The sequence below is a fragment of the Lingula anatina genome, chromosome 8 (assembly GCF_051362555.1).
Source record: "Lingula anatina isolate TDL-2025a chromosome 8, LinAna3.0, whole genome shotgun sequence".
Classification (NCBI taxonomy): Eukaryota; Metazoa; Brachiopoda; class Lingulata; order Lingulida; family Lingulidae; genus Lingula; species Lingula anatina.
Window position 1 is genome coordinate 2021402 of NC_141774.1, and position 101999 is coordinate 2123400.

The 101999-nt window shown below is 38.2% G+C and overlaps 5 protein-coding genes, 2 long non-coding RNA genes and 3 other non-coding genes across 17 annotated transcripts; 5 read left to right on the forward strand and 5 right to left on the reverse strand.

The window, feature by feature from the left end:
* Nucleotides 1–1174: 1174 nt before the first annotated feature.
* On the reverse strand, nucleotides 1175–27886 carry LOC106154128 (androgen-induced gene 1 protein-like). 7 transcript variants are annotated; one of them, XM_087018884.1, is made up of 6 exons: nucleotides 27676–27886; nucleotides 5573–5719; nucleotides 4762–4863; nucleotides 3366–3481; nucleotides 2909–3060; nucleotides 1175–2393 (listed from the first exon to the last, which is right to left on the reverse strand). In XM_087018884.1, exons 1-6 carry the CDS (start codon nucleotides 27805–27807, stop codon nucleotides 2350–2352), a joined length of 693 nt encoding a protein of 230 aa, XP_086875010.1. In that variant the 5' UTR covers nucleotides 27808–27886; the 3' UTR covers nucleotides 1175–2349. The 7 variants fall into 7 exon arrangements, with proteins under 7 accessions (XP_086875010.1, XP_086875009.1, XP_086875008.1 ...); XM_087018883.1 differs by lacking the exons at nucleotides 4762–4863; nucleotides 27676–27886 and adding exons at nucleotides 4616–4717; nucleotides 26301–26619; XM_087018882.1 differs by lacking the exon at nucleotides 27676–27886 and adding an exon at nucleotides 26301–26613.
* A 244-nt stretch (nucleotides 27887–28130) lies between these two features.
* On the forward strand, nucleotides 28131–61411 carry LOC106154122 (uncharacterized). Its single transcript, XM_087018877.1, has 15 exons — nucleotides 28131–28409; nucleotides 34188–34265; nucleotides 35674–35820; nucleotides 36009–36505; nucleotides 36891–37110; nucleotides 37490–42597; nucleotides 43295–43542; nucleotides 48804–48926; nucleotides 49234–49307; nucleotides 49778–50011; nucleotides 51011–51243; nucleotides 55530–57531; nucleotides 57973–58118; nucleotides 59288–59395; nucleotides 59961–61411. Exons 1-15 carry the CDS (start codon nucleotides 28370–28372, stop codon nucleotides 60357–60359), a joined length of 9657 nt encoding a protein of 3218 aa, XP_086875003.1. The 5' UTR covers nucleotides 28131–28369; the 3' UTR covers nucleotides 60360–61411.
* Nucleotides 61412–62783: 1372 nt separating this feature from the next.
* On the reverse strand, nucleotides 62784–62923 carry LOC112041275 (U4 spliceosomal RNA). Its single transcript, XR_002886173.1, has one exon. It is a non-coding gene; the product is annotated as a U4 spliceosomal RNA (small nuclear RNA).
* Nucleotides 62924–63083: 160 nt separating this feature from the next.
* LOC106154121 (potassium voltage-gated channel protein Shaw) lies at nucleotides 63084–67360 on the reverse strand. Its single transcript, XM_013528374.2, has 2 exons — nucleotides 66361–67360; nucleotides 63084–65266 (listed from the first exon to the last, which is right to left on the reverse strand). Exons 1-2 carry the CDS (start codon nucleotides 66883–66885, stop codon nucleotides 64427–64429), a joined length of 1365 nt encoding a protein of 454 aa, XP_013383828.2. The 5' UTR covers nucleotides 66886–67360; the 3' UTR covers nucleotides 63084–64426.
* A 2036-nt stretch (nucleotides 67361–69396) lies between these two features.
* Nucleotides 69397–70702, forward strand: LOC147760175 (uncharacterized). The gene is made up of 3 exons (XR_015335657.1): nucleotides 69397–69590; nucleotides 69927–70030; nucleotides 70604–70702. It is a non-coding gene; the product is annotated as an uncharacterized LOC147760175 (long non-coding RNA).
* Nucleotides 70703–73105: 2403 nt separating this feature from the next.
* On the forward strand, nucleotides 73106–74245 carry LOC106154125 (uncharacterized). The gene is made up of 2 exons (XR_015335636.1): nucleotides 73106–73153; nucleotides 73873–74245. It is a non-coding gene; the product is annotated as an uncharacterized LOC106154125 (long non-coding RNA).
* Nucleotides 74246–77894: 3649 nt separating this feature from the next.
* On the reverse strand, nucleotides 77895–78034 carry LOC112041591 (U4 spliceosomal RNA). Its single transcript, XR_002886297.2, has one exon. It is a non-coding gene; the product is annotated as a U4 spliceosomal RNA (small nuclear RNA).
* Nucleotides 78035–84228: 6194 nt separating this feature from the next.
* Nucleotides 84229–88237, reverse strand: LOC106154117 (uncharacterized). Its single transcript, XM_013528371.3, has 4 exons — nucleotides 88083–88237; nucleotides 86077–86150; nucleotides 84831–85100; nucleotides 84229–84523 (listed from the first exon to the last, which is right to left on the reverse strand). The coding sequence occupies exons 1-4, from the start codon at nucleotides 88122–88124 to the stop codon at nucleotides 84340–84342; spliced, it is 570 nt and encodes a 189-aa protein (XP_013383825.2). The 5' UTR covers nucleotides 88125–88237; the 3' UTR covers nucleotides 84229–84339.
* Nucleotides 88238–92350: 4113 nt separating this feature from the next.
* Nucleotides 92351–92490, forward strand: LOC112041589 (U4 spliceosomal RNA). Its single transcript, XR_002886295.1, has one exon. It is a non-coding gene; the product is annotated as a U4 spliceosomal RNA (small nuclear RNA).
* A 202-nt stretch (nucleotides 92491–92692) lies between these two features.
* On the forward strand, nucleotides 92693–98094 carry LOC147760176 (uncharacterized). 2 transcript variants are annotated; one of them, XM_086994429.1, is made up of 4 exons: nucleotides 92693–92787; nucleotides 94912–95009; nucleotides 95735–96127; nucleotides 97000–98094. In XM_086994429.1, the coding sequence occupies exons 3-4, from the start codon at nucleotides 95796–95798 to the stop codon at nucleotides 97130–97132; spliced, it is 465 nt and encodes a 154-aa protein (XP_086850555.1). In that variant the 5' UTR covers nucleotides 92693–92787; nucleotides 94912–95009; nucleotides 95735–95795; the 3' UTR covers nucleotides 97133–98094. The 2 variants fall into 2 exon arrangements, with proteins under 2 accessions (XP_086850555.1, XP_086850554.1); XM_086994428.1 differs by lacking the exon at nucleotides 92693–92787 and having other exon boundaries at nucleotides 94765–95009.
* The last annotated feature ends 3905 nt before the right edge of the window (nucleotides 98095–101999 follow it).

The following is a 101999-nucleotide window of genomic DNA, read 5'->3' on the forward strand; positions in this document are numbered from 1 at the left end:
ATTCCCATAGATTTTAGATCGATCTATCCCTGTGGGGAGTCTCACTAGATTACTGTCAGCTTATAGCCGGCTTAGGCGTCTGTCCCGCCTACTAAAGGCTGAAAGGGTGTATTAGCTATGGTGCGCGCTCGGCTGACTGAAATTTAGCGTGAACCCCCAGGGAGTTAGGTCGATCTAAATTTAAATCTCTGGATCGATCTAAATCTCTGGGAACGCACCCTAAGAGACAGTTTTCAGTTTCGATATCTTATGGCCGCTACTCCCGTGAAAATGCACCGATTGACCCCAAACTCACGGAGATGAAAGAAGACCTGAAGGGTAATACCTGCCAATAATATTATACTGTAGGTTAGGTCTGTGTAGTTTCTGAATATTAGCGCAAATAATTTTTTTTCGTAAAAAAATCATTTTTTCGAAAATTTTGGCCCCTTTGACCTTGAAATAAAGGTAAAAGGTCACAACCAAGGGCATACTTGAAATCTCCACATATGACTTTCCTTCAGCTGTCTATAGAAACTTTTCCCATAATTCCTTCGGTATGGTAGATAATTAGCATTTAATTTTGCTAATTTGGGACAAGGGTGCATTGCAATGAGCGCCACGCCTAGGCCCCAGCACCGACAAAGCCAAAATTTTACTTGGAGCGAGTTGAGATAACAGGTGACCTAAATCCAAGAGATGGGTACGCAGGCCCTTGTAGTCTAGGAGGAGAGCAGAAACGGTGACTTGGCGGCAGAGCCGGCGGAACATACGGGTCGGGACTAAAACCATGGGTACCGCCAGCGTCTACGTCTTTTTATATTATTGCAAAGGCTTTGGAAAATGGAAGATATTTCCATGTTCAAGTATAGTATGACATTTCTAATATCTGCCTATAGTCTTTGTTTAAGGGTGCTTTCCCAGAGATTTAGATCGATCTAAAGATTAAGTTTTAGATCGACCTAACTCCCTGGGGGTTCACGCTAAATTGCAGTCAGCTGAGCGGGCACCTTAGTTAATTACCCCCTTACGGCTTTTAGTAGGCGGGACAGACGCTTAAGCCGGCCAAGCTGACAGTAATCTAGTGAGACTCCCCACAGGGATAGATCGATCTAAAAATCTATGGAAATGGGGTGTAAGATGCAAGTTCTGAAGTAAAAAAATGTCACACATAAAAAAAATTAAGCTAACATCATTACCATTTCAAATATTCCAATTTAATCTTTTCAATTTACTTTTGACATTATTCAAGTTATTATTGATTTAATGCAGACACTTGCACTATGAACAATTCTCACACATACATGTAGTTACTCTTAGTTCTCTCTCGCTAACGCCAGAACACTGTCAGCCATCATGATCCTCTTCCTCGTCCTGGCAGCATATGACTCACCCTGCGATTAAAAACACTCTGACAGGGGCTTCAAGGGATATATATATAACTCTTTGTGAGAGATCCATATTTCACAAAAAATACACTGTAAACAATTCATAGAAATATAATGAATTCTATTTTAACACTAAACCTACAGTAATCACAATTATTCTGGAATATGTGCTTGTCATTGGACTACAAGATTTTCATATATGGCTATCCTATATAATAATCTCTTAAGAGAATATTACAAATTTTTTTTTAGAAAAAGACAATGTACTAACTTTTACGTTGGAACAGATTCATGAACTATGAAAAGTATTAGAAAATTGTCATTTACCCCAGGAAAATCCATTTTTTGACAAAAATGAATTGTTGTTATCCTTTCAATACATTGCTCAGTTTAAGTCCCTGGTTTAACCATCAGAAACAGCAACATCACTGGTTAAAGAGTACACTTTTTATTGAACTATCAAAAAAGTGTTTATTAGCCACATGATAACATATACAATACTTGTAAATTATTTGCCAGTTGGTAAAGATACTAACTATGAAGTTTTACAAAAGGTATAAAAACATTACATTAACCACAGCTAATTTGCTGAGTTCATATGACAGAACATCACAAAGAGCTATTTGTATATTTCCCCTCTCTAAAACTAATATCAAACAAAGGATAAAATCTAGTAAATAAATCATGGATCACATTAAATAAATCACGGATCACATTGCATAGAGGGAGCCACTAAGCACCCCAAGAGATGACCACATAAAATATTCATGTTTGCACTGCTCAAGGAGGGTCCGGCGTACCCTCTTGCATTGCTGAAGGGAGAACCCTTCTCAAAGACTTTCAACTTTCATTTCTATCTTCCATCCTTATTACTTCTTATTTCCTTCATGAATTCTTATCTTGAATCTTTTCAGAATTTTTCTTATCCTTTATCACATTTCTCGTTCATATTTTAGAATTTTTGTCCATGATTAATGTTTCATTATTTAACCTTCTTTGCCTGTAGAGTCTTCCCTTGTGTTGGTCCTGAAAGAAAAACATTGTTTCCTATCAGTGATATTATCACAACATAGCAAAGTTAAATCTGACACACTATGGAGCTTAGAACCTCAGTGGTGGTGTACTGACAAGATTTTTCCAACAAACTTTGTTAACACATCCGTATAAGTCTATCTTTATATAAAAAGTTGCAGAATGTTGGATGTTGTTTATGTATGATATTGAAGGAATTTTTTATAAGAAATTCTGCTGTAAATGGTTAAATGGTGATATCATTTGAATTCCAGTTAACATTTACGACTCTGAAACATCTGATAACAATTCAAATACTAACTACATGTCTTTCCTACTCTCTCTCTCTCTATCTCAATTATTCTCTCTCACTTTACCTCATCCATTATCTCTCTCTCTCTTTCTATTACACATTCTCAGCTCTTTTCCCCCAAATTCTCAAACCACCACCATCTTGCATGTCACAATGCCACTGTCACACCTAGCACACTCACCCAGCACAATGTCACTGTCACACCTAACACACTCACCCCAGCACATCTGTGTGACTTCATGACCACACAAGTAGAGGATCATCACCAGCACCCAGCACAGCACCATGAAGATGATCCTCATGGGCCAGCTGAGCACCCTGAGGATGGGGTACACCCAGATATCCGCCTTGAATGCAATCCACAATATCCTGGAACAATGAGAGTGACTTAACTGTTAAGTAGTCAAGGGGCACATTCCCAATTAAACTGTCAGTCTACGAAGATCGATCCAACTTCACAGGGACTATCGCTGAATGCAATCAGGTTAATAGATTAACACACCTCCTCTTGTTTCCAATGTTCTCATGTAATCACCACCTTTTTCTGTATTCTACTATATTGACAGTCATCCCATATTTAATACTATACAGAGCCACATATTAAACACATGCAACACTATTTAAAATGTGACATTTCCAACCAAATAGTTTTAAAAAGAGTACAGAAATCTTACCAAAACTGGTACAACGAAGAGAAAAACACGATTCCAGGAATCCCTACTTTCTTGCTGGGATATTCATGGTAGACCACATATGCCTCTATCAGCAGGAATGGTAGTACAGTGGTATGCTGAAGATAAATAGACACAATTCCTGTAAAATACCTCTATCCTTTCAATGGGGAAAATTAATTTAGCAGATACTGTATTTTTCTAATTTGTAAATTCTTCAAATTAAAACATTTGCATTGAGTGGCAGCAAGAAAACTGACAAGCAGGCTTCCTTTTAGTTCTATTCTAATGAAGTGAAAACATCAGAAATACTTTACAGAAATAAAATTTTACTGATTCCAGAACTATGTGTCTGAAAGAAAAACAACTTTTAACCAAAGCACTGTAAAAAAGGCATTACTAAAGTAAAAGTACATGTATAACCATTCTGTTAATATGATTCAATAACAAATGAACAGTATACATAACAAATGTTCAGTAAGAGAGTGCTCAATGTGAAGCCAATGCAGCTGTCTCTGTCAATCTCAAAGACTCACAAGTATCAGTCTCAAAGACTCACAAGTATCAGTCTCAAGGACTCACAAGTGTCAGTCTCAAGGACTCACAAGTGTCAGTCTCAAGGACTCACAAGTGTCAGTCTCAGGGACTCACAAGTGTCAGCCTCAGGGACTCACAAGTGTCAGCCTCAAGGACTCACAAGTGTCAGTCTCAAGGACTCACAAGTGTCAGTCTCAAGGACTCACAAGTGTCAGTCTGAAAGACACACAAGTATCAGTCTCAAGGACTCACAAGTATCAGTCTCAAGGACTCACAAGTATCAGTCTCAAGGACTCACAAGTGTCAGTCTCAAGGACTCACAAGTGTCAGTCTGAAAGACACACAAGTGATAAGAGGGATGTGTGGAATACTCATATCCATGTTATTACAAGAAGGTACTAGTACACTTCATATTTCATGTGGATAAACACTAGTATGAGGAGAAAGATTGCATTCACTTCTCTCACTCCCCCCACCCGTCCCGCCAACTACAAGCTGTAAGGTGGTAATTAACTTTCGTGTCCGCCCGGCTGACAGCTGTTTAGTGTGAACCCCCAGGGAGTTAGGTCGATCTAGTTGGATCGTTCTAATCTCTGGGAATGGGGTCTAGGTAGTTTTTTCCTTGGGAATGTGGGTGGGGGTGGGAGATAATTTAGAGTTTCTTTAATCTATTACACATATAGCTCTCACCATAAGCAGAATGTCACCGTCCTTACCATAACATGGTTCAACCAAGGAGGATACAAACCCTTCATTTCATCAGGTGTAACCAAACGCTCGTCCCAAAATGTCAGCCCCCAGAACAGAAGTACAACACACTGGAAGGAAGGGATAGGAAGGAGAATTAAATGATTTTACCCACCATGACATGGTTTAACCAGGATGGAATGATTTTGTCCAGCTCTGCGGGATACACCAGCTCCCTGTCCACCGCGTATAGAGACCAGAAGGAGGCTACAACAAACTGACGGAAAAAAGGCAAAATATTAACTGAGAAATATTAATATTGACTGAGGTGGAACATTATGTTCAAATATCTAATATTCTAGTTAAGTAAAATAAATAAATAAATAACATAGGACCCGCTCTTTATGAAAATATCATGTTACATAGATCAATCCAACTCCACAGGGACTCTGGCTGAATGCAATCAGATGAACATGCTTCCACTTATTTCCAATGTACTTATATAATCATCAGCTTTTCTGTATTCTATTCAATGCCTAGAGGTGTGTCAATCTGTTCACCTGATTGCATTCATTGAGAATCTCAGCCAGTTGGATGGATCTACATAGAACAATAGTTCTATAGGGAATGCACCCTTATACTAGTAGAGTGGTACAAGTTGTAATGATACATGCAGAGCTAACAGTTACTCAAACACTAAAGTTGCTCTGACTCTACAAATATTAACTCATATCTCTGGAGAAATATTAAATATCTCTGAAGAAATATTAAAATTGGTTGATTAATTTATTCCAAATAAACATTTTTCCTTTGGCATTATTTTTGTCTTCATTATCTCTTCATAAATAATAACTTTATTGTTATTACTTTATCTTTTTTTTTTCAGGTTTTTTTTTTTTTTCAACATACTATATATGTGCATTGATTAATCAACCATTTGTACCAAGAACCTCTATACAAAAGACAAACTGTTGTGTAATACTTACTGCGCCTATAGGAAATGCCAGTATACTGTACATTCTATCTCTAAACTTCTGTAGGGCGGAGTGTTTATCTTTCCCGTCTTCAGGCCCTGCATTGCTGCCACACAGGTCATTTAATAGGGCGATCCCAAAGTAGAACGTGTTGATTAACTGGAAATATACAATGATAAATAATAACATGCTAGTGCAATGATTGCTTTATTTCACATGGACCAATTTCTCTTCAAAATCCCCATCACCTTCAATTGTAGACAAGTTTTATATAAGTATAGCTGTCACAACAAAGCTATTCATGTACCTTCACTTTAAAAACCCTATCATGGTAGTTAATTTCTAATCTAAGTCACGAGTGAGAACATGCTCTGCATTCTTAAGAAACATTAAACTTGATGTATTAATTGTAAGCCTACAATTAATGTCTTGCATGATAATTATGTAAACATACTGGTCTCTCGTAGTACAACAATCTAGTACTAGTATACTGTTTTATTTCCATTGCCACCCACACACACACACACACACACACACACAAGCACGCACACACACACACTGACACACACACATATATACAGTATCAGTATAAAAGTATTATGTTTCTTGTGGTCTATAAGTATTTTAAATATTGTCATATACACAGTACAACAATCATGTACACTGTGTTCTATATGTATTATCATAAACACAGTGCAACAATCGCATACACTGTGCTGTCCTAGACACCTGACGATGCAATAGGAGATAGTAGTAGTGGTGTTCTTTATGTATTGTTATATACACAGCTAGTACAACAGTTGTATACACTGTGTTCTATATGTATTGTTAGTACAACAATCAGAAGTACACTGTGATGCCCTGGACGCCTGACAGTGAAATAGGAGATAGTAGCAATAGTGTTCTTTATGTATTGTCATATACACCATACAACAATACCTGTAAACACTATACTCTATAGCTATTTGTATTATCATACACATAGTTACACAAACATACTTACAAAACACCAGAATGTCAGGTATTTAAACTTCCCACCGTATCCCATATATTCAAACAAGCTATCTCCTCTCTTGTCTTTTACATAGCGAATGTTATATTGCAACGAAAAGGCGTACATCATAAACAGACTGGCGTGGTAGACTGTTGACTTTAAGGATGCCATGCTTGTGTTTCCAGACTACAGCTGAACTCCGACCTTTAAACTGCAAACACTGACCTAGAAATGGTTGACCTAGTTCTGGGACACCTAACAATAGTTCCTCAATCAAGAGATTAAAATACTGACTAGACTGTGTGCAGTGACTGATATCGATCCCGCTCAATTTCTATGCTGTTTGAGGAGACAAGATTGACAGTGTTTATCCTCACTGTACGGTCTTGCTTTTGCAGCCTTCTTTCCCAGATCAAGCTAGTTGTAAGGAAAGGGCTTGGGGGGGGGGGGGGGGCAGGGGGGGGGGGGGAGGAGGGCAGGGGAGGAGGGGGGCAAAGACCAACTGCCAACCAACCAGGGTCAACTTATCAGGGATCACATGCAGTTAGGTTATCATTACAGTCTCCACTAGTAGATGTATTTTACTCCTCCTTGTGTATACAATTAACTTGACGATGTCTGAAACATGGGTTACATATAAATCAGGGTGATTTACTAGCATAATAATTATAATGATGACCAAATTAACCCCTTGGCTAATACAAATAAAGGTTATAATGGGGGCTTGAATAAACTGTTACTACATAATATATATGCAATTGAAAGTTGTGCACCTGATGTCATGTCTTGATCTTATAAATATAAGCACAAATAATAATAAACAAACCAAAAACGAACAAACAAATAAATAAACAATTATATGAATAATCATGAATCTCTATTAAACTACCTCATTCCAGAATGTCAAAAACTTCCAGGGCCCTCCATACGTCTGGTGCACCCCAAAGTTTCGTTTTGCGGGTTGAATAAATGTGATATCTTTATACAACGTAAACATCCACACTGCAAACACTAGGGCGTGGTAAAGCACGGGGAAATAACGCCTCTGCGGGCTTTGTTCAAACTGCATCACTGGTAAAATATACTATACACAGTCTGGATATCTTTGTCATTCAGACCTCAATGGCCGACCTGTGTTGCCTAGCGCAGCAAAAGATAAGTACACGCCCGGCGTTTCAAGAATTACTTCCTTCTTCCACAGGGCTCTCTTTCCTGCTTTCAAACGTGTCTATACTTGGTGTTAACCACCCTCTGCTGTTCTGTGGTATAATTCATAATCACTGTGGGTTATTAAGTAACATAAAACTGTTCACCGAGTTCCCTGAAAAGTGCTGACAGATCTCTGAATTTATATATATCTGTTCTAAGGCAAGCTTTGCTGCTCTGGAATGCAATATATGACGCTAAGTTACTAAATACGTTAGTTCTGGGTAAACCATCAATCTTCCAAGGCTGGAAATCAGTCAGCGAGATAAGCCAATAATAGTGTCTGCCATTCAGCAGCCAATCTGAGCCACGATGATAAAACTTTAAAATCTCCAATTATTGCAGCTGAGGTACTAGACCAACCTCTGGAGCAAGCCGCTCACGATCAGCTATAATGTACTTGTTTGAGAGCTATCTCCCCAGTGATTGGTCTATTGACAGAATTTAAACTCTGGTTAAGGTCAATCTTTATAGAGGGGGTCATAGGTTCCCCTTTGTTGACGGGAGAGGGGGTTATTGTCAACATCATACTCAGGACAACATTTATACTCTAAGGCAGTATACAATTACACCCCATTTCCATAGATTAGATCGACCTACTTTAGATCGACCTAACTCCCTGGGGGTTCACGCTAAATAGCTGTCAGCCGGGCGGACACGAAAGTTAATTACCCCCTTAAAGCTTGTAGTAGGCGGGACGGACATTTAAGTCGGATTATCTGAAAGTAATCTATGGGAATAGAGCCTTACACACACAAGCAGGAGAGTGCAATCAATAGTATACCCTTTACACATTTTTCATTCAATCAGCAATTTTCAATTTTGCATTTGGTCACAATTAACCTGTACCAGCCCCTAAACTTATTGTTATAGTGTTCGATAACTGTCTAAATATTTGTTTGGCCGTGTTCAAACTTTGGGTTTCTGAGATAATCATTGCGAGTAGGAATAATCAATAGCTGTGCTACACATTGCTACATTCATCTTCATAAAAAAAAGATGGTCCAAAAATAAAAATTATTCACAAAATTGGGTGTTATATATCTAGGCATTTCAACATAAATATTTTATTTTTCTCTACAGGTTATTTCAAGCGATTAGAGTATTTTTGCACAAATTCCACCAGCATAATATATCATTATTATTAAACTTATTTTGCTCAGTGATATTTCAGAAAATACAAAAGTTTATGCAACAGTTTTATGGATTTTTTTTTCTTTTTTTCTAATATAAAGTTACAGAATAATCTTCATCACAAGGAGGTTCAAGAAATTTAAGTTTTTAGCTTGTAATTTTTCCTCCCCCTCCCCGACAGGATGTGATCAGGTTGAATAACTCTGAAAGTTTTCTTCATTTCTTGTTTTGGCTCATCTGGCTCACCAGTTTCACTTTCACTTCTACTGAGCAAGGTTACAGTCATGCTAGCTAGTAGCCTATAATTCAAATTTACAACAGTTTGATAGCCTTGCTATGACTATCCTTATATCTGGGGGTTGAAGTAATGATAACGGGTACAAGTGAAGGAGAAAATACCTGCGGATACAATTTGTTAGTGATAATAACTGGCTGCATAAAATAATAGGCTAAAAAACAATCTGAGTAATAAGTTAACACCTGGGATATTTCTGGGGAAAAGAAAAGTAGATGGGCAATAATGCAAGCTGACATCAGGTGCATACAAAATATCATTGACATAAAAAAATAAACAAGGCAGCAAAGCTGTCAAATGTACAGACAAAAAACAGAAATTAAAGATGCAAAATAGGTCATTTTGTCAATTTTGATGCAATAATAAATAATGCTTATAATAGCACTGTCAGTCAACACTGAATTCTAATCATGCACAACAGGTACCATGGTCAATAACAGGAGCGAACCCAGAGATATTTTCTGATAGTATTCCAAAGTATCTATGTTGATCCATCCCCCATTTTTATGGTCTTCCAACAGAAAAAAAAATAGATACCAGTCAATATAAACTTAATAACCTGACCGTCTTCCGGAAGACCCAGAAGATGGTCTCAATCCACCCCTTCAATAAGATTACAGTTTCAGGACCATGAGAGTTCAAATTCACATGATGAAAGTCTCAATTTTTGAAAAATGATGACAGTGCATAAAATAATATTACATAATGTTTAAAGACATAAAAAACAATACAACTGCTTATGTGGAAATACAGACAAGACAGCACGGTTCTGAAATGTTTTTTTTCCCATTTTTAACAATTTTTTAACATAAAACAAAATTAACAGTTTACTGCCATTTTTATATGATCAACTAAGAAAATTGATGAGATGGGAAAAATATCAATAGAACAGTGTTAAATGTCCAATTTCCTCCATTCTGAGATTCTGAACATAGTGAATGATTAAATCTGACAAACTGCAATGATATGAGTTTATTTCCATTTTTGACACATTTTTACACAATACATGATAATAAGTTTACCATCATTTTTACTAAATCAACTAACAATTGTTGTAAAGATGCAGGAAATGTCAAACAAACGCTTTTACGTATCTTATTAGTTTAATAATGAGACTGTTAACATGCCTAAGAAATGAATCCGAGGAAATGTGAAAAACCAGAATACCTTCTAAAATATTGGCACGATTATGCTGGTTTACGAACTCAACATGCATTTTAGCAAAACTGACCACTCCTATGACTTTCATGACAATTGGCCCATCTGTTTTTCTTATATTGTGTTTACAGTGTTGCATATATGCTGAAAAGTGTAAAAAACAGCATAACTACTAAAATAACAAGTTTACCATCATTTTTACATAATCAACTAACAATGTTGTAAAGATGCAGGAAATGTCAAACAAACACTTTTACGAATCTTATTAGTTAAATAATGAGACTGTTAACATGCCTAAGAATTGAATCTGAGGAAATGTGAAAAAACAGCACAACTTATAAAATAATGGCCCGATTATGCTGATTTTCAAACTTGACCTGCGTTTTAGTAAGATTGATTACTCCTGTGAGTTTCATGACAACAGGTCTATCGGTTTTCCTTGAAATGTGTTAAAGGGATAATAACTCTTCGTATGAGATCTATATTTCACAATAAAAACATTGTGAATAACTCATAGAAATATTATATATTCTGTTTTACCACAAAACAGCAGTTATAGCTATTATTCTGATATCTGAGCTTGCCTTTAGACCACGTGACCTCCAATGACGGCTATACTCTGTTAAAATCTCTTAAGAGATTTTAACAAAAAACCAAACTTTTTAGAAAAAAACCAGGGACTAACTTTGAATGTAAAAATGAATTCATTAACCATTGGTAAGTATGGGAAAATTGTTGTTTACTCCAGGAAAATTCATTTTTTGGCCGAAACGAAGAGTTATTATCCTTTTAACAGTGTTGCACATATGCTGAAAAGTGAAAACAAGGCAGCAAAGCTGTCAAATGTACAGACAAAAAGCAGGAAATAACAATGCATAAAATATGCTACTGCCAATGCTGATGCAAAAGTACATTATGGTTAACTGCAAATTTAACATCAAATTTTAATTAAGCTCAACAGGTATTACCGATGTAAGTAAAATGTAAGAATCATAAGGCTTCAGGCTCATGAGAGACAAGTAGATACTTTGAAAATGCCGGAATGAGAAAAATGAAAATTTAAGAAATTGCATTAATGCATAATAAATGATTAATCAAAGCAAAAAAGTATACAAGGCAGCAAAGCTGTCAAATGTACAGACAAAAAACAGGAAATAACTATGCACAAAATAGGCTACTGTCAATTCTGATGCAAAAGTACATTATGTTAAACTGCAAATTCAACATCAAATTTTAATTATGCTCAACAGGTAATACCAATGTAAGTAAAATGTGTAACAAGTTCACACTTTGTATATGTATAACTTCCAGAAAAAGAAGCCAATTAGACTGCTTTTCCAACTCAGGCTGCATTTAAGTCCTGTATTTCTTTTATTGAAAGTAAGGCAATCATAAGTAACATGATTTTCCCATAATGGTCCTCATGGCAGCAGTGCCCAAAATACTTTTTTTCAAATTTTGATGCAATATTACATAATGTTTAACAGCATAATGACCATCAATTTTAATAATAAAATATTAGTATTATGGATATTCAGAAAATGTGACTAGCAAAGGTCTTCAGGCCCATGGAACTTCAAGTCACAACTTGAAAATGCCAAAATGTAAACAAGACAGCACTGTTCTGAAATGTTTTTTTTTTTATTTTTTATAATTTTTAACATAACACAAAATTAACAGTTTACTGCCGTTTTTATATGATCAACTAAGAAAATTGATGAGATGGGGAAAATATCAATAGAGCAGTGTTAAATGTCCAATTTCTTCCATTCTGAGATTCTGAACATAGTGAATGATTGAATCTGACAAACTGCAATGATATGAGTTTATTTCCATTTTTGAAACTTTATTACACAATACATGATAACAAGTTTACCATCATTTTTACATAATCAACTAATAATGTTGTAAAGATGCAGGAAATGCCAAACAAACACTTTTACGTATCTTATTAATTAAATAATGAAACTGTTAACATGCCTAAGAATTGAATCTGAGGAAATGTGAAAAAACGGCATTTTTTTAAAATAATGGCCCGATTATGCTGTTTTTTTTAACTCAACCTGCGTTTTAGCAGGAATGACCACTCCTGTGAGTTTAATGACAATTGGCCTGTTTTTCTTATATTGTGTTTACAGTTTTGCATATACGCTGAAAAATGAAAAAACAGCATAACTACTAAAATAGTGGCCCGATCATGCTGATTTTCGAACTTGATCTGCATTTTATGAATATTCATCAGCTCTGTAAATATACAGTCAAAAAGTAAAATTGCCTTCCACTTATCGTGTTTACAATGAAAGTGCACGGCACCAGCGACAGTGACGACGGCGACGACAGACGCAGGTGATGGCAATATGTACAGACACATCTGTACATATTTACTGTACTGTTTGAGAACAGTAAGTGACATGGTTTTTCTTAAATGCTCATCATGGGAGCAGTGCCCAAAATAGATTTTTTTCAAATTTTGATGCAATATTACATAATGTTTAACAGCATAATGACCATCAATTTCTAATAATAAAATATTAGTATCATGGATATTCAGAAAATGTGACTAGCAAAGGTCTTCAGGCCCATGGAACTTCAAAGTCACAACTTGAAAATGCCAAAATGTAAACAAGACAGCACTGTTCTGAAATGTTTTTTTTTTTTTCCATTTTTAACAATTTTTTAAACATAAAACAAAATTAACAGGTTACTGCCATTTTTATACGATCAACTAAGAAAATTGATGAGATGGGAAAAATATCAATACAACAGTGTTAAATGTCCAATTTCCTCCATTCTGAGATTCTGAACATAGTGAATGATTAAATCTGACAAACTGCAATGATATGAGTTTGTTTCCATTTTTGAAACTTTATTACACAATACAAGATAACAAGTTTACCATCATTTTTACATAATCAACTAATAATGTTGTAAAGATGCAGGAAATGTCAACCAAACACTTTTACATGTCTTATTAGTTAAATAATAAGACTGTTAACATGCCTAAGAATTGAATCTGAGGAAATGTGAAACAAGACAGCACTGTTCTGACATGGGTTTATTTCCATTTTTAACACTTTTTTAAACATAAAACAAAATAAACAGTTTACTGCCATTTTTATAGCATCAACTAAGATAATTGATGAGATGGGAAAATATCAATAGAATAGTGTTAAATGTCCAATTTCCTCCATTCTGATATTCTGAACATAGTGAATGATTGAATCTGACAAACTGCAATGATATGAGTTTATTTCCATTTTTGACACTTTATTACACAATACACGATAACAAGTTTACCATCATTTTTACATAATCTACTAACAATGTTGTAAAGATGCAGGAAATGTCAAACAAACACTTTAATGTATCTTATTAGTAAAATAATAAGACTGTTAACATGCCTAAGAATTGAATCTGAGGAAATGTGAAAAAACAGCATAACTTCTAAAATAATGGCCCGATTATGCTGATTTTCGAACTCAACCTGCGTTTTAGTAAGATTGACCACTCCTGTGAGTTTAATGACAATTGGCCCATCTGTTTTTCTTAAATTGTGTTTACAGTGTTGCACATATGCTGAAAAAAGGAAAAAACAGCATAACTACTAAAATAGTGGCCCGATCATGCCCATTTTCGGACTTGACCTGCGTTTTAAAAAGATTGATTACTTCTCTGAGTTTCATGACAACAGGCCTAACGGTTTTCCTTAAAATGTGTTTACAGGGTTGCATATATGCTGAAAAGTGAAAAAACAGCATAACTTCTACAATAATGGCCCGATCATGCTGATTTTCGAACTTGACCTGCGTTTTATGAATATTCATCAGCTCTGTAAATATAAAACCAAAAAATAAAACTGTGTTCCACTTATCGTGTTTACAGTGAAAGTGCACGGCGACGGCATCGCCATCGGCATCGGCATCGGCATCGGCATCGGCGACGACGGCGACGACAGACGCAGGTGATGGCAATATGTACAGACACATCTGTGTCTGTACATAAAAACAGCATAACTACTAAAATAGTGGCCCGATCATGCCGATTTTCGAACTTGACCTGCGTTTTAGTAAGTTTGATTACCCCTATGAGTTTCATGACAACAGGCCTACCGGTTTTTATTGAAATGTGTTAACGATGTTGCATATATGCTGAAAAGTGAAAAAATAGCATAACTTCTACAATAATGGCCCGATCATGCTTATTTTCGAACTTAACCTGCATTTTATGGATACTCATCAGCTCTGTAAATATAAAGCCAAAAAGTAAAACTGTCTTCCACTTACGGTGTTAACGCTGAAAGTGCACAGCGACGGTGACGGCAACATGATCGACTAATTACAAAATAAACTAATTATGTTGTAAAGATGCAGGAAATGTCAACCAAACACTTTTACTTGTCTTATTAGTTAAATAATGAGACTGTTAACATGCCTAAGAATTGAATCTGAGGAAATGTGAAACAGGACAGCACTGTTCTGACATGGGTTTATTTCCATTTTTAACAAATTTTTAACATATAACAAAATTAACAATTTACTGCCATTTATATATGATCAACTAAGAAAATTGATGAGATGGGAAAAATATTAATAGAATAGTGTTAAATGTCCAATTTCTTCCATTCTGAGTTTCTAAACATACTGAATAATTGAATCTGACAAACTGCAATGATATGAGTTTATTTCCATTTTTGACACTTTATTACACAATACACCATAACAAGTTTACCATCATTTTTACGAAATCAACTAACAATGTTGTAAAGATGCAGAAAATGTCAACAAACACTTTTACATTTCTTATTAATTAAATAATGAAACTGTTACCATGCCTAAGAACTGAATCTAAGGAAATGTGAAAAAACAGCATAACTTCTAAAACAAGGCAGCAAAGCTGTCAAATGTACAGACAAAAAACAGAAAATAAAGATGCAAAAAAGGTCATTTTGTCAATTTTGATGCAATAATAAATAATGCTTATAATAGCACTGTCAGTCAACACTGAATTTTAATCTTGTACAACGGGTAACATGGTCAATAACAGGAGCAGACCCAGAGATATTTTCTGACAGTATTCCAAAGTATCTATGTTGATCCATCCTCCATTTTGATGGTCTTCCAACAGAAAGAAATAGATACCAGTCAATATAAACTTAATAACCTGACTGTCTTCCGGAAGACCCAGAAGATGGTCTCAATCCACCCCTTCAATAAGATTACAGTTTCAGGACCATGAGAGTTCAAATTCACATTATGAAAGTCTCAATATTTGAAAAATGATGACAGTGCATAAAATAATATTACATAATGTTTATAGACATAAAAAACAATACAACTGCTTATGTAGAAATACAGAAAATGTGCAGAGCCCCAGGCAGATGAGAGTTAAAAGTCACAAATGCAAGTGTTTGAGAAAAAATTATAAAGGAAAACAACAAAACTAGAAAAGCACTTTGAGAGTGCAGACCTCTGCCAAGGCAGCAATTGTTGATTATTATTGATAATTGATTGATTATTGATCCAGACCACCACCAAAAATTAATCATTGTCCTCTTTGGCCCACTTCCGACAGTTCCTGAAAATTTCTGCAAAATTGGTCCATAACTTTTTGTGTTATGTGGATGACAGACAAACAGGGGTGAAAATATAACCCCCTTGGCAGAGCTTGAGGTAAATATAATTCCAATGAAGATGCTATTCAAACTTTTAATCTTCCAGTTTGATATATATATATATATATATATATATATATATATATAACTTATTTGCAATATTAAACAAAATTTACCTGCATAATTATCACTGCTTCCTTATTATTAATCTAGCAGAGAGCTTTACCTTTGGGAGTTTACAGGGAAATATCAACAAGTGTGCTTTACGTAATCTCATTTAATGGCCTATTAAAGCAAATGACTTTATAACTCTGAAATTAATCTAGTGATACCCAAGGGTAATTTACAGGCTGACCCACTCAAAGGTCTTCAGGCCCATAAGTCACACCTTAAGAAAAGCACAAAACCATAATGCCCAAAATAGGAGACTACCAATCCTGAAGCAATAATACATTATGTTTAACTGCACAGTCAACATCAACTTATGCACAACAGGTAACACAGACGAAAGTAAAAGCATAATGCTCCAGGCCAATCAGAGTTCAAGTTTATACTTAGAAAGTGCCAGAATGAGAAAAATGAAAATTTCACAAAAAATGCATAAATACAATAACCATGATAATCCAATAGAGCTGGTTTTCTCATGAGCTGAAGGCCAATCCTAAAAATCGTACTTGTAAGTTTAAAATTATAATAAGTAGCACAGTTTTCTTTTCATAATGTTTGCAGTAGCAGTGCAAAAAGATTGTTGTCAATTTTGATGTAACATTACATAATAAATTAGAGAATAATTATCACCAATTTTTGTTTATTGACTATAAATAGGATGGACATGTAGAAAATATGATTACCATTTGGCTTCATGTCCATGGGAGCTCCGAGTCCCACAATGAATATGCCAAAAAGATAATGAATATTACACTAAAATGTATAACTTCCAGAAAAAGAAGCCAATTAGACTGCTTTTCTAACTCAGGCTGCATTTTAGTCCTGTGTTTCTTTTTTGAAAGTTTGACAGTCATAAGTAACACGGTTTTCCCATAATGGTCATCAAGGCAGCAGCACCAAAAATTGTGTTTTCTTCTATTTTGATGCAACATTACATAATGCTTAACAGCATACTGACCATTGATTTTTAATAATAAAATATAAGTGTCATGGATTTTCACAAAATGTGACTAGCATGGGTCTTCAAGCCCGTGGAGGTTCTAAGTCACACCTTGGAAATGCCAATATGTGAAAAATTAAATTTTCACAAAAAACTGTTTAATTGCCAGAAAAATTTACCAAACAGACTGCATTGCCTACTGAAGCTGTATTTTAGTCCCATGTTTCTTTCCTGTAATTTTGAGAACAGTAAGTGACATGATTTTCCTTAAATGGTCATCATGGGAGCACTGCCCAAAATAGGGGTTTCTTCAAATTTTGATGCAATATTACATAATGTTTTACAGCATAATGACCATCAATTTTTAATTATAAAATATTAGTATCATGGTTATTCAGAAAATGTAACTAGCAAAAGTCTTCAGGCCCATGGAACTTCAAAGTCACATATTGAAAATGCCAAAATGTAAACAAGACAGCACTGTTCTGAAATGGGTTTATTTCCATTTTTAACACTTTTTTAACATAAAACAAAATAAACAGTTTACTGCCATTTTTATATGACCAATGAAGAAAATTGATGAGATGGGAAAAGTATCATTAGAACAGTGTTAAATGTCCAACTTCCTCCATTCTGAGATTCTGAACATAGTGGATGAATGCATCTGACAAACTGCAATGATATGAGTTTATTTCCATTTTTGACACTTTATTACACAATACATGATAACAAGTTTACCATCATTTTTACAAAATCAACTAACAATGTTGTAAAGATGCAGGAAATGTCAAACAAACACTTTTACGTATCTTATTAGTTCAATAATGAGACTGTTAACATGCCTAAGAATTGAATGTGAGGAAATGTGAAAAAACAGCATAACTTCTAAAATAATGGACTGATTATGCTGATTTTCAAACTCAACCTGCGTTTTAGTAAGATTGGCCCCTCCTGTGAGTATAATGACAATTGGCCTATCTGTTTTTCTTATATTGTGTTATCAGTGTTGCATATATACTGAAAAAAGTGAAAAAACAGCATAAATTCCCTATATGTGACCCGATCGTGCTGATTTTCGAACTTGACCTGCGTATTATGAATATTTATCAGTTCTGTAAGTTTCAAGCCAAAAGGTAAAATGGTTTTCCACTTATGGTGTTATCGGTGCTGCATATATGCTGAAAAAATAGAAAAAATAGCCTAAATTCACTAAAAATGACCCAATCACGCTGATTTTCGAACTTGACCTGCGTATTAAGTATATTCATCAGTTCTGTAAGTTTTAAGCCAAAAAGTAAAATGGTTTTCCACTTATCGTGTTATCGGTGCTGCATATATGCTGAAAAAAGTGAAAAAACAGCATAAATTCCCTATAAGTGACCCGATCATGCTGATTTTCGAACTTGACCTGCGTATTATGAATATTCATCAGTTCTGAAAGTTTCAAGTCAAAAGGTAAAATGGTTTTCCACTTATCGTGTTATCGGTGCTGCATATATGCTGAAAAAAGTGAAAAAACAGGATAAATTCCCTAAAAGTGACCCGATCATGCTGATTTTCGAACTTGACCTGCGTATTATGAATATTCATCAGTTCTGCAAGTTTCAAGTCAAAAGGTAAAATGGTTTTCCACTTATCGTGTTATCGGTAAAAGTGCACGGCGACGGCGACGACGGCGACGACAGCGACGACGGCGACGACAGACGCAGATGATGGCTATATGTACAGACACATCTGTGTCTGTACATAATAATGGCCCAATTATGCTAATTTTCAAACTCAACCTGCATTTTAGTAAGATTGACCACTCCTGTGAGTTTAAATGACAATTGGCCTATCTGTTTTTCTTATATTGTGTTAACAGTGTTGCATATATGCTAAAAAGTGAAACAAGGCAGCAAAGCTGTCAAATGTACAGACAAAAAACAGAAAATAAAGATGCAAAAAGGTCATTTTGTCAATTTTGATGCAATAATAAATAATGCTTATAATAGCACTATCAGTCAACACTGAATTTTATAATCATGCACAACAGGTAAAATGGTCAATAACATGAGCGGACCCAGAGATATTCTCTGACAGTATTCCAAAGTATCTATTTTGATCCATCCTCCATTTTGATGGTCTTCCAACAGAAGAAAAAATAGATACCAGGCAATATAAACTTAATAACCTGACTGTCTTCCGGAAGTCCCAGAAGATGGTCTCAATCTACCCTTTCAATAAGATTACAGTTTCAGGACCATGAGAGTTCAAATTCACATGATGTAAGTCTCAATATTTGAAAAATGATGACAGTGCATAAAATAATATTACATAAGTAACATAATGTTTAAAGACATAAAAAACAATACAACTGCTTATGTGGAAATACAGAAATGTCAGAGTCTCAGGCGGATGAGAGTTAAAAGTCATAAATGCAAGTGTTTGAGAATAAAAGTCATATATATATATATATATATATATATATATATATATATATATATAAAACTTATTTGCAATATTAAACAAATTTACCTGCATAATTATCACTGCTTCCTTATTATTAATCTAGCAGAGAGCTTAACCTATGGGAGTTTACAGGGAAATATCAACAAGTGTGCTTTATGTAATCTCAAATCACAAGTGTGCTTTATGTAGCCTATCAATTAGGCAAATTACTTTATAACTGAAATTAGCGAAGTGATACCCAAGGGAAATTTATAGACTGACCCTCTCAAAGGTCTTTCAGGCCCATAAGTCACAACTTAAGAAGAGCACAAAACAATAATGCACAAAATAGGAGACTACCAATTCTGATGCAATAATACATTATGTTTAACTGCACAGTCAACATCAAATTTTAATTTTGCACAACAGGTAACACCGACGAAAGTAAAAGCATAAGGCTTCAGGCCCATCAGAGTTCAAGTTTATACTTAGAAAGTGCCAGAATGAGAAAAATGAAATTTCACACAAAATTGAATTAAATTCAATAATAAATGATAACCCAATTGACCTGGCTTTCTAATTTGAACTGCATGCCAATGTTTGCAGTAGCAGTGCAAAAAGATTATTGTCAATTTTGATGTAACATTACATAATAAATTATAGAATAATTATCACCAATTTTTGATTATTGACTATAAATAGCATGATCGTAAAAAATTTGATTACCATCCGGCTTCATGTCCATGGGAGCTCCGAGTCCCACAATGAATATGCCAAAAAGATAATGAATATTTCACTAAAATGTATAACTTCCAGAAAAAGAAGCCCATTAGACTGCTTTTCCAACTTGGGCTGCATTTTAGTCCTGTGTTTCTTTTTTGAAAGTTTGACAATCATAAGTAACACGGTTTTCCCATCATGGTCATCATGGCAGATGTGGATGATTGAATTTTTACATAATCAACTAACAATGTTGTAAAGATGCAGGAAATATCAAACAAACACTTTTACGTATCTTATTAGTTCAATAATGATACTGTTAACATGCCTAAGAATTGAATCTGAGGAAATTTGAAAAAACAGTACAACTTCTAAAATAATGGCCCGATAACGCTGATTTTCGAACTCAACCTGCATTTTTGTAAGATTGACCACTCCTGTGAGTATAATGACAATTGGCTAAGCTGTTTTTCTTATATTGTGTTATTAATGTTGCATATATGTTGAAAAAAGTGAAAAAACAGCATAAAAAAATTAAAAGAAAATGTAAAATAAAACATAACAAAAAATACCAATAAAGCTGCTATTCAAACTTTTAATCTAGCTGTACAATTACTAACATGATATGAATAACCCTATTGAGTTTGAGAATAATAAGGCACTGTTATTCATCTTTATCATTAATGTAAGCGTTACACAAAATTTTTTTTGTAAACTTATTTTCCATATTAAATAACATTTACCTGCATAATAATCATTGATTCCTAATTATGTGACACAGTTAAGAAAGCTAAACCGATGGGACTTTACAATGAAATCTCAATGTGTGTTTATGTAATCTCATTTAATGCCCACTTGAAAATTAATTAAGCAAATTATTTTATAACCCTGAAATAACTTGAAAATCAATTAAGCAAATTATTTTATAACCCTGAATTAACTGCCTACTATCCATATACATTTATTGCACCAAATAGCACTGTACTGCATTGCTTTCAAAACAGAAAACAATTACGATGGTTTTCCAACACAAGCTGCACTTCAGTCTTTTCAGTAAGGTTGATTATCATAAGTAACATGGTTTTCCCTTAATCGCTATCCTGGCAGCAGTGTCCAAAATAGGGTTTTCTTTAACTTTCATGCAATATAACATAATACTTAACAGCATAATGACCATCAATTTTTTATAAAAAAATAAAAGTATCATGGATATTCAGAAAATGTGATATGGAAAGGTCTCCAAGGACATGGAAGTTAGGGTCACACTTTCAAAATGCCAAAATGTTAACAAGAGATAACTGTACTGAAATGATTTTCTTTCCATTTTCAACACCTTTTTTTACATAAAACCATCATCAATTAACTGTCATTTTTAAATGATCAACTAGGAAAATTGTTGACATAGGAAAAATATCAATAGAACAATTTATAATGTCCAATTAGCTCCATTTGGAGATTCTGAACATAGTGAATGATTGAATCTGACGAACTGCAATGATGAGTTCCTTTCCATTTTTGATACTTTATTACACAATGCAGGATAATAGGTTTACCGTCATTTTTATATAATCAACTAACAATATTGTTAAGAAGCAGAAAATGTTAAAACAACACTTTAACATATCCAATTAGTACCGTTATGAGACTGTTAACATGTTAAGAATTAAATCTGAAGAAAAACCACTTATATACAAAAAGGCTAATAACTTCATCAAAACTTAACTGATCAAGCTTATTTTCAAACTTGATCTGTATACTGGTCAGATTGATCACTCCTGTGAGTTGCAAGACAAAAGGCTGATTGGTTTTCCTTAAAATGCGTTATCAGTGTTGCATGTATGCTGAATAAAGGGAAAAAACAGCATTACTTTTGTAAAAATAGTCCAATCATGCCAATTTTCAAACTTGACCTGCGTATTATAAATATTCACCAGTTCTGTAAATTTCAATCCAAGGAAAGGAAAAACATTTTTACACTTATCATGATATCGGTGTTATAAAAGTGCTGAAAAAATTGAAAAAAAAAAAAAAAAAAAAAAAGGATAACTTCCATAAAAATTGCCCGATCTTGCTGATTTTCAAAATTGACCTGCGTATTATGAATATTCATTAGTTCTGTAAGTTTCAAGCCAAATGAAAAAACAGTTTTCCACTTATTGTGTTATCAGTGCTGCATATATGCTGAAAAAAGTGAAAAAACAGCATAAATTCCCTAACAACAATCGAATCATGCTGATTTTTGAACTTGACTTGCGTATTATGAATATTTATCAGTTTTGTAAGTTTCAAGTCAAAAGGTAGAATGGTTTTCCACTTATCGTGTTATCGGTGCTGCAAATATGCTGAAAAAAAGTGAAAAAACAGCATAAATTCCCTAAAAGTGACCCGATCATGCTGATTTTCGAACTTGACCTGCGTATTATGAATATTCATCAGTTCTGCAAGTTTCAAGTCAAAAGGTAAAATGGTTTTCCACTTATCGTGTTATCAGTGCTGCATATATGCTGAAAAAAGTGAAACAAGACAGCACTGTTCTGAAATGGGTTTATTTCCATTTTTAACACTTTTTTAACATAAAACAAAATAAACATTTTACTGCCATTTTTATATGTCCAACTAAGAAAATTGATGAGATGGGAAAAGTATCAATAGAACAGTGTTAAATGTCCAATTTCCTCCATTCTGAGATTCTGAACATAGTGGATGATTGAATCTGACAAACTGCAATGATATGAGTTTATTTCCATTTTTGACACTTTATTACACAATACATGATAACAAGTTTACCATGTTTTTTTACATAATCAACTTACAATGTTGTAAAGATGCAGGAAATATCAAACAAACACTTTTAGGCATCTTATTAGTTAAATAATGAGACTGTTAACATGCCTAATAATTGAATCTGAGGAAATGTGAAAAAACAGTATAACTTCTTAAGTAATGGCCCGATTATGCTTATTTTCGAACTCAACCTGCGTTTTAGTAAGATTGACCACTCCTGTGAGTATAATGACAATTGGCCAATCCATTTTTCTTATATTGTGTTATCAGTGTTGCATTTATATTGAAAATAGTGAAAAAACAGCATAAATTCCCTAAAAGTGACCCGATCATGCTGATTTTCGAACTTGACCTGCGTATTATGAATATTCATCAGTTCTGTAAGTTTCAAGCCAAAAGGTAAAATGGTTTTCCACTTATCGTGTTATCGGTGCTGCATATATGCTGAAAAAAGTGAAAAAACAGCATAAATTCCCTAAAAGTGACCCGATCATGCTGATTTTCGAACTTGACCTGCGTATTATGAATATTCATCAGTTCTGTAAGTTTCAAGTCAAAAGGTAAAATGGTTTTCCACTTATCGTGTTATCGGTGCTGCATATATGCTGAAAAAAGTGAAAAAACAGCATAAATTCCCTAAAAGTGACCCGATCATGCTGATTTTCGAACTTGACCTGCGTATTATGAATATTCATCAGTTCTGCAAGTTTCAAGTCAAAAGGTAAAATGGTCTTCCACTTATCGTGTTATCGGTAAAAGTGCACGGCGACGGCGACGACGGCGACGACGGCGACGACAGACGCAGATGATGGCTATATGTACAGACACATCTGTGTCTGTACATAAAAACAGCATAACTACTAAAATAGTGGCCCGATCGTGCCGATTTTCGAACTTGACCTGCGTTTTAGTAAGATTGATTGCTCCTGGGAGTTTCATGACAACAGGCCTATCGGTTTTCCTTGAAATGTGTTAACAGTGTTGTATATATGCTGAAAAGTGAAAAAACAGCATAACTTCTACAATAATGGCTCGATCATGCTGATTTTCGAACTTGACCTGCGTTTTATGAATATTCATCAGCTCTATAAATATAAAGCCAAAAAGTAAAACGGTCTTCCACTTATCGTGTTAACGCTGAAAGTGCACGGCGACGGCATCGGCGACGGCATCGGCATCGGCGACGACGGCGACGACAGACGCAGGTGATGGCAATATGTACAGACACATCTGTGTCTGTACATAATAAAAATAAACAGATGGAGTCTATGACTGGGCTCCCATACCTAGATCGCTCTAACAGGATCGTTCCATCTCCTAGGGGTTTATCACTAAATTGCTTTCAGCTTAAATGGCTTACAGCTTCAGTAGATGTGACAGACATCTGAGCCACTTAAGTTGATTGCAATTTACCAAGAATCCCCTCTGAGATAGATGGATCCACAGTTAGCATGATAGGGTCTGGAAATAGTCCCTATCACGCAAATTACCCTGACATAAAAATGAACAAAAACACCCTTATATTTATATACTAGTATATGTCTCAATCCACCACATACAGTACAAAATATCACTTATAAAAATAAACAAAAACATTCTTATATTTATATATACATGTATATATACCTCTGTCCACCATGTTAGATACTTCCACGGCCCTCCGTAGCTATTCCAGCTATAATTATTACGAGGCCTGCATATAAAGTAGTCGTAATAGACAGAGAACGCTTGAATCACCAGCACTGTTAGATGTACCGCAAGTGGAACAGCCTTGGATGCCATTTCACCACATACAACACATATATAACTTATACCAGTATAGTAGTTGTGCTGGCAACAATATGTCTTCCTTTATCTCTTTTCTGATCAGTAATTTGCCTAAATTCCAGTCTCTCTTCACTGTGCTAAACAAGTTCTCTCTTCACTGTGCTAAACAAGTTCACACGTCTGAGTTATTTGTACACCATCTTCACAAAGTCAACAACAGGATACAGACATACACTAATGGGTTGATGACTTCTCCTTTAAGTATTTGATGTATACGTGTAATTTCTGTGACTCGATCTTTTCGTGCAGTAATGGAGAGACACCATGTGATGTCAGCACGTTTCTTTTTCATTCAAATCACTTTCCTTATATAGTCTACTTCCAAGCTGTAAAACAATCTGATAGTTTCTCACTGTCTGTGGACTCTTTTTCACTACTTTTCAACTGCTAAGAACTTCCCGCATGAAAATATGTCATATCCTGACCAAACCTCATCAATGGTTTCAAGTGCCCATCACATCAAGCATGAAATTATGTAATACCAAACTGCTTTATTTTTCCAATGGTTGTGCAACATCAACAGTCTTCAATGCCTGCCACAGTAACAGTCAACTGTATCAGTAATTTCCACAGCAGTGCACAACAGGTGACTTTTAACAAGTCTATGCAACAAAGTTGACAAATTTCTCCAGTTGATGTGTTGTGCAGACACCCCGCCTATATTACAGTTCTAGTCAAGACTGTCTTCATGTACATGTACTCGTAGTTGATACTGTAATTCTCAGATCATCCTCTCTCTTATTATCAGTTATCACGGAATGCAACAATCAAAGTTCCTTCAAAATCTCAGAAATTCCTAATCTCCCTGTCTCACTGCTCCTGAGATATATACTGCATATACATATATCTAAGCTACCTGGACAAGCTATCGTCCACCTCAAGTCACTGTATTGTAACACTTGACTGCCCTGCCTGCATGTCTACATATATTACTGTCCAACCACAATATATACATATCACCACCTCATCTGTATTATTTATACCTGTGGAGGTAGTGAGCAAGTGGTGCCACTTGTTTGTATTAGGAAGTAACTGACCTAGATCAATAAACCTTAATTATCCTATATATAAAATACCTCTCTGGGTCCTGGAGACAGTCAATACACCCCAAAACACAAAACCACGTGGGAGAACATTAAAGCCTCCTCTCTCCCCCCCCCCCCCCCCCTTCACACAGCTCAGTGCAAAACAATTATATACGTATTTGTGATTTCAATGTTAACCCTTCACCATGTGGATCAAGGTCTTCACCCAACACCCTGTGGATCAAGGTGTTCAGTCCCTGCACCCTGTGTATCAAGGTGTTCAGCCCGCACCCTGTGTATCAAGGTGTTCACCCTGCACCCTGTGGGTCAAGGTGTTCAGCCTGCACCCTGTGGGTCAAGGTGTTCAGCCTGCACCCTGTGGATCAAGGTGTTCAGTACCTGCACCCTGTGGGTCAAGGTTTTCAGTCCCTGTATTACTAGTACTCACCAGGCCCCAGACTGTCAGATAGCGCAGCTTGTGCCAGGGGTTGTAGTCCTCCCAGCTGCCAAAATACACGTAGAGGAAGTCATAGATAGTTCCCCAGAGCTGAATCAAGAACAGGGTTAAATGAACTAAAAACGATGTAGCTGACATCTTCTTCAGCTCCTCCTACAATCCTGGTGTGATATTTGAAGTCAAGCTGCCTGCAATTGATTCTTGCTATTTTATCAACTGCAATACTATGTTATATTGATTAAAGTATTGCCTAGTCAATTATGATGTACTTGAACTAGTAACTGTATGGATATCATATATGCATCATTTCACATACAGTGTGAGTCCCTTTCCACCAGATATGTCAGTATAACCTTGCCCTTTAGCCCTCAGAGCTTCAGTATACAGTCAGTCTGCCACCAAGACTCACTCTGATTGTCACCACCTAGCTTGCCTCCTTACTGACCAAAGTCCACTATCAGCACCTATATAATCATGTGTTCAATCTTATCAATGGCTCTGCCCACACCTGCTGGCACTGTGTGTACACATATACTAGCTGGCTTTGTGTGTGTGTACATAGGCCTATATATAGTAACACATATATACTAGCTGTTGTATTGTCCACATGCAGTAAGCTGAGCTAATCCCCTCCTTCCTACTCATGGCCAATATCCAATCAACCTTGATATACTGGCTGCTTACACAGTGTAGCTGTTAACTTTATGCATAGAACCATGTACTTGTGTCTCCATTCAACTGATTGGTTGGCTGACTCAGTTTGGATTGGATTGAATTGGCTAGAGGCAGTATTTATTATCAAAGAGAAATTTATTGTCTGCTTTCCTTAATCGGAACACACAAGCCATATGTATAGCTGTATAGGGGGCTATAGTAAATTTATACTAAAAACAAGTATTAAATACCGAGTATGTAAAAATAAATTAATTAAATCAGCAATATTATTAACATGAATTCATGAATTCCTATTAAATAAAATAGAATTTATCTAGTGCAAATATATGAAATTGAATAAAAATAAATAATGCATAAAAGTAGAAAGGAAAAAAAATATATTCATATTGGATAAGGCATGCATGCAAGAAGAAATGAAATAAAACTCAGTGCATGCTGTATGTATGTTTTGTTGCACAGTAATTTATGCATTTTTGTGACATATATGAATTTACATGTGCACAGTATAAAATATTATAAAAATGAAATATATAAAGGGAGAGCATATGGTGTGAATATTTCTGTATTAATAAATGAAACAAAAGTTGCAGTAGCAAATTTTGAAAAGAAGAGCATGTGTTGCCTTTATTTTTTATATAAATAAACAATTCTCATGCAAACAGTGCTGGACCATGCATATAAATATACTTACCATCCCCCAGTGGGTAAGAAACGCTAATTTTGGCAGTGAGGACACTTTGATGTACATGACGTCGTACACTAACGCGTACAACTGAACTAAAAACAGCATTAAATGAATTAAGGCTACAATGACTGTCGACATCTTTAATTTGCAACCCCAGACACCTAATGCAACTGTTTGAGAAACCCTGGCGGTCACGTGAATGGGATCACCTCCATGTAAATTGCACTGGGAAATCCTGATATTGGTCCGCGAAGAAAAAATAGATTTGTCATAAGTTAAACACAGTTTTACCAATCATCAAGCCCATGACGCTGCAGAGATGATTTAATTATATATTGAAGGAGATAGTTTTATGTTACACGTAATCTTGCCAGGTTTTAGGTATGTTTTATACAAGCGTATTTATTTTTCCCCCGCCATAAGTCTGCGCTGCGGCTGGGATCTCCGTCATGGCCTCGATATGGGGGCGAATTACGCGGTAGTCCATGACGTCATGGAGGATTGCTTTGTCGAAGAAGAAATTCCCCTGAACGGTACAGAAGAATTCCCCAGGATTACTCGACCAAAACACCGGCGTTTCCCCACAAAAGGTGTACCAATGTGAAGATAGGATATCCTTTGTGTTACAAACATTGTTAACAGATATAGATACAGCGATTTTTGTCGACTTTTCGAGGCAAAACAACACCCCTTGAGCGCGATGCCACGTCGAAAAGCCGTGTTTCCCCAGTCCAGCAAAAGTAAGTGAATATTCGCATAAAATATGTCTTCGTCATTCGACATTTTTATTGTCAGTATCCCTGTCATCTGTAGATATGCGAGGATATTTCTGATAAGATAGATGTTGTTCTTGGGAAGCGCATTGGCCGACATTCCAGTCGGTTTGGGTGGGTTGGCCTTTTGGGATTCTCCTCCGTGAGGGGATCCTCATTTGTATGCAGGGTTTTTCGCGCAAGGATTCCCTCACGCGCCCCTTCTTCCTCTTCCATATTCTTAACCTGGGCTAATTTATTATTTTAAGAAGATTAGTTCAAAGGTGATAATTCCGACTTCATGTCGTATTATTACACCGCAGAAATAGAGAGAAAATAGGACGTATGTTTGGGGGAATCTCGAGATTTTGATGACAAATATGGCGAGCCCATGGACGGGTCCACCACGCCGATCTGGATAGGGGTGATGGGTTGTTCAAATGTTTTCCTGTTCTAATCACGTCGATATTTAGTGCGATTGTGTGACAATGTCATCATTCGATAATGACAGTTTTATTAACATGGACATTTGTTCCAGTATAACATGGCTTGATCACCAGTGACATTGTTGTTTGGCGTGAGGAATGTTTTGACCTTCTAATGTGCGCATTTCATAACACAGACGGGGGTCAAAGTCTGAATGTTTACTTTGGTTCTCGCTTTAAATACGGAGCTCTAGGACAATATTATCACTTTATCCTGTTGCAGGATGTTTATTTAGGGAAATACCTCATATATGTCTCACACTGTGTGGTATCCATCTGAGCCATTTTCATATTATTTACAATTTACTAGTAAACAATCTCAAATGATTAACACTTTTGACAAGATTTGTCAAACCATTTGTGACAGTTTTATTATTGTGAGTAGTTTTGTCAACATCATTAGTATGATTTAGTTCATCAATTTATTATAAAAACTAGAATTTGCTACAGAGGGGAATCACAGTTCAAGTATAGAGGTAGGAATCTACTCCTTCTAATGGACTCCTCGATCTTCAGTGTAGCTGTGGTTTTTCTAATCCAAAGGTTGTCATTCTTCACCACCACTAACAATGGAGTCAGCAGCTATATTTAGAATAAGATCAGTGACACAAAAACTCCCAGTTTATCGTGAAGAGAAGTGGTTTTACTTTTTGGGCATGTTTTACTCTCAGGGATCCTGGACTGCTCTTTTTTTCCTTTGTCTTATTGCAAATATATCTTTGAGTATTTAAAAAATTAAATATTTTAATTTTCTTAAAAACTTTTTGCAGTAATGATTACATGGAACATATTTCATTGTGTCTCAGTGAATTTTTAAAAAAAATTATTTTAGAGGGGGGGGGGGCTGAATCGGCCATTTTGCCTAGGACAGGGATTCTTTTTTGATGAAATCCAATGACTAAGCAGAAAATAAAACACCAGGTGCAATTTCAGCATTAACCTACATAAAGCAAACTTCAGCCTTCAATATTGGAGATGGAACATCTAACATCTCCCAGACTGCACACTCTGTGTGGTGTAATTGATTATCTCACAGGCAGACTGACTGGGTATAACATCATAGTACAGGTCAAGGAAGAGATATAAAGTTATGAGAGTGAATCAGAGGTAGAATTTCACTATTGATTTGGGACCATTCAACTCCACGCTGCCATCAATATTAAAGCACTTGCTAGTACTAGTACTCCTAGTTTTAGAAGAATAATCTTCTTTTTTTTTTTAGCATATCATAATCCTGATTTCATAGCAAACTTACTTTTTAGAAACGTCCTATTGTTAATTAAATTATTTCAAAATTTGGTAAAATTGTTTAGGTGTCCAAGTTAAAATCATATAAAGTGGATCTAAAAATAAACTGTTATCAAGTTCTGCAGGATGCTTTGAGCTTTAAAAGGATTGAATAATTTCTGTCATAGGTTCCCATCTTAATTTAAGTTAAAATCAGCTTCAGCTTAACTGTGTTTAAAGGTCTCTTCTTGCATTTATCCCAATTGTTTTCAGTATCTCTTGCTGTAGAACTCCCGTTGATGTACTTAAATTAGTGATTGTGTTTCATCTAGTTTATTAGTATGTAAAGAGAAAGATATTGTATCATATGTTCATTAGAGTTAAGTCAGGTGTACCCTGGGCTGATTTACACAAGCTGTCATGAGAGATTCCATCCAGAGAAATAAATATGGAGATCAGTCAGTTTGTAGTTGATTTCTGGAAACGTTAAGTTCTGCGTCGTTGTGTGATTTGTACACTGTAGTAAGCCCATTTGTATCTACTTGTTAAAATATATGCTATCTAGAACATCTGTCTACAGTTTGACTAAATGACTTGTTAACACCTTAATACTAGTAAACATTTTATGACTTGTTAAATCACCCGAGACATCCACCAACAATTTGGCCATGTTACAGGCAGTGAGACTATTATCTCTATGAAGTATATTACCACACTGATTAGAGCTGACCATCCATGCACAATGACACTGTTGTACTAGCTTGATTGATCCAACTGTGCAGGGACTTCAGCAGCACACTAAGACCCCATTTCCAGAGATTAGATCGATCTAATTTAGATCGACCTCACTCCCTGGGGGTTCACGCTAAATAGCTGTCAGCCGGGCGGACACGAAAGTTAATTACCCCCTTACAGCTTGTAGTAGGCGGGATGGACATTTAAGCCGGATTATCTGACAGTAATCCAGTGAGACTTCCCGCGGGGATAGATTGTTCTAAAAGCTCTGGGAATACAGCCTAAAGTTAATCCCCCCCCCCAGCTGCTTGTGGAGGTGTGTCATTCTGATTGCATTCAGTGAGAGTTCCCCACAGAGTTGGATCGATCTATCTAGTCTGATAGCTTCATTGTGAATGCATCCCTACACAGCAAATACAATGACATAACAGTGGAGCTTATTGCTGTGGTAGCAGAGATGAGCTTTTTCCGTGGAAATGCAGAATTTCGCATTTTTTAATTCATTTCTGATGGTTCCTGAGATTTGTCAAGATCTGCAATAAAAGTTTTGGGGAGGAGAGACAAATGTTCAGAATTTTTTTTTTTTTTTTTTTTTTAACAAGGCTCATGTCTGATGGAAGCAGAGTTTACTCAACAGTCCTGATTCATGATGTAGAAATTATAGGGAAAATTATTAAAAAGGCACTAGACAGAGATGGGGCTTGCTTTGATCACGGTCGATTCATGCTGTGTAAGCACCGTCGTGATTACAATGCCTTGCTATAGAAAGCAGAAGCCGTTTTCCGAGTCTTGCAAAAGATGGTCAAAATTTTTTTAAGTTTACATTGATGGACATCTAATTTTCTCTGTGGGAAGACTGTCAAAAATGGAGGATGGTGCATAATGGGGAACATTTTGGAAGACTCACTGTCAAAAAATCTGTGTATGGATTCACCCCTGAATAGTGTCCTGTTTACAATGATGTAACCATACGTGTCTAAGTAAGCCGACTGTCTGTTCAAAACTTTACCTTTACAATTATTTATCCAAACCTTTACAATTATTTATCCAGTGACCAATCCAGAGCATCATTTTCCTCAAATCAACACATCCAGGGTATTGTGAATTGATTTTCTAGCAGACTAACAGGAAGAGCTCCTGGTTTGCACACTGTATGCAGGGAAAATCAATGGTACAGGAATGAATTGTGCTAAATATTAAAAATGGCTTATGATTACAATTTTCAGTCTTGCTGAAGGAGCTAGACTAGCGATGGAGATAGCTGTACTACTGGGGGGGGGGGGGAACGCTGGAGGTACCTTGGATTTTACCTGGCACTTGCCCTGCCTCATCTGCCTGATACAAAGCCTTCTCAGTGCTATTCGTTATACACCACAGGGGCCTTTCAGTCACTTCAGGGGGCCCCATATGATCTCAGCTTAATTCAATCAGATTTTGGGGTTGATCTTTGCATTTGTATGTGATGATCAAAGCAGTGCATGTTTGTAAGAGACTTTCAAAATTACCTGAAGTTAAAGGGATAATAACTCTTCGTATGATATCTTTATTTTACAATAAAAACATTGTGAACAACTCATAGAAATATAATATATTGTGTTGTACCACAAAAACAGCAGTTATAGCTATTATTCTGATATCTGAGCTTGTCTTCAGATCAAGTGACTTCCATTGATGGCTGTACTCTGTTAAAATCTCTTAAGAGATTTTAACAAAAAACGAAACTTTTTAGAAAAAAAACAGGGACTAACTTAGAATGTAAAAATGGATTCATTAAGCATTGGTAAGTATGGGAAAATTGTTGTTTACTCCAGGAAAATTCATTTTTTGGCCAAAACAAAGAGTTTTTATCCCTTTAAAGTCAGTATAGTTACTACAGAAGTGGAAAAAGAAGTCTTATGGGTAGAATTCAGATCTGACCTTTTGGTTTGACCTTTGATCCAGATTTCAAGGTCAAGTATGGTTTTTGCATTTATATTTGCTAAAAATGATCTTATTTTGACTGCATTTTATAAACTTAAAGAGAAGCATGCATGAATGAAATGGTATACAGTCATATCTAAGGTTTCCCTTGTATTCTTCAATTTGAGGTCAGAAGGTACATTTTCACAGTTATGTCAGATATCTTGCTAAAATCGAAAACTCGATAGAACCTGTAGCTATATTTCTGTGCCTAAACTATAGTGGGTGGTGCATAACCTGCGGGCAGTTACGCCTCTCTGAGCCTCGTGTTATGATTGTGATTGAGATAAACTGTCACCCTGAAGGTCAGAGGGTGTGTTTGATACACAGCAAGGGAGTTTATTGTTAATATTGTGATATACTGTTACTCTGAAGGTCAGAGGTTGGATACACAGCAAAGGTTTAATGTGTTGCTTAGTGCCCACACCTGTGATTATAATTACAGCTGCCCTGTGAGTCATGGGTCTATTTGTGCAGTGCATATGTAGTGAGGGGGGGGGGGGTGCCCATGTCACTAGAATAGAATATACATATTATCATCAATATATATGATTGCAGAAGACTACCCCCATTGGCACCTGACAATATCTTTAAGACATGTGAACTAAGGGCTTATAATGGAGTCCACACTTCCACAGTGACAGATGGATATACTGTATGTGAATGATAAGTTCTAATAATTTATGTAGAGGTAGTTATCCCATATATCTATATTTGTTTACTGCCACACTGCTAAGAGACAGCTGTCATTTATATCCTCAGCAAACCCTTGACAGCATGAAAGAGTAGAGACAATACAGACAACCTCATGTCAAGATGTGATTTATGCCCCCAGTCACTATTTAATAGGTGTACTAGTATTTGTCCACTATAACAGCTCTGTTATTCTTGTCATAAGTTAGAATTAAAATAAGAAAAAAAATTGTCTACTCCTAAGTCAGTTGCTCAACCTGCCCCTGCAATCGAATTTGATGTTTTACACCAGTTCTGATTAAATTATTGAGTTTTAAATGCATAACGGTTCACCAAAAGATTGAAGTGTGTTCTTGTACATTTCAGAAGGAATAAAATGAAAACATTGACACCAGGATCTTATTTAATGATATTCATTCTCGAACTAAGATCCATTTTTGAAGCAATAAAGGCCTGCTTTTAATTTTTCAGCTGGTTGAGAAGTATTCATTATCTTTTGATAATATCTCTCATTGATTCTCCATACTGTATGTTAAAAACACAACATAGAAATAACATTTATATGCTGTTATGAAGTTACACTGTTGCCAGCAACATATCTAAAAGACCCTGGCTGTAATTCTATGAATAAGAAAAGAAAAATACGGTGTTTTTTATTACATTTCAGAGTCTGACTCAGATGTCCAAGGTCAGGTTGACCTGGAAGGCCCCGGGTCAAAGGTCAGCAAGACAGAGGTCACTTCAGGTAATAAAATAAATAGATAAATAAAACAGATAAATGTGGGCAACATTTTGTGCCATTTTGCTTTGTGTCCCAGTTGATTTAGTTTCATCTTATAATAATTGTACCACCAGCGTATCCAGAATTGTGCAATAGATGATAAAAGCATGAAACTTTCCCCGATGAATAACCATTGGGTGTTCATCTATTTTGGATCAGGGGGTTGACAAACCCCCAATGGTCATTCATCGTGGAAAATTTCATGCTGTTATCATCTTTTGCACAATTCTGGATAAAATTTGGACTGAGCCGCCTGACTACTTTTCACCATGAACTAAACTTTGCATATTTTGCTTCCCTTTCATATCCAAAACTGGCAGAGATAGGTCCATAGTTACTATTGGACTTGAATAGGAAGTCATATACTGGCAATCTAAATGTGACCTTGAAATTGACCTTTGACCTACTTTTCACCATGAACTAACCTTTGCAAATTTTGTTTCCCTTTTATCTCCAAAACTGGCAGAGATAGGTCCATAGTTACTATTGAATTTGAATAGGAAGTCATATACTGGCAATCTAAATGTGACCTTGAAATTGACCTTTGACCTACTTTTCACCATGAACTGAACTTTGCAAATTTTGCTTCCCTTTTATCTCCAAAACTGGCAGAGATAGGTCCATAGTTACTATTGAAGTTGAATAGGAAGCCATACACTGGCAATCTTAATGTGACCTTAAAATTGACCTTTGACCTACTTTTCACCATGAACTGAACTTTGCAAATTTTGCTTCCCTTTTATCTCCCAAACTGGCAGAGATAGGTCTAAAGTTACTTTTGAAGTTGAATAGGAAGTCATATACTGGCAATCTTACTGTGAAATTGACCTTTCACCTACCTTTTGATGAACTTTTGATATATTTTTTTGCATATTTTGAAAATTCTTGTTGATTGCATTTTTACAGCTTGTCAAGCAAAAAACTGGTGGCTGTGTCCCTTATTTTGTGTATGTGGGGGTCTATACGAATGCACTTGCTCCAGCTGGTGGTACAATATTCGGAGGCGGTATCGCCTCTCTGATCCTCTAGTTTAATGATGCTATTGGAATGGATGTTGAATATTAAATATTTAAAAAAATCCATGTAGATTGTAGTACATAAAGTTTGGCGTTCGGTAGATTGAAAGAGTAGTTTTCTGAGATGAAAAAGACAACCATTTAGAAATCATTGCATTTTAAGATTGAGCTTTTCAGTTAACAGGCAGTTTATTTTATTTTTTTAAAAATATTAATTAATTAATTTAATGATTTATTTATTTCTTTGTTCTGATAGACTTTTAAAGAAATAGAAGTAAAATTAAAATTTGAAAAAACATGACAAAGACAGATGATGTGGAAACATTGTATTTACGATTGAACATTGTCTGTGTTAGGTATGGGAACCAGGAGAAGAAGAGCTGTGAAGAAAGAAACAGAAAAGGCTGTCACACCAGGTGATGCAGATGTAATAGAAGAAAGTCCTGTCACCAAGGCAACCTCTGTAGTATACCTAGCTGAAGATGGGTGTCAGGCAGTGAAAGGTCAGTGTTTAGCCAGTGACTCTTCAAATGGAGCTGTCACAGTCATAGTATTCCTGAAAGTTTATGTTGGTCTTCATTGTAGTAAAAATTGCTTGAAATGATTGAAACTAATATTTCATTGTCTTTGTGAGAGTAAGTGGCAATACTTCTTTAATGTTTTGTGAAAGTAGTTCTTAAAACATTTTCAGTTGTTCCCACCCTGCCAAAGAAAGGAAGACCCCCTAAGAGTGATGGAAAGCGGGTTCGACCAAGCAGAAAAGGGAAGGCCCCCTCCCCAGGCAGTCTGGAAAAGAGGAACCTGTCACTGGAAGCCCTGCTGGAGGTTACAGGATCCGAGCTACAGAAAGTGAAACAAAGCCAGGACATTCAGACTGACTCCTCACCACAGTCTCAACCAGCTACACAATCTCCTGCTCAAGGTGGGGCTCAACAAACGCAATCAGCATTAGGAGCACAGCCAGCACAACCAGCTCAACTAACACAATCTGTCAGCCAGCAGCCCTCTCAGCTGCAACAAGTGAGTGGTTCTATTGCCAAAAGAGTCGCTGGTCAAGCGGCCAACCCTCTGATGAACCAGAGACCAGTGGTCAGTGCCATTCAGGCCAAGTTGATTGTGGACGCAGCATCCACCAACTCCAGCATTCCGGCCACCATGCCCCCTCCAGTGTCCACCAGCGTCCAGCAGGTAAGAGTGACCCTTGTCCAGTAGAATGACCCTGAGACTAAATGTCCAGGGTACTTTAAGGATCCTAGATTTGGGATACTCTAAGTCAAAGGATTCCTGGATTTAAGGATTTTTTTGTACTGACCCACTTAGATCTTTGGTCATTATTTCGTATCATGTGTAGTACAAATATATGATGAGCTTGTCAGGATTGTGAATTACTATAAGAACTTCTATTTTAAAAGCATATATGTATGTATGTTGGCTGTTTTGTCAATATTGTCATTGCTGATACAGTTCATGTTTTGAAGCATATTTGTCTTAAAAGAGCAGCCATGGGTTGCAGGTCTTACACTACAGTTTTAGACACACTTAAAACCATATTTTCAATATTACATTTTTCTAGGTTGTAAAAATACAGACAGGAGAAAGAGGCGTAGAGAAATACGAGCTGAAGTCAGAGACCCTGGAACAGCAGGGGCTGAAGCTGATCTACACCAAACACACTGCAGATGAGCCAGGGACCCCTTTGGCTCCCCCTGGACACCCAAGGAATGACATCATAGGGATCAGGCCCATGGTCCCCCTAGGGCAGTCTCCTGGCCCTGGTCTCCCGCCAGCTCTAGGTAACTAGTCTATGATGATATGTGACTTTTACACTGCCGAGAATAAGCTCTTAATTTGTCACAAGCAGCACAGTGATGGATGGGAATCTGTGTGTGTAGGAAAGAGTTCATATTCCTGACATTGTCTACTAAATGAAGCACTGTGGAAGTGTTTTACAGATTCTAAAGACGGAAGTTTACTTAACATAAGTTATCATTATATGGTTCTTAAACAGAGATAAGAATTCAGATTCCTGGCATTGTCAGCCACAGGGTGGTCTATAAAAAATGACCTATTCAAAATTGAGGTGGAAAGTAAAATCACTCTTTTCTTATGGACCACCCTGCAAATAAAATCATGTCTGATTCACTGTAAGACTTTCATTTCTTCCTTTCCCAGAGACGCCCAGGATAGGGCCAGGCAGGAAGAGAAAGCACCCTCCCAAACCAGGTAAACATATCTGTCCATACTGTGGCCGCGGATGTGCCAAACCCAGTGTGCTACAGAAACATATCCGGGCACACACAGGAGAGAGACCATACCCTTGTGTGCCGTGTGGCTTCTCCTTCAAGACAAAAAGTAACCTCTACAAGCACTGCAAGTCCCGCTCACACCTGGTCAAAGCAGGCAATGCTCCTCCGTCTGGAGACGGGATGAAATTAGAGGATGGAGACAACATGGAGGATGACAACATAGAGAGTGATGAAGTGGAGAGTGATTCTGAAGGTGACTCCGCCGGAGATGATAGCCTGGATACCAGCACAACCAGTGAGACTTCGATATCAGAGACAAGAGTTTCTGGGCTGACATCAGGTGTCACCGTGGAAACCAGTGCCAAAGAGAGGCTGCAGCAGATGATTCAGCAACACAGGGCCGCAGTTGCCGCCGCAGCAGGAACACAGCAGAGCATTCCGCTGGGGCGGAGTTTGTCCAGTCAGGGAAATGAAGTTATGTCAGGTCACAAGCCTGGAAACGACACTTTGACTGGTCAAAGGTCAGAGGTAAAGCTTACAAACTCTAACAACCCATCTCTGTCCACCCGCGTGGTCATGACAGAGAGGCAGTACTATGACATTGTGAACCCTGGAAAACCTTCACCCCAGACTGTCTTGGCAAATGCACTGCCATCTGGTGAAGGTCTGGAGATGCAGTATAATGTGTATATCCCACAGAGTGCAGGTGGGACAAATTATCAGAAAATTGAAAAAACTTTTTTGAAATATGAGAATGACTCTGTGAACAGTATGGGGAACTCTGAACATTTAATAAGTCAGCCCACTGCTGCAGGAGGACTTGACAGTGGGGAGAAAGCTGCCGAGAAATTGCTCACAAGTTCAGTGGAAACATTACCAGATAAAACTGTGAAAGTCACAATTCAAGTTGCTCAAAAACCAGGAAGTGGGGGGAGTGGCAGAAGCACACCCAACACAATCAGGCAGGACTCCTCTAACACAATCAGACAAGACTCCAGTTCTTCATTACCAGAGTCCAATCTTGACACCACATATGCTGTGTCAGAGTCTCAGATCACAGAGATCCTGCCTGCAGCCAGTAAGGACCCTAAAGCTTCAAGGCCGGTGGACCACAAAAACATGACCCCTGAAATGCTCAGCGAGCGAATTACTCAGCTTATGGCTGCCAATCAGGAGATTGTTAACCAACCAATGGTGGAAGGGCCACGCCCAAAGATATCCCGACAAAATAGTGTGTCTAAAAGTGGGGGGTCCACCCCCCTGGGGTCTAGTTCCCCCAGGGTGTTACAGCTGCAGGGAGGGGCTCATCCTCTCTCAGTGTCTACTTCCAGTCAGATGGCTGGGGCGGGCTCCCCCAGGGTGGTCCACATACAGCCAGGGACACACCCCCTGAGTCTAAATACACCAACTCACATTCCACCTTCCTCAAACGGCACCACAGCACCCAGTGCCCCAATAGTTAAACCTCCCACTGGAAACCCTCCCCAAACCCTGGAACCACATCATTTTTTAGGGGTGGGCGGGGCCTTGGGGCGACCTCCGGACAAACTGGGTCAACCTGACCCTCAAGGCAAGCATTCTCATGGAGTGCCCAGTTTGCTGGATCCTCAACAGATACAGCAGAACCTCCTCCAGACTATGGAGACTGCAGGCAGGAGTGGCGCTGAGACACACACATCTGATGTTCTCTCCACAACGCCACAGGAGATCAAAATTCAGATTAAACTGGGGAAATCTGTGGTATCCTGCCAATCAGGAGGGGGTGTGGCATCAACCAGCCAATCAGGAGGAGGCGTGGTGTCAGCTAACCAATCAGAAGGGACCAATGTAGTGATTAGTCAGGTGGGAGGACGGCTGTCTTCATTATCCGAGTGTCAATCAACAGTTCTTCCTTCTGCGAGTGTGTATTTAACCAAGCAGGCAGCAGGATCCCCATCTCTCCTAAGCTCAATGATAGCTCAGCCAGGATTGGTCACTCCTGCTCTGTTACAGACAGCCAAGAGTGCACTAGGACAAGGTCAAGGTCAAAATATGAATACTGAAGCCCAAGGTCATTTCATGGCTGAATCGTGTCAAAGTCAAGTGATGACCCAGATTCAGGTTACTCCAGATTCACTAAGGAAAGGTCAGATGACAAAACCACAAGTTATATGCCCCAGCCATGTTCAAGGTCATGTGTCAGAGCAGCATCACCCAGTTTCAGTCGCTGTCAGTGTGAGTTCTTCTAATAATTCTGACTCTGTAGTCACCAGTGGTGGTGGTGGTGGTGGTGGTGTTATGAGTCCAGACCCTTCACAGGGGAGTGTTATCAAGGACCTTCTTCTCAAGGGCAGGAACACGGCGGCCCATTGGGTGGCGTCCAGCATACGGCAGAGTGGTACCACAGTGCCAGTCCAGCCATTGGGGGAGGACGTGACCAGCAGTGGAGTACACACCCCTCTGGACAGCTTTGGGCCCTATCACTGCACAGGCTGCAACACTTCATTCCGTAAGCCAGAGACCCTGGCCATGCACCGAGGCAACTACTGCACAGGTGCCAGCATGCCCCAAGATGGCGGCATTCCTGGGAGCATGGGACTTGTGAGTTTGGGAGAACAAGGGAGAGATGCCACTCTTGCCTCTGAACAGAGGGTGGCCAGAGAAAGGGCAATAATTCAACGGTTTTTTCCAGAAATTACTCCAACTCAGGGCATCGTACCCCCTGTGTCTACCTCGGCACCTGCAGCATCAGCCACCAGTACCACAGCAGTGCCATCTGGTGAGGATTCTGGTGTTGCCGATGGAAGTGCACCCAGGAAAAAGGGAAGACCTAAAGGTTCTAAGAATAAACCAAAGGACAAGGATGGAAATAAAATAAATGGGCCATTACAGATATCAGTGGCTCCCTCTAGTGGCGGGTGTGGTGTGAATCTGATTGGGCAGTCCTATGTTCAAGGTGAAGGTCAGGGATGTGTTATAAAGTCGGTGGACACTACAGGTGTCACAGCTACAATAGCGCGCCAGGATTCCAAAGAAGGGACACGTCCTCCGCCGCTTAATATAGCACTGGCACAGGTTGCAAGGGATGCTGGGATAGCAAGTAACACAAGCTCTCCTGTTACACCCAACACGGGAGAAGGGACTCCACAAGCTCTGTGGAAGCTTAGGTTGAAGGGAAAACTTTTAATGCGAAGGTCGATGAGTGTTGAAAGAATGCTATCACAAGAAGGTGATAAAAGTGCCAATAATACTCCAACACCAACCAAAGTTGTCAGTACCTTGACATGTCCACTGCCACCTGAGGCACCAAAGATACATGCAGTGTCATCTTTAATGGGACATGGTTCAAAAACCCTTCCATTGTCATTTTCTTCTGATTCAGTAACTTCAGATGGTAACAAGGGCAATACTAGTGACAATACAAGATTAACTAAGGTCATAGAACATAGCCGCAGTAAACATTGCCCAGGGACTGACAGCAGAGATGATTCTATTACAGACTCCATTCTGGTCAGTGCAGGTCCACTGTCTTCACAGAGACGGAGACTGAACAGTGTGTCCCAGGTGGCCAGTCCCATGATTCCTCTGGCTCAGGCAGGGCTCATGCCCCTCCGTGCTGGACGGTTAGTACAGGGCGGTGAGAGCACTTCTGTGAGATCTGTCTCTTCATCTCCTAACATGAGTTCTTTAAACATTGCGACAAATAGCGGCAACCAGTTGTCGTTTCCTGCACTTCCTCTAACGACGCCTGTGGCTCATCCCCCATTGCTACCCCAAGCTATGATGATGCCGCCTATAGGCCGTGCACGATGGCGCCCTGATTCAGCAACAGCAGAATTACATTCTCTGTCTCCAGGAGCCGCTGCAGGTCAGAGGTCACAGGTGACAGGTCAGAAGTCACCAATTACAGGTCAAAGGTCACCTGTGAAGATTTCTAACGCGGGCACCCCAGTTACTCCTACTACCCCAGTGACAGGTCAGATGTCACCAGTAGAGGGCACCACATCAGGTCAGAGGTCAGTGATAAGGTCACCAACAGAGGGCACCTGTGGAGAAGACAGCCCCAAGAAGTCATCTCCACAGGCTGCTAACTTACTTCTTGTGTTACTGGGTCACAGTTACCCCAGTCTGCGGGCAGACACACACACCAGCTTCTGCTGCGTACAGCGACCACAACCAATGTACGTGAAACAGGGACATAAGAAAATATCCATGTATTCCAACTGGCAGACGGCCTCCATCAATCCTATCCCTGCAGGCCTCACTACTGCTCAAATGCTTGCTTTATATGACTCACGTCAGTGGATTATCTCCACTCCGACTTTCATGATATCTGCACTGTCAGAACCAAAGAAGGGGTTGCTAACACATTCCAGTTACTGGAACTTCTACAGCAAGCAGAGAGAGGAGATGACACAACAGGTGGAGACACTGTCACAGCACAGTCAACTGACTCCACAAACCGTGGATCCACATAAAACTCAGCCTGAAAACCAGGGGGAGACACTTCAGCAAGATAAGCTGGTAAAGGCTGTGACTACTGAAACGTCTGTGAAGAGAAATGGAGATTTTGACACTGGCAGAGATTCCACTGGCGATACAGTTGAAATTAAGATGGAGGTCACTACACCTGTCAAATCAGAGACTTCAGAGTCCTCATCACAAAGCCTCAGTAGTGGACATTCTGGCCATTCTGGTGACCTTGACATGACCCTGACCCCTGCTAGCTCCAACAAGTCATTCACTGGCGGCTACGTGTCCAAGGAGGAGTATGTGTACATCAGGGGGAGAGGCAGAGGGAAATATGTGTGCGAAGAGTGCGGAATTCGCTGCAAGAAACCCAGCATGCTGAAGAAGCATATTCGGACGCACACAGATTTCCGTCCCTATCACTGCCGCCATTGCAACTTCTCGTTCAAGACCAAGGGGAACCTGACCAAACACATGAAGTCTAAGACACACCATAAGAAGTGCATGGAGCTGGGCATTGTCCCTGTCCCCGTCACCGTGGACGACTCCCAGATTGACCCCAGGGCACTGGCCAAACAGATTGAGGTCAGTAACAGTTTCCTTATACAACATAGTACTAATCTAAAGACAAAATATATTAAGTCTCACACTGGACACTTATGTTTTTTAAATGAATTTTTCCTTTTGAACAACACATCTAGGTGAATTGTAATTTACATTTTGATGTAGCTCTATGTCCATATCACAGTGTATTGTACTCTCAAGGGTCCTGTGCAAAGGATTTCTTAAGTCACCATTATGCCCCCATATTGCAGACTCTAGAGACCTTTACCACTCTTTAATGTAAAGTCTTAAAATAATCACAACTTGAACCTGCTAGGTTTTAGGGCCAGTTAGTGCATTTGTGTGGGTGTGGCACTCATAAAAATGTTAGGAAAATTAAGGTGAAATATCTCCTTGATGAAAACATGGAAAAAGTTACTGAAGAAGTCCGATCTGAAATCATTTGTGGAGGTTTTCATTTTCCTTGGATATATCCTTTGACCCATTTTTCAGAGTCTATTGGGGGATTTGATTTCAAGTTTAGGGTTAGCAATTTTGCTCCAGCTTTGTTTCCTAAAGGTCATGAAACTATGCACTTAGTCCTTTATTGTGATGTTACCTAAATTGAAAACTCTTTAGAACTCAAAACTGAACTAAGGGAAATGTGTTTTTGCTGAAAACTTTTGGATCACGAAGAACAAAAAAAGACCACATGTTCATTTTTTTTTTAATTTTTCAGATTTCCAAAGAAAGTAAAATCATTGAAGAGGAGAATGGTTCAGATGAGGACGGTACAGACAATGACGAGGATGATGAGAGTGACGAGGAGGAGGAAGACGAGGACTCCAGTGACTGCGATGGTCTCCTCATTGATGAGGAGCGTGAGGATGAGGATGTGCGAGGAAGACAGCATGAGAGGAAGATTGGAGTAGTGAAGAGGCCACGGAAGAGAGTGGAATCTGAGAGCAGTGTTGGGAGTATGCCCAAGTGAGTATCAGTGTGTATTACACAGGGGGGGGGGGGGGGGATATTCAGGATTATACAGTGCCCGATTTCAGGATTTTCATTCTTCATTTTGACCTTTTTTTAAAAGTCTACATGCCATGAGGAATTGCAAATGTGTGTGTTCAGGATTTTCAGTTTTTACAAATTTCACCCATGGTATTGATTGTATGGTTATTCACACTTCATTGAACCTACCCTGTCCTGCTGTGCCGTGTATCATGGTCACTTATACATGTACATATGCAGATGTATACATTCATGTGACCCCCCTCTTTCTCACTGATGAGGAAATTTGAGGTTTTTAAATCCTTTTCAATGGATTTCAAACTATTTAGGGAGAAAAGGATTCATGCCGTCTTTCTCAGCTTTTCAGGCTAAACTAAGTTCATAGTCTTTTACGGGGTCAGATTTGAAAATACTTTCTGACAGTCTTCCAAATTATCTTTGTTGACCCATCCTCCAATTTTGATTGTCTTTTAACAGATTGAATTAGATGCCCATCAATGTAAACTTAAAAATTCTGCCTGTCTTCTGGAAGACCCAGAAGACTGTCTGCCACGGTTTTATCAACTTCTCTCTTTTATCAAAATCCTTGGGTAGTTTCCCTTTCTTTTTGAGTAAATTAACAACAAGATTAAAACTTAAGGTGCATAGACTATGTCCTGACTAAAATAATGAATGACAAATAAAAGTATTAGAAAGACAATTTGGAAAGGTACCACACTCATATACCTGTAGAGATGTACATAGATTGCTTGTGCATTCTGGCACAGTGAAAGAACAAACCAAAGACCAGAGAGAGAAGTACCAGATATCCCACTCCCCCCAGACATCTTAGGTCATCATGTCCATGGCATAATTGGTCTTTAGGGTGAGATAAGTGAAAAGAAAGAGATAACAGGAGTGGTGTCTGTTGTAATGTCCAGATAATGACCAGTAGCTGTGGACTATCTGCTGACCACACAGGTGCCACCATGATTGAACTGGGAAGACAGGAGACATAGAGACTGGACAACTTGGGGTCAGGTGGGGTGCGGGGGGGGGGGGGGGGCTACCTGGTAAAATCAGGGAATAGACATAAACTGCTGTAGAGGCTCTTTTCCTACTCACCAGGCTGGTGAACACCAGAAGGCAGCATTTAAAAAATGGACAGTGTCAGTTTGTATTTTTACTGCATACCTTGTCTTTAGATTAGGAAGCCAGATTTGTGGGAGAAGGGGGGGGGGGAGAGAGGGGGGTGCTGTCCATTGATGCCTGATACAGGGACGGTAGATACCCCTAGAGTTATTTATCTGACACACTTAAATTTATTTTTAAAAAAGTATTTTATTTACATCTGTAGGTACTTGGAGATTGATAGACATTTTTCAATGTTTTGATAAACATTTTACGATAAATTAGCACATATTTATTTATTTATTTATTAACTGTCATTTTTAGATAAATCAAAATCAGAATATCTTAATTCCATCATATCAAAGTATTGGAATAATGAAAATGTTTTAAATCTGTGGACCAAACTCTACTAACCACCGAGCACAGACAGTCGTCTGCCTCATGGCAGTGAGGGAGGCAGAAGTAATGATCTTAAGGAGCTAGGTGCCCAATTATGTCCCTGCCATTCCATTATCACCCCTCTATCAGTTATTAGTTAACAAGGATAATGAGCTGTTTCCCATTGCATGTGATGATTATTTAATTATGACATATAGAAACACAGGAAGGCCACGGTGTGAGAGAGGGCTGTCTGGAATTATTATTATCTGGAGATTAGATGATCCACTGGCTTGAACAGAGAGACAGGGAGAGAGAGAATGCTAGAGAGAGGGAGGGAGAGAGAGAGCTAGAGAGTGCTAGAGAGAACATGCTTAAGAGAGAGAGAGAGAGAGAGAGAGAGAGAGAGAGAGAGAGCTGGGGAGAGAGAGAGAGAGAGAGTGCGAGAGAGAGAGAGAGAGAGAGAGTACCAGCAAAAAGAGAGATAGGTCAGTGTATGTGTCATGTTTTAACCCGTGAAGCTGACCTGCAGAAGTAAAGAAATCATCTATGGATAGTAAAAACATTTGTTTTGATAAGAAAAAGAATCTTCGGAAAATATAAGGAAGATATAAGATCAAAGAAATATATAAAAAAGGAAACAACATGATGTGATCAGTAGTGAAACCTGGAAACTCAAGCAACAGGAGACTGAATAAAACCATAAAAGGATAAAAATCATTCATAAATTGTGTCCTGTGAGATATAATAACAGTAGCTGGTTGTGCCATTGTAAACGCTCTAGTAAACAGAAGACACCACAATAAGGAACATTTAGGAAGGTAGATATTGAGTAGCTGGATTTGAAACTCTGTTCTGGTACAGTATTTATTCCATGGAGCCTGCGTATCCCAGTCCACCTGCACTATATGGGGAGTTTATGGTTTATAAGATGTCTGTGTGGAGGAGCCCCAGGTAAGCAGTGACAGGGAGGGTGAGAGGGGAGTGGAGAGAGAGAGAGAGAGGGAGACATGGGGACAAGCACTATATGGGGAGTTAATGGTGTATAAGATGTCTGTGTGGAGGAGCCCCAGGTAAGCAGTGAGGGGGGGGGGGGAGGGGAGTGGAGAGGGAGAGAGAGGGAGACATGGGGACAAGCACTATATGGGGAGTTAATGGTGTATAAGATGTCTGTGTGGAGGAGCCCCAGGTAAGCAGTGAGGGGGGGGGAGTGGAGAGAGAGAGAGAGGGAGACATGGGGACAAGCACTATATGGGGAGTTAATGGTGTATAAGATGTCTGTGTGGAGGAGCCCCAGGTAAGCAGTGAGGGGGGGGGGGAGTGGAGAGAGAGAGAGAGGGAGACATGGGGACAAGCACTATATGGGGAGTTAATAGTTTATAAGATGTCTGTGTGGAGGAGCCCAAGGTAAGCAGTGGGAGAGAGAGAGAGAGAGAGAGAGAGGGTGAGGAAACGAGTGACGTGGGGACAAGGGTAGGTGCCACCAGGTGCTGTGTTGTGATTTAGAGATTAAAGGGATGACAGATCTCAACTTCATATAAGATTCAAAATTCCACAATGAATACATTGTAAACAACAGACATTTTACGACCAAAACAGCAGTTACTGCAATAATTCTCAAACCTGTGCTTGCCATTGGAGCATATGCCGACTTTCATAAATGGCTAAACTCTGTAATAATCTCTTAAAAGATTATTAAGAAAAAATTACAATAAAAAAAAAAAAGAAACAATCGACTAACTGTGATTATAGGAATAGATTTACTTAATGTTGGTTAGCATCGGAACATCATCAACTACCCCAGGAAAATTTGTTTTATGGCAGTTTTCCTACCAAAATGAAGAGTTGTCATCCCTTTTTAATGTTAGCTGAATTTTCAATAATGATGTGGTTTAGTTCAAACATTGACTTCCTTTTTTCATTCCAAGGTGTTGCCCTCTACCAGGGCCATAGTTTGATTTTTCAATATAGATATTTAGAGATTTGTCTCTGGCCAATTCTTTACATATTCCTCTTCTGTCCTAAAATATAGAGTACCAAAGTATTAAGTGATGCACCAAACTAAGACTATTTGGGTAGATATTTAATGGTGCAATGGTCCCTCTCTGCAATGGACACTTTTTATGCAACAGTGCTAAACATGTAGAAATACTTCATTGTCAGTAGATATTTTCCTATTCATATCAACACCACTGGAATAATATAGAAACACAGCTGCCTTTGTTAAAACTATATGCAAGAAGAATACCACAGAAGTTGTCAAAAAAAATTCTTGAACTGTGATTGATATTCCGCCGACAAGACGTGAAGTAAGAAATCAATTATCTATTCCGTCTGAAGCTGGTTCTCAGACGCCCATTACCCCTACCAGTGCCATCTATAATAGATGACACATTTAGAACCTGAATCGGCCGATTGCGTAGACACTGGCTTTGATGTGGTGGAGGCAGATTGACAGTCATAGTGTAGAGATCTTTATTGCCAAAGAATTAAAAGAAATAACTTGAAAGATGTACTACATGCAGATTGTGAACAGGAGTGTTCCTTGGAGACTTAACTGTCAAAGTTGATTTTGAATTGGATGGCTCAATATAGCAAGTTGTAGCCATACTAATAGACTAAGTGATTAATAAACCACTTATATTTAAACAGGCTCGTAGCCAGAGGGGTTTGGGGGGGGGGCTAGAAAGAACCACCCTTTTTGTCAGAAAAGGGTCCATTCTGGGTAAAATTCAATCTAGATACACAAAGGTTTCACTGGAAAAGGTCCACTTTTCTTCAGAAAAAGAACCCCCCTTTTGAAATTGCTGGCTACAGGCCTGTTTAAAATATACATGTGAACATATCTAACACGAGGTCAGTGTCTGCCTGTGGAGAGGTAGGACATGGGCTTGACCCCCCTCCTGCTGCCACTCAGAACTTAAGGGTTAAAGTAGGGGTAAAGTTCCTGGTCTGGTAGTGAAAGATATTGTTGTTTGTTAGCACTGAACCCCTTATAAGCATCCAGGGTGTATTCTCCCCAGGGAGCCGAGAGGGTCAACACCCAGTGTGTACATAGATAAAAGAATGACCAGGTGTCAATCGTAAACCGTGTTGAAATATAAATAATGGAGTGTGGTATATAAGAGCCAAACTTTTATTATTATTTTTTTATTATTATTATTTTGCTATATTATCACTTATTATCACTCTTTCCTTGAGAAAAAAGGAAATAATGACCCATACCTACACTCATTTGCCATGATTTGGTAATCCTTTCCATGCTCATTATTTTTAATGTACTAAGTGTCAGAGAAGCAAAATGCCAAACTTGTCCATCTCCTCAGTGTACACCTGAGGTCAACACACATGTTAAATGTCAAAGTACCAAGATGCTGTTCCTTCTCTTGGACATAAAATTCTCAACCTGAAAATGTAGTTGTAGAGTCCAGCCAGATTTATACAGCACTGGCGTGATCATTTCAACCAGGAAAATTTTGAATTTTACAGACACTGTCATTTTTTAAGTGAGAAATTCTTAAAATAAGAACACTCCTGTTAAGTGGTAGCAACAAAGTTGAAAAGCTGACTACCTAATAGTTCCATCCTATACCGTGGAAGCACCAAAATACGACATAAAAATATTTATTTAATGATTCCACAATTATGTATCTGAAAAATTGATCATTTTTTCCTGGTTCATATGATTGAACAATTAGTGTATACTTCAATATTGATTTACATATGAATACTATGTCTTGTTCTTGCAGATATGTCAAGCTGTCTCCAGGAATAGCCATGAAAGTCTCCACTAGTGAATCTAAAAGGAGAAGTAGTGCTCAAAAAGCTCTGAAATTTGAGAAGTCAGAAGATGAGGGCAGCAGCCATTCAAGGTACATTGTGTGTGCAATCAGCTGGTTCCCTCCTCAGCTCGTGCTGTGGGCTGTTTGATGATTTTCAGTCTTCTTTCCCTTGGATTACTGCATAATCAGCATTTGTAATTAATTTTTTTTTTTTTTGCTTTTCTTTTTGGATGATTCCAAAAATTTCTATGGTAAAAGTATGTTTCCAAAAGTCATGCAAGGATATTGATATGTTTGATCTGTAAAAATAATTAAAAAATTGAAACATGAAAGTATTATTTTCTGACAAACAATAGATGTCAAAGCAATACTGTATGATAAATGTTTGTTCTATTAGGTTGGGAACAGTGTATGGCTTCCATCGTCAGCCGTCTGTTGTACGCCCTGAAAACACTGGAGACAAATCAACAGGTGAGTCACATCCAACATATTTATCTTAACTAATTCCATAGTTCAGTGTAGAGTCTACCAGACACTTACTTTGAAGATTGGCTCTGTATTTTACCTGGCCAGTGATGTACTAGCTGCTACTAACAATTATTTGCTTGAATACATTTGTCTTATTTACTGTATTTATCATAGTTTTGAAACAACTTGCTTCTCCAAATTAAATAATATTTAATGTTTTTGATGTGTTGACTTTAGTGATTCCCACGATAGCATTTTTTTCAGACAGAACCAACATATATTATGGCAATTTTTAAATCCACTCTTTTAAGATTTTTAAAACCTCTCTTTAAAGATTCCCTGTCAAAATATATTTTGGTAGATCTGATGTCTGATGTAGTTTTGTTGAAATTAATTGAAGAATTACTGTTTTCCATATGTATTCTGTGTATTGCAATGATGTAAAATGCCTGAGATGTTGTATTTCCTCTCAGACCCTGGGACTGGGCAGAGGACAGACATTGATGCAGAGGTTGCCAAGAGCTTGCTGGACCTGTCCAATCAGGGGTCAGTGTCCAGAGTGGTCCATGTCCAGGGAAATCACCAGGGAGTGGGGGCAGAGAGTGACCTCAGGGTGTCGCAGAGTGACCTCACAGCATCGCAGAGTGACCTCACGGCGTCGCAGAGTGAACAAAATGTGCCAGAAGTTGACACTGACAACAGACAAGGTATGGTGATTTTATTAGCCCTAATTATTTTGAAAATATTGCCCCTCCCAAAAAAAAAAAAAGAAAAAGAGAGAGAGAGGGAATGTTTATTATTACTTAAACAAATATCTTAACGTAGGATCTATAATTGCTAACATAATGGTTCCACAAGATTTTAAAAATTAACTGTCATTATTGGACAAAGTAGGCAACAAATTTCAAGATTTCCAAAGTGGAAAATTGTTCTTCTCCAAGCTTATTTAATATTAAGATAACAGAAGATCATGGAATTTTATTCTAATTAACTTCATGAAAAAAAAACTACCACTTGATAAGACATAATTTTCTTATATGGTGGAGGCACCCAATTTCCTTCATTATCAACTAAAAATAAAATATAGACAAAGATATTGGAAGTTTCTCCATATTTGTTCCTTGATTTACTAGACCCAAGCTACCAGTATCCGTATGCATTATTCACAAGGTTCCTGTATTTATTAAAATTCTTGCCACTTTCGGCACAGTTGTTCTAGCTAGAGAGATAAACTAGAGACGGCACTAATTGCCCTCGGTATTAGCACTAGTCTTGGCAGCATAGTCGCCAGTGTTTTGGCTCCAGTGTTAAGGCCAGAAGAACTTATATTTCCCCAATAGCTGGCTAGGTCCCCCGCGGCATGTTAAGGAGATTTACGGGAAATGTTATCAAGCCGTGAGCACAGCAGTGCCAGTGCGTAGCATGTGGCAACTGAACTTTACATTGACCTGACACTTTATGTATGAGCAGGGAAGAAGGGACAGGAGAAATTGATCACTTTGGCTAGGATATTTTAAAAAAAAACTGAATGACTGAATGATTTTTGTATTATTTTGTATGTGGCTGGTGGCTATTGTGGTGGCAGCCTTGACATATGTGGAGAAAATAGAAGGTCGAACTACTGTTCCCAATACAAGACAATTAACAAAACCTTAAGAACTGAATATTGTTCCGAATCTTGACCATGTTTCCTTATTACTACCCAGCTGACCGTCTGTGTGGACGCAGTGGTGCCGTCAGTCTGCAGCTGTCCCATGCCTCCTCCTCACAGCCCGCGCCCCAGGGGGCCGCCATGGTGGACACGTATCGTATACGCGCCATTCACCAATATGACGGGGAGAGGTCGTTTATGACAACATCGGAGGGAGGAGTGGTGGAGAGACGACGGAGGGGACAGAAGAGAAAGGATCTAGAGGGTGTCGGTGGGAGTCCACAGAAGGTAGTTATGATGATTATTTAAAAAATTCAAAGTAGTCATGTTTTATGAATGGTACAGATACTGTATTTTTCTTTCAAGGTACAGATTTCTAAAATTAAAACATTATCATAGAGAGGTATCAGCCAAACTGAAAAGCAGGCTTTAGTTTTATACAGCAAAAACATTACAAATGCTACTAGTGTTTAAAAATATATCATATTTAGCAATTTGAAAATTTTGATTTGATTTGAATGACTTTATTGAGTACAAAATTATATACAAGAACTTAAAAGATCATAATTAAAGCAACTATGTACATCACTTTAAAAAATGGAAAAATTAGTACGACATCACTTTAAAAAATGGAAAAATTAAAATTTTACCCAAAAGGTTTTGCCTAAAGGGTCAAAGACCCATGAATGGGCACCCCCCCCCCCCCTCCCCAAAATAAAAATATACAAAAAGTAAAAAAAAAATCTACATTAGAACTAAAAATGACAATTTTATATCTGAAAGATTGATAATTTTCACCCAATGAACCATTTTGAATCATAATAATATTTCCCAGAGAGGTGAGATTTTATTAGGATTAAACAGACCCATGAAGACCTTATATCAACTGTAAAACAGTTTCATTAGCCATGTTATTGTAATAGACCAGTGAAGATTCTTTTTTCTATAGCTACTTATATCTGTAATATCTGATGAAGTCTGACTGCAAGCAGACCAAATATTGGCTGATAAGACCAGACAAATAAAAGTAGCTATAGAAAAAAGAATCTTCACACAAGTCTATTAAAACTGGATGTGCTCTTACATATATATATATATATATATAGAGAGAGAGAGAGAGAGAGAGAGAGAGCAAAGTATCTGTTTAATTCATTTAGGAAAAGTGCTCTACCCATGGTGATAACTGGGGAGCTGACATAGAAAGAGAAAAATATATTGAGGCTATCAACCTATAAAAGTTTGATTCTTAGCTGTCTATGATAACTGTATTGAAAATGTTCCCAGTCCTGTGCCTGTGATCTCTGCCTAGCTCAACAAACCTCCATTTCTTCAATGTAACACAAGTCACAACCAAGTATTTTATTTAAAATTCATATTTGACTATCACAGTCTTAAGTCTTGCACTGTTTAAAGGCATTCCAATTCTATTTAATAGACCTATATGCTAGGGCAGGTTCCTCTGCCTAGAACAGGTTCTGATAGCTGTCAAAAATTTGGTTGTTCTTTAGCCGGGGGAACTTTCTCAAAGTTACACTCGGCTATCTGTAAAGCGGATATGAGCGCACTTGTGTACAAATTCTTAGGTTTCATAGAACAGTCTCATTCAAATAATCCAGTTTTGACAACAGAAAGAAGCATAAACATTCAGTCACAAAATGCTAGAAGGATGGTTGGAATAGTGTGCTCAGTGTTTATCATTTAATTTAAAAATGATAAATTTGAGTGGTTTGATGTTTCAGGAAATTCCGAGATTAAATTGATCAATTTTAAAACTGATTAGCATCACAGAAGAGAATTTCAACCTTAAAATGCTAAGGTGTTGACCATCATAGCTTCTGTAGCACTGAACTAGAAATATTAATAATTCTGGATCTTTTTTTCAAAAAAGTTATAAAAATAAATTAATTAATTAATTAATTAAGCAACCACATTTTCATATAAAACAAATTACAAGAAAGACAAGATACGCCAAATAGAAATAACTCTTCTTTTAAGTTATCATTTGATTTAATTTAGTAGATTTCACCAGGTAACCTGTACCATTCTATTGTACCAGTAGACTGAAGTACAGGTATAATGACACAGATCAAATAGCAAGGTAAAAGTACATACACCAGGAGTAGAACAACAAAGAGAGAGAATAAAAAAATTAGATTTAGTTTTTTTTTTTCTATTTTCTATGGGTATACCATCTCTGTGTTAACTATGGATAGAATTGCAGGACAAAATATAGTAGATAATTTGTATATAAATAAATATGTTACACTTTATTTAAAAAGAACTCCAAGTGAAACCCATCCAGTAAGTCAGTAAGTGATACATTTTTCTAAGAAAAATTCTGGAAATGAAACTGTAATGTATTTAGTTAAAATGACTTCTTATTATTTAATAACCTTCTGGCATTGCGTAGCATTCAGAAAGGTTAAATTGGTAAGCCAAATCCGGCAGCCTGTTTTTTTTTTTTTTTTTTTTTTTTTTTTTAAGTAAGACTTCAGTACTGTGCATTTTTAGGCCAGGATGCAATGCACAATACACATAACTAAAGCATAGGTTTGTTTTAATTTTAGGAAAGGTGTAATAAGATTCATGTGGTCGCATGTGGCCTTGATTTAAGAGAGAAGGCAGTCTTCTTTGTCCTCACTTCAGCTATGGCTGCATGTATTAAACTTGCCATGTGGGTAGTTAAACTTTTTAATTTTAAATGTAAAGATTGTGCAGTGAGATCATGAGAAAATGGATTTCAATACTGGGTCTTTATTTGGAAAGAAGATCATAACATTTCAACCTTTTTCTTCCGGTTTGATTTGAAAATGTCAGTATAATTTAACACGATAAATCAAAATATTCACTTTGATATTAAATTGAAAAGATAACAATATAAGTTGCATGTAAGGGATTCACAGCTTTCCTGCCAGCAAGTAAATAGTGTGATATTGAAAATACTTCCCAGTCAAAAATAATTTGGTCAGGGCAATTGAGAAGTCTGAATAGTTAAGTAACTTGTGGTGGCTTACGAAGGCGAAAGTCATATAAAATATCATTGTGGAATGAAAAATACCATTCATATTTTATAAGTTGAGGTATTTTACTGAGCCAGAAGGTCTATACACCGGGCCGTGTTGAATACCTGGGCTTCGTGTCTGCAGAAATTAAAGTACAACAATATCTTTTTAAATATATAGAAATGTATGAATCTATATATATATATATATATATATATATATATATATATATATATATATATATATATATATTCTGATCATTGCATCTGTCCATGCCATCACCATCTACATCCAGCATAAATGTTTGTTATGCTCTGACTTCTAAACTGTTTGTATGTATATTTCAGTTTTCGTTAAACTTAATAAAGCTGATGAATATTCATAAAATACAGTTCCAGTTTTAAAATCAACTTGATGGGACTTTTTTCTCGAAGTTGTGCTTTTTTCAACAATACAGATAACTAATAAAGTGGAAAACCATTTGACGTATTGTCTTCAAACTTACAGGATGGATGGATATTACTAAAATACGGCTCGAGGTTGAAAACCAGCATCATCAGATCATTTTTGTTGAAGTAATATGCTTTCTTTTGAGGAATATTCATTTCCCACGTATTGGCATTTTCAAGGTTGTGTGACTTTGAACAACTATGGGCTTAGAGACTTTTGTTAGTCACATCTTCTGATTGTCCATGTTACTTTAAAATGGTGGTGATTATGTTGACCATTAAATGAAAACCACTTAACCTATGATTCCCAGATGCCCACAAAAATCAGCATGACTGAATTATATGAGAATTACAGATTTATCTTTTGTATGTATTTTGATGATACTTGGCCCATGCCGAAGTGCATTCTTGTTATTTGTTCCACTTCATATTTTTCTGTGTTTTACTTCGTTTGGTAATGAGGTAGGTTTCTTTTTGAAATCATCTTGATTATTTGTCCAGACACGCTGTGTCTATGCAAACAGTCATCACCTGCATCAGGCTTTGGCATTTTTATAATGTCACCACACTGTGACCACAGTGTACTTTTTGCAGTTGCAATATATGGAAAATTCTGTGACTAATTGTCCTTTAACTTAGTGGAAAGGATTATAGCAATAAAACAAATTATTAAAAAAAACTATTTTGTGCTCTGTCAGCTTTAACTAAATCATATTGTCAGTGTTAAATAAATTGTTGTGTTCAGTTGATAACAGCTTAGAATGCTACTAGTGAATCAGTAGTGTGTGTTGATGGTTGGTTTGAAAACCAAAAGAGCTTGTGAAGAATGGAAAACATTTAGTTCTTTCAGACAGGGCATTCCTGATGCTGAGGTGAAAATTTTCAAATTTATTATGATTATCATTATTAGTATTATGAAATTTTCAAAACTCCTTGTCTTGTAACTTGCCTAGATGTCATTGAACTTTTTTTTTTAATTTAATTGGTTTAATCTTCGTAAATATTCCATATTTGATGTTTGGTTTCTAGAATTATATTTAAGTCATAAAAGACAATGTGAAATAATCAAGGAGTAATTTTCATATTTCAATAAAGATATACCAATGGAAATTTTTCCTTTCAGAGCCCTCATAGACGTCCCGTCCCCCCCAGCAACCTGCCCCTCCACACAGTGCAGCAAAGCAGTGGCAGTGACTTGGCCCTGATGTCTGGGTTTGCACCTCCCATCTACCCATATGGTCTGGAATCGCCAGTAACCCCAGGAGACGGTTCCTCTTACAAGTTCATCCCCGTCCCCCTGCCAAGTCCAGTGGTCAGTTCTAGGAGTCCACTCCGCACTGGGGGTTCTGGACATCAGCTATATCCTTATCATGCCTCAGCGTTTTCTTTGTCCTCCTCTGTGGGCAGTTGTCCAGTGCCCAGTAACAGTGTAGGTCAAGGTCAACAGGTGTCCAGTTCACTGACCACTATACATCATCCTGTGTCCACAGTGGCCACACACAGCGGGAGACTTCTCCACAGTAATCATTTGGTTTCTACAGGAAAGCTGGGTCATGGCGGGGTTGTTATCCCAGCTACCACGTCAAACAACTTGCCTCCCAGCATGCAACAGTTGGTCCACGTGGCAGTTTCTCAGAAGTTATTGTCACAGTTTGCTCCAGGTTCCGCCATGGCACAAACACTGGATGACAGTGGAACGCGGACGGGAGATGCAGGATCACATGACCTAGGATCACATGACCAGCCCATTGACCTCAGCATGCACGATGAGAAGAAATCATCTGTGCAGAAGTTACAGACGATGGTTTCAGACATAGCGGTGGTGGCAACATCCCCTCTTTCACCAACATTGAACCCAGAGAGGCAACCTTCTGAGAGCAAGGCCAAGTGTCAGACTTCATCGTCACAGGTCACTTATGTGAGTGGAGACAACAAGGCCCCCTATGAGATAGTTCCTATCCCTGGTCAAGTCATTGATAACTCAGATTCCTTGGTTGATGGTAAATATGTGTGTGCTGTGTGTAACAAGAGCTTTCCACAGCAACACCAGCTGACGCTTCACAAGAACATCCACGCCATAGAGCGCCCACACAAATGTGACGACTGCTCTATCTCCTTCCGCACCTTGGGTCACCTTCAGAAACACCAAAGGTCAGAGAGTCACCACAAGTCTCACTCCATTAACAGGCAATTTGGTACCCCGACGACCGATAACCCGCGCCCCTTCAGGTGTGAGGACTGTAATATAGCCTTCCGTATCCACGGCCATCTTGCCAAACATCTGCGCTCCAAGGCACATATTGCCAGTCTGGAAAGGCTTGCCAAGATTCCGCCGGGGGCCCTGGTGCTGCTGGAGAAGAATGATCTCAGCCTGATAGATGCCACTGATGGGCAGACGTCATTGGAGAGCATTCAGCAGATGTTGAGTGAACACGAAGAGGGCGCCAGAGGAACTGGTGTCCAGTCTTTGGTCAAACAGGGGCCGAGTGGCACGCCTACCTCCCAGTGGTCGACTCCTCATTGCCAAGGCTCATCTCTTAATGTACCCACATCCTTACCTCAACCTATCCCAGCAACCCACAGCCAGAATATCCCATCATCCTCTGCTCAGTTTCTCCAGACCCATGCTATCCCACAATCCCATGTTTGGCATAATCCCTCCAGTACAGTCCAACATGTCCCTGCGTCCTTCCCACCACCGCCCCTCCTGGTACAGACAACACAGGGAGCACCAGCCACAGGAACTCTGCCTCAACATGTGAACTCCGCTTCAGTTTACGAGAATGTTCAGTCACAGGGTATCCCAACTACAACAATGGCGAGGCAAGGGTCAGCTGAGAGCCAGCAGGTGGTGCCAGAGGTGCTGGAGCAGCGCAGTCCCCAGAGTGACTCCAGAGAAGATGGTCTAGTGTTTGCATTCTGCGGCAGGGAGGGCTATAGGCCGAACCCTCTCAAGTCCAACGCCAATGTCAGCGTGGAAATCAAGAGTGAGCCAATAGAAATGCATGATATAAAGACTCAGGAGGCTGGCTATGGCGACCGGCACCACTCCGAATCCTGCGTCTTGAAGTGTCAGCTTTGTGGGAAGGAGTGCATCAGTCAGGAAAGTCTACGCTATCACTTAGGTAAGACATTAGAACAATGACTCGGTCGTTTCAGTGGGTAAAAACGGGGAATTTTACAGATACTGCATTTCTTTAAGTGAGGAATTATTCAAGTTTGAATATTCCTATTGAGTGGAAGCAACAGGGCTGAAAAGCTGGCTATGTAATAGTTTTATTCTATACTATAATAGTAAAAACACCAAAATTTTCTTGATTGCTAAATTATGCATCTGAAAAATTGATAATAGTTTCCCATTATAGAAAAAAAGAGACATTAACGCACTATATGAAAACACCAGCTTTGATCAAGATAATTTAAAAAAATTTTTTTCTTATTGTACAAAGATTTTCTAAGCTATAAATTGCTTACTTTATTAACTTCAAATCCATCTCTCCATTCTACAGTGTTAGATATTCTGTGGAAATGATATTTCTCAATATTTATTTTTCTATATATTTCAGTGGAAAGTCACCATGCAGGTGCCCCAAGACAAGCTGGTCCCTTGCCAGTGTCAGCGCCATCTGCTGGGTCATCAATGGCAGCAGGCCCCCCACTGAGAGAATGTAACATTTGTTACCAGACGTTTGGAAGCATTTCTGCTCTCAAGGTGAACAATTAAAATGGAGATTATTTTAAATGTTTATTAGTGTTATCATAGACATGTGCATACATATATTATCTATTGTTTATTATCTACAGCAGAAGTACAAAAAATAAAAATAAGGCAAGCAGTTATTTGTACATCCTAAAAAAGAAATAAAAGGTGTCACATATCCCCGCACATCCTCACATTGCTAAGAGTAGCTCACACTCAGAGACCCTGTACTTTTGTTATCTATGACAATGCCTTGGCCCTATTAGGAAGATTTTTGCAATGATCTTTATAATAACAGCATAAACTTATGTGTGAAAAAAATGTTCAGTGCTAAAAAAAGAATTATCTACCTACTCCCGCTCCCCAAGGACCCCCCCCCCCCCCCTCCATACACACATAAATTATGTCTGGTCATTCCACATCCCTTTTTATAGGTCTATCAATCCCAAAAAGTCTTAAATTCCCCATTTTAATGGCCAAGAAGGAGATAGCTGAAACTACAATGTAGAATATTAAAATCAGCCAACCCCCAGGGACAGCCCTACCCAAAGTCGCTCTAAAATCACAAAATGCCCATGCACTTCTTTGATGATAGGTTTACCATTTCCCTAAATTTCAACTTCCTCACTCAAATGGAAGAGATAGCAGAAATTACAAAAATTATGTAAAATAATCATAAGAATCATCCACCCCCAACAGACAGCCAAACCCTCTGTTACAAATTGTGAAGTGCTTGTGAACATGCCTGATGATAGATCTATCAGTCCCCAAGGTTTCGAAATTCCTAACTCTAGTAGTCTAAGAGGAGATAACAAAATAAGTAACACAGAACACATGTGTGAGATAACATGATCCCCAAGTTTTGTCCCAAAAGGACAGGGATGAAGAATAGTTAGGGTTTGGTACAGAGCCTCAGGCTTGAACCATTTAAAGCTTAAACTGATACAGTTACATCTCAAGTTAAACATTGTTATTTTGTGCTTTTTTTACTTTCATGAATGATATTTGAATGAGTAAGAAAGTGTACAAATGCTGCTTGCTACAAATCCATATACTTTTCAAATCTCACAAGATACAATTTCTGAACAAGATATGGGAATTGCAGCAGAATTTGTTTGAAGGAGTGGCAAAAAATGAGATCCTATGTATTTCAAGTGATGAGGACTAAATTGTGATTTCAGCAACACCTGGTGACCCACGCAGAGCTGAGGCCATATATATGTGAGTTCTGTGACGCTGGCTTCACCACCCCCCACAATCTGAAGACGCACCTGAAAACACACACACAGGTAATGTGGGGCTGATCAGTGAAGACTGGGGGACTTCTACCTTTTTTTTTTTTTTTTTTTTTTTTTTTTTTTTTTTTTTTTTGTAATCCTCCTCTGCACGTAAATTGGCAAAATAACCTCCTATGTGCATCTTTATTTTCTGCTTTTTGTCTGTACATTTGACAGCTTTGCTGCTTTGTTTTTTATCGTCCATTGTGAGAGCAATCTTCTGCAAAGCAAGTTAGCATCATTATAGTTTATTATTTATTTGTAATTTATTGAAAAAATGAACATTGAAAAAAATACAGGATAATTCCTTTCTGCTTGTGCTAAGTTATACACAGTTTGATTTCTAAATTATTGTAACTGCTCTAAATTTCTAAATTATTGTAACTGCTCTTAAAGTTGAAACATCTTACTTTTTCCAGTGGTGTTATCATTTCTTTACAACATAAAGCATTGTGCTTAAATCCAGTGCATTGGGTACTTTAGGCCAATTACTTGCCTCTGGGCACCCATTCAGTTATATTCAGATTCAGTTTAGTAACTGTAGTCGTAACTGAACTCGTATTTTCTTCTCCACCAGGAGAGGCCATATGTGTGCGGGTGGTGCGGAGAGCACTTCACGAATTCAGACGAGCTCAAAAACCACCTGCTGCTCCATGTGGAGGAGACCTACAAAACCAATGCCTTGCCAGGGACTGCCTCGGACACTGGACCTGCCTGTATCCCCCAAGGTCAAGGTCATATCAGTCAAAGCACAGATCCAAGTGCTGCTCAGCAAAGTGGGTCATTTTCTCAAAAAGAAACTGTCCACCAAGACCCCAGTAGAAGTATTACCGATGATAAGCAAATGTCGTGTCCTTCTGGGGCAGCGGATAGAACTTCAGACAATAATAATAAAGGAGGCCACCAGAACATAACTGTAGATGGCACCACTGTGACTACTGCAGGAGATCAAAGACTATCAAAGATGGACTCCTGATGAACCGGTTCAATTGAAATACAGCAACATGAAACTTTGGCATGTTAGCAAAGGCTTTATATATACATCATCATTTGATTTGGTTGTGAATTAATGTTGGACTTATCATCAAGACAATAAGATCAATTTCAAAAATGCTACCAGTAAAAAAAATTAATAAGCTAGCAGCATGAAAAAAATATTTCGGTTCTGTTTGATAATTATCAAATATGATCCAACTACCAAGCTGATGAACATATTTCCTAAGTTTTATCAAGTTTATAATATTTCTTACACTGAGCTATGCTTATGCAATGCACTATACTCAGTTTTTGAAAAACAGTTTAAAGGCATGGTGATTTTTAGTTTCTGGAGGTACTAGCAGGGGTGAAGATAGTTTGTTTTGGGGTGTGGTGATATTACCTAATATTTGCTCAGTTAATCTGAAGAAAGCGGTATATGTGCTCTGGCTCTCTTACTGTATGAAAGATAAATTTATGAAAAGAATGATGACGTAGAGGGCAGTGATACATGCATATTTTGATGGGTAACTTTAAATACTTCAAGGATATCAGAATAACCCAGATAGCTTGTTGAAACATGTTAGAACATATCTATTAACCAGTGAATTTGCGTGCTTTAACTAATTGTTAAATTGGCATTCCAAAGCAAAATGTATCCAGATAATTTTGATCATTGACAGGCCTACTCCAAATGATTGAAGATTGTTATATGTCCCTGTATGTCCAGGCATGCTTTACTTGTAATAATTAATTGTTGGTCATTAAGCAGTTATAACAGATAACTTTATATAAAATTTAATATAATTTTTGGTGGGATATCTGAAGAGATAAGATCAGTTTACTGGACAGGGTGCATAAGACCATGGTGGCAGGCTGCACAGTGATTTCAGCAATACTACTGGGGGAGGGGGGGGGCGTCAGGGGGATTGGTAGGATAACTTAACAAATGGTTCATTGGAATTTATAGCACATTGTAATATACATGTAAATGGAATGTACATACCAGGAGGAATAAATATATGTCTCTTATTAGAGATTATGAATTGTGTACCTTTGATTTGATTTTTTATTAAATATGCCATCTGCTAACTTTGATAAATTTAAAAGCTTTAGATTTGTACCTGTATGCCTTTCCCCCCCCCCTCTCTCCCCCCCCTCCCTCTCTCCCTCTCTCTCGCTCTCTCTGGACTATCACCGGTGTACCATGGAAATCTGACCCCCCTAAAAAGTGACTCCCCAGTCAGATTTTCATTATGAAAATGTGACTCCCCCTATGAAATTTTGACTCCCCCCCCCCCCCCAAAAAAAAAAAACATTCATTAACCTCATTTAATTTGAGTAAATGACTATGATCTTGTAGTATGCATAATGGAGGGTACACATTATGTGCACATTTTTAATTTTCTTATCTTTTCATGAAAATTTTCACCTGCAAACTACAAAAAAATGCCAATGGATCCTCCATTTTACATACTGTTCTTCCGCGTACTTATTTCACTGTGTGTGCAAGCTCTCGCCCTACTTGGGCAGCAAGCAGTTATAATTAAGAAGGATTTTTGTGTGTGCGGGCGGCGTGTTTGTGTTAATATGCTTGAGTATGTATGCTTGAGAATTGAACCAGGGTTTGTGCTTGTGTGTGTGTGAGCGTTCGCACGTACGTGCACGCGCGCGTGTGTGTGTGTGTGTGTGTGTGTGTGTGATGTAGAGCCTATTTTTCCATTTGGTGCCGTATTATTATTTGCATCTTATCATCTTTATTGCGCTTTGATAACAATATATCAGATAACATAATCAAATCTCGTCAATTTATCTTATTATTCCACAAATAAATAAATATATATATATATATATATATATATATATATATATATATATATATATATATATATATATATATACACACAAAATACAAATTCACACAAAAGAGGCAAACTCAGAGTAAACGTGTTCACTTAATTAATATTAACAAAAGTAGAAAAGAGCATTATACAATTTGCTAAATTGATAATAATAGTTTTAGATAGATATACACAAAACCATGTTGCTTACATCACGCACACACACACACACACACACACACACACACACACACATATCACTGGCTTAATCGCACTATGTGATATTTCCCCATTACTGACAGATATAAAGGAATAAACGGACATGTATATACTCTGGTCCTTATACACCCTCAATGTAGAAGCGTCAGTGTACATTGGCATACATGCACTCAGGGAGAAATAAAATGCTTTAAACATGTTCAAAACAATGTTTTGCGCTGCTTATATCTTCGTTTTAACACGTTGGAATCGAGTGTTGGGAGATCGAATATAGCAATAATAACGGTTTAGAGAACAAATAATATTTGATAAATTTACTTCAGTAGAGAAGGGGTAAAAAGGATATTGATTGAAGTTGCTGTAAGCCCCCGTAGAGGCGTTCAAAAATTGTGCTACCGTCGGTATTTCACGACGTCAGCACGGGGTATTGGGTATAGTTTTCAACTAGCAATAACCACGCCTCGGATAAACCTCATTGGCTATGGTACCGCCACTGCGCAAAGCTGATGAATATGGGTTTCTTCTACGTTTTTATACAAACGCAAGCTACCTTTCACAATGGTGTTTCATGACTACAACGTAAGAGAAGCAACGCGTATAATTTCACATTGTATTCAAACAGAATAATGGTAACAAATATCAGACAGAAAACTATTTATTCTTAAAATTGATTTCTGACAAAAAAGCTCTTTTAAAACAAACATTAGAAAATTCATGACAGACGTCCTGTTCTTCATGAAGTGTTGGTTCGCTGCAGTCTGACTAGTTATTCTCCTGAGCCTGGAGCCTGCCATCATTGGGACAATTAGACGCACAGAACTCTCTTTACGTCTAATTGGTCTAATGGCTTATTCAGATCGACAAAGGATAGAAAACCAACCAAGGTGTGTTCATTAATTTAGGTCTCGTGTCTGGAAAAGTGAAGCGGGAGCAGGCTCTCAGTAGCTGTTCGTACCGCCTTTACTTGTACCGATACCCAATGATCAAGTGAATTTCCACGCTGACGCCTGCAATATCCCGGAAGTCAGATCTTGCAAAATTCGAGAGAGATTTTTTGCGATTGTTACAGTGTAATGCCCCCAATAATGTCCTGTTCCGGAGAGAATAATGTACTTAGTAGTTATGGTCTGTCATTCGTACTTTGCAGAATGTAATTTTTCTTAATCTCCCAGAGTGTCGAAATCATGTTCACAATCTTTTTAAAGAATAATAAAATAATAACAATAGAAGGATGACATAACGGGCTACATGTACAAGGCAAAAATGTTGATCTTTATAAAGTGAAAACGTTTTATTTTTACCTAATCCATACTCTTCTTCCAGCCTGTGCCCATATGCGTATTGCAGGCGGTACGAAAAGCTACTCTGAGCCTACCTCGCTTCATCAGACACTTTTCCAGGTATCTTAAGAGGTATAGAATTGACTTTTTTATAAGCACGTTGGACATTAGGAACCATAACATGTCAACGTAAGCAATGATAAATCTTATTTCATATTAATTTTAAGGAAAAAAATATCCTTATATCAAGCGGGTTATTGCTGGGATATTTTTCTGGATGTATTCGTCTCCTTATCCCGGTGATAAGATGATATACCGGTATTAAGAAAGAAGTCCACTTTCTGTTCCAAAAATTATATTATTTCTCATTCAGTCATCGCACTGCCAATACGATTCTCAATTGAAAAGTACAATTAAAATCTTTCAGGTAACTGTCTTGAAACTCTGGAGGAAACTGCCCGAAAGTAATAACTTGAAAATAGCTACTTGAAATTATCTGTAGCTGACAGCAAGTGAATTTAGGGACTGTTCACATGGAAAATCTATTTTCTAAAAATCTAAAAATCTATTTGCGGTATCTTGTGATCACGGTCTGTGCCCTGAATACCCCACGGCGTAATTACTGGCAGCGCTAGCCAGTTACTTCCAAAGCTGTAATTAATCATCGGCGCTGTGGGTTAGTATATAGGACGAACCTGTACAATGTAATGGGAAGCGGACTACGGTTCCTAGCGGACTTCCATTCCCGTTTCACCGGTCTTCCCCTTCCTCTCCTGGCTCTTTATCGACCTCCCAAACGCCTGGTATTTGGTGAAATTGGCACTTATAACAGATATAGGCAGCCCAGTGAAGACCATGCCCAGCACTACACACACACCACCAACTACATATCCTCCTACTGCGGTTGGATACATATCACCGTAGCCAACGGTTGTCATGGTAACTACTGCCCACCAGAAGCCAACGGGGATATTTTCTATGTTGGGCGACGAAACTGACATTTCTGCATAAAAAATAAGCGGCCCAAATACCATAGAGCCCATCAAAAGAAGCAGAATTAGGAGTCCGATTTCTTTGCCACTTGCCTTCAGCGTCAAGATCATGACCTGGAGGCCGCTAGAGTAGCAGACGATACGTGACAATCGGAGCACGCGCAGACTTAGTGACATCATTCCCAAAAAGGTCAAGAGAAATACTGGAACCACGGATCCTAGATTTACTACCGTGTCGATGATTGTCATATACATGGTAAACCAGCACCAATGGAGAACTGCCCACAGCAAATCAATAATTGTGAACGCGTTTTTAAGGAATCCACGCATGTCTGGTGTCACGCAAATTTTTACCAATATTTCCAACGTAAATAAAGATGTGACGACGATATCTGCGTAGATTAAAAACGGATGAGAACCTTTCTGCAAGTAGAGCATTTGATGATCGCTGAACTGTAACTTGTTTTTCAACAAAGATGTGTTCACTGGGCGTTCAACGCGATATCCCTCGATACTATCCAGCGCAACGGTCCAGATAGAAGTAAACAAAAGTAGAAGGTAGAATGTCGTCCATGCCTGAAAAAAAAAGATTTTTTTCAACACATTTTAAATATGGAAACCTGCTCAGTATATGTAGGACAAGCAAAAGAAACGACAAACACAGGCATACGTGTACCCGTTCTATGCTTTTTTATGTTTCTCAACATGACCTAACAAAGTTCAATTCTTTATTACACATATTCACCCTCCTCCCCCACCCCTCCTTTATTACCAGAAAATTCATTATATATTTATTACTCATATGGTGATTTGATTTGGGGTTACATTTGTTATCAAAATGCTATTTGGGAAATGAGAGAGAATCTCCTTAAATTGGAAAAAAGCCGTTTTAAAGTGTGACAACCGCTTAAGCAATAGCGCACATGTATATACATACATATGTGTATCATTCTTTTAAGTAAAACAAAAGAATAACATACAAAACGTGACATTTCTTTTTGTGATCTTTCTTGGTGGCGGTTGTTTTGGAGAGATGGGATGGGAAATGATGTCAAAACAACAACAACAAATACAACTATAATAACATCTAGGAAAGCACTCAGAGAACTCAGACCTCCGCCAAGGAAGCTCGATTTTTCTTCTTATTTATAGTAAGTTTGTTGATAATTCGATTCTCATCATTATTATCAACTAATAATGAACTCAATTCTCATCATAAATAAATCAATGAATAAAATGAATAATTCATTAATGGATCACGACAAAGATCTAATCCATTTCTGACCTATCCTAAACTTTTATTAAAATTCGTCCATACGTGTTGAAAACAGACAGACATAAATACTGACAAACAGATGATCAGACAAGTGCAATAAAAACAGAACCAGCCTGACGGAGGTAATACTAGGTTATCACAGAGAAATTTGATCACAATAAATTAAGGAGTATCTGCCCTTACAACAGCAGCACAACTTCTATAACCTGAAATATACACAACTGCTACGAAACCAGTGATACATGTATAACCAAAGAAAAGATGTCCCGAGTCCATCATATCAGACATCATGTATTAGAGTAACTAAGATGCCAGTCGTTACCTTGGCCCCTCGAGATGAAGAGGGATCATATCAAACATCATGTATTAAAGTAATCAAGAAGCCAGTCGTTACCTTGGCCCCTCTAGATGAAGTGGGATCACTAAGAAATGACCACACTCGTTGTTTCCAAGACTCACAGCCTCCTTCGTAATGCGTTGTCTTGGTGGTTTTGAAGAAATTGAACTCTTTCTCTAATTCTCTTTTTTCCTTCTCGAGAATGTCGAAGTTCTCCAAAATTTCATGGCAACATGGCGCCAAATCACATTCTGATATCCCCCAGAATTTCAGTTCCAGTCGTATCAATGGAACACACAAATCATGTGGAAAATGTAAGATATTTGTTCTGTAAAAATTCAGAATGGGCCGAAAGTACATGGAATCCCGATCGAAATATATTTCATTCGGCACAGACTGTGCACTGTACGTGAAATCCGCGGAGAGTTTCCCTAGTCTTGTAAGAGGCAGTTTGTTTAAAGTGGTGATCAGCGTTCGGAATTGTGTGCCTGCTATGTTGATTGTCACCGTATCTCCAATGTGATTATTTTTACATGTCAACCAGGCACTTTCAACGTCACTGTATTTGTCCTGTTCAGACATTCTCTTCTATAGTTTCCCTTTCGTTGAATCCGTTAAATGGATAATACACGTCTATTCCAGTGTTGAAGCTGCACTTTCTTCTTGCTGGAAGTAACATAAACGAGATTTGGCTTAATGTTCGAGAGAGACTAGCAGGCTCTCCACAGCCAGTAAAAGAATATCAGTCAACTGCACCACATACTGAAGTAAGCACGGGCCTTGTGTCCTGCAGTAAACTACTAGGCACAGGTACTTACAGTAGGGGTATGGGAGATATCGGCAGCCGTAGCAGTCCTGGACACGTTCTATACTCAGTGCGCAGCTGCTCACATATTGGTTTTTATTGATTGCCAGAGAGTGTTTCTCGGCAAGCACATTAACGTTAGCGGCCCTGGGTGACTGCACACTTGGGAATCCAGTATCCAGGAAGCCAATATATATATATATAACATCAACATTCCCCGAGGAAAGAGGCTCCACGTTAAATGGTGTTTTATCTACGTAATGTTATTATGCAGTCCGTTGGTACCTTCCATTCAAGACCTTAGTGGATGTAATTTAGTCTTGGCCCGGCGCAGGCAGCAACTACCGTGGTCTGGTTTACACCTAAAACAGATAATTCATCATTTGAAAATTGTGATTTAATAGTCATTTTTTAAACTGGATTTTCTCGAACAAAGTGAGGACATTGAACTCAACCAAGTTTATTTGCAATTGCCGACTTTATTTTGCAATGCTTTAAGTGATGTACAAATGCAACTGCTCTGTTCAATGTTTATTTATTAATAACAGACCTCTCCTCATCGGTATTATCCTACATTAAATTGATGCACTGCCCCTGAAAGAGCTGCCGAAGGTTTTTATAAAAAGAGCCAATGCCCTTTGAAGCTGTTATACGTCCATGTCAGCCGCAGTCACTTATGGATGTGCACTTCTGCTTATTTTTAAATTGTTACCATCACATCTTCCATTATTTCACAACTGCTGAAGTGATATCAAGGGAATGGAAGATTAATGCATATTTCCAGTGATGGTTGTTACAATTTAATTTATTTTAGCAACGATGATCAGCCCGACGAGAATAACTTGACAAAGAGCGCTGTTATGTATTACAACTGAAATCAATTTCTTTATTACGCTAAAAAAGGCTTCGATGGGTAATTATCGTATATCTCCCTCTTTGCAAGTGTCAGGTTTCCCCTGCTATGATCTGGCAGACAAATTACAATGTGTTAAAATATCATTCATTGGAATAGTCCCCAAACCAGGCGCACTTCAAATGAAAAGTCCGTGCACATCACTCATGATAGGTTTCTATCACTGTCATGGTATAAACGAAAGTAGTAGAAAATATAAAGACCACCCACCCCATGGGTTTGAGTTAAGAGTCAAGGGGTTAGGGTTAGGTTAGGGTCAGGGAAATTCAGGGTCAGGGTTAGTATAGATAACACATTTGCATCTAACACAAATGTTTGTATGAATTAATTGAATTAGTTACTATTAGAACTAAATAATTTAAGCTCAGGAGATGATTTTAAAAAAGAACTAAAAACATCTTTTTAAAAGTTTTTATGATTGACCATGTAATACCTTACAAAGCATAACATATCTTTTGAATAATATACATGGGAGGAGGCATACTAAAAGGAAAACAGTTTTGACACAAAAGAAAAAGAACAGGAAAAGAAAAGGAATAGACCAGACAACTCCATTGTCGTGAACTGGGGCGTCGATGTCTGGTTTTCTGATTATGAAAGACATATTTTGGTGCTTCATGTCAAGTGTGGAAGAGATTAGCTGAAAACCGTGAGATAGGATCTGCGTCACACGATGGTGTTTTTTTTCCACCTTTAAGCTGCCATTTCTTATGATAATCAAACCAATTTGGTGTTCCTCAGAGAAACCTAGCCACTGACGTGTATTTGCAAGTTCAGGCTTCAGAAAGGGTGCCATTTTTTTCAGCTCGTCTTTTTCGTACCTTTTCATAACAAGATGGCGTTTCCTGCTTTCCGACTCCACGTGATAAGCTGAAGCAGGAGTTCTTGTTGAGCAGTGGGTTAATCTGAGCAAACAACCAGGAACTGGCGAAGTCAGTACCTCCAAAGAAAGATAACGTCATCCGGCTCTGTGATTAAATTCTTTAATAACTCTGTGATTAAATTCTTTAATGACTCTGTCATATTATTATTTTATCGTACAGCGTTGCCTTTGGGTGACTCTACTTTTCTCTTGTAATCCCTGCTTTCTTGAATGTTACATACATAAATAACCAATAAATTTACATATTTAATTTATAATCGATTAGCAGATGGTATCCAAAAGAATAAAATAATCCCCAAATATACTGTAAACACCCAATCCAACAATTTTATACTTAGAAAAGCTTGATCTGATTGGCTGGTTACCCCAATAAAGGGACCACTTACTGCTGACTGAACCATTGCATCAGTCAAGGTAAGGTGTTAAGGGTTTCTAGTGTTGTATATGTTACTTAAACCAGGGAATTATATCGGATATATACTTCCATGCTTAAACTTAGCGTTAAACGTACCCTAATTAAAGTATGTTGTTATGTTTCCTTTAACAGTGTGTTCTCATGTTTCTTTTAGAAAATGTCTGGATTCGTGACAGTCCTAGTTACAGTGAGTTTGTCCTGCGTCATTGGAAAAGCGGACGCTGTCTGCTGCCGCCCGGTTGTGGGTAATTTTTGCGGGGACTGTAGTTATGTAAGTCTGCCAAGAGTCATGAGATATACGCTTACGCTAGGGTAAACATAATCACAGAACACACTTTTGCCACCTAGACATTTCTTAAGAGATACCCGGGGAAATAATGCATTGTTTTAAATCAGGAACCGAGAAGTAAAGAGCGTGGATCTATACGTAACACTAATGTATAAAATGTCAAATAAATATATGCACATTAACACTGGAAGAGACTAATTTATAGAAATTGAAAATGCATGAGGACCATTTTTAAATAAAATTATCCTTCAGTTTCTTTTTTAATATTTTTCTTTGAATGATAGAATGCCGAGTTAATAGTTTCTCCTTTAACTTCAGACATGGTATCACTGCGGAGTAGGATCCTGTGACAGTCGCATGTGTAACTGTGAAGGAGGATGCAGATCCGGTTGCTCCAAAATTACAGTTTCCGGACTTTTCTCGTAAGAAAGAAGTATTTTCCTCCCATAATGCTTTTAATTTGTAAGCACTATAAACACTGCATTTTTTAAGTTGAATATGAACCGACGTGAAAAAAAAATCAAATTCATTATTGAGAGCCATAACGTTAATATTTGTCGAACAAAAGAAAGAAGACAAAAAATTGGCGCACTGTACAGTGAAATTGTCAACAAAATATCTTAAATACTTTCGCCCCCAACCCCCCCCCCCCAAAAAAAAAAAAAAAAAAAAAAAAACACATTAGATTTATAATGTTGAAATAGTATAGTTTAGAGAAATGGCATAGGGCATCGTTTCATGTTACGGAAAATAAAATTTGATATACTATTTATGTGCTATAAACCCTTAGCAGTCTCATTAGAACAAGTAGGCAAGATTACTATGTAATGCGTGCACAGTATGATGGTAATATTACTGGGGGGTGGGGTGGACAAAGAATCGAAAAAGTCTTAAAGTCATATCTGGAAGTCTTATACGTAACTATTGGATGGATTTATTTGCTTTACTTGGAATCGACGCTCTGCGTATATGTAACGAATATATTCATTCAATAGTGGGAGCCGCTGCCGTTGCGAGCGTGCACGCAAGAGGTCCGAGGATAAAGATGTGGATTACAACATAGACGCTAGTGTTGTATTCAGTAACACTGATACAGACAGGTAAGTGATGTAGGTGTGGATTACAGCATTGACGCTAGTGTAGTATTCAGTAACACTGATACAGACAGGTAAGTGATGTAGGTGTAGATTACAACATTGACGCTAGTGTAGTATTCAGTAACACTGATACAGTCAGGTAAGTGATGTAGATGTGGATTACAGCATTGACGCTAGTGTAGTATTCAGTAACACTCATGCAGACAGGTAAGTGATGTAGGTGTGGATTACAACATTGACGCTAGTGTAGTATTCAGTAACACTGATACAGACAGGTAAGTGATGTAGGTGTGGATTACAACATTGACGCTAGTGTAGTATTCAGTAACACTGATACAGACAGGTAAGTGATGTAGGTGTAGATTACAACATTGACGCTAGTGTAGTATTCAGTAACACTGATACAGACAGGTAAGTGATGTAGGTGTAGATTACAACATTGACGCTAGTGTAGTATTCAGTAACACTGATACAGACAGGTAAGTGATGTAGGTGTAGATTACAACATTGACGCTAGTGTAGTATTCAGTAACACTGATACAGACAGGTAAGTGATGTAGGTGTAGATTACAACATTGACGCTAGTGTAGTATTCAGTAACACTGATACAGTCAGGTAAGTGATGTAGATGTGGATTACAGCATTGACGCTAGTGTAGTATTCAGTAACACTGATACAGACAGGTAAGTGATGTAGGTGTAGATTACAACATTGACGCTAGTGTAGTATTCAGTAACACTCATGCAGACAGGTAAGTGATGTAGGTGTGGATTACAACATTGACGCTAGTGTAGTATTCAGTAACACTCATGCAGACAGGTAAGTGATGTAGATGTGGATTACAGCATTGACGCTAGTGTAGTATTCAGTAACACTCATGCAGACAGGTAAGTGATGTAGGTGTGGATTACAACATTGACGCTAGTGTAGTATTCAGTAACACTGATACAGACAGGTAAGTGATGAAGATGTGGATTACAGCATTGACGCTAGTGTAGTATTCAGTAACACTGATACAGACAGGTAAGTGATGTAGGTGTGGATTACAACATTGACGCTAGTGTAGTATTCAGTAACACTGATACAGACAGGTAAGTGATGTAGATGTGGATTACAGCATTGACGCTAGTGTAGTATTCAGTAACACTCATGCAGACAGGTAAGTGATGTAGGTGTGGATTACAACATTGACGCTAGTGTAGTATTCAGTAACACTGATACAGACAGGTAAGTGATGTAGGTGTGGATTACAACATTGACGCTAGTGTAGTATTCAGTAACACTGATACAGACAGGTAAGTGATGTAGGTGTAGATTACAACATTGACGCTAGTGTAGTATTCAGTAACACTGATACAGACAGGTAAGTGATGTAGGTGTAGATTACAACATTGACGCTAGTGTAGTATTCAGTAACACTGATACAGACAGGTAAGTGATGTAGGTGTAGATTACAACATTGACGCTAGTGTAGTATTCAGTAACACTGATACAGACAGGTAAGTGATGTAGGTGTAGATTACAACATTGACGCTAGTGTAGTATTCAGTAACACTGATACAGTCAGGTAAGTGATGTAGATGTGGATTACAGCATTGACGCTAGTGTAGTATTCAGTAACACTGATACAGACAGGTAAGTGATGTAGGTGTAGATTACAACATTGACGCTAGTGTAGTATTCAGTAACACTCATGCAGACAGGTAAGTGATGTAGGTGTGGATTACAACATTGACGCTAGTGTAGTATTCAGTAACACTCATGCAGACAGGTAAGTGATGTAGATGTGGATTACAGCATTGACGCTAGTGTAGTATTCAGTAACACTCATGCAGACAGGTAAGTGATGTAGGTGTGGATTACAACATTGACGCTAGTGTAGTATTCAGTAACACTGATACAGACAGGTAAGTGATGAAGATGTGGATTACAGCATTGACGCTAGTGTAGTATTCAGTAACACTGATACAGACAGGTAAGTGATGTAGGTGTGGATTACAACATTGACGCTAGTGTAGTATTCAGTAACACTGATACAGACAGGTAAGTGATGTAGATGTGGATTACAGCATTGACGCTAGTGTAGTATTCAGTAACACTCATGCAGACAGGTAAGTGATGTAGGTGTGGATTACAACATTGACGCTAGTGTAGTATTCAGTAACACTGATACAGACAGGTAAGTGATGTAGATGTGGATTACAGCATTGACGCTAGTGTAGTATTCAGTAACACTCATGCAGACAGGTAAGTGATGTAGGTGTAGATTACAACATTGACGCTAGTGTAGTATTCAGTAATTATAGTATTCAGTAAGTGATGTAGATGTGGATTACAGCATTGACGCTAGTGTAGTATTCAGTAACACTGATACAGACAGGTAAGTGATGTAGGTGTAGATTACAACATTGACGCTAGTGTAGTATTCAGTAACACTGATACAGACAGGTAAATGATGTAGGTGTAGATTACAACATTGACGCTAGTGTAGTATTCAGTAATTATAGTATTCAGTAAGTGATGTAGGTGTGGATAACAGCATTGACACTTGGGTAGTATCAGTAACACTAATAGACCCCATTTCCAGAGATTACATCGATCTACTTTAGATCGACCTAACTCCCTGGGGGTTCACGCTAAATAGCTGTCAGCCAGGCGGACACGAAAGTTAATTACCCCCTTACAGCTTGTAATAGGCGGGACGGACATTTAAGCCGGATTATCTGACAGTAATTTAGTCAGACTCCCCGCGGGGATAGATCGATCTAAAAGCTCTGGGAATACAGTCTATGGCATATAGAGACAAGTTGGTGACAGAGAGAACAGAGTACATAGAGAAGTTTTTATTTTAAATGTTACATGCAAATTAAAAGTGGATTGCCTTCATAATTCTGATGTAAAAACAACGAATAAGCATGTGTTCAGTTGTAGATTTGTATTATGGTATTCCTGCACATAAGGTTTTTAGATTAGCAATTACATTAACTTTTTAACAGATTATTACCGTCTGTTTGGAGTTTAAAATACATTTTACTTGAGGATTATTCTGACCATGTTCTTATTATTCTGTTTCAATACAAAGTAACAATGTACCATTAAGAAATGAGCTTAAGTACGTACATGTAGAAATAAACAGCGTGTTTTAATTACAAACCATTTTATTATAGAAATAAGCAGCTGTCCAAAGATGAATACATTCGTGCCGCAATGAACCTGAACAGAAACACAGGACATACGCGCTAAATTCATGGAAAAAGACAAAAATGGCGACGACATGATCAGTTTGGATGAATTTGAAACAAAAAGTGAATGAAAATGGCAAATATCACTTTCCGTTACTAATAATGTATTGGTTTCATGTAGGACTTCAAAGATAAAACCAACGGAGTTTGAAAAGCATCAGCAAACGTTTTATTAAATTTGAAAGGAACACTTATTTGATGTTAACAAAAAATATGCATTAAGTTTCTATCCCCAGTTTGAAAAACATAATTACATTTAAATTGTCATTTTTCGTGAAAATAAAGATGCAAAATATAGGTCTCTTTGTTAATTTTGATGCAATAATAAATAATGCCACGACAGCACAGTCAATCAACACTAAATTTTAATTGTGCAGGTAAGATGGTCAATAAGATAACAGTTATAGGACCATGAGAGTTCAAATTTGCATAATGAAAATCTCAATATGTGAAAAATTATGACAGTGCATAAAATAATATTACATAATGTTTAACGGCATTAACGCCAATAGTATAGCTTATGTGGAAATACAAAAAAAAATGTACAGAGCTTCAGGTGGATTGGAGTTAAGTCACATTCGAAAATGCCAGTGCTTGAAAAACATTAAAAAGAAAACATAAAAAAATATATTTTAATAAAGCTACTATTCAAACTTTTTATCCAGCTGTATTAACATGACATGAATTACCCCGTTGAGCTGGAGGATAATAAAGCACTGTTCATCTAAAGCATTCATGTTGGCATTCAACAAAATAGTTTTTTTCTTCTTTAAATTTATTTGCAATATGAAACAACGTTTACCTGCATAATCATCACTGGTTATTAGTTATGTGACAAAAACTGTATCTGGCAGCCAGCTAAACTGGTGAGAGTGAATGAAAAAAGCCAAATTCACTTGCTGTTAAAAATAATGCATTGGTTTCATGTAGGCCTTCAAAGATAAAAACCACCTGAATTTGAAAAGCGTCAGCAAATGCTTTTTATGTTTTTATTATCTTTGAAAGAAAAAACTTGTTTGATCTTTACAATATATATTTTTGACAGTACCGAAGAATGCTGGTTGACGTTTAGTTTTTATTCCCAGTATAAAAACATAATCACATTCTAATTGTCATTTGTCGTGACAGTGGTTTGATAAAAAGGGTTTTTCATTTCATAGAAAGATCATTCCAATGACACAGATAAAATGAGCTGACAATAGCATAACGCTATAGGGTCACACGGTCGGGAAAAGTAGACTAACCCTTACCGTACACTTATGAAATATTGTGTGATAGCAATATACCAATAATGAACTGCACTATTTCCACGTTTGTAATCTTCTAGTGAAGGTATTATATAAACTGTTCTTGTTTATTATTAGAGAACGGAAGAAGTTTTAAAAGAAAATTCAGAAAACTGTTATATGCCGTGGCATTGCCACTACCTATGTTTAAAATTTTACTTTAATGCATTATGATATTAGAATTATACTGAAAGAAAAAAATGTAAGATTAATAAAGAAATTTAAAACCAAAGGCACAAAGCTGAGGCGCTGCCACTATCCCTATGTTAATAAGACCTTAGGGCTGGTTATTCAGGTTATTAGTTTTGCCTTTATATAAATGTTAAGCTAAAAATTCAAACAATGAGAAATTTGGGTGTAGGGGATTGTCCGAGGAGAGAAGATCCTAGAATACGCCGAGACACGAGTCTAATGATCCACCGCTTGAAGTTGTCTCTTCCACCCAAGACTGCGGTCGAAGGCGGTCAACGGTGAAAGTGAAATAACAGGTTATCCGTTCAATTCTTATAGCCGGAATAAAACAAGAAATAACAACCTCTGACGCGGTTCAGTATAATTTTAGTAATTGCGAAGAAAGTTTCGCAAGTCTATTGCTATAATTCTCGTGTGTGTGTGTGTGCGTGTGTGTGTGTGTGTGTGCGTATGCTAACATGTTTGTGGTAAATTTTTGTACGACCACACAGGCAACAATTTGAGAGGTTTTGATTTCAATTTTTTGTAAATAGAAGATATACCAAGAATGAACTGATTTGATTTTCATAAGGATCTTTCATACGGTTTGTTTGTAAACAAAATTCTGAATTTGATATAATATTTATCTATGCACAGGGGCTAAGGGTGTGGCTCAGAGACGGGTAAATAATATCAGCAAATAAACAAGTTGCCACACTTGTTATTTATCAAGACCACCTTTGACTGGCTCAAATTTCCTATGAATTGTAAGGGTGTATTCCCAGAGATTTAGATCGATCCAGAGATTAAAATTTAGATCGACCTAACTCCCTGGGGGTTCACGCTAAATTGCAGTCAGCCGAGCGGGCACCATAGTTAATTACCCCCTTACAGCTGTTAGTAGGCGGGACAGACGCTTAAGCCGGCCAAGCTGACAGTATTCTAGCGAGACTCCCCACAGGGATAGATCGATCTAAAAATCTATGGAAATGGGGTGTAAGTGTGCTATATCTGTGCTGATAATAGCTTGTCCTGTCTGGCCCCTAGTCTTTTAATGTGTAGTTCAATGTTCTAATTAATCAAAGTCACTCAGAGTCAGGTTTCCTGGTTTAACTTAATGCCTACCTGGTAAGCGCACACTTTGTCACCTAGAACTATGGAATTTCTTCTTTCAGAACATTAAGATTGACAATGTTAACTTGAATTATCTTTTAACCACCAGATTTTTATTAATCTGTGTTTCAAACATCAAGTTTGCAATTTGGCAAGTTTCTTTGCTCTCTGAGTTTTTTTTATCTATTCATTATTTTTTAACTAGAATTATGAACAAACGACAATTAAAATAAATTTGGGGCCTCTCCACCTTGAACTAAAGTAACGACCTGTGCTAATTATACAAAACCAAAACCTGTGTAAAATTTGTGGGCCCCCGTACGCAGTCCTTACTGAGTACGTAATTTTCCCAGTGCTCAAATTAATGTGTATCCTACAACTCACAATACTGTGCTCTCCACGAGGTGATGAATTCAACTAATTAGAATTCTCGTTTCGGGGTTTTCCGCGGGTTTTTTAAGTACTCATTTCGCCGTGTGTGCAAGCTCTCGCGCTACTTGGGCAGTAAGCAATTATGAACCAGGGTTTGTGCTTGTGTGTGTGGCTTGTGTGTGTGTGTGTGTGTTGTGTGTGTGACAGCTGTAAGTGTGTGTGTGTGTGTGTGCGCGCGCGTGCTTGTGTGTGTTTGTGTGCCTGGTGAGCTGATAAGCTGATAAGCTACCACTAGCACGCAACAGAAAGGGAAGGGTTTACATTGGATAACACAAGTTTTATCTACCGCTATCAATTTAATAAATATCTCATGAATAAACACTAATTAGCAAAACAAAGCCAATCGTGTGTTAAATAAGAACAATATGACAACAACATGACATATTTAAAGACATAACGGGTGAACTGTTGATGCAAAGAAATCAATGCATAAAAACGAAACTTGAGTGGATTTTTGACTCTTCTTTTTCATTCGCAAAAAAATTATCATCATCATTATTATTATTATTATTATTATTATTATTATTTTGAGTCTAAAATCCAAATTATTTCAGTACACTATATAATGCAACTTGGATGAATAATAAAAAAGACTACAGATGTTTTTAAAAATTAATTAAAACAAACGTGCAACGTCCGTAGTCAATGTAATCTAGGCATAAAGGCACTGTCGCGCCTGGCCATACGTATGTTATGGCTCTACTCTGGTCCTCGGACATCCTCAATGTAGAAGCGTTGGTGTCCGTTCTCAAACATGTGCTCTGGGGAGATAAAATGCTTTTAACATGTTCAAAACAATGTCATGTGCTGCTTATATATTCGTTTGAACACGCTGGAACCGAGTGTTGGGAGATCGAATATAGCAATATTAACGGTTTAGAGTACAGAAAATATTTGTTAAGTAAAGAAGGGGGTGAAATGGATCTTAATGCAAGTTGCTGTAAGCCCCCGTAGAGGCGTTCAAAAATTGTGCTACCGTCGGTATTTCACGACGTCAGCACGGGGTATTGGGTATAGTTTTCAACTAGCAATAACCACGCCTCGGATAAACCTCATTGGCTATGGTACCGCCACTGCGCAAAGCTGACGGACATGGGCTTCTTCTACGTATTTATAGAAACGCGAGCTACATTTCACAATGGTGTTTCATGACTACAACGTAAGAGAGGCAACGCGTATAATTTCACATTGTATTCAAACAGAATAATGGTAACAAATATCAGACAGAAAACTATTTATTTTTAAAATTGATTTCTGGCAAAAATGCTCTTTTAAAACAAAAATTAGAAAATTCACGACAGACGTCCTGTTCTTCATGAAGTGTTGGTTCGCTGCAGTCTGACTAGTTCTTCTCCTGAGCCTGGAGCCTGCCATCATTGGGACAATTAGAACTGGCAGACGCACAGAACTCTCTTTACGTCTAATTGGTCTTATGGCTTATTCAGATCAACAAAGGATATCAAACCAATCAAAAGATCTTACTTTAATTCATAGCCCTCGATTCGTATCAGATGTGTACAGTATATCCAACTGCGAGTTCTAATAACTCACTGCCAAAAGTAACAGAGCAGCCGTAGAATTTTATACATAAAGAGACTAAATAAATGTGACCAAAATGTTTTCAAAAGCATTCGTATATCGATATCTGTAATCGTGACGGGTGTATGTGTAGTTAGGATCTTCAGAAATTGTCGGTCTTGTGCTACAGTGAAAAAACTGTCTTAAAAATAATGAGGAAATGTATGATTTATTCTTTCTATATTCTTAATAGAGCGGAGAAACTAGCCGTATAATCTCGCATACAGAGATTCTGCCAAGTCGCCAGCTTTTGAATATAATAATAATAATAATAATAATAATAACAGGCCCGTAGCCAGCAATTTCAGAGGGGGGGGTTCGTTTTCTGAAAAAGTGGACCTTTTACCATAAAATCCTCAAGTACATAGGTCAAATTTTACCCAGAATGGACCTTTTCCCACCAAAAAGGGTGGTTCTTTCGAACCCCCCGAACCCCCCCCCCCCTCCCGGCTACGGCCTGTAATAATAACAATAAACAGCACTCCTGCCCTGATTACTGCTGACAGCAGTGCCATGTGGTGTATGTGAGTCCTTATGCTTAATGCGTATGTGAACTATGACAGCTGTGTTATAGAGTGTCTTAACTTTATTGTCCTATGGGCGAGCATTTGCAGAGGATAGAAGAAATTGGAAAAGATAGCTAAGAAGAAAAAAACGTGCAGTGATTGTGAAGTTTCTAAACGTATTTTTTATTATTTGTTTTTCCATTTTTTCATTAAAAGAAGCTGATAAATTAAAAACAAGAGTTCTTTTTTCATTATATTTACTTATTCAAGTTTTTTTTCGTTTTATTGAACATATTAGAAGATCAACCTGAAATGATTAAATTATGCAACATTGGTCAAAAAGGAGGAAGAGGAGAGCGCGCGCTGATCACCCCCAGTTTCATGTGCTTTTATTTATAAACGATCACATCACAGGAGTTAATTGTTATGAATGGCGATTTTCATTTCAGACACAAGAACTACATGTAACATGATTAAATTAATCAACAATTACTAATGGTACAGAAAATACAAACTAGCAGTGAAGATATCCATATTTAACACCATTTGTTCACATTTATTACATGCACCCCCTCAAACCCGATGTTTCTCTGTGGTTTTCATAGAGGTAAAGAAATGTCCATTTTAAAAATTGAAAAGTCATCACCGATATCACCAAATTAACACATATTTAGCATTAAGGTGTGCTCGTTAAAGGTCACGTGTGTGTTTATCGCGTAAACAGCTTTAATTACCGCGTAATTAGCTCCTGTAGGCCCTGCGGTGGCCCACAAGTGCACTCCAAATTCCAAACGACACTCTCAATTCTAAACCTCACACCGAATACTTAAACTTCACTCTCAATTCTTAAACCCCACTCCGAATTCGTAAACCCCACTCCGAATTCGCAAACCTCACTCCGAATTCGTAAACCCCACTCCGAATTGAAAAAGCTCACTCCGAATTCGTAAACCTCACTCCGAATTCATATTTTAACCCCGTTCACTGCCGTATAAAGTCGGAAGTAATATTCTAAGATGGGCTAGGGGATTTTGCCAATAGAGGGCTTCGTGTGAAAACTAGTTATTTTTCATACTACTTGGTGCGCTGTATTCCCATTCACAAAATGATGACGTAGACGTATGACCCTTTTAAGCTCAAGGAAATAGAAGAAATGAAGAAAATAGGGATAAACATGCACGTACTTAACAGCAAGTCACAATTAAAATATATTATGTTTACGTGTTTTCTTGTGTGTGTCGTTTTAAGGAATTATACATGTATTATGAATATGAGAACAGAATTACGAGTTGAAACAGGGTTGGAAGGAATAGATTTATGCACTACATGTATGTAAATAAACGTGCGTTATTCATTATTTACAACTTCAAGCATTTTCACATGATTATTTTGAAATGAATGTTTAATACAGATAACATGTTTCAGGGTGTCGACATTGGCTTATATTATTTATAAATGGGCAAAACAATCCGTGTTATCATATACTGTAGGCCTACACATGTACCTGTTATATAACCGAGTATACTTGATAATAGTAATTAGTAGCCCCTCACTCTTTTGCAGCTGAAATATTCATCTAAGATCATAGATAATCTAATAATTGAAATTAATTAGATTAATTACACTTTATTAATCGATTTCGAATGAATAACATGCAGTGGTGGATGGGGGGGGGGGGAGGGGAGGCGTGTGAGGGGGGTCTTGACCCCCCTTTTGAATTCTGTAAAAAAAAAAATCACACCAATGTTAAAATTAGAATTTTGAATAATAGTTCTAAAACGTACCAAATAGCACTGTTCGCCCTATAAGGGGGGGGGGGGGCAGCTCTGCATGTGCAGCCTGTCATTCCAAAAAAAAAAAAAAAAAAAAAAAACAGATCCCCCTTCAAATAATCCTGGATCCACCCCTGACATGTATGGATTATTAGTAGTATCAATCCTATGTTGAGAAAATTGGGAGCAGTGTCACTTAATTTGTCCTTTTATTTATAATGGTAAACCTTTAAATTGCTTCTTGCCCCCAATTTGTGTCCCTGGCGAGAGAGAGTGTGTGTATGTGTGTGTGTGTAATTGTGAAAAATACTGAAAATAGCTGGAGAAGTCAATTGACCTTGTGACGTAAACTGTTGGTTTATTTTCCTAAGGTTTGTATCACGCAAACCAAAATGTGACACAATTCGCACTGTTTGCTAAAACTCTCTCGAACCTTTCACTGGAAGCGCCCAGCTAAAAAAAAAATTATTTGTCCCAGACGAATTACTGTTTCATAAGATTTCTCGAAGAGAACTTTGATGAGAATGGGCATAGTGGAATTGGGAGTGAGCTTTACGAAGAGAACTTTGATGAGAATTGGCATAGTGGAATTGGGAGTGAGCTTTACGAAGAGAACTTTGATGAGAATTGGCATAGTGGAATTGGGAGTGAGCTTTTTGAATTCGGAGTGAGGTTTGCGAATTCGGAGTGAGCTTTTTGAATTCGGAGTGAGGTTTACGAATTCGGAGTGAGGTTTGCGAATTCGGAGCGAGCTTTTTGAATTCGGAGTGAGGTTTACGAATTCGGAGTAAGGTTTGCGAATTCGGAGTGAGCTTTTTCAATTTGGAGTGGGGTTTGCGAATTCGGAGTGGGGTTTGCGAATTCGGAGTGAGGTTTACGAATTCGGAGTGAGGTTTAAGAATTCGGAGTGAGGTTTAAGAATTGAGAGTGAAGTTTAAGTATTCGGTGTGAGGTTTAGAATTGGGAGTGTCGTTTGGAATTGGAGTGCACTTGTGGGCCACCGCAGTAGGCGGCGCCGCCTGCCTTCAACAAAGGTAACAATTCTATTTTGTGGGTTAGTGTCCTATTTTTTCTAAAAACCTTGGCGGAATTGGTCCAGGCTATCAGGAGTTTGGGTTTTTCTTTGCATTGCACACTTCACTTCATGCCACAGATATTCAGTAAGGTTAATAACAGGGCTCAAAGATGGTTGCCCCATCCTCAGAACATAGCGTTTCTACAATAGGTGAGGAGAACTGTGTGCGAGAGAATTTCCACGATGACGCCTGCAGTAACCCAGAAATCAGCTCTTGCAAATGGAGAGAGACATCTTTTGAAAATGTTACAGTGAAATGACCCAATAACGTTCTGTTCCGGGAAGAATAATGTACTTAGTAGTTATGGTCTGTCATTCTTAGTTTGCAGGATGTAATTTTTCTTGATCTCTCAGACTTTCGAAATCATGTTCACAATCTTTTAAAAGAATAATAAAATAATAACAATAGATGGATGGCATAAAAGGCTACATGTACACGGCCAAAAAAAAGTTGATCTTAATAAAGTGAAAACATTTCATTTTTACCTAATCCATACTTGTCTTCCAGCCGGCGCCCATATGCGTATTGCAGGCGGTACGAAAAGCTACTGTGAGCCTACCTCGCTTCATCAAACACTTCCAGGTATCCCTCTACGTATAGAAATGACTTTTTTATAAGCACGTTGAACATTAGAAACCACATTATACACAAAAATGAGGCAAAAAATAAATTGGTAAAACTTATGTCGGTAAATTATATATACATGTACACTGTCGAATTCGGGACTCGTGCATTCCCTTTTTATATTTGAAAGAACTTGAGTTTAAACGTGTCATTGTTGGAAAAGGCCGTGGGGAGGGGCAGGGACGTGGAGAAGGCTGCAGGGAGGGGCAGGGACGTGGAGAAGGCCGTGGGGAGGAGCAGGGACGTGGAGAAGGCCGTGGGGATAGGCAGGGACGTGGAGAAGGCCGTGGGGAGGAGCAGGGACGTGGAGAAGGCCGTGGGGAGGAACAGGGACGTGGAGAAGGCCGTGGGGAGGGGTCATCATGGAAACGGGTCGTCATGACTGGTTAGGTATATGAACTCTAACGATTTTTAAGACGCGGATGATTTTCAACAATTTCCAGTCCCCGTGAGCGTCTCCACCGTTTTATTTCAAATAATGCGTTCATAGATTTGGAAAATCTGGAGAAATTGACAGCTTTGTGTTTACGTTTTCAGAAGTTTAACATATTGGCTCACATATTGTGATCACACGTACTTGTATATAACTAAGAGTTGGTCTGACACGTGTTAAGGTACTAATAAAAAGACTGCGTAACTATAACATGTCAACGTAAGCAATGATGGATGTTATTTCATATTAATTTTAAGGAAAAAATTATCCTTATATCAACCAAGGGATCTTGCGGGGATCTTTTTCTGCTTGTATTCGTCTCCTTATCCCGGTGATAAGATGATATACCGGTATTAAGAGAGAAGAATCAATCAGGTTATTGCGGGGATCTTTTTCTGCTTGTATTCGTCTCCTTATCCCGGTGATAAGATGATATACCGGTATGAAGAAAGAAGAAGTCCACTTGTTGTTCCAAAAGTTATTTTATTCCTTATTCAGCCAACGCACTGCCAATACGATCCTCAATTGAAAAGTACAATTAAAATCGTGCAGGTAACTGTCTTGAGACTCTGGAGAAAACTGCCCGAAAGTTATTACTTGAAAATAGCTACTTGAAAATATCTGTAGCCGACAGCAAGTGAGTTTGCACGAAGATGAGAATAAACGTAACTGCAAGTAAAGAAGTAAGTAAGTGAGGGCCAGCGGTTTCTTTTTATACCCTCTTGACCACCACGCCCAAATGGTAGCCAAACCCCCCTGGGGGTGGCCCTACTGCGCTAAAAGGAATGAAAATACCCAGCATTCCACTGCTCGCATGTGTCTGGATTACGAGGGCCTCTGTAATAGGAATGGTAGTCCTAGGAATGGAAGTCCGGGCTCCCATGTGGCTAGTACAGGTTGGGTTTGGTTGGGGTATTGGGGTTAGTAAATAGGACGAATGTCACCTGTACAAAGTAATGGAGAACGGAGTACGGTTCGTAGATAGTCTAAGAGGACTACCATTCCTGTCACACCTATACTAAACTATACGGTACCACAGCAGGTCAGCTGTGGTGAGGACTGCCACGTGTAAAAGACGTTCATACACCTATAAACTAGTAAGTAATTCCTCCGTACGTTCTTCCTATTTTTATTGTTTATCCTATTTAAAATTTAAACTATTATTATCATAACTATAATCATATAAGGTATGGTTGAATATCGTGATACAGAAGCTGCAAATGGTTTAGTCTACAGCATCCAGTACTGAAAGAAACGAAGGGAAAAAAAACGGCAAAACTGGATCGAGTGCGTGTGATGAGGACAATATATTTATTCATAATGTCCATAAAATGTCAACAAAATTCGTGTAAGTTGACACCTACGAGAGGTCTACATTTCAGCATGAAAAGCTGTCAAAGTTTACGCCTGGCGACATCTACCGGTGGGGTGAAGGATGGACAAGAAAGTCTTCTGCGCCCCTTCGGTCACTTCACATGTTAACCCCTCAGCACAGGGGCACCCTAGGGGGCGCTCTGGGTTGTACGAGGCGGCGCACCTCTCACCTTCTCCTCCTAGAGGAATGCACCGTTTCGGTGGATCGAATCTAGAAGAACAAGATGTAAATTACAAAAATAACGTAGGTGCACTCAAGATGCATTTATAAAATGGAAAACGATTAAATTTCTAAAAACTCAGTTTTAAAAACCAAAACAAAACATTTAGACTCTCCGTATAAATTATATTCTAGAGAAATTCTATGAAATATACGGCCGGGTACAAAGAATGACAAATGTAAAAATAATCTTTATTTAAGATAAGAAGGGTATAAATGGAAAATGTCGATAACAGACGTGAAAAAGAATAAACTAAAATGGTAACAAAAGAAAATGCATACAGAATAAACTACTAACCCAGTGCCAACAATGGCGCAGCATTCGTTCTCATCACAGTCGAGGTTACTGGAGCACGCATTCGGGTCCACGCACTTCCCCGTGGGGTATAGAAGGGCAAGGAATGTCGGCTGTCCCTTTGAAGGCCTGCGTCCAATACACTCCAGTCCTTCAACACAAGGACAAACCAGGGGTCGGTGTTGCAATCGGTCGCTCGGCATGGCGCATGTGTCCCCGAGCTCCGCCAGTGGGGTACACTCTCCGCGGTGGAGGCCTTCACGGTGACGGGGACTGGAAACAGTACCATCAAGTAGTTAGTGCTCTCTACCGATGTACAAAATTATTTCTAAAAATGCGATTTGAGAGTAACTTTTGAATATACCAAAGTTGTTGACTAAATGATATTAATTGCCGTAGAGGAAATTTAATATTCTAGTGGCTTGGTATGAACTTCCAGCAGAATTAAAAAGGACCACGAAGGCAATTTGCCAGCACAAGATAGGTCTAATTAATCTAATGCAGAAACGCATTTTATATAATAGAAGCGAATATATATCACATCATAAATAGACTAAAAACTAGTTATTGACAAGAAATTTACACAATATCCGATCATAAATTTCACAATATCCGATCAACAATTGTTAACATATCCCTGAATATTAAATGATTACCTATATATGTGGTCCAAAGTTTTCGTTATCGTATAGTGGTGAAAGAGTGGAGTCAGATACATACATTAATTGTCATTAGCCAGGATTCTGTCGAGGTTATAAACATTACTGTGCAGATTTATGTGATCTAAACAAATTGCTCAGATTGATGCTGATTTCCATCATGTGATTGTAATAAGGTACATATTACCAAAAATTGAGCATTCGTTTTTTTGTATCATGAAACCTGCAATTACCAGAGAACCTAGTCGATTAAATCATCAAAAACTACTGATCACGGGGAAATGACTACATGTTAACCAGATAATTGGCGGTCTGCAGGAAATAGCACAGGGCAGGTTGTCTATCGTTAATATGACGTGGGTTAATTGTTAACTGATTGGGAGAAAAATTAGCAACGGTGAGTTTTTTAAACATAGAACTTCTGTAATTTTATCGGTCAACTGAAACCCACTGAAGGACCCAGGCATTGCTTGCTGAAGTTGGCACGCTCACAACCCCCCCCCCCCCCCCACACACACACACACACACAGAGAGAGAGAGAGAGATGGAGAGAGAGAGAGAGAGAGAGAGAGAGAGACATGGGAACTTACGCATAAGGGGCAGCAGCACAGCACTCGTCAGGTCCGCAGTCTTGGTTCCCTCCACATGACTTGCAGTAAGCAACCTAAGGGAATATATTGACTTAGATAACAAAGAATTTCAACATAGCTCTGACATAAAACTTCGCACAGGAGCCACCCGGCCATTAAAGCTGTAATTGCATGTGCTGTCATGGGAGGGGGGGGGGGTACAAAAACACAAGAGCTCCTAAGAAAGGATTATTAATTGCTTGTGTACGTTTCATAACATAACGCGTCTTCATAGGCAGACCACGATTTTCAATATATTTATTTCAGGGATTTCATTGCACACTTTCACCATTTATTTATTTATTTATTTATTTATTTATTTATTTATTTATTTGGGGGAGGGGGAGACTTAGTCATCAACTCCGAAAAATAGCTGGACACTAGACTAGATCGTACGACCAGTGTAGTTGCTCCTAGTCCGGGTTCGTAAAAAATTAAGAACTCTTCCCAATTTCTTACATTATTTACTCACGGTGTTAAGTTAAACTCGATTTGAACGCTAAAGGCGCAGTGGTTACACCAAGTTACTTAACCAAATTTTTAAAATTTCAGTTGACTCAAAGAAACGGTGCTTCTGTGCGTGATAGGTATCCGATTACCAAACATAAAACTCTCTCTGTATAATATCAAGGCAATCAACCTACGTATTTTGAGTACCAAAATTGCTGACTTGTTGACAACTCTAAAGATAGACGAGTCACGTATTACAACCAACTATATTTTCATCGTTTTTCTCTGCTCTTATTGCAAATGGCTTCACAAGGGAAACTGTGGATTTAAATTTAAATATGAGGGACATGTTTTCATTGACCGTTACTACGTATTCCTTGCTGAGATGCATTGCCGGCTTAAGAATCGTCTGCTGAATAGGGAGCGTTGTATGCTAGAGCGGCCGTAGCTCATACTGAAACTGATTCCATCTAGATTCCATATGTCATGTGATGTCCGCACGGTGCTCGTATACCCTTTCCGTGTGGAGGCAGACGGTGATCGTGCAATATAGTGCGGATTGACGGCCTTCGTTTAGCTTCTACGCTATTGTTAAAATAAAACTTATATCAATTTTGAAATCGTACGTCTCCCATGGTAAATGTAATGTAATTACCTCCGCCAAGAAGGTTATGTTTTCACCCTTGTTTGTTTGTTTTTCTGTCTGTCTGTCTGTCATCAACATAACTCAAAAAGTTATAGATGAATTTCGGTGAAATTTTCAGGGTAGGTCAGAAATGGGTTAACTTTAAAGTGGTTTGGTTTTGGTGGTGATCCGGATCAATAATCAATCAATAATCAAAAATAAAAAAAAATAAGTTATGGACGGATTTTGATGAAATTTTCAGGAACTGTCAGAAGTGGGCCAACGAACAGATGATTAGTTTTTGGTGGTGATCCGGATCAATAATCAATCAATAATCAATAATCAAAAAAAAAAAACTAAATCATTATAGAATGAAAATTTAGGGCTGAAACGGCATTGGGTGGAGACGTTGCTGCCTTGGCGGAGGTCTGCGCTCTCGGAGTGCTTTTCTAGTTCTCAACTTTAATCTTTCTGCATCTCAACACGTTCACTTCCCAGTAAGTCACGTATACGTACGACTATACTCTGAAGGGTTTAAGCAAGGATTCTTGATTTCAACATTTTTCACCTGTTAAAGTTATATGTAGTGTGCGAAGGTCTCAGTTCGCGCACATCTGAAGTCAGGATGAATACAGCGAGTATTTTGAAAACTACATGTACTGTCATCAGTTCTGCGGACACAATATTCATGCATGCAGTTTGCACGTTTTTATCTCATGAAGTTGCATATAAAAAGAAGGCTTTTTTTAAAAATCACGACAGAAACCTCTAGACGAACAACAGTGCTGTTTACAATAAATCTTTATAAAAGCTGTTAAAATTATTCAAGAAAGCATCTTGGACCAACATTATAATCTCATTTAATCATAAAAGCTGAATTAAACGAACTTACTTGAATCAGGCAAAAAATGCTCAAAACTACAATCAGCTTCATGGTGACTTCTGTTAGTAGAGCTCTGGTTTCCAAAGATTCTTTCGGCGGGATTCGGCGTTTCTTGTCGACACCTTTCCCAAAACACAGAACCGAGACAGATCGTTGTTGGTTTTATAGCGTCCCTGGATTGACGTGCGCTGACAGCTGACTGGGGCACGTGACACAGTGGCACCAGGGACCGCCTGGTGTATTGGAGGCAGAGGTGCGGGTTGTTTACGTACCGCCAGAAGTTTGTCTACGCAGAATCTGCTTTAAATCAATAGGATGTTTGTGAGGACGACAAGTTTCATCTTTATCAGAACATAGTTAAAGTGGACATTTTAAGCCGCTGTAACCAACCTCGATTTTAACAGCTTTGAAATAATTTTACAGTTTTATTTATTTATTTATTTATTTATTTATTTATTTATTTATTTATTTATTATTATTATTATTGTTAAAACATGCGAACTTCACCCCTAGCAGTGGCGGATCAATGTTTTATGAGGGGGGGGCAGATTTATTATATATATATAATATATTAAAAATATCTTATATATATAATATATTAATAATAGAAAAAGGCTGTTTTACCAATATATGCAGGGTACCGGGATGGAATCATTCTTTGGGTTGGCCTTGTTTTGATTGTTATAGCAGGGATATGGTGGTGCCTATAGCTTAGGGGAGGGGGGGCACGTGACCCATCCCCCCCCCCCCTCCATCCCTCTCCCCTGGAACCGCCATTGCTTGCACGTATCGTAGTGCAGCAAAAACCACGTCCTGTCTGGTATCACATGTCTACACTCGCCATGAGGCTGTTAATATCTCCCATAGTCTACTGATACAGCTCTGTTCTCTTATCATATACTACCACAGTCCGGCGTGCTGCAGTGAGTGGTGAACCGCGAGTCTAGTCAAGACCGCGTCCTTCTCACTTAGTATGAAACAACAATTTAAAACTCTGCCGGGCACTGTGACCTTCGCTCACGTAATATGAAAATAAGAACACCATATATGATTTAAAATTTCAATTGCTTGTTTCTTTTCAAAATTACTGTTATTTTTTCTTTACATTGCAATATCGTAGACGGTCATACCCAGTAAATGGCACACTGAATTAAAAGCCATCGGTGTCAAGATCATTGCAGTGCCAGGCAACTGATGGAGATTTGTTTTCTGTGCCGGATGTTAACGCTCACTTTTAACCTCTTGTTTTTCGGGCTTGAAACTTTACATGCTGAAAAACAACTCTTCAGCCCATTCCTGTACAAATAAACTACTGCGCTCCGCCACTCCTGGAAAAGGGTAGCAGTTTGGGCCTCATGTTTTCAGTGCACTGTGCCCCATGCAGCACCTGTTACAGAGTGGGAGTGAACAGCGCTTTAGTTTTCTGTACTTAGAATGACAAACATGTTTATTTGAAAAACAAATATCGGTGCACTGGCCCTTATCAGTGTGTATGTACCTTATTTTTGTTGTTTAAGGTAATGATTCAATCAGGGGCATTGACCGTGTCTTGAATCTACAGTGTTTGTGCTGGTCATATTCACGTTAAATACAAGGTTCGACGGTAAGACTGGGTTCCCACAGATTTAGATCGATCCATATAGATCGACCTAACTCCCCGGGGGTTCAGCTAAATTGATGTCAGCTTCCGGGAGCCAAGCGCGCACAAAAGTTAATTACTCCCATGCAGCTTTTAGTAGGCGGGTTAGACATTTAAGCCGGTTAAGCTGACAGCAATCTAGGGAGACTCCCCAGGGGGATAGATCGATCTAAATATCTGTGGGAATGGTCTCTATAGATTCTAAATATACGGATGTCTAAACCACCACTACTCAGTAAAACCCTTACACCAAAAATGAAAAATATATCACCTCGAGTTTTAACGATTGCTTTAATGAAAATAACTGACAACTCCATTTTTGTGAACAGACAAAATTGAGAACAGTTATAAACGGGTTACAGAGAAATATGATCTTGTTCCTCTATTGCTGCCGTCTTATTTAAAGTGTTGCAACAAATTCATTTATTAAATAATGTTTTTATATATTTTCTGGAAACACAAAGAATACAGGATAAATATGTGTGCAGTAAATCACATTTAAAGAGGAGAGAGCCCCTTATTACAGATAAAAGAAGCCATAGAACATAACGGTGTTATATCTTATAAGAATAAGAGCAAAATATTTTAGTTCTTTTTAAGAAGCAGATTTGTGTACCGTATGCATATATGTCTAACAACTCGTGCAAAACTAAATAAAAAAGTGTTTTTTTTTTTAATTATTTTTATTACGGCAGGATAAATGTAATTTTATAAAGATCTTAATTGTTGGCTCTATTTTTAGTGTAGAAATTGAAAAGTTTTTAAAATACTTGAATCATATCCTACGACTACATAGATGCCATCAGAATATTTTCATTGTTATTTGAATATTTCTTGTCTGTGTGTTGTCTGGTGTGACTGTAGTAGCTCCCTCTGACGGAGCATCACATGATGCTAGAATATATATATATATATATATATATATATATATATATATATATATATATATATATATATATATATAAAATTCTCTTCGGTTGAGCGAAGTGAATTAGAATGGATTATTTTCTCCTAGAGGGCGACACTGTATACATGTATTGTGATAATTGTGCTATTTGTAAGTGGGTAAGTTATCACAGTTGATCATTCCACCAGTTAGCCCAGTACAGTCAACAATTATTTTTTTACTTTTGTATTTCGTTTTTCTGATTTTGGTTATTGTCGTTTTAATTTAATTAGTATACAGGATCGGACCCAGGATTATTTGAAGGGGGGTCCGCGGATGCGAAGCCTCCCCCTCCTGCCCCCTCCCCCTGGCGTGGGGTCCGGGGCCCGCTGAAGGGGCCGAAAAAATTTGGTATTTTAGAGGGCGAATTGCGCCACTTGGTACGGTTAAGATCTATGATTCAGCTTGTCAAAATTCTAATTTCAAGAGTGATTTGGTGTGTTGTTTTTCAGAAATCCAAGGGGATCAGCCCCCCCCCCCTGACACCCCCTATATCCGCCACTGTTTACCGTGCCACTTTACCGGGTTCTTACACGTAATTCGTCCGGGGGGGGGGGGTACTCCCTTTCACAGGCCCCAAGGCACCCAATATTACACTAGCCAAACTTTTTAAAAGTCTCTCCCAGGGGCGGATCCAGAGATGTTTTTGACAATCTTCCAAATGAACTTTGTTGATTCATCCTCCATTTTTGACCGTCTTCCGACAAAATTTAGATACCCGTCAATGAAAACTTTAAAATCTGACCGTCTTCCGGAAGACCCAAAAGACGACCTGAATCCGCCCCTGTCTCCAGGAATGGATCCAAGATAATTTGCAGAGGTGGATCCAGGGTTATTTGAAGGGGGTCCGGAACGACAGGCCTCAGATGCGAGGGGCCGTAGCAATAGTCCGAAGGTTCATTGGTCAGAATGTTCACTAGAGAATCTAGGACCAATCAGATGCAAAGCCGGACATCGCTCCCTTGGCTTGGGGTTCGGGGCCTGCTCAAGGGCCCGAAAATTTTTTTGGTGTTTTGGAGGGAAAAAGGTGCCCTTTGGTACAGTTTAGAACTATGATTCAGCTAGTCAAATTTCTAATTTCAAGAGGGAAAATCAGTGTGATATATTTTTCAGAAACAGGATCAGGATTACAGATATCGATGTACGAAAGTTTTTAAAAATACATTATGGTCACATTTAAGTCTCTTTATGTATAAAATTCTACGGCTGCTCTGTTACTCTTTGAAATGAATTATTAGAACTCGCAGTTGGATATACTGTACACGTCTGATACGAATTGAGGACTATGAATTAAATGAGATTTTTAGTTGGTTTTCTATCCTTTGTTGATCTGAATAAGCCATTAGATCAATTAGACGTAAAGAGAGTTCTGGGTGTCTGCCAGTTCTAGTTGTCCCAGTGATGGCAGGCTCCAGGCTCAGATGTAGAGAACTAGTCAGATTGCAGCGAACCAACACTTCATGAAGAACAGGACGTCTGTCGTGAATTTTCTAATTTTTGTTTTAAAATAGCATTTTTGTCAGAAATCAATTTTAAGAGTAAATAGTTTTCTGTCTGGTATTTGTTACCATTATTCTGTTTGAATATAATGTGAAATTATACGCGTTGCTTCTTTTACGTTGTACTCAAGAAACACCATTGTGAAAGGTAGCTCTCGTTTCTATGAATGCGTTAAAGAAGCCGATAGTTATCAGCTTTGCGCAGTGGCGGTACCATAGCCAATGAGGTTTATCCGAGGCGTGGTTATTGCTAGTTGAAAACTATACCCAATACCCCGTGCTGACGTCGTGAAATACCGACGGTAGCACAATTTTTGAACGCCTCTACGGGGGCTTACAGCAACATGTATCAAAACCCATTCATTCCTCTTTAGATAATAATAATAATTTTATTGAGCACTAAATGATATGAAAACATTTGTAGGCTCACTAGACAACAATATTCACACAATATATAAGAAAATACATTTATATATGTTTACATATATAGTATGTTTTTGAACTGATGTTTTTTTTTTTTTTTTTTTTTTTTCAGTTTCCGTTCGCCTAGACCAATATTATTGTATCCTTCGACCTCCCAACATTCATTCATTCAGACACAAATCTTCTGTATCACGCAAGAAGATAAAGGTGTATTTAGACCTAAGTTCTTATCAGTTCATTAAGACCGAGGTAGATATTAGGCTAAAATATATAATGAAAAATATCAAACGCAAGCCGAAAAATTTAGCTAAGGCCACACTTTTTTATTTTTATGGATGACATCCTCTGGGGACCCCAAAATCGGCGCGAGCGGGCGAAAAAAAAAAACAGTCCAAAAAAAAAAAAAAAACTGCTTAAGAAAAGTTATGTTTTCAGTACACAGCTGGAAACACTAATTTACCACAGAAACACGTATCAAACTAACAGCATGTCTTTATCCATGCTCTCAAAATATTAAAGCATTGTGAATAGGGCCTACTTCGTAGAAAGGTAAAAAGTCATGAATATATATGTGCTGCATATTACCAAATCTATTTAAGGTTATTTCATGCATTCTGTTGGTATAGCAATCAATACAACAAATATCAAATAAACAGCGTGTCTTTATTTGTACTCTCAGAAAATTTAAGCATTGTGAACACTTCACAAAATTGTTAAAAAATGAAGCAAAGATAGGCCTATGCTTCCTACTACCAAATCTAAAAAAGGTAATTTCGGTCGATGCCATTTTGTCTACTTCGACTCACACGTAGCAGCCAACTATCGGGTGGCCTGTCTGACCTTCAGTCCACCAAATACCACGACGCTCTTGTCGACCCTTTTTTCGCTACAAAAAAAAAACCTGGTAAGCCTATGTGCTGCTTTGGACAGAATGTCACTGAAATTTTCCGGGCGATGATCGCTGGCCGCGGCCAGCCTTTCGTATAATTGTAAAAATGTGATATCTCTATGTCCAATATCAATGGCAAACCAATCCAAAACGACGACCCCCGTTCTCTTTATGACTTTAATTGTCGTGTATTTTGAAATTAATGGTAGAGATGAATTTGACGACAAAGCGGCCATATTTCCATGTGGTGATAATACGCATGCGCAGAAAGCTCATTTTCCGCACTCGGAACTACTCCGATATCTCCGCAGTCGACAATGACAGCATGGAGCTTGCGGAATTAGCCGAGGATTGCCGATTACATTTTCCGGCAAATTCAATAACGACGTTTGCAACAACCGACTTCCTTGGGGGGGGGGATTTTTTTTTTTTTTTTTTTTTGGAGAACGGACGAAAATCGGTGCGCGCGCAGGATGTCATCCATAAAATCAAAAAAGTGTGGCCTAATGGCCAATCTGGGCGTAGGCCTTCATCAGACTGATGTTGGCCGTAAGCTAACGGTATGATAAATTATCGGCTTGTGTTTGATAATTTTCATTTATGATCCAACTACCAAGCAAATGAACGTTTTTGCTTATTAAGGCTGTAATAGTTTAAGTAGTTAAAATGAAATGAAGTTTCGACCGCAGGCAGATGTTTCTAGTGCGCAGTTCAAATGTTTTTTCAAAGAGCATTTCAATTAAACCGAAATAATGAGTTTCTCATGAGATTTAAAAAATAGTAGTCTCGAGTGTGCATTAAAACAATGCAACTGACGCTCTGTTTTCAAGGTTGTATCTGTGATGATTGTAATTAAACGCTCGGTTTCTGCACAGCTGACGTCTTTACCCTCTCATTGTGCTAATTACTTCCATCAGAGATAACAGGCCGCGCTTCTTCTCAAGGTCGTTCTGCTAAAAAAAAGTCAACATTTGAGTCACGTTAGTGACGCACACATTTTGTGGAATATTTGCATAATTCTGCTCGATTATTTAATGTTCCTGTTTTAACGCCCTCCAAATATGAAAACAAAACAACAGAAATTTTACTTAAAAAATGATATAAAGCAGTACGAATTAGCATAAATGTCTTTAACAGACGCAACACGACAAATATGCTCACTTTTTTGTGAAAAGGACCCCAGAAATGATTCTAGATACGCCAGTAGCTGTACGTGGGTGGATCGTTACTTGAATTAAGCCCCTTCCTATGTAAAAGATATGACGTCAAGAAACCGTTGGTAGGGTAATGTGACCGCGAGAACCGTCAGAAACAAGCCCTATATATACACAGCAGAAGTCGGTCTTGAAATTAGATGTGCAAATACCATCGTTGATAAGCAAGACTTAGATTCATTGATAAATGACAGCAAAGGTGCACTATTTTTGTTTATTATTAACAAGCTGGTATTCAACGCAAAGGGAGGCGAGAGCTCGACCATCAACATACACAAACAAGAGAAGCTTCCTCACTGATCCGCTTCCGAAATACTAGACGAAGGGTATGTATTTGCATTTGTTATCATAAGTTTGTCAACTTGGAATGTCATTTCAGAAAAATATATATATAAAAATTTTCTAGTACATGTACCAACAAAGCGGTAGAGGACGAGATTTCCCAAACCTACATTTAGTGCTCGGAATTTAAAAGAAATGTTTCTTGTTATGAAAATATATTAACACTATATTGCGAAATGTCAATAGATGCAAAATAAATTAATAAGCAATAAATAGATAGATTGAAAAAAAATCCATGCAGAGGAGCGGAAAAACTGATGTAGAGAATATAAACCTAGAATATGGCAATAAATTTGACGGAAACAGCCGTATAGATGAGCACATTACCAGAGATCGTTATCGACATCAGACCTCAATTTAACCAATTTAGCTCAGAGCAAATCCTGATTATATGCAACATATATTTTTTGTTGTTTGTCTGTTCATTTCTAGAGACTTAGGCCTATTCAATCGTTTACATAGCATGTTTGGGTACTTTTTTCCTCATAAAACGTGTTTGTGCTTTTGCACTTTCTCCAGTTAACATTTGTTTGTTTGTTTCTTCGTTTATTCTCTCATTCCATATGCCTTTTCATTAAAATATTTTTCATTCATTTAATGTCATTCATGTATTCATTCCTTTATCTAGGTTAACTGAAGAATAGATAAATTTCAACTGAATAATGCACAGGCTAACTCTGTAAACAATTTTGCCTTTTTTTTTTTTCAGATTCGTCAAATTGGCCCTCTAAATTAAAAAAGGACAGTTTTGTCCCCACCTTAACCCCACCATGAAGCGGCGTCCCCAGGCAACTCCCAGCCCCCCATCGTGGCAGTTCACGCTGTATGACCGTGCTTCGCCGGGGACTGAGGCGCAAAAGACCGTGCCGAAGCTGACAAAGAAATCTCGTCTTCCACCCTTGACACTGAATTTATTACGATATATGACAGTGAAGGAGGAATCGAAGCCTGTGCGGCTCCCCCAAATAATGCCTCTCAGGTCCCCCAACACCCCCAGGAGGCACGTGACCTCGGCGTTAGGGAGCTATGCCGAGTTGGATGCAAGATCGAACACGCCGCAAGGAGGCGCATCGTATGGGAAAACCAAGACGGACCTGTCCTGGTAAGAGATATCCAAAGACACATTTTATAATTGCAATAAAATATCAAGATTTTCATTTAACATACCATGTATGTATTAACATGGCTTATTTATGATGAATCTTAACAACCACTGTCACCATTCGAACGCATTAATTCTTAAACTTGAGCCCGTTTGTTTGTGAGTTTGTTCTTGGTCATGGCTTTTTCCGGCGATACAATGTAGAAGCCACAGTTTAAGAGATTTTTGGATAATTGATAAGAAACTAATTTTATTTTCATAAGGATCTTCTTTACTGTTAAAATGTAAAAAAAAATCCTGACGTTTTGAAATTATTAACGTCTGTGATAAAGGCTACGAGAATCCCTAAAAAACAGTGCATACTGACCATATACCAGAAAGACTCATTAAAGCTACATGTATGTGATTGAAGACAATGGATTATTGTTTACAGACGTGTCATAACGCAGTTGCTTTCATTTCTGCTGAAGAAGAAGTGTTTAAATGTCCATTACTAAGCACTAGCGACCATTTAACAAGACAGCTTGTTCTAAAAATTTTGTAAGATCTCTTAATTGAATCCTTTTATTTATATTTTTTTAATTTTGGGTGTACTCTCATTTTAAGGCGTGGGCTATGGATAAGCTTTAGAGGACGTGATAGTTGACCCCCGTGAGAGAGCTAGTACATCAAATTAATACATGTATACCACCAGCAGGTGGGTATGGGCGATTCCCCTCCCCCCATCCATGCCCCCCCCCCCCCCCCCCCCCCCCCCCTTATCCAAATATATTATCCTCGGTTCTCGCATTTTATGGTTATATAATTGCAGGTATATTTGCATATATCATTGCAAGTCTATACTTTATTGAGTAATTTTCTTTTCCCGTTAGCCGGGAGGCGGCGTACCGACAGCAGCTCAGGGAACCGTTTTCCCCTCCTTACAAAGAGAACTTAGGGCCTGGGGCATTGAGGAAAGTATGGGGCGTCGCCCGCGCATCAGCCCTGGAGACAAGGAAAGGTTGAGACGAGAACGTGAAGCACTGGAGTCGAAATTACAGTGGACTAGTTCCTCCCTGAACTTCAATCCACACGGCTGTAACACCACCAGGGACATCTTTGCCAAGGGTTCCTTGCCCTCCATCCAACGTCCCAGCGGCTCTGCCGAGGACACCAAACACGTGGACGGTGACATGTAGACTATAAGTTGATACCCTCTACCAGGGCGACAGATAGATTTTTTACAGATATTCACAGATATGTTTCTAGATAGATAGACGGTAATTTTGGTCTGTAGTCATCTATCTATCTATGTAGTCATCTATCTGTCGCCCTGGTAGAGGGTAATAAGTTGACTAGTTAAGATATCAACGCTGTGTCCACACTGTGCCTCAGTGCAAGGCTAGGACGACGCGAGATGGCGCTAGTTAAATCTCAGAGAACTGTGAACCCGTGGTTTGAATCAGCTGCAGCAGCAGTTTCTGTTTTAATAAAGTAGGTAAAATGAGGGGTGCACAGTTAGTTTTATTTTTCATATTTGTATTGTAGTTTGAGCAGTGTGTATACGCTAGGGGAATTTCATCTGGGTAGCTCGATATTTATCAAACCAAAATTTTTGTTGGATCAATCAGGCACTGGTAAAAATTTTATCAGATAGTAAACATTATCTCTGCACAAGATAGAATATGTCGAGCATCAGGGAAACGTTTTTTTCTAATTCATTTATCTTGATTATGTGCCAAGTATGGCGGTCATAGGCGACCGGAATTTGAGTGATTGTGGTTAAATGCAGCGAGTTAATATTCTAATTATTTTTCATATATAATGTTTATACTTTACTGTAAACACTTAGATCTATATTCAGTCATTTCAATGTTTTTCTATTATTTGCGCCTATTTATTTTGTACAGCTATCTTCACTGACAGATCATTCTGATGTAAAATTTACGTGCTATATAATGTATAATAAAGTACCACTGTAATCTCAACAGCAGCCGCAGTAACGTACAGATCTCCCATTGTTAAACTACTTCAAACCCTAGGCGTGACACCTGAATCCATTTAACCTTGAGTACATCGTACAGTTGCTCACCGAGTTCCAGTCTTTAGCATGCAGAAGAGGCGCCATCAGAACACACGCCCAGTGCCCTGCACCCTGCTGCATGCTTTGCTTCAGTTTTTTTTTCTTTTACCTTTTCTTTACGTCAGTTTTTTTTTCTTTTGCCTGTTCTTTACCTCGGTTTGTTTTTTACTTTTACCTGTTCTTTACCTCAGTTTTTTTCCTATTGGCCAGTTTGTATGTTTACAACCTAACTCTAAATATCATGGATGTATTTTGATAAAAAAAATCCTGAATAGTTCAGAAATGGATAATCTTTAAATCGATTACATTTTGGTAATTGTCCGTGAGTAAACGAATGTAGTGAATGGATTCGATGATAAATAGAATTCAGGTGCCTTGGCGGATTTCTGCGCTCTCTGGGTGATTATTCTTTTTTTATTTTAATTACAATTGTTTTTAACGACAACCTAGATACAGGGTTGAATGCTGGCCATGACGTAAGCAGGATAGCACCCCCGTCATTAGTACGGCCTCATTACCGGCGCTAACTAACATCATTTCTTAACAAGAACGGTCTAATGGAAGAGCATAACGTAACCAATGGATATTTGTGCGGTTTCACAAGTCATTAGAAGGGGGCAAGGTGACCTTCATTGATTTCTGAGGTTTGAAAAACATACTCGTCTAAAATTGGACCTGGACAAGAGTTTAACCAAGCTTATTACTGGAGGAATTGTTGTATGTATTCAGTGGTGATAATTGAGAAAATAATAAACCTTGTGACCAAACTGAGTATGTATGATTTAGGGCAGAGAGCTAGCAGGCCTACCCAACTATCAGACTGGCACCGAATGATCCTGAATTCACCGGTAGATCGGACCACACTGCCAGTTTTCAAGGTGTGCGTCTGTTAAGATACTTCATGGTATATTACCACTTCATAGGATAAGAATTACTACTTCATGATAGAAGGCGACTTCATTGGTTAAAAAATAAGGACCCTTAGGAGACTTCGTAGTATATTACCACTTCATGGTACATTGTTTCCAAACATGTTTCAGTTCTGGTTGGATGTGGAAATTAGGCGTAAAGGTCGATATGAAGTTTCATTCTAGACCATGATTTCCAGAGTGACGCGTGTATTTGAAACGGTGTGTGTGTGTGTGTGTGGGGGGGGGGGGGGGGGGGGGAGGAGTAACATTACTCAAGATAGTGCGTATTTTATCTCGTTGGAGAAGCTGTTATTTTCAGATGTTCTCGTAGATACCCGTGAGATTAACTTCTATAAATAATGTACTTAATTTCAAGAGCTCCGGTCCAGTGACGGAAAGCATAAAGCTAGTTTTTTGTTTTACCCATTTAGTTTTGAGATATTTCAGATTTCAGGACGAGTGAAAACTGACAATATTTGGACGTTGAATCATGGCAGGTCTAAGGCACTAGATGTATGAGACAAACGAAGTGTATAAGTAAACACATTGCCTGCCTTTTAACTAGGGCATAAAACTGACCATGTGTGGTTTGATTGACGTACGGCGCAGGTTTATAGATATGGCTAGTACACAGCAGCAAGAATGTACGTCTTTCCACTGTAGGTAGAGAACTCTACTAGGCAGAGAGGTTTTAATTTTGCTCCACACTAGGTGTACATTAATATCTTTAACAAACCGTCTATTCCATTATTCGTGTTATAGAAGTGTCTCTTTTGTAACTATGACATAAATGTTATGACTTGCAATAACAAGCTATAAAAATAGGCTTTTCTATTGATATGCAACATAAATGTTTCGAAAATATCTCGGTCGTTTAAAAAGATTGACCTCCTGGCCTATATACTTAATGAAAACGCTTAGGTCGGAAAGTCTGAAATCTGAATGATTTGAAACGGTCAACTGTCCAGATAGAAGAATGAGGGGAGAATGAAATACTGGGGATTCATAAAACTGGTGTAGAGCCGCATTTTGCAACTGCAACGCATTTTTCAACCAAAGAAAATCGTGAAAACGAATTTTTCAACCGGAACGCATTTTGCAACCAGAATTTTTTCTTAGTCAATAAATAGCTAGTGTGAAGTTCTATAGAGGTAGAATTGGAATGGGGACGGGGTTGTCTCGGCTAGGTACGCTTACATTGGTCAAGCTTTCCCTGTGGTGGACAATTCATTATATACATACATAATCTATTTCACATTGTTACTTCCTAAACCATCATAGTTAGGAACTTGATACGTCGGGGATTAATAAACCTATCATTAAAGGAATTTGCAAAGGCTCTTCGGAATTCAATTGTGACTTGGGGTGTGGTCGACCCTGGGGGTGGTCTATTCTAATTTTTACATCGTATTTTATGCTAGGAACATGAAACATGGCTACATACTATTTTGAATGTGGAATGTCACTTCGGATTTATTTATTTTTTTTGGTGGGGGGGGGGGGGGCTGGGGGCGGTTGAGTCTAATTGACATTGTGTTTCCTGCTATATTTATCCTTAAGACCAATAAAGCTGGGAACGTAATGCTATGGGGATTGAAAAATCTGCCTTAGGGGATGTGTATGGGTCCTTCTGGGTTTTTGTGACATTGGGTGTGGCCGTCCCTGGGGAGGTTGATTTTAAATTTTACATCGTTATTCGTGCTTCTGCCCTTACGCCATTACAGTTGGGAACATGAAACCTTCCGGGCTGATAAGCTTACCATTGAGGATATGCATATAGGTTTCCGGGAATGTTAGTATGATATTTCAGGTGTGGCTATCCCGGGGGGTGGTTGATTCTATTTTTCACAACTTTATTTCTGCCATCTATACACTTAAATTTTAAGGAACATGAAACGGAGATTGATGAACCAGTCATTTTAATGAATGTGCATGGGTCCTTGAGAAATGTAGAGAACAGCAGAAGCACATACAGAACTAAATGGACTTCCAGCCATATGCATAAATATAGGTCAGGGAATCCAATTAAAAACTAATTCAAGGCCCCACACACTCGATCAGGAATCCTAGCGTTTAACTGCTGTTGTGTCTTAACACAAAACAAAAATGTTTATTTCCCAAGAGCAGTAATTAATTAACATGTGTGTTTTATGTTAAAGAACAATGGGACTTGGACCCTACTAGGCTAGGATTCCTGAGAGTATGGGGTCTTGAATGGGTTTTAATTAACTTGACCTATATTCAAGAATACGACTGAAGGTCTGTCATTTAGTACTGTCTGCTGCTTTCTCTACATTTCCCCTTCCTTCCTTACTCGAAGACCGCCATCAGATTCACACATACGATGTAGTACTAGCTGGGTCGGTCCATCTCTGCAAGGAATCTTAAGTGCAATCTATGGAATCAGCTTCATTGCCTGACAAACCACTAATCACTCCACCCCCTAGGGACGGCCACACCCCAAGTCACACTAATGTAGCCCACCCATGCACCAAAGACTCATGTTCTTAATTCGAATGGTCTAGGGGGAGATGAAATAAATTACGGTAATATATATGTGTACCATCCCCAGGGACAGCCACACCCCAGGTCACAAAAAAATAAATAAATAAATAAATAAATAAACCTGCCTATGCACACCCCGACATTTTAGTTTCCTCAACCTAAAGACCTATGGGTGTATAGAAGAAAATACAATTGAAAGATAATAATCAACCACCCCTAGGTCACCAAAGTCACCAAAAATCCGAAGGACACGTGCACATCCCTAATGGCAAGTTTAAATATCCCCAACGTCTCATGTTCCTCACTTTAATGGATAGAGGATACCAGTAACAACGATATAAAAAATATATACCCCCCCCCCCCAAAGGACTGCAAAGTCCCCCTACTAAAGGTC

Excerpts from the sequence above, each read along its gene's own strand:
- LOC106154128 (XM_087018879.1), bottom strand. The coding sequence starts at position 7,623 with ATGCAGTTTGAACAAAGCCCGCAGAGGCGTTATTTCCCCGTGCTTTAC. Across the intron at positions 4,718-5,572 it reads TGGCATTTCCTATAGGCGCA|TGTGTTGTACTTCTGTTCTG; the intron begins GTAAGTATTACA and ends CCTTCCTTCCAG. Across the intron at positions 3,061-3,365 it reads TCTTCGTTGTACCAGTTTTG|GATATTGTGGATTGCATTCA; the intron begins GTAAGATTTCTG and ends TCATTGTTCCAG.
- LOC106154122 (XM_087018877.1), top strand. The coding sequence starts at position 28,370 with ATGCCACGTCGAAAAGCCGTGTTTCCCCAGTCCAGCAAAA. Across the intron at positions 37,111-37,489 it reads TGGTCTCCCGCCAGCTCTAG|AGACGCCCAGGATAGGGCCA; the intron begins GTAACTAGTCTA and ends TTCCTTTCCCAG. Across the intron at positions 50,012-51,010 it reads TGACACTGACAACAGACAAG|CTGACCGTCTGTGTGGACGC; the intron begins GTATGGTGATTT and ends ATTACTACCCAG.
- LOC106154121 (XM_013528374.2), bottom strand. The coding sequence starts at position 66,885 with ATGTCTGAACAGGACAAATACAGTGACGTTGAAAGTGCCTGGTTGACA. Across the intron at positions 65,267-66,360 it reads CTTCATCTAGAGGGGCCAAG|GCATGGACGACATTCTACCT; the intron begins GTAACGACTGGC and ends TTTTTTTTTCAG.
- LOC106154117 (XM_013528371.3), bottom strand. The coding sequence starts at position 88,124 with ATGAAGCTGATTGTAGTTTTGAGCATTTTTTGCCTGATTCAA. Across the intron at positions 85,101-86,076 it reads TGTGCTGCTGCCCCTTATGC|TCCCCGTCACCGTGAAGGCC; the intron begins GTAAGTTCCCAT and ends TACTGTTTCCAG. Across the intron at positions 84,524-84,830 it reads TGCGCCATTGTTGGCACTGG|ATTCGATCCACCGAAACGGT; the intron begins GTTAGTAGTTTA and ends TTGTTCTTCTAG.
- LOC147760176 (XM_086994429.1), top strand. The coding sequence starts at position 95,796 with ATGAAGCGGCGTCCCCAGGCAACTCCCAGCCCCCCATCGTGGCAGTTC. Across the intron at positions 96,128-96,999 it reads ACCAAGACGGACCTGTCCTG|CCGGGAGGCGGCGTACCGAC; the intron begins GTAAGAGATATC and ends TTTTCCCGTTAG.